Source organism: Lactuca serriola, chromosome 5, assembly GCF_051521515.1.
Source record: "Lactuca serriola cultivar US96UC23 chromosome 5, Lser_US96UC23_V15, whole genome shotgun sequence".
Lineage (NCBI taxonomy): Eukaryota > Viridiplantae > Streptophyta > Magnoliopsida > Asterales > Asteraceae > Lactuca > Lactuca serriola.
Genome location: NC_136412.1, coordinates 11,166,622 through 11,310,800, shown reverse-complemented (window position 1 = coordinate 11,310,800; position 144,179 = coordinate 11,166,622).

Genomic DNA, 144,179 nt, shown 5'->3' with positions numbered 1-144,179 from the left:
TGCCCATGGAGCTCCTCTCACAGGTGTATGCGACTGCACATTACGATAAAGCAGTCGATAGGGTGTTCTTCGAGGTTTCTGATCACAAGACCTCGATTTCAAGGCAACGATTTGGTACACTGCTAGGGTTTGCTGCTGACCCTTCAAGGATTAATCCGGGGCGGTACACGGAGGTGCTCACCTCCGTCACGAAGTTTAAAAAATCCTGCTTGCCGCCTCAGTGGAACGGCATGTTCACAGTCCTCTTCAAGGGCTTATCTGAACGGAGCTCAGGATCCGATGGTTCTAGTCGACTCTTCTTGTCAATAATGTATGGCGTCTACAACGGTGTCAATCTTGACTATGGGTTTGTTCTCTGGCAACAACTCATCCAAAGCCTCTCTTCTTCTTCACGACATTCTGAGGTGTCGTATGGCCAGTTCTGGACTCTCATCACAAAGTGGGCGATGGATAAGTTCGATGTCCCCACTGCTGCCGGTGCATCGATGTCTTCGATCGGTACTTTTCATACCACGAAGATCATCGTCTCAGATGCATCCAAGTTTTCTTTCATTGGCTCCATTCGGGAGACAATGTACGGCGATGTTCCATCTGATAGCAAGATCATCAGGACTATTAAGGAGTTCAAGGCGTCTGGACCTAGGGAACTCACACAGGAAATGCTCAAATCCATCCACGATGCTGACAAACCTATTAATAGGGGCAAAAAGGCAGATAAAGGGAAGCAAGTGACCAAAGGGGCTAAAGGTCCTTCTCCCAGGAAGAGGAAACCAACCAAAGCTGCACAGTCCCCGCAGCTGAAGAGGCGGAAGACTCTACCGAAGCGAAAGCTTGTAATTGCTTCCTCTTCGAGTGACTCAGATGGTGAGAGTTTGGATTCGGACGGCTCTCAAAGAGGTGAAACCCCTCCAAGAGGCAACACCCCACCTCGATCACCTACCCCAGACATGGAAATCCATGTCTCACCCATTCCTTCACCTACTCAAACAATCCCTACTTCCATTCCCACCATAAACCCCTTTACCACCATTCCTCAAACCTCTTTCCCTATACCACCACCCATTTTCACAGATACAACTACAACAACTGCAAAGGTTACAACCAACGTATCTGATACGGGGGTTCATACCGATGCAACCGAAACACCACCTGTAACCGAACCTCCTCATACAACCGAAACCCAGCATACAACCGAACCTATCCACACTCAACCACCACCCGAAACTACCCCCACCAACACTCAACCTGAACCTACACATACCACCACACACCCAGCTTCACCACCCCCAACATCTCCAGATCATGCCTCTGATGGAGATAACCCTTTTCTTGGAGGGGAAAATATGACCTTCGATTCGGTCTACTTTAGTCCGTTTCAGGTCCAAAGCGACGACGAGGATGATGCTCCAGTAACAAAGAAGCATCTTAAGGAGCTAAATGAGAAGGTTGACTTGCTTCTTGCTTCATCCTCCAACACTCAGTCCTCTCTCTCTGAAGCCGCTCTTCAGAAGATTGTTGATGCCTTCTCCACGGCTCAGCATGATTCCGTCGCCTCTGCCACTGCAGCAATAGACGCCTCCATAAAAGCATGTGAGGCAGCGACCGCAAAAGTCGATAAACTATTCTCTGAAGCCTCTTCCCTGTTAAAGTCCTTACAGGAGAGCGCTGATGCAACAAAGACAAATTTGGAACCAATCGTTCAACAATTGGCCACGCTCGTCTCAACGGAGTTGAAGTCGTTCGCTACCCTTCGCCAATCCATCAGCGACGACAACTCGGCCCTTCGTGCATCCATTGACGAGCGCCTCTCTAAACTCCAAGAGGATCTTGCTGCAGAAAACTCGTTGATGGACGCTCTTGCAAACAAAACCACCGCCCTCAAGGTCAAGAGTGCTCAGCTTTCAAACTCTCAGCAACAGATTGAAGCTCTTCGATCCGAACGGGAGGTTATCAAAACATGTGTTTCGGATGTACACTCTGCCCTATCCAACATCCTGGAAGCACACGATCTGATTCTCAATCATTCGGTGAGGCGAACCCTTGCTGAAAAACTTACTCCTGCCCTGGATCTTCTTAGCAAAATTGAAGGGCTTCCTAGTTTCGTGTCCAATCTGAAACAAGGGGGAGAAGTGAAGTCCGGATCGAAAACACCTCCTTCCTCAAAAGCTGCTCACACAACCGAACCTCCTCCGACTGGTCAAACTTCGGGTTCGGGTGTGAAGGATAAAGGGAAGAAAATAGCTAAGGAAGAATATGAAGATGATAAAGAAACCATTGCTGACTTGCTGAAACGCAAAAATAGTTGCAATGTTGAAAATGATAACGCTCGTGTGGCTCGAGAAGCTGATGAAGCCAAACGCAAGAAGAAAGAAGCCCACGATCTCCTCGAGAGCAGGAAGACTCTTTTCCCTGCTTGGACTCGGGAGAGAATGATAAAGGAGGCCATAGATACTCCAAGCATCCTATGGCTCGAACCGGTGATCTCCTTCGACTGCTACAATTCTGTCGATTCGCAGTTCGATATGCCCTTGACCCGAAAGGCGTTTATCTTCCACGCCTTCTCCAACATTTTTGAAGTCCCTCATCCTAATCCTGAGGTTGATCGGGAGTTAATCGATTTCTATCTGAAGGCTGCTCAACCACAGTACCAAACATGGAGCGCTCAGAAGATCGATAATGTTCGGGTTTTGAAGCCTTATTCTGAGGGGAGATTCATCAACGTTCGGTTCTGGGTGATTCGAGGGTCTGCAAGAACCGAACATCTTATATCCTTAGCAGATCTACCGAACCTCAACCCCCATGACTGGATAGTTCTGCATAACATCCTCTTGACGAATGAAGCTGAATATGGTCCGATTATAGACCATCTCAAAAGGATGTTAGTATGCTATATCATGGAGGTCGCCTTGATGGATCAGGAGGTAGCCACTGTCTTCAAGAAGAAACCGAAGATATCTCCTGTTGGCTCAGCCAGTGATCTGAACCAAATGAAGATGGGCAAGATTGACCCGAGGCGTAATTCGGTCATGTTCACTAGAGCAGAAGGACAGAAATGTCTCTTTGCCTTAGCGGATAAACATCTTTATACCACTGCTTGTCTAGAGCATGTGCTGGAGATCATCCATCGGTGTAAAGAGAATGCAGCGGATGATATCAAATACTTCAACGATATGATTCAATGGTACATCAAATTCAGACAAACGTTACTTGCTCTTATCTCTCGTCTGTTTCAGACTGTAAAGAAGAAGGTACCTGCCGCTGCTGCTGGCCCAAGTAAGAAGTGAAGATCTCGGTCCAATTGACGCAAAGGGGGAGATTGTTGGGTTGCAGATTCGTTTAATATTGCGTCATTGGGCTCGGTTAATAGTCCAATTATTTTGTACTCCGGTTTGGGCCTGTCCAACCGTGAGCCTGTTAGGTTTACTATATAACAATATGCTTGCATGCATATTAGGTTGACGATCTACAATACAATAGAGAAGAATACGATAGCTTTGATTTTCTTTATCGTTCCTGTAAACCTTCTAACCCTCTACAGTTGATGTTCTTTGTCGAGCTCTTCTAAGGGTTGTTTTATAATCATTCGACACGTTTGATTCATTCTTGAGTTGTTTATTGTTTTTGTGTTCTTGCTGTTTAATCTTTATTTACCTGTTTAAGATCTAATCGATCTTCAAGATTAAGTTTTAATTTTATCAATTATATTTTAAATGTGGCACGTGAAGGACTGATTTTAAGTGAAGTCCTTGAAACTTTGTATCACCCATTCCTATAACCGGTAACACAGTTTCATGGTATTAGAGCAGGTCCATCCTAGACCTGATCAAACATCTCTCTTTTATTTCCTAAGTTTTTTTTCTCTCTAACTTAAACTACTTATGGCCGGGGGAAACCAATCCGATGTCACAAGCGATTCTGCTTCATCTGCAGCAAAATCCACTCTCCTCTCTACTCCTGACCTCGGACATACTCTGCAAATCACACAACACAAACTTAATGGGTTGAATTTCAGAGAATGGTATCAATCTGTTTTGCTGGTCATCCGAGGGAAAGGGAAAGTAGGCTATCTTACTGGTGAAATTTGTCAACCAAAACAGGGTGATTCAGGTTATCAACAATGGGAAGCAGAAAACTCCATTATCATGGCATTACTTATCAACTTCATGGAGGCACGAATCGGCAGAACTTTTTTATTCTACAGCAGCGCTCACGAAATCTGGAAAGGTGTCCAAGATATGTACTCAGATCTTGATGAAGTAAGAGGGCGTATTCTTGGAGTCAAACCGCTACCTTCGCTTAGAGAAGTTTTTTCTGAAGTTCGTAGAGAAGAAAGTCGACGTAGAGTTATGCTCACATCAAACGACGACATTTTTCCGGAAGAACAACCGCAAGGATCAGCCCTTATGTCTTCTCATTCTCAAAATCATAAGGTAAACAAGGATGTTGATCATTTGTGCGAAAATTGCAAGAAACCTTTCCATACGAAGGCAACCTGCTGGGAAATACATGGAAAACCAAAGGATTGGAAGTCACGAAGTCAGCGTAGAGAAACTCCTTCTGCTCATGTAGTCGAGCAAACCCAGCCACTAAGCTCCGACATCAACAAACTCACTCCACAAAACATCGAGACTCTAAGGTCCCTTCTTCTTGAATTACAATGCTCTAGAGCACCTGAACCAGCCCCTAAAATAGCAACTACACATCACGATAACATAAAATGTCTCTGTTATCAAAGAAAACAAATTTAGATGATTGGATTGTTGATACCGGTGCCTCCGATCATATGACCGAAGATTGTAGAAACTTAAGCAACTATAGAACATGTGGTGATGAACCTGGCTTTGATACCATGAAACAAAAGATGAAAGCTTTTCACTCATTTTCTTATTCACATTACAACTGTTTATATATAGGGAAGAATTAGCCTAAACTAGGAAAGAGATAATCTACTCTTATTACAGAATTAAGGTCTAAAAATAAATCTAATATAAAGGCAATTAGAGAGCTAATTTAGGCCAATATACAACTGTTAAATAAAGCAGTCAACAGCTGTATAAGGTACAGCTGTAATATTTCCAACAGGGTCAACGTGTATTCCTTCTGAACTGACCACGTGGCCTAGGAAATCTACCTTCCTGATCCAAAATTCACACTTTGAAAACTTCGCATAGAGCTTATCTGACCTAAGAGTTTGTAATATTTGACGAAGATGTTGGCCATGTTCCTCTTTGCTTTTTGAGTAGATAAGGATATCGTCAATGAAGACTATAATGAATTTGCCCAAGAACGGACGACACACTCTGTTTATTAGGTCCATGAACACTACAGGTGCGATCGCCAATCCAAATGGCATCACTATAAACTCGTAATGAGCATAACGAGTTCTAAATGCGGTTTTAGGAACGTCTTCCTCCAAAATTCGTAACTGGTGATACCCGGACCTTAAGTCTATCGTTGAGAAGTAGTTCGCCCCTTGAAGTTGATCGAACAGATCATCAATGCGAGGCAGAGGGTATCGATTCTTGATGGTAAGTTTATTCAGCTTGCGGTAGTCTATACACATGAGGAATGATCCTTCCTTCATCTTTACGAACAAAACTGGTGCTCCCCAAGGTGAGAAGCTCGGTCTTATGAAACCTTTGCTTAGGAGTTTGTTAAGCTGGCTGGATAAATCCTGCATTTCAGAAGGTGCAAGATGATAAGGGGATTTGGCTACGGGGGTAGCTCCAGGGATTTAGTCGATTCGAAATTCGACTTGTCGTTCGGGAGGAACCCCTGGAAGATCTTCGAGAAATACATCGGGAAAGTTGCAGACCTCGGGAATGCTCACGATGTCTTTCACTTCTTGCTTTTTGTCTACCACGTGAGCTAAGAATGCACAGTACTCCTTGCAAAGGTATTTTTGTGCCTTGACGCAAGAAATGATCTGAAGGTTCATTCCGGGTTTGTCGCTGTAAATAACAAGAGTTTCGTTAGTTGGCAAGTTCAAACGAATAGCTCTTTAATAGCATTGGATGTCGGCATGGTTGGGGCATAACCGATCCATGCCTATTATGACGTCAAAACTTTTGATAGAGACCGACATAAGGTCTATTGAGAAAGACAAGTCGTTTATGGTAAAGGTACATCCTATGTATATATCATTGGTGGATTCGGATTTCCCGTTAGCCATTTCTACTGTGAAAGTTTCATTTAGTGGTTGGGAGTTTTGATTTAGTAGATGTTTAAAGTTATGGCTTACGAAGCTTCTCTTAGCACCACAATCAAAAAGAATGCATGCATAAGTATTGTTGAGAAGGAACGTACCCGTGACCACTACAAGGTCTTGTTGGGTTTTGAGCAATCTAACACTTCCTAAGTGTGCATGCAACCCTAATAAACCTTGGATCTATGTTTGTCTAAATACATGCAAAATAATAATTTTCCAAGGTTCATAACCTATCTTACATGGCATGGGGTACTTTTAAACATAAAAGAATTAGATGAGATTACATACCTTTTGATGATGAGTTTGATTCCTAAGGAGTTTGAGGGCCTAGCACCAATAGTGTGAATGCCTCAAATGGAATCACAAATCACCACAAGCTCTTGGAAAACTTTGAGAGAGTGTATACACTCTATAAAATCGGCCACACACAAAGTCTCACACAACTAGTGCCACTAGTGGCTATTTCATGCAACATAAGCATGCTTATATAATGTAGATGATTAGGGTGAAACCCTAATAACCCATGACCTTTCCTTTTCCAAGGATCCATGGGTTAAGAGCTCCATGGATCATCCATGGACTTCCATACAAGCCTAGCCCATTAACAAATGAGTGTTAGCCCACACCATATAAAACCAATAGCCCACAATCTAATTAGTCTTCCTTTTAATATCTAAGTTAATTCATAATTAATTTAAGACTAAGACTAATTAAATAACATGACTTCATATTAATATATTATAACTTATAATATATTAATAATCATATGTGTATAACTCTCATAAAATTATCCATAAATAGTTTGGATGAAATGCAACCCAAATGGACCATGCCGGGTTAGGTCAATTATATACCAAATAAGTTATGGACTTAGACACCTTATCCAACAGACTCCCACTTGGATAAGTGTAATAACTATATTTGCGTATGTTACTTCAGGAACCAACCAGCAATCGTAGCTCTCGAAAACTCTGTTGAACTATGAAGCGCCATTTTAGATAAGTGATCATATAATCCTCTGTTCTCATGATATCAGCCGGACAAATACATGGAACAACGTCATACTTATTGTCCAGCAGTTTGTTTCCCGATTTTCGATTTGTTTGACAAAGAACTTAATCGAACACATCAATTTAGTTCTGACCGGCCGGTACATAGGTCACAACAAAATCATCGAGGGGCCCAGATATCGCTTCTATTTCTAGAAGGAACAGATAAACTTCGACTTATATGCTTGTTCTACTACTTGTTGAATTGTACACAAAGGCACGTTTTATAACATCAAGTTACTGATGTGTTTACGTGAAATCAATGCACAACCAACTCATAGGTAACAACTCATATCTCTAGGTTTGAATATTTATATGATATTACCGTCTCACGATCACTCGAGAAAAATTCCATGAAGTGATATAAGTGAGCGTGGGTTTATTCCAATACTCATAACTTATGAGCACTCATGAATGTCGTAGCAACCATTGCTATGACTAAACCCATTTAGCCATCTACAAACTCGATTCATGACAGTCTTGATTCATACCTACTTCCAACATATGAATGACTGTCGAGTGTTTAAATAACTTAGTCATTCGGAAAGAATAACCTAGCTATTTTGGAAGTCAAAACATGCAAAGTGAAACACAATAACAATCGAATCCAATATGGTCTTAGAACCCTTTTGAATATAAATAGAACCACCTTTTATTTATCACCATATTGATTACACATTATTCATTGTATAATGTTTCAAACAATCAACTTAATACTTGAATAAAAAAACAACAGTCGTCCCATGCTCCTAGCATGTACACTTTGTTTTTTTTCTAAACAATAGTTATGCCATACTCCAAGTATGCACACTATGTTTGTCTATGATCCTTACATTGTGATGTAGATCAATTGAACATGATTCCAATGATACTCATTTCACAATCCCAAATCCTTATTGTAAATATGAGAATCCCCGATTCCTATCATTTACAAAAAAATCTGTTAGATTTTAAACTTTTATGCAATGTTCCTCTTGTAATGATTATGCACAAAGTCACCAAAACCGTGTTACCAGTCATTACAGAGTATTCCAAAGAAGGTCAACTTCTATGGAACGGAAGTCTCATATTCAAAGTACATTGCTTTGAACATCCTTCTTTCATTAAGGTTTTCTAATCTTACATAGATTGAATAACTTCCACCTATGGAGACATTTCCATAGTCCCATTTTGACTATCACTTCCGAGCAAGAGTTACCTCTTTTCAGAATATGTCAATATGGTCCTTTTCGACAACTTACATCATACTTCCAACTTTCCCTGAGCAACCAATCTTTGGCGAACCTCAGATTGTCCTCGACAATTGCTTAATCACTTTAGTCATATCCAGTTCTAGACTTTTCCCTTCTCAATGCCTTAAGCATTTGGAAAATTTAGAAAAGATGAATATTATAGCACATGCGATCGATCCTATATCCGAAGCATATGGGACACGATTCATGATGTTTTACATAAAGACATGATACTAGACAAGTCTTTTGCTACAATATTTTTGTATTTGCCATGTTTTCAAAATTTAACTATGAAGAGGGATGTCGTAATCATAATCGAATTTTGAAAATGCAATATATATAGAATTTCTTTAAGTTTGAACCATTCCAACATAAAATTCACATATATATTCTTGACTAAAGATGATTAAAATCTCAATCTAAGCTTTAGAATGAAAATGAAGTATAATTTCCTCTTCCTTAATTATAGCAAAGCAACTTTTCAACCCCTGCAACTTCACGAATTGAAACTTTGTTTTCTATAATTAACATTGCTAACTTGCAACACTAAACGTAATAATCATCCTCCCACTAACATGATGATTATCAGCATAACACTTATGCTCCCACTAGCTCTAACATATTTCCAAAAAAAATTTGGACTTCTGAAATTTAGATTCATACACCCTTTCTTAGATAGCTCACATGTGTGTTTAAACAATTTTCAGAACTATGAAAAGGGATACCGTAATCATAGTCATTATTGCTTAGGCATTTTCCATTTCTCATAAGTCCATGTTAGTGTGCCAGTTAACCACACGCGCTCCACTAACGACTTTTTGAAAATGCAAATAACACAATTGATATCTACGTAAAATCTACTTAGTGAAAGCGTTTCCTCACCATCATTTTCATGAATCGGAGAGAAACCTTATGACACTTAGATTTTATAGTGTATGAGTTCCTATCCATGTGAATTTGTCAAAACCATAATCACAAGATAAGGTTAGTGACAAATTCAGCCTTACATGGATTAAACTTGTTCAGTCTTAGTTTCTTGTCACTTTGGTAGCACAAGGCCCACCAATGCTTCCAAGTTGAACTCTGATAACTCACATGCAAATTCAACTTATTTGAAGTAGGTATAGAAATAAGAATTATGTCAACACGATAGGTTTCAAACCTTAAGTCGTGTGCGAGTGATAAATTACAGGTTTTACTCTTGATCAGATCTTGAAACTCTTTCAGGATATTTAAGCCTCCCACTGTCCCCTTGACATATAAGCTTCCCCAGTCAAGAACCATTCCTTGACAAAACAAATACTCAAGGGATAGTGCGGATTCTTATCAAGACTAACACTTCACATAATTGGTCTTATTTGGTCTTTGTCTCATCCAAGACATCACAACTTACCAATCTCAAATGTCAAGAGTAGAAAACATTTTACTCTTACATTTGACTAGTGTTAATAAATCTTCCTTTATGTCACTCAAAGTTACAATCTTGGAGTATGACTCTAAGAATTATTTTGGAACAAAGTATGACTCATCTTCTTGATTTTAACCAATCCAACAATTCATGACCTCTCCTCTTAGCCATAACAATGCACTAAGATGTCCTTAGAGTATGAATTTGTGATATGGTTTCATAATCATTAAGATGATCATGAATTACGATACTAAAGTACTCTCCCATCCTTTCAGATTTTAGAAACTTTTATCTTTTTGCCTAATTTGATTCTTCTCATTTGTTTTTTCATACATTGTAACCTTTCCAATGTTACAGAATTATACTTAACTTTATAAGTATAATCATATTTACTAATCTTCAGTAAATCATGACAAATCAATCTTTGTAGTGGACCTTGACCAGCGCACACCCAGTGTACCTAATTCCTTAGTCCTTCAATTGACTCACACATACATGTGATCAAAGAATTAGTCTTAATTTTCAAAGATGAAAATTCTCATTCATTATACAATACAACTTGTATGATTCCAAGTTTCTGTCCAATTGAAACTTGGGTGATGAAAAACTTTCTTCATTCGGTAAATTCAGACACTACCACAAATGAAGGAATCAAATCCACTTTCCAATATTGCTAATACTGGAAACATATAAGCAACAATTTTCCACAGATGCCATTGTAAGGATATTCTTAAAATAAAAAAAAAACCCTTTTTTTCTTTTATTTTAAAACTTTGTGGAAAAACTTATCCTTACAATCCACATGAAAACCTTGTTGTTATCTATTCGTAAGCAATATATTATAACTCTTAAGCAACAGCTCAAAATTCTGATTACCGAATCATGCGATCGAAACCCACCTTCGCAATCAGAATCAACATATACTTACTTTAAGCTTCCTCTCTTTTCTTTGATTCATAAAAACATCAACATGTGACCCATTCACACTATGTAATAAGAATCTCCAAATAGAAACTTAATAGAGTTAGTCAGTGGACTTTAACTGAAGTAGAGTCAAACTTTTTGACTTGATCAATCTTATGATCTTTCAGGTAAATATGGCAGCTTCGCAATCAGTGCCCCTTCCTTTGGCAACAAAACACATGGACCCTTTGGTAATGGCACATGAGACTATCTCAGACTTAGCCTTTCTCTTTACCATTTGGTCAACCGAGTTGACTATGGCGGATCCTTTTCCATTGGGAAGAGAAAATCTTTTTCTAGATATCCAATGCTACCATTGTCAATGTCCATTTAAGACTTGGGAAGTTGTTCTTTTAATCAAATTTGCTTTACTAGTGTTCCAAATCATTGCTGATTCCACAACACCAAGCAAATAGATAACATCATAAGGGTCATGTCATAGTCTGTCTCATAGTAGTCCCAAAGAGACTCACTATGTTACTAAGAAAGTGATTGAACATCCAACCTTCACGAGACTTTGACACCCAACTCTCCCGACTTGTCAATATGTGACTTTATCTCCAAGATGTGAGCACACATAGACTATGCTTGCCAATAGGGATTGAGTGACTTTAAACTTTTCAAGAACTTGTGGGTGAGGGAGAATAATTGGAGGAGGTGGAGGAAGTGAAACATGATGTTGAGGGACACCATCTTCAAGAGGTTTGAGAAGATCATAGTTGTCTGAACCAGACATCTATAATGGGAGAAAATCAAGTTAGTTGATTCAGAGTCCCTAATATAACACCCAATATGAAATATTAAGGCTAGGACCCAACACAATATTTTATAATTTGGAAGAGGGATGCCGTAATCCAAGCTATAAAATATTTGAAGGTAGGTGAATGAGGATTCACCAATTTCCACCATGAAAAACGGACTAATCTATTAGGTTTTAATTGGATTTGAAATTCCTAGATCTTTTGAGATTCATTGAACTTTTCAATGGCATGTTTCAATCTCGAGTGTGCCCTCTCATATTTTGTGACTGGGATGCCGAGGATCACAAAACAAGGTGTGAATAACCATACTAATTCACTTGGTACCCTTAATATTATTACCTAATCAATGTGCCGGTTAACCACACACGCTCCATTGCTCTATGACAAACATTAATTCACCCTTCGTGATCCTTACTAGTCCAAGTTAGTGTGCCGGTTAACCACACATGCTCCACCAACGACTTGGTAAGGTACAAAGTGTGAATTCCATGGTCTAGCACCAAATTCACATTTTTCCTATAGTAACTAAGATTGGGATTTAAATAAAAAATATTTAGTTACTTTATAATAATCATTATACTTTTAATGAGAATTTAAAGTCATTGTCCTACCCGTTCGGCTAATGACCCTGCACCAGTCAAGCAAGCGGTGGGTGAGAGTGGACACCCATTAAGTCGCCATTTTATAGGCAACAACCTTATACCCACCTTATAGACCGGCTTCGTGAATGAGGCCTACTAACGGTAAAACGACTTGTTTTTATACATATATATAATAATTAACCATTAATCTTATAATAGTATAAGGGTAGAATTTTAACTTTTAAAACTTATAGGGTATGGAATTATAGTTTGTGTGAGACTTTACAAATTCCAAAACTTGAGGGCAAGTTTTGAACAATTCATAAACTTTTGGATATTCATAACTTATGAGTTTTAATTAAGTGTTTAAAACTTTTAATGAAGAGTCTCTTGGAAATCCATAACTTAAGGACAAATTATGGAGTCCATAAAACATTTATGGGAAAAACTCTTCAAGAAAATGTAACCTACACATTCTTAAAACATTTAAAAGAAAAACTCTTGGAATTCCATAACTTGAGGACAAATTATGAATTCCATTAAAACACATAAAGATCAATAATTAACTAACAAACAATTTGCAAATAATTCCTATGATCTAACAAAACTCATATGAACATGAACATCTACATCAACAATTTCAAGAATCATATGAACACATATAAAATTGAAATTTTGATTATAACTTTGAAATTGGTCCAACATCGTCATTACCACATCAAAAACAGATTTTATGAGTCCAAAACAGTTTAAGGTAATGATTCTAGACCAATTCCAGCACCAAAACTCGAAGATATGCTGTCTGGGGGTCCAACTCGTCTAGTGCATGAACCAACTCGCCGAGTTGGATGAGTTTTGCCTTGGACTCGTTGAGTCCCTTCATGGACTCGGCGAGTCAGCTATGCAGACAGCATAAAATCTTCGATTTTCAGCAGTTTGCATCAAGTATTCAAACAAGCAAGCCTAGGCTCTGATACCACTGTTGGGTTTTGAGCAATCTAACACTTCCTAAGTGTGCATGCAACCCTAATAAACCTTGGATCTATGTTTGTCTAAATACATGCAGAATAATAATTTTCCAAGGTTCATAACCTATCTAACATGGCATGGGGTACTTTTAAACATAAAAGAATTAGATGAGATTACATACCTTTTGATGATGAGTTTGATTCCTAAGGAGTTTGAGGGCCAAGCACCAATAGTGTGAATGCCTCAAATGGAATCACAAATCACCACAAACTCTTGGAAAACTTTGAGAGAGTGTATACACACTATAAAATCGGCCACACACAAAGTCTCACACAGCTAGTGCCACTAGTGGCTATTTCATGCAACATAAGCATTCTTATATAGTGTACATGATTAGGGTGAAACCCTAATAACCCATGACCTTTCCTTTTCCAAGGATCCATGGGTTAAGAGCTCCATGGATCATCCATGGACTTCCATACAAGCCTAGCCCATTAACAAATGAGTGTTAGCCCACACCATATAAAACCAATAGCCCACAATCTAATTAGTCTTCCTTTTAATCTCTAAATTAATTCATAATTAATTTAAGACTAAGACTAATTAAATAACATGACTTCATATTAATATATTATAACTTATAATATATTAATAATCATATGTGTATAACTCTCATAAAATTATCCATAAATAGTTTGGATGAAATGCAACCCAAATGGACCATGCCGGGTCAGGTCAAGTATATACCAAATAAGTTATGGACTTAGACACCTTACCCAACAGGTCTGCCACCGCTTCTTCTTGACCTAGTGCTAGAATTCTCCCAACCCCACCGGCATTTCCAGCTTTTGGAGAATCTCTCTTGAAATGCCCCACATCACCGCATAGGTAGCATGCTCGACCTACTCCGGCGGCAGGTACTTGGTTAAGGGGTTGAGATGGTGATCTACAGAATTGGGTAGTATGCACTTTCCTATTACAGTTACGACACTACATATCTGGGAAATTTCTAGTGTGGTGAAAATTACACTTGTTGCATTTAGGGAGGCTACCAGCATAGGGTTTAGGGGGTGCTGGGTTGTTAAGGGCAACAACATGCACAATAGTAGGTACAGTAGTGGGATGGACTGCCACTATTTGTTGCTTCTTTGAAGGTTCCATAGGAGATTTTCCCTTCCTTTTGTTCCAACCCTTCTTCTTGATGTTTTTTTGTTCTCCCTAGGTTGTTCTGGGGCAGTAACCACAGAATTTTGACGATTTCCGTGGTCAATAAGTGAGTGTGCCAGTTCCTTGGCACTGTCAAAGGTAGCAGGCCTAGATGCAATGACACTTGCCTGTATCTGGGGCGACAGTCCCCAAATATACCTTTTCATCTTTTTGCTCTCTAGAGCAACCATTTCCGGACACATAATCGCCAAGTCACAGAACCGATTCGTGTAAGTTGTTATGTCTACACCGGCCATGGTAAGACCCCAGAGTTCTTGTTCCAGTTTCTGAATTTCACCTCGCGGGTAGTATTCCCGCATCAACATGGTTTTTAGGTTCTCCCAACTTATAGTATTAGCCACTATCAAATTCAGTGATTTAACATGGCTATTCCACCATGTTAGGGCCCTATATGAGAAAGTACAGGCAACAAATTTAACTTTGCTACCCTCTGGACAGGAGCAAATTTCAAAGATTGCTTCTGTCTTCTCGATCCACTGCCTTAAAACTATCACTCCTCCAGTTCCATTAAAGGTCCTGGGTTTGGCATTCGAGAAGTCTTTATAAGTGCACTCTCGCGAGTGCTTATGACCCTCGACATGGTTAGATGGATGTGCACCAACTCCCGACCCACTAGCACCAGGATAAGGCAACCGCTATAGCTGCCATGACTGCTGCTTGGAACATAGCAGCATCGAATTGAGGGGGTGGTGGTGGAGGTGGCGTCGGTGCTTCAGTTTCATTGTTACGTCTTGGATTTCTACGAGGAGGCATCTTTTTCTATAAAAGTCAATAGATAAAAAGATAGTGAGATATCAAGAATGAATATGAATTTGATATCTCTGAACTTAAACACTTAATTCGACAAGAATCTTGTAATGAATTGAAAATGGATGTCCATTGCAAGTACAACTTGCAACTGGATAGTATAAAATGAAGTGGTTATTTTTCAAAGGGTATGAAAATACATGTCGATTGTATTGCTATATTAAGTATATGTAATCTGGATACTCGATCCTAAAGCAGGTCTTTAATAAATCACAATATTGCGAAGGTATCGATATCAAACCGGCCTACCGAAAATAAAAATTTTTGCGGTCGTATTTGAAAAGTATGAAAAATAACACTGGAACATATCCATAATCCCAAAACTTTGGAATGGAATGTTTATGAAAATTGTAATAAATCTTGTTGAAGTAAAGTGCTTATTATTTTATTGATACTTGATTTTGTACATATCCTGAAAGTAGTCTATACATTCAGTATATTAAACTAGAAAGTAGTGTAAACACTACTTGCGGCGGTTGCCACGACGGTTACTGGGTTCCGCTTCGTCTTGCGATTTCCAGCGCCTTTCTTGGGCAGCTTGATGCTCCCTCAGTTCTATGATCTCTGATTCAACATCATTAAGTTGCCTTTGAAGGGCTTCAGTATGGTGCTGGGTATCATCTTGCATCTCGTCAAGACGAAGGATATCTGCAGTGTTAGCCTGCACAACTGCATTCACTTCTAGGATGCGATTGACTGACATCGTTGATTGATCGAATTGTCGGGCTATTCGGTTCACTATAACTGGAAGAGCTCTGTCAGCTGTTCCTCCTTCTGAGACATTATAGAAACCCCATGCCATTCCGTAGGGAGGGAGTTGGCCGTCTTGTCGACTCCAATGGTTTATGTATTGGCCCCACTTGGGTATGGGTATTGCTTCCTATTGCCTTGGGGGATGTAACCTAGGGTTGCAGACTTGTGGCTCTATATCCGTACCACTTGATTCGCTGTCCTCAAATGGTTCTTCATATAAGTCTTTTTCTGGATCCTCCTCCGGATCCTCCACTATCCATCCTTCATTGCCATGATTTGGAAAATAAGGGTCCCCTAGTAGATGATGTCCTACCATTGTGTCTGTACGAGAATAAGGTAATGAGAAATGCCTGAAAAACTAAATCATATCGATGTTTAAAATATTATTATATTATTTTATGTTCTGTTCTAGAGTTTCTTCTGTAGTTGGTAACTTTTAGACATGTCACAACACTACGGTCTTTAAGAGTACTTGAAGTTTTCTGAGAGTGACCTCTTCCTTGTGCATGTGGTATGTCATGCGGAATTGATCATAACATGAAGGTAAGGAGTGCAAAATGATATCTATTGCAAGCTCCTCGGGAAAGTTCACATTAAGCTTCAGCAAACGGTCCACAAATCTTTGCATTTTCTACATGTGGCTGGTGATGGGTTCTCCATCCTTCATGCGAGCTGTTATCATGGAGGAGATGATTTCATACCTCTCCTGTCGTGCACTTTGATGGTATCTTTCCATCAAATCTTGGTGCATCTCAAAAGGGTAGTAGTCCTCATAGGACTTTTGGAGATTGGCTGTCATAGTGGCCATCATGATGCATGCCACCTTGGTGGCATCCCTTTCATGTGCCCTAAAGTCAGCGATCTCTTGAGGAGTAGCAACTGTCTCATCGATCTCCTTAAGCTCCTTATCGAGGACATATTCCTTGTCCTCATAGCGAGTAATCATTTTGATGTTTGTGATCCACTCATTAAAGTTGGATCCATCAAAAGTGACTTTCCCACACAAGTTCATAAGAGAAAAGGAGGCACTAGGATTAGAGCCAGAAGCAGCATTGTTTGCAGACATCTTGTAAGAGAAGAAATAAAGAATTAGTTTAGATATAGAGATAGTCCTTAATAAAACACCCAAATGTAATATTAAGGCTAGGACCTAATCACAATATATTATACTTAGAAGAGGTATGCCGTAATCTAAGCAATAACATATTTGAAAGGTAGGTGAATGACGATTCACCAATTTCCACCAAAGTTGAAATATTAAAAATATTTAATTTGGTCTTAGAAACTCCTAGATTCTTTTGAGATTCAATGAACTTTTCAAAGGCATGTTTCAATCTCGAGTGTGCCCTCCAAGTTTTGTGACTGGGATGCCGAGGATCACAAAACGAGGTGTGAAGTAACCATGCAAATTACTTGGTACCCTTAATAAATTACCCCTCAATCGATGTACGGGTTAACCACACACGCTCCATCGATACTATGATAAACATTAAGTCACCCTTTACCTACCTTGTTAAGTCCAAGTATCAAACAATATTTGTTAAGTCCAAGTCCAAGTTAGTCTGTCGGTTAACCACACACGCTCCACTTACGACTTAGACAAAGTGTAAAGTGTAATTTCATGGATTAGCACCTTATTCACATTTTTTCCTAAAGTAACTAAGATTGGGAATTTAATAAAACATTTAGTTACTTTATAATATTCATCATACTTTTATTGAGAATGTATAAGTCCTTGTCTTACCCGTTCGGCTAACGACCCTCCACCAGTCAAGCAAGTGGTGGATGAGAGTGGACACCCATTAAGTCCATTAAGTTGCCATTTTATAGGCAACAACCTTATACCCACCTTATAGACTAGCTTCATGGATGAGGCGTACTAGCAGTAAGACGACTTTGATCATATATATATATATATATATATATATATATATATATATATATATATATATATATTATTAGCTTATAATATTATAAGTATAAGGGTTGAATTTTAACTTTTAAAATTATAAGGGTTGGAACTAAAGTTTTTAATATGACTTTACTTGTTCCAAAACTTGAGGGCAAGTTTTGTAAACTTTCAAAACTTTTCATTTCTTGTAACTTATGTGTTTAATAGAGTAATAAAAATGAAGACTCTTCATTTTTCTAACTCTTGTGTTCTTTTATTGGTTTTAACTCAAGTGACTTTTGGTTTTCCATAACTCGAGGACAAGTTATGGACTCCATTAAAACACATAATGATCATGAATTAATCTACCACATAGGTTACAGATAATTTATATGATCATCTAAACATCATAAGATCAAGAAATTGAATATGAACCCTTTCATGAATCAAAAATTACACATAAAACTTTGTAATTTTGACAACAAGTTCTTGTAAATGGATTAGCAAAGACATTACACCATCTAAAACAAGTTTTCAAGTACCAAAACAGTTTAGGGTAATGTTTCTAGTCCATTTCCAGCAACTAAAGTCAAAAATCTGCTCTCTGTGGCTCCTACTCGCCGAGTGCATGAACCTACTCGGCGAGTAGGTTGAAGATACACATGAACTCGGCGAGTCCCCCCATTGACTCGGCGAGTTCATCAGGAAGACAACAAGTTTTCCGACTTTTTTCAACTTTCTAGCACAAATAACAAACAAACAAGCCTAGGCTCTGATACCACTAACGGGTTTTGAGCATTCTAACACTTCCTAACTATACATGCAACCCTAATAACCTTGGATCTATGTTTTTCTAATAATCATGCAAAGTTTTTTTCCAAGGTTATGAACCTATCTAGCATACATGGGGTATAATTTTCTTTATATAAAAGATAGAACTACATACCTTGTTGTTGTAAGTGTTCCTTGAAACCTTGTGAGCCTAGCACCTCAAGTGTGATGCCTCAAATGCTTCACACAACACCAAATTCAAATTATAAACTTCAGAGAATACTTTAACACACTCAAAATCGGCCAAGCCCTCTTGTTTCTCTAGTGTATCACTAGTGTAGCCGATTTTGGGGAGAGACATGGTCCTTATATAGTGTGTTGCATTAGGTAAAACACTAATGTAACATGACTCTTCATTTCTCAATCCATGGGTTAACTCCATGGAGCATCCATGGAGCATCCTATGGGTGGAACCCAACTTGATAATCCATGGAGCCTTTTAGCCCACTATATATGATATGGAAGATTTACATAATCTACCCATATATTTAATTAGTTATTCTTTTGATCACTTAATTAATTCTAAATTAATTCTTGATCAAAACTAATTAAATAATATTATTAATATATTAGAACTTATAATATATTAATAAACCATATGTGTTATTTCTCTCATTTAGTTTATCCAATTGCATGGTGCCATGCAACCCAAATGGACCATGCCAAGTCGGGTCAAGTATTTACCATAAATAGTTATGGACTTTGACACCTTATCCAACATGCATATCACATAACTCTGTTACCACACTAGGTAAAGTATAGTGAGAAGACTCACCTCAGATGTCTCAGTATATCTTTGACTCGGTAGAAATATGATCTAGCCTCTGCCTAATCACACAAAGTGAATATTCTCATAAATATAACTCTCGAGAGTAGACTCAACCCTCTCTAGGTGAAAGACCATTTTACCCCTCTATCAGCTCAAGGGCCAGATTGTTGACCAAACCCTAAAAGTCAACAAAAGTCAACAGTCAAACTTTGACCCGACACGTCGAGTGCACTTGGGCGACTCGGCGAGTCTACACGTGTCTACTGACTCTCTTAGTCCCTCTTGGTATGTCGAGTCCCTCCCCTTACTCGACGAGTCACACCTGGCATGAATCGCGGGGCCACCCCGACTCAACTCGTCGAGTCTCAAGAACAACTCGGCAAGTTCCGCCTTGAACCTCAGTCCCCTAACTCTCCCTGACTCATTGAGTTATTTCCCCAACTCGGCAAGTCTACTCACTGAGTGATTTACGGGAAACCCTCACCCTACTCGCCGAGTCTGATCTTCGGACTCGGCAAGTTCATGCCATGCACAAACTTCATAGACCTCCTGAGTTCAGATCTGTTCCTTTAATCTATAGATCTGACCTTCCCAAGCATGATAATCATGTAAAGTTCAGACCTTGACACTCATATAACATCTAAATGGTCTAACTTGGTGATTTAGCCCCAAAAATGACATCCTAAGCTCATGGCTCCCAAAATAACTCATAAAGCTCAAATGGCTAAGGTCTTTGGACCTCTTTGGCTCCAGATCCAAAGCATAGACTCGAGAAGGGACCAATTCCTCCACTTATCCATCCTCTAAAGGGGTTAGAAAACCCTAACTCTAAGAATCAACACCAAAAGTAAAGAAGGTCCGAATAAATACCTCAATATGAACTCTATGAACTCTGAAGTCACCAAAATCGCACCTCCTTCAGTCTCATCTTGCCTTGGTCACCTCTTTCTTGCAAATACACCAACAAAAGATCAAGAATGGCCTCTCCTTCCTCACAAACGCTCTAGATCTCTTAGGGTTTCTCTCTGGGGTTTGGTAGCCGCAAATGACGGCCCTAAGGGCCTTTAAATAGGTCACAAACCCAGGAAATTAGGGTTTCATTAAATAGCGTGGACTCGCCGAGTCCACTCATGAATTCGCCAAGTCCGGCTGTGAACCTGGATACTAATCCGCGACCATACTCGGCGAGTCTAAACACCAACTCGCCGAGTCCCCTCTCAATGTCCAAAAATAAAAGGAATAATTAATATACCTGGGAATCCGGGTGTTACAGCATGTTCTTATTTTTTTTGAAAACCGACGTTTTAAGCGTTGAAGAACATCCAGGTGCAGAAAATTAGAAACATGTGATCGCATTTTCTTAGGTTACAATTGCAATTATTTAAAAAATAACGCTTTTTGTAGTGATAGGCTTTGAGGGTATAACATTATTCAAAACCAAAACATGTGACCGCATGGACTATACCTATGTTCGCATAAACTGAAGTTTTGTTAAAAATTGGCTCAAAAATCCTCAATGAGCTCCTGTGATAAAAAAAAACAAAAGTTGCGATCGTAAGTACTGGACCTACGATTGCATGTCGCAGAAAAGTTGGTTTTTTTTCAAACTTTGAAAATTCTCTTTTTTCCTTTTTGTACGAAAAATATGATTCATTTAAAAAGAAACGACCTAAGTAACTAAAAACACACAAAAATTGAAAAGAAGTTGTAAAAACAAAAATCAAAAGCAAATGATCGGGTTGCCTCCCGGTAAGCTGCCCATTTTTACTGTCGTTGGCTCGACTACCTCCACTTCCTCATTTGTAACTTGAAACTCTTCGTAAAAAGGTTTGATTCTGTGATCATTAACTTTAAAAATCTTTCCTGTTTGTTCACTCTTGATATCTATGGCACCATGATCAAACATGTTAGTAACAACAAACGGTCCCACCCAACGAGACATTAATTTAACGAAAATAAGTATGAAACGATAGTGATGTAAGAGTACCTTTTAACCAGTAGTGAATACCTTTCGCAAGATCATCTTTTCGTGAAAGGCTCTCGTCTTCTCCTTATAGATTGCTTCATTCTTGTAAGCATCGTTCCGGATTTCCTCTAACTCATGGATATCCAATTTCCTCTTCTTTCCTTCTTCATCCATGTTCAAATTCAAATTCTTGACAGCCCAATATGCTAGATGCTCCAATTCAACTGGTAATTGACAAGGTTTACAAAAAACAATTCGATATGGTGACATACTAATATAACTCGTGTACGCTATCCAGTTAGCCCATAATGCATCATCCAATTGAATGCTCCAATCTTTCTTGACCGGATTAAGGGTTTTCTCTATAATGCCCTTGATTTGTGTGTTTTAAGCTTCTACTTTCCCGTTGGTTTGTGGGTGATATGTTGTAGATAACCGATGTGTGACACCATATTTCTTAAGAACTGCGTCGAGGGTGCAGTTATAGAAATTCATACCCCGATCACTAATAATGGCTTTTGGTGTCCCAAAACTAGCGAATATATTTTTCTTGACAAAATCAACTACAACCTTGGCATCGTCTGTCCATGTAGTGTTTGCATTGACCCATTTAGACACATAATCCGTAGCAAGTAGAATATACAGAAAACCGAAAGATGGTGGAAACGGAAGAATGACATCTATACCCCAAACATCAAAGATTTCACATACTCAGATTGGAGTAAATGGCATCTGATTCTGAGATGTTAAAGACCCAGTCATCTGGCACTTGTAACAAGTTTTGCAAAATAGAAAAGAGTTGCTAAAAATATGAGGCCATTAAAGACCGTTGTCCAAAACCTTACTTGTGGTTTGTTGTGGACCATAATGCCCTCCATAAGCTTTTGAATCGTAGAAATTCAGAATTGACTTGACTTCATCTTAGGGCACAGATCTTCTAATAACCTGATTAGCATAGTGTTTCCACATATATGGCTCGTCCCAGACATATCTTTTCGCCTCCTTCTTTATTTTATCTTTTTGGGCTTGGGTGAGATCTGAAGGATGTTCAGTGCATCAGCAAACCATGGAGGTTCTGCACAGCGAACGAATGCTCATTAGGGAAGGTTTCATGAATCGGTGTTGGGTCTTCAGGAGGGGCGAGTCGGTTCAGATAATCAGTAACTAGATTTTTTTCCCGCTTTTGTCCCTGATCTCCATATCAAATTCCTATAGTAGCAAAATCCATCTAATCATGCTTGGCTTTGAGTCTTTTTTTCTCAATAAGGTACTGAATGGCTGTGTGATCAGAAAAGATTATAACTTTCATCCCTAGCAAATATTGTCTGAATCTTTCCAATGCAAAAACAACTCTTTTTCTACAGTGGTATAATTTGCTTGGGCACTGTCCAAAGTTTTTGATGCATAATACACAACGTGAGGAACCCAGTCTTTTCTCTGTCCTAAAACATCTCCAACAATGATGTTACTTGCATCACACATTATCTCAAACAGTAAACTCCAATCTGGTGGCTGAATAATGGGAGCAGAAGTATGGACATTTTTCAGCGCTTCAAAAGCCTTCTTGCAATCTTCATTGAAGTCAAATTCAACATCTTTTTGCAGCAGGTGTGTAAGAACAGGTTATTTTGGGTCAATAAAAATCAAAGAAAGTCAAACTAAATTCAATTATGCCAACAAAAGTCAATAGTTAAAAATTAAATAAAATAAATAAGTCTTAATGCATGAAATTTTCATTCTTGCTTTTGAGGATTTCAATTTTAGGAATCAAAAGTCAACACCTCACATACCTTGACCGAGAACTCTCTTGGCCAAGAACATGAGAGGCCGAAATCTCAAACCTTAGACAGAGAACACTCAAGACCGACCTCCCATGACTGAGAACCCACTATAAACCGAAGATCCTAGTTCTCGGTTGAAGCTTGGATCGAAATCACCTATGATTTCGGTGAGGATAAGCTGGAATCTCAATTTGCAAAACGGCGGCAAACTATCCAATATGATAAAATACACTTACCAAAGCTCATGTCACCTCACCTTTACCCCATTTCTATATATTAGACCGAAAACCCCTTCTCAATTCTTATATTCACTTTTAAAGTTCCGTCATTTGCTCTCAAAGTTCATCAGAATAGTCTTTAAATCTTCAAAATTTCTTAAGAACACCTTTATATCTTCAAGAATAAGACCAAGAAACATCAAGCATCCTCAAGATCACCATAAAACATTTTCCAGGAAAACTATTACTTCAAGAATTATTTCTTAAAAATATATTGTAAGTCTTCCTAAATAACCTAGTGTTTTTATAAAAACATCCATATTAAGTTCAACTAATTTATACTGCTACTTTCAAGTGTTCTAACACGAAGAACATTCCTATCACTTTGTTATCCAACCAAGAACACAGTCAAGGCGAGTTCATACCCTTATGTTTTCCACGATTTTCTATGTTTTAAGGGGGGGGGGGGGTACAAGTAAAACACAAGAAAACTTGTGTTAACATACGAACCGTTACTTTGATATTTTCATGAAATATATATATATATATATATATATATATATATATATATATATATATATATATATATATATATATATATATATATATATATACAAATTTGATTACAATAAAACTTTAATCAGTTTGTAACAGGTGGAGCAAAAGAGGTATAATTATATAAACATACATATATAATTATTTCCTTTTATTTTATTACATGGTAAATTAACAATAGCATATAAAGGATTCATTATTTCAATGAATCAATTATATAAACTATAATAGATATAGTTTATGGAATATTCACACTTTTTTTACCCTGTTGGGGAAAAATAAATAATCATTTAAAAGAATAATTATTTTCACACTAAGTAAACACTATGAAAGGGTAATACGTACAATTACAAAAAAATGGGATTTCATTACACTATACGTAAACTGGTTAATACAAAGTTGTGAGAAACTATCTTCACTTACTTTCCAGAGTACAAGCTAAAGTTATGTATTATAATCAGAGTCTCTTGTAGGGAGAGCGTGACACTTGTGTATAGATCTATACGGAATTGACAATCTCGCACCTAAACTATTAGTTATAGATAGACCGGCAAGTCTAGGGTGACAAATGGCGTACCATTCCGATGCCTGAAGAACGTCGTACAAGCTAGTAGTTGCTAGAATGGTTATAATAACTCACATGGGGTATTAACTAATACATTTGGTTTATGGGGCTAGCTTACATTCAACCAGTTTTATTAAATAATAAAACTACACTACACTATTTTACTGTGCAACTTGTAGTTCTAGTTACATACATTCAAAGGGTTTTACACAGATACAACTACAATACACTATAATTAAGTATTGTATAAGTTGTATTTCGAGAAACATACTTTCAAATAGTTTTATAGATATTAAAACTACTTTCAAGTGCAATAATATTCATACCTTTTCGGTCTTAGGGTATCTAAGACTACAATTTATTTTATAAGAAAATATTGGATTTTCTGGCATCACACTCATTCATTTTACAAGGAAAAACGACAGATTTCTCATACAAACGCTTATGAACTCACCAACTTAATTGTTGACATTTTTTCAAAACTACTTTTATGCTCAGGGAATCACTAAGACAAGTAACAACATGCTTTTGAAGATGAGACACTAAGACGTCAGTCAATTCTTATATCATTATATTGACATTGATTTTTTTTGAAACACGTAACACTTAAAAACCATGTAACTTTATCAATTATAATTATGCTGGTTATGTTTGCTTTGATCTCTATTATTCAATTGTTATGATACTATACATGACATCATCCGCCCCAGATGTTTCCACCATTTTACCGATTTGGGGGGGGGGGGTGTGACAGATTGGTATCACAACATTGTTTATAGTGAACTAAATATAATAAACAATATAAGATATACACCTATAAATACAATGGGACTAAAACAGTCTGACTAAAAATCAGACCTTGGTAAACCAATATGACCCAATATAACATCTATTTTTGGGTTTTTGACTTCTAAACCTCTTTTTGAAACAATATGACCAAAATCGGACCTTGGTCAACCATAAAGTGACATTTTTCAAAATTTTAGACCAAGCCTATATCAATACACCTTGCAAAATTTTTGTGAGGCTTTTCAGACAAATATCAAAGGAATCCCCATAGACGGCAAAATCATCCATAAAGACTTCTATGGTATTCTCGACATATTCAGAAAAGATACTTACCATACACCTTGGAAGGTAGTGGGTGCATTACCGACTCCAAATGGCATATGTCTGTATGCAAATGTCCCGAATGGACAGGTGAAGGTTGTTTTCTCATAATCTTCTAGAGTAACTGGAATCTGATGGAAACCTGAGAATCCATCCAATCAACAGTAGTTGGATTTTCTAGCAAGTCTCTCTAACATCTGATCAATATATGAGAGTGAAATATGATCTTTTTGGGTGGTTGCGTTCAATTTTCTATAGTCAATACAAACGTGCCATCCGTTTTGAACTCGAGTTGGAACCAACTCTCCTTTGTTCTCTACCACTATCACTTTAGCCTTTTTTTTGCTACGACTTGAATTGGACTGACCCATTTACTATCATATATTGTGTATATCATCCCAACATCTAATAGGTTCATAACTTCTTTTTTAAACACCTCTGTTATTGGTGGGTTTAGTCTGCGTTGGGATTCCTGCGATGGCTGATAATCTTCTTCCATCAAATTTTTGTGCATCTAGAGAGATGGGCTGAGTCCCTTGATGTCTGCAATAGTCCATCCAATCGCGATTTTATACTCCTTCAGAATTCTGATCAGTTGTAACTCTTCTTTTTCTGACAACTTGTTGGATATGATGACTGGAAGTGTTTCTCTTTCTCCAAGATATGTATATTTAAGGTGTTCTGGAAGTATCTTCAGCTCCAAGACGGGTTCTTGCACTATAGAAGGTAAAAGTTTGGAGTTAGAAACTAGTAATTTAAGAGTTTAGGTACCAAACCTCAGCTTTCTCTGTTGGTCCATATGTGCTGCCATTTCCTGAACTTCATTGTCAAAAACATAATTCTATGATAAAACCTGAGATGCATTAATAGGCATATTTCTGTGGAGCACTAATGCTAGTGACTCACTGTTAGCAATTTCATAATATTTTGCGAATAATGCCTCAATTACATCAATGAAATTAAGGGCTGAAACATCATCATGATAATACATGGCCTAATAGATATTGAAGTTGATAACTTCACCATTGAATTCCATTGAAAAGGTGCTATCATTAAAATCTATTTTGGTTTTGGCAGTTTTTAAAAATCGTCTCCCCAAAAGAATGGAACCGAAATTCTATGAATCGTCATCTCCCACATCTAAGACATAGAAATCAACTGGGAATATAAGTTCATTCACTTGAACCAAAACGTCTTCCATCACACCTTTTGGGTGTACTAGAGAACGATCAATCAACTGAATTATAACTCATGTTCTTTTTAGTGGCCCCGACCCCGATAGTTTTAAAAAGCGAGTATGGAAAAACATTTATAGAAGCTCCTAAGTCCAACGTGGATCGTGGTACTGAAATGGTTCCCAACATGCATGGAACAATAAATACTCATGGGTGATTACATTTTGGGGGTAGCATTTTCTGTTAAACAGATGAAACATTCTCACTTACTTTAATTGTTTCGTTTCCATTTAATTTTCTTTTTGAAGTACCAAATTTTTTAAAAAATTTTGCGTATCGTGGTAGCTATTTAATAGCTTCAAGAAAGGGAATATTTACCTTAACCTTTCTAAAGAATTCCATAATATATTTGCCATCCATTTCTTTTATAGTGTTTTTCAGTCTTGAGGGAAAAGGAGGAGGAGTGATTTTTACCTCAGCTTCAGCAGGTCTATCCTTTTTCGGAACCTCTTAAGTTGCCTCAGATTCTTGCTCAACCACGATCTCTTCTTCCTCATCTTCTTGCTGATCTAATCCTTTGTAGTTTTAACCACTTCTAAGAGTGACAACACATGCATTGTGCTTCAGGTTTTTCTCGGTCTGAAATGGAAATTTTCCTTGTGTTTGTGCTTCCAATTTGCTCATAGAGTTGGTGAGTTGTGATACCTTCTATTCTAGATTTTTGATGCTAGACTTGTTTCACACCCCGAAACCGGAACGGCGGAAACGTTCTGGGGCGGAGGACGTCATGTACAGTATCATAACAATGCAAGGTAGTAAATAAGCAACAACATCATCCATTGCATTAAAAGTATAATTTCATAAAAGTGTGTTCTTTAATAGTAATAAGACACCAAAAATTAATAATCAATATAAAAACGAGTCTTGAAGATGCTCTGTCTTCTCAAAACCTGGTCATCGGTACCTGTCTACTCGTGACCTGAGAATACAAGTTATTTTGAAATATTGGATCAACATTTAAGCTGATGAGTTCCTAAGTATTTAGTTTCAATGTTTGTATAAGTTTGATGAAAATTTTTGTAATTGATCAATGTAAATGTTTGTAATTTATCAATGTAAGTGTTTGTATATGTTTTAAAACTCGTAGAAAATCCTATATTTTCTTCTAGTATAAAAAGTAGTCTTCTACGAAGACCCGACAGTTTTGTATGTTTGTTCTTTTGTAAAAGTGAATGCTTTTCCCAAGTATGACTATCATTACCAAAATATACTTTTATATTACCCTTTATGTGAGAAGATCACAATTTGAATATGGTGGGAAAATGTATATGTGTACTGCAATATTATTTGTATTAACTACTGAAGTAATAACTACCTTAAAACCAATGGTTTAGTTAAGGCAAAATGTGATATGATTGTTAGCATACTAAACTGACTATAACACGGCGATGATTGACGTCGGAAGAAATGACATTTGGCACCCGTAGACTAGCAAATCCCACTGTAGCGAACATCAAGGGTGTAGGATAGTCAATCCAGTATATATCTATACGCAAACTCACACTCTCCCTCCAAGAGATTCTCGTTAAAAAACGTGACATAACGAAATGGTCGATGTGTCATGAAGTAGTATCTCTCATTATGTTATCTCTGAATCTTGTTATAGTATACTTGTTATTTTAATAGTATTCTATGTATAGTATTCTCTGTATACTATCCTTTGTATAGTATTCTCTTTTATAGTATCCTTTGTATAGTATTCTCTGTCTAGTATTCTTTGTCTAGTATTCTCTGTTATAGTATTCTCTATTATAGTATTCTCTGTTATAGTGCTTGTATATGATAGTATTCTCCTAAACTATACATATTATAGTTTACTAGTAATTTCTGTAGTTTGAATGAATGAAGGTATGCCTTTGCTACCCAAAGGTACCAAACTGATTTGTTAGTACTTTTATATCTACATATCTATACATGATATATATCTAATATTTAGACGACCTTCGAACAAATAACTGATACCCTAAGTCGACACCCAAACAAGGAAAATGAAATATGGTGAGTTAGCAATCCTAAGTCCTTTAAACACTATTTACATAACTATACATATATAGGCACGCTTTTGACAATATATAAGTTTAAAGAGGTTTTGTAATACATTTAAAGAGTTTAACAATAAATATTAATGACTTGATGTCAGTTTGTAAAGTGATTTAAAAGCAATTTGATTGATAATACAGTTGCGAAAGTATAAGAAATCCTTTGTTTGAAACACAGTTTGAAGTATGAAATCCTTTTTTTGAAACACAGTTATTAATCACATGTGATTGATTATATAACTTACATGTTTTCTACTTGTATTCCCCACCCCCTGGTAAAAGCATTTAAAATCATTTAAAAGAAAGATTAAGGAGTATGAACTCACCTGAAGTGAGTGATGAGAACGTAAGATCAGGGTTGGATGCTAAGAGTCAGATTAAGATTTGAGCACACACGGATGTTATTTAGTATATAATGATACATATATGTATGTTATTAGTGTTTACAACTACTAATCATTGATTGGAACAATGTTAGGGACTAGTAAACACTTGTAATGAAGTGTTAAACCACATAGAGTTGCATAAAAGGGATGTATGGCCACTCCTTAGAGTTTACGGCCAAGATGACCATAACACATGAGTTTACGGCCATGAGCTTATGGCCCAATGAGTTTACAGATGTAAACTCATGGTAATTGGTACCATTTTGATGTTTAAGGTCCTATACTCAAGTTGGAAGTGTTCTAGACCTATTTTCAAGGCTTAGGAAGGTGTTGTGGCAACTTCGTACCCAACATTAGGGGTTTACGGCAAAAGTAGATTGCCTTGGCCATAAACAGCCTTTTGATCTTGTGTTATTGATGTTTTCAAGGTGTAAACTAAGTGATTCAAGCTTGAAACAAGCTAAGGTAAGAGTACTTACAATATAGAAGCTTGTTTGGGTGTTTAAGGCTCAAGAACACTAGTGTGTGTTCTTGGTGAAATGAAGAACACTTGAAGATCTATCAAAATGAAAGGATTTCATGGATGAAATCATGTACAATCACTAGATTAGGAGATGTGACAACAAAACAATGGAAGAAATTCTTACATTTTTGGAAGATCGGGATGAAGATCTTATGATACTTGAGAGAGAAATGGGATGTCTTTGACTTGAAATGAAGGAAATGATAAAAAAATGATGTAAAATCATTCATATAGCATGAGTTCACAGCCATGGTTGAGTTTACAGCCCAAACTTATGAAGTTTGGCCGTAAACACCTCATAATGTTGCTTAAGGTTAGCTTGTTGCACATTGAACCCTAGAAGATACTTCATAACAATTGATTCTCGAATGCATTTTGATTAGAATGCCTAAATAGACTCTAAACAGTGCTAGAAGTTAGCAGAAATAAATCTGATTGTGATTGAGTTGAATAACTATACAAGATAGAAATTTCAGGTTGTCACACCTTGGTTTCATTCTGAAAAGCTTGGGTACTGGTAGCAAGACTTTTAACCATGTCTTCCAAATACATGCTGGAACTACTAGCTTGTAACTGAACGGGTGGTTTCTGGAAGTTGCTTTGGTGCTGATTTTGCTAGAAAGGTTGTTGATAACCAGGTGGAGCCTGGTACTAATTTCTTTGTTGAAAGTTCTGCCGAGGCCTTGTTTCAAAATTGTTGTTTTGAGGACCTCTCCAAGCTTGGTTGTTGCAACCTTAGTAAATGGCGTTTGCTGAAATCCTCCCATAGCTTGAACATATTCAATATCTTCATGAAGTAGTGGGCACATATATGTTGGGTACCTAGTTTTGCAGTAGATCCCACAAGGTTTGACTTTTGGCTCAACACCTTTTTCTTTTTTCAGCAGAAGGACAGCCTTAGTAAATTCTAAAATTTGAGATTCAGGTGGGTATTACTTACTTCTTTGACTCCTCTTGGCTGGTCCAGGTACCACTCTTCTTCAGTTGTTGAGTGTTTTGATTCATTGGCTAACTTCTCGATTAATGTCCGGATCTCTGTGGGTGTCATGTCTGATAGTGAACCTTTGCTTGATGCATTTATAAGTCGCCTTTCCATGTATATCAAGCCTTCACAGAAACACTAGTATAACTGATAATCACTAATGCCATGTTGTGGGCATCAGACCAACAACTTCTTAAACCACTCCCAATAAGTGTGTATACCTTTTCTTTTCCATTGATTTATACTGAGAATTTCTCTACCTAGATTTGACACTTTTGCCTCAGGAGAATATTTCTCTAGAAAAGGTTTGGCGAGTTCGATCCAGCTTGTTATCCAAACAGACGGGAGTTCATATAACCACTCATTTTCTATATCTTGAATTGAGAAAGAAAATTCCCTTAGTTTCATCTGGTCTTCAGTAATTGCATAGGGCTTCATTCTAGAACAAACGACATGGAACGTCTTGAGAAATTTGTGAGGGTCTTCATTCTCAAGCCCTCAGAATGGGGGAAACATATGGATTACATCAAAATTGAGCTCAAAGTTTTGAGTTTCTGGAAAGATGATACGTAGAGGTTGTTGGGTAACCTCTTGTGTCGCACATTCACGAAAAGTATTTTCAGCATCATATCGATTTCGCTCATGATGATAGTTGTTTCGGGTTCTGAATTAGAAGGTTCAAGTGTTTCAGATTTGATGGAAGAGGTGGGTGCATAATTCTTGAATGGACTGTTGGAAGGTGAGGAGGGGGTTCTTTTGGAAAGGGAAGGAATGAGGCATTAGGTTCATTCCACAGGGGAGTGCCTTGTAGTATGCGTGTTTTATAGTGTGATGGGGGAGAGAGGTTGAGGTTCATGCTTGCTGATTCCAAAGTTTTTCCTCCTTCTTTAGCTTCCTATCAGTCTTCTCAATCTCTGGATCAAAAATTAGATCACCCATATGTGAAGCTGTTGGCATAAAACTATTAGTGTTTACCGTGTCCCCAACAATGACGCCAATTTGTTAAAACCATTGTCATGCACGATTTAAACAAATAAAAATATAAATAAGACTACTCTATTGCCTTAACAGGTAGTACAGGTAAGCATGGTCGAATCCTCAGAGACACACCCTAAAGTCTATGCCTCTTTGTGTAAGGCATTAACTAATTATTGACAAGTGAATAATACATAAAGAGGGGGGGGGGGGGAGGGGGTTATTTCTGAAAATTTAAACTAATAAAAATTGGAAATCATAAAAGAATAACTGAATTTAACGGTTCGGAAAATTCAATAAAGAGAAAACAATTCCAGTTCCGTGATGACTCCCGTGATCATGTAATTAACCTTCAATACAGTATTTGACTATGCACTTGTTTAAACTGGTACTAAAGTTCATTAACAAGCTCTAATGACCACTATTGCAAAAATCATTTAACCAAAATAAGTTCTTTGAATTAAAGCTAACTTTAACCAAATTAACCAAACAAGCTCTTGATTAACAAGGAAAAGTTGCATTAGACACAATGTAATTTCCCAGTAAAGTCCAATACCTCTCATAAGCTCGTAGTCGTAAAAACTTGAATGATCAATTCATATTAGAGTTTATCTTAACACAAAATTAATCCAATATTTGTTACTTTTTACTAATTAGTCTAGACAATTACAGATCTAAACAATCAGATAACTAGAATGATTCCTAAACAATTTAAGTAGCCAACAGAAATTGAAATCAAAATCAGTCATTCAATTAAACATAGAATTGATCAAACTAAAGAGTAATCACAGTCAAACATCGTGCCTAACAATTAATCACATGAAAATTTCCGTCTTGCGAAAATTAAATCTGAGTTTTTAGCCTGACATGGCTAAAAACGAATTACAAACAGTAAAAACAGAATCTAAATGATAAATCTTACTAAACAATATAAAAGAATCGAATCGAATCCTTCGGATCGACGTTCTTCCCTTAAAATTCTTTGAAAATCGCCTTGGAATCGTTCGGAATCGCCAATTACGGTTACTAGACAAGTATGTGTGTTTATCTATATGTTTAATAGTAAACATGGCGTGGATCCGATCGCATGTATTAAAGTTGCGATCACATGTATTGTTGAAAACGTGTCCTGAACCTTTAAAGCGAATTACATTGCTGTTTTGAGACATTTTAGCCAAGTTGCGATCGCAAGTAAGGAAATTACAATCGCATGTTGTGTTGTTGCGATCACTTGTACAGTCTTTCCTCATCCTTTTGAATTTTTGGCATGAAAAATCTCCGAAGTGAAGCTGTGAGCTAAACCATCAATCGCATGGTCAAAGTTGCGATCACAAGGATGAGACATGCGATCATATGTACTTATCTTTTTCTCTTTTTGATCGTCTTTCCCTTTCCAAGCCATTCTTGATCATTCCTAGGCATCCTTCCTTAGTCTAGACTCCAGTTATGCTCCAAAGCAACAACTAATGCATCCCAAACTCGCATAATTATCCATGTGCTCCAAATTGCCTTGAAAAGTCATACCAAACGTGAGTCGTATGGGCATTCTACAAAATAACCACAAAACACATAATACCTAAGAATAATCAGGAGTTAGTTAGCTTTTATAACAAAATACAGAGGAAATTGTGCTAAAAGATGTATATAAAATGCATCTAACAATGGTGTAGACCCAGATGGGTTAGTTGACTATGAGGTCTTGAGGGGCTTACTCGAAGTAGTTTTAGTTGAGTCGCGAGACTCAAGAAGGAAGCGATTGTGATGATCGGCTCGAGGGTTGCAGTCACAGGCTAAGTTATTGGCAAAGGGATTGAGATGTCACTATCTACGATGAGGGTTATGTTCTTCCAGATTTTCGTGTCCCAAGGAAAGAAAGAGCAGACATGAGGGTTTTAGGGTTGGGATGTCGACCCAGTATGGAGCTATATGGTTGTGGTTTGCTAGTGGAAAGTATGGTAGTGTGGGAATCACAAGAGGATTCTTGTGGTATGGTTGCCTTGATATGAGATCAAGGTTTTGCTTTCTTTGAATTTAGTTAAGATATAGTGCTAGTTGATTGTTCCAGGTGATTAAGGAAGGTGAATGCCCGGGGGGGGGGGGGATAACTCTTTTTTTCTGATGCATCTCGACTATGACAACGTTGCACCTAGCATTTATGAATGATCCTTGTAATGAATCGAGGATAGGGGATTTGCAGCCGAGGAGTGTGGTAGTCCATTTGTATCTTGATAGGAATTCGTTGTTATGAATGGACTGCAAGAATAATTGTTTGTGCATCTGCACGAGATTCTTATTGTTAGAGGTAGTTGTGATTGGGAGGTTTCTGAGGTGTCCATCTAAGATTCATAATCTCTTTGAGTTTCCTTGGTCTTTATCTGGATGATCATCTGGCGTTGTATTAACATTTCAATGGTTAGGAATGCTATTTATCTGGTTGATCCGATTTGAGTTTTGGTCGGTTTTCAATGTCAGTTGGTAGTAGTACGAACCCTAAGTAGGGGATAACTGGGTATTCTGCTTCAAAGATCATCGATCTGTTTTGACAGTTGGTTTCAGAAAAATGAGTAATAGGAATCTGCGGTTCAGGTATGCAAGACTTTGGTACAGGATTTTGTCAAGTCGGGGGTGCAGAGTAAGTTGTCATCGAATGTATGTGCTAAAGAATGCATGATTTGTCTTTGCAACAAGAAGTTATTGGTCAAGGAACTCGTTGTAGCCAGTGGTTCCTTTTAGGAATACCGATGTATAGATCGAGAGGCCTTTGGGTTGCTCAGGTTGAGGATCGATGGTTGAGAGATTTGTCATCTTGTTGAATAGATTGATATCTATAGTCTATGTTGGATAACTATTGATCGATAAATCAGCTTCAACATTTGGTATGTTTAGTTCCACACGGGTTTTGTTCAATAGTAAATTGAATCATTTGATTAGTCGTCAATGCATTATCAGTTGTTGGTCATTTTGGTTTAACGTCAATGATGAGATTAAAACTTAATCTTGAAGATCGATTAGATCTTAAACAGGTAAATAAAGATTAAACAGCAAGAACACGAAAACAATAAACAACTCAAGAATGAATCAAACGTGTCGAATGATTATAAAACAACCCTCAGAAGAGCTCGACAAAGAACATCAACTGTAGAGGGTTAGAAGGTTTACAGAAACGATAAAGAAAATCAAAGTTGTCGTAATTCTCTATCTTGTATTCTAGATCCTCTTCTTAATATGCATGCAAGCATATTCTTATATAGTAAACCTAACAGGCACACGGTTGGACAGGCCCAAACCGGAGTACAAAATAATTAGACTAATAACCGAGCCCAATGACACAATACTTAAACGAATCTTCAACCCAACAATCTCCCCCTTTGCGTCAATTGGAGCGAGATCTTCACTTGTTACTTGGGCCAGCAGCAGTGGCAGGTACCTTCTTCTTTACAGTCTGAAACAGATGAGAGTTAAGAGCAAGTATTGTCTGTCTGAATCTGATGTACCATTGGATTATATCGTTGAAGTATTTGATATCATCCGCTGCATTCTCTTTACACCGATTGATGATCGACAACACATGCTCAAGACAAGCAGTGGTATAAAGATGTTTATCCGCTAAGGCAAAGAGACATTTATGTCCTTCTGCTCTAGTGAACATGACCGAATTACGCCTCGGGTCGATCTTGCCCATCTTCATTTGATTGAGATCACTGGCCGATCCAAAAGGAGATATCTTCGGTTTCTTCTTGAAGACAGTGGCTACCTCCTGATCCATTAAGGCGACCTCCATGATATAGCATACTAACATCCTTTTGAGATGGTCTATAATCGGACCATATTCAGCTTCATTCGTCAAGAGGATGTTATGCAAAACAATCCAGTCATGGGGGTTGAGGTTCGGTAGATCTGCTAAGGATATAACATGTTCGGTTCTTGCAGACCCTCGAATCACCCTGAACCGAACGTTGATGAATCTCCCTTCGGAATAAGGCTTCAAAACCCGAACATTAACGATCTTCTGAGCACTCCATGTTTGATACTGTGGTTGATCAGCCTTCAGATAGAATTCGATTAACTCCCTATCAACCTCAGGATTAGGATGAGGGACTTCAAAAATGTTGGAGAAGGCGTGGAAGATAAACGCCTTTCGAGTCAACGGCATATCGAACTGCGAATCGACAGAATTGTAGCAGTCGAAGGAGATCACCGGTTCGAGCCATAGGATGCTAGGAGTATCTATGGCCTCCTTTATCATTCTCTCCCGAGTCCAAACAGGGAAAATAGTCTTCCTGCTCTCGAGGAGATCGTGGGCTTCTTTCTTCTTGCGTTCGGCTTCTTCAGCTTCTCGCGCCACACGAATGTTGTCATTATCAACATTGCGACTATTTTTGCGTTTCAGCAAGTCAGCAATGGTTTCTTTATCATCTTTATCTTCTTCCTCAGCTATTTTCTTCCCTTTATCCTTCACACCCGAACCCGAAGTTTGACTAGTCGGAGGTGGTTCGGTTGTGTGAGCAGCTTTTGAGGAAGGAGGTGGTTTCGATCTGGACTTAACTTCTCCCCCTTGTTTCGGATTGGACACGAAACTAGGTAGCCCTTCTATTCTGCTGAGGAGGTCCAGGGCAGGAGCAAGTTTTTCAGCAAGGGTTCGCCTCACCGAATGATTGAGAATCGGATCGTGTGCTTCCAGGATGTTGGATAGGGCAGAGTGTACATCCGAAACACATGTTTTGATAACCTCCCGTTCGGATCGAAGAGCTTCAATCTGTTGCTGAGAGTTTGAAAGCTGAGCGCTCTTGACCTGGAGGGCGGTGGTTTTACTAGCAAGAACGTCCATTAACGAGTTTTCGGCAGCGAGATCCGCTTGAAGTTTAGCAAGACGCTCGTCAATGGAGGCACGAAGGGCCGAGTTGCCGTCGCTGATGGATTGGCGAAGGGTAGCGAACGACTTCAACACCGTTGAGACGAACGTGGCCAATTGTTGAACAATCGGTTCCAGCGTTGTCTTGGTTGCAACAGCACTCTCCTGTAGAGATTGTAATAAGGCAGAGGCATCGGAGAATAGTTTATCGAGTTTTGCGGTCGCTGCCTCACATGCTTTTGTGGAGGCATCTATTGCTGCAGTGGCAGAGGCGACGGAATCATGCTGAGCCCTGGAGAAGGCATCAACAATCTTCTGAAGAGCGGCTTCAGAGAGAGAGGATTGAGTGTTGGAGGATGAAGCAAGAAGCAAGTCAACCTTCTCATTTAGCTCCTTAAGATGCTTCTTTGTTACTGGAGCATCGTCGTCGTCGTCGCTTTGGACCTGAAACGGACTAAAGTAGACCGAATCGAAGGTCATATTTTCCCCTCCAAGAAAAGGGTTATCTCCATCAGAGGCATGATCTGGAGATGTTGGGGGTGGGGAAGCTGGGGGTGTGGTGGTATGTGTAGGTTCAGGTTGAGTGTTGGTGGGGGTAGTTTCGGGTGGTGGTTGAGTGTGGATAGGTTCGGTTGTATGCTGGGTTTCGGTTGTATGAGGAGGTTCGGTTACAGGTGGTGTTTCGGTTCCATCGGTATGAACCCCCGTATCAGATACGTTGGTTGTAACCTTTGCAGTTGTTGTAGTTGTATCTGTGAAAATGGGTGGTGGTACAGGGAAAGAGGTTTGAGGAATGGTGGTAGAGGGGTTTATGGTGGGAATGGAAGTAGGGATTGTTTGAGTGGGTGAAGGAATGGGTGAGACATGGATTTCCATGTCTGGGGTAGGTGATCGGGGTGGGGTGTTGTCTCTTGGAGAGGTTTCGCCTCTTTGAGAGCTGTCTGAATCCGAACTCTCACCGTCTGAGTCACTTGAAGAGGAAGCGATTATCAGTTTGCGCTTCGGATGAGTCTTTCGCTTCTTCGGCTGCGGGGACTGTGCAGCTTTGGTTGGTTTCCTCTTCCTGGGAGAAGGACCTTTAGCCCCTTTGGTCACTTGATTCCCTTTATCTGCCTTTTTGCCCCTATTAATAGGTTTGTCAGCATCATGGATGGACTTGAGCATTTCCTGTGTGAGTTCCCTAGGTCCAGACGCCTTGAACTCCTTAATGGTCCTGATGATCCTACTGTCAGATGGAACATCGCCGTACATTGTCTCTGGAATGGAGCCAATGAAAGAAAACTTGGATGCATTTGAGACGATGATCTTCGTGGTATGAAAAGTACCGATCGAAGACATCGATGCACCGGCAGCAGTGGGGATATCGAACTTATCCATCGCCTACTTTGTGATGAGAGTCCAGAACCGGGCATATGACACCTCAGAATGTCGTGAAGAAGAAGAGAGGCTCTGGATGAGTTGTTGCCAGAGAACAAACCCATAGTCAAGATTGACACCGTTGTAGACGCCATACATTATCAACAAGAAGACTCGACTAGAACCATCGGATCCTGAGCTCCGTTCAGATAAGCCCTTGAAGAGGACTGTGAACATGCCGTTCCACTGTGGCGGCAAGCAGGATCTTTTAAACTTCGCGACGGAGGAGAGCACCTTCGTGTACCCCATATTGTAAAACATGTTGTAAAGATGCCCAATCGGAATCGTCTCCGGATTAATCCTTGAAGGGTCAGCAGCAAACCCTAGCAGTGTACCAAATCGTTGCCTTGAAATCGAGGTCTTGTGATCAGAAACCTCAAAGAACACCCTATCGACTGCTTTATCGTAATGTGCAGTCGATACACCTGCGAGAGGAGCTCCATGGGCACAGACTCAACCCTAGAAAGTGCATGAGCAATTTGTGAATACTTTAGGCCCTCAATGATCGGAAACATGTAGGAATCATACGCCTGAGGGTTTAGGTCAATCACCAAACACTGTTGAGGGCGAATGGGAAGGATGTGTGAGGTGGCATGGACTGATGATGATTCTGCCATTGTTGAAGTTAGGAAGAAGAAGATGAACAGTAAAAGCTTTAGGGGATTTTTGCTCTCTTGGAAATTCGGATGCAGTAAAGAGGTAAATGGGAGTGGAGACTGCCTTTTATAGTGGGTGTAAGGAGAGAGAAAAATCTGTTCAAATCTTCTATGGAAATACGAAAAGGTTTTCCGAAATGACAGATGCGTGACAGTTAAGGCATGCGATGATCACGTAGGAGAGAGAGTGTCAGATTCCTAGGAACACGCCGCCCAACAAGCGCCGTTTCAGAAGAAACCGTTTTAATTCCACACGCGCCTTGATGTGCCAGAGAGGAACCGCTTGAAATTCGCACATGTGTCCATTATGTAAGTTAAAGAATGGGCGTTTCAAATTCGCATGCGTCCCTTTTTAACCGCCGTTTGAAATTCAATCTTTTTATCTCCCGCCTGAGTCAGCAACCCTTCATCTTGTCTTTTAAATGGCATCTTTTGAATTATTTTCCCACGTGGATGATTGTTGACCACGTCTTAATAATTAACCACCAATGCAATAAAACAGCCTGTAATTATTAGTACCAGATTTTTGGAAAATCAAAGATTTTCGTGCTAAGAGTGTAAAAAGAAAAGAAATAAAGCAACTCTTTTTAGGTATAAATGTGATGTCAATAATGACATGAAACAAATGATCCCGGGCACGAATCTCTTCCTTCAAAGTCAAGAGAGACCTTAAAGTGTAAAGGTGGTTTCCCGTTAAATAACGATCAAACACTTATTAATAAGTGTTGAAAGGCTTCTTTTAATTAGGCTACTTAAGGGTGGTTTTCGCTTTGATGCAACAATTCTAATCTTAAAATAAGAAAGAAAGTGATCAAAGTACTTGTGAGACCGGTGTAGTCTGTTGAACAAGTAGGTAGGAATTAATTTTAAATTGGCTTGGAAAATATAAAATCTCAACAAAAAATTAAAAACTGGATCCCAAGGGAAGAAATGTTATGGTGTTTAACAATTTCATAGGAATCACACAAAATAAAATTTTGAGATTTCATTAAGATACATCCGTTAATTCTTTGGTGAAAACTTGAGCAAATTTATTGTTCACCCTCAATTCAGATTTGGTGTTGAATTTTGGGTTTCACTCAGCTCGTAGTGGCACGAAACTGAGATCATAAACACAGTTGTTGTGTAACCATAAACCTCAGTGGTAATTTCTGAGAGTCTCAAGGGTTACGTTGATGAAACGAATGTAATGGAGAAATGTAATGGAGATGGTGTAAGAAATTAAAGTACCTCGGCTGCGAAAATAAGGACCAAGCAGAAAACTCTTATCTCATGTGAGAAAAGAGTGAGGTAGCTCACGATTAGAATAAATGTGGTAGCCTAATTGGGAAGACAAGGTTTGTTTATACCAAGTCATTAAGGCTATTATTCAGAATCTTATGAGGCTTGGGACACATACAGCAGCATGCTTCTAGGGACACTTAAGTAATCCGTCAATTATATCCCCATAACCGAACGAACACATAAATAAAATAAGAAAATATTTTTGGATTTTTTGAGATATTTAAAAAAAATTAAAAGAAAATAAAATAATAAAAAAAATTAAGCAAGAAAAAAATAAGACTTACAAAGAGTAAAAAAAAACTTTGGAAAAATTTGGTAACCGAACCCGAACGTTCGGTTGCTTTTGGTTGAGAAAAGTTTTGAAAAACCGAACCCGAGCGTTCGGTTGGTTTCAGTTTAAGAAAATTTTGAGAAACCGAACCCGAGCGTTCGGTTGGTTTCGGTTTAAGAAAATTTTGAAAAACCGAACCCGAGCGTTCGGTTGGTTTCGGTTTTGGAAAATTTTGAAAAACCAAACCCGAGCGTTCGGTTGGTTTCGGTTTTGGAAAATTTTGAAAAACCGAACCTGAACCTTCGGTACGTTTCGGTTTTGGAAAATTTTGAAAAACCGAACGCGAACCTTCGGTAGGTTTCGGTTTTGGAAAATTTTGAAAAACCGAACCTGAACCTTCGTTAGGTTTCGGTTTTGAAAAATTTTAGAAAACCAAGGAATTTAGGCTTGCAATTAGAAAATACTTTTGACAATAAAATAAACAACTTTGAACATGAAATGTACAACCAAGAAAACTACCTTTGTGGTGATGAGCGAGTCAGATTATGTAACCGAACCTGAACGTTCGGTCAATTTCGCTTCTTACGTTTGTGGTTGAGAGGTAGTTTGAGGTACTGACTCTGATTCCATCATACCTAGCCCTTGTAAAATTCTGTTGAATGATGCTTCTGGAAGAGCTTTGGTAAAGACGTCATCCAGTTGATCAGTGGTTCGAACAAAGTGTACTTCAACGTTTCCATCTTCCACATGATCTTTGATGAAGTGATATCTCAGTGCTATGTGTTTGGTTTTAGAGTGGTGGACTGGGTTATGACAGATCCTATTTGCACTTTCAGAGTCACAATATAGTGGGATCTTCTTCATATTGAGTCCATAGTCGCGAAGTTGACTCTGGATCCAAATCACTTGGGAGGTGCAGGATGGACCGGCTATGTATTCAGCTTCAGCAGTAGACAACGACACGCACGTTTGTTTCTGTGATTGCCAGCTAACCAACTTCCCGTCAAGGAATTGACAGCCGCCAGTGGTGCTTTTTCTGTCAAGTCCACATGCTCCAAGGTCTGCATCTGAGTAGGCTTGAACGAAGAAGCCTGAGTTGGAAGGATACCATAGACCTAAGGAGGCCGTTCGCTTGAGATATCGTAAAATGTTCTTCACTGCAAGCATGTGAGGTTCGCGTGGGTTTGCCTAAAATCTAGCACAATAACACACAGAAAACATGATGTCAGGCCTGCTAGCAGTAAGATACATTAGTGAGCCTATCATTTGTCGATAGAGCGTGATATCAATAGCCGGTTTGTCCAGGGATGGAGTTAGTTTGGTGCCGAATGCCATTGGGATTTTGATTTTGGAATCTCCCATCATGCCAAATTTTGCTAAGAGAGTCTTCGTGTAAGCTTCCTGATTGATAAAGATGCCTTCGGGTCCCTGTCTAATATTTAAACCAAGGAAAAAGTTAATAGGATCCATTGAGCTCATTTCAAATTTAGTCTCCATCAGCTTTCTGAATTCAGCTGTTAGGCTAGGATTCGTTGAGCCAAAGATGATATCATCGACATAAATTTGAACGATCATAAGGTGGTTACCTTCCTTTTTGCGAAAGAAGGTTGGGTCAACCAAACCTTGTTTGAATTTGGACATCTTTAAGAATTTAGTTAGCGTTTCATACCAGGGTCTCAGAGCTTGTTTGAGTCCATACACAGCTTTATCCAAAATGTAGCAATGATTCGGATACTTTTCGTTCACGAAACCAGGAGGTTGCTCCAAGTACATTGTTTATTCGAGTTCTCCATTAAGAAATGCACATTTGACGTCCATTTGGCAAACTTCAAAGTTTTTGTGGGCAGCATAAGCAAGAAATATTCTTACAGATTCCAGCCTAGCTACAGGAGCGAAAGTCTCTTCATAATCAATCCCTTCCTCCTGACAATATCCTTTTACTACCAGACAAGCTTTGTTCCGTATAATGTTCCCTTCCTTGTCCATTTTATTCCTAAAGACCCATTTGAGACTAACAACCGAGGCATCTGGAGGAGTTGGAATGAGGCGCCATACTTTGTTCCTCTCGAATTCGTTTAGTTCATCTTGCATCGCTTGAACCCAATCAGAGTGATCGAGAGCAGTGTTAACTGTCTTCGGTTCAACTTTTGATACGAATGAGTTAATCATGCAAAATTCAACTTTGGAAAATAAGGATGTCTGTTTTGCCTTGAGTTGTGATCAGGTCAGAACCTTTTCAGAGACATCTCCAACTACTTGAGAGATAGGATGATCTCTGGTCCATTTGGTGAGGGGAGGGTAGTTTGGATCAAAGGTTGGGTCCAGTTCAGCATTGATCATTTCTTCTGGCTCGGACTGGCTTTCGTAGTCGTATGACATATCAGCTTGCTTCCCTCGATGTGTGAGCTTTCAGGAATGCTTTGTGAAACTTGAGCTTCAGAGGTTTCTTGTGGTGCTGGGCTTTCAGGCGTTGATGCACCTTCGGATGGTGAAGCACTAAGATGTACTTTCGGGAGCAGTTGGAGAGATTGGCTCCCCCTCAACATGTGAGGTCAGCTGAGTTGATGACGTTTGATCCTCCCCCTCGACTGAAGCATCGTTTGATGGAGGTTCGTCAGAATTCGATTCCCCTTCATTCATTCTCCTGGCAGCTTCTTCGACAATTTGCTTCATGTGGTCTACCTTGTGGTCTGCTGCGCCTGCTTCTGAGAGAGTAGCTTTCTCTGGTTCGTCAAATAGCTCCATAAACTTCTCGAATAGATTAGCGATCGAGACTATGACATGGCCAGTTTGAGGAAAGATTTCCCTAGCTGTGTCGTCTTTGGCCTGTAGCTTTTTGACATAGCTATCGTCGAAAGTCACATAATAAGTCTCTTCGATTTTTCTCGAACGCTTGTTTAGAACTCTGTGTGCTTTGGAAGTGAGAGAGTAGCCCAGAAAGATTCCCTCGTCGGCTTTGACATCGACCTTGTTGCGATGTTCTTTAGAGTTAAAGATGAAACACCGTGAGCCGAACACGTGGAAAAATTTCACATTGGGCTTCCTATTGTTGAGAATCTCATAAGGTGTGAGCGTGAATCGCTTGTTGAGATAAGACCTGTTCTTTGTAAAACAAGCAGCATAAATAGCATCAGCCCAAAAATAAAGAGGTAAGGAAGCGAAACTTAGCATTGTTCGGGCAGCTTCACACAAAGATTAGTTTCGTCTTTCGATAATTCCGTTCTGTTGAGGTGTGTAGGGAGCTGAGAAGTTGTGACTTATTCCCTTTTCTGCCAGAAATTCTTCAAATTCTCTGTTTTTGAATTCCAGACCATTGTCGCTCCTGATGTTGCGAACGACCTTCTTGAGCTGTACTTCAATCTGCTTGATGAACACTTTCAGCTTATGAGTCGCTTCAGATTTGAGCTTTAGAAAGAACACCCATGTAAACCGCGAAAAGTCATCAACAATAACAAGAATATACTTGCTACCACCGATGCTTTCGATAGATGATGGACCACATAAATCAATATGAAGTAATTCGAGTGGTTCAACAACTTTCGTGTTAATTATAGATGGATGACTTTGACGAATCTGCTTCCCCATTTCGCATGCAGCACACAAATGATCTCTGTCGAACTTGAGCAATGGAAGACCTCGACACATAACCTCTAGTGACAAGTTTGTTGATATCTTTAAAGTTGAGATGAGAGAGTCTTCGGTGCCACAACCAGCTTTCATCAGATTGTGCTTTTGACAACAGGCATATAGCTGGGTTTCCTTCGATGGGTTTGAGGTTTAGAGGAAACATTTCACCCTTACACTCTGATTTGAGAATTACTTTCTTCGTCTTCTTCTCAATAATTTCAGTACCTTCATCGTCGAATGAGACTTTGAGACCTGTACCTCCAACAAGCTGAGATACACTGATGAGGTTGTGTTGTAGTCCTTCCACGTATGCCACCTTCCTTATAGTGAAATCACCATTGGTAATCATTCCGTATCCCTTTATGGTGCCGAAGGAGTTATTTCCAAACTTGACGTTGCCACCATTTGTAAGAGACCTGTATTCCCTGAGCTCTTCTTTCCTCCCTGTCATGTGACGCGAGCAGCCACTATCGATGTACCATTCTTCGTCAAACTGCTCGTCACTTATAACCTGCAAAAATTAAGCAGATTTAGGAACCCAAAGTTTCTTGGGTCCACGTGAACCTTTCACAGGTACAGGAATAGTAAGAGAGATGTCAACAAGATATGTTCGTTTTATTAGTGTTGTTTCATCTTTCTTTTTGATGGTAAAAACTTTGATTTTATTAGGATTAGGTGCGTTCGGTTTAGACTCTGGTTTGGATGAAGAAACCTTCTGTTTGCCTTTTTGTTCAGTTGACGAATGAGATTTTTGAGAATGAACAGAATGAACTTTAGAGCGAGATGGAGATGAATTGGAGGAATTAGAAGAATTAGATGAGTGAGATTGAGAGGGCTTAGATTGAGATGACTTCTTGGCTGGAGACTCTAGGTGGCCTTTTTGCTTTTAATCATTGGTGGGACTGACCTTAGAGTTTTGATCTCTTTTGATTTCAGAACCGAACTTTTTCTTTCGGTTGGTTTCGTTCTCTGAATCGAACCTTTGCTTTCGGTTGGAGTCATCCTCAGAACCGAACCTTTGCTTTCGGTTGTTGTGGCTCTCGTGCTTTTTAACAGGGTTATTCTCAAACTTTAGATTCTTGTCTTGATGTGATAAATATGCATTCTGGGATTGCCACAATTGTTTCCTTTCAGAGAGATTCTTCCTGTATCTCTGGTTCCTTTGACGTTTCTGATTCCTCATCTGCTTCGGTTGATGATGGATATTGGCTTTCATTTTCGGTTTCTCTTTGGCTGGTTCACTTTGAACTGTGGAAGTTTCACTTTGAACTGAGGAACTAGTGGGAATGTCTTCTTTTACCGAACTTCCATTTTCTTGAGGAATGTCTTTCGTACCGCTGGTACTTGGCACATCAAAATTATCTGGCTTGTTCAAAGGTTCTGGTACGTATCTACTTTTACTTTTCCATGAAGTCCTTTCAGATAAGCCTACCGTTTCATCAGTATTATCGATAGGAGCTGACCAGAAGAACTCATCACAGCCATCAACATTGTCTTCGTTTACAATTGCTGTGAGTTCAGCAGTCTGATGTTCGGTTACTCCTGTGACCTTGTACACTTGATTTGGAGTGGTCCTAACCTTTTGATATACAACGGCTTTCTCTGCTAAGATCGGGGACTTTTGTTGGGACAATCGAGCGAACTCCACTGAATTTTCTGAAATTAGATTCTTGTGGTTTTCAGGTTCGCTTTTCACAAATTCTGGGACAACCGTGTCCTCTACCGAAATTTCACTCATATTGTCGTCCTCATTAAGCTCAGATGCATTTTCAACATCAATTTTGTTTTCTGAGCTCAAGTTGGAGTTTAAAGAGTCAAATTTTTGTATGGTTTCGGATCTCAGTTTAAGTCTATCATTTTCATCCAAAAGGTTTTTAAGCATGTCCTTATGGTCGTTGGATTTAATGAAAGATTCTATTTTGTCCAGTCCATACATATAGGTCGGATTGATGTCATCAGATGATATCACATTCTCACAATTATAAGCTTCAGCATCAATTTCATCCTCCTTAAACTCAAGGAAGGGCAAAATCATGCGATGAATCTTTTGTCCTATTTCACAATCCAAGTGAAGCTGAGTAATATTAGTGTAAAGACGTTTGGCAATTAAACAAAAAACATTTCGCTGTTTCAACAACTTTAAATTGTCTCTCTGTAATTAAATGTTTTCATCTTTTATTTTAACTAATTCTGACTCCTTCAACTCGATCCACATGCGCTGTTCCTCACTATTCGAAGACACCCTGCTTAATTGACCAGTTAGGTTAGAATTGGTGACTCGAGTTTGAGTTAAACTACTATCTAGATGAGAGATTTGTGAATTAACACTTTTTAGTTCTTTTTCATATGAGCATTGTGGTACTTTAAATGAAACAAAAACCGATTGTACCTTCTTAATCAGTTCATCGAGCTCGTTGAACTGCACGCTGAGCGGTTTGGCTGTAAAGCACATATCCTGCTGCTCCTTCGGTTCATTGCCTCCACCATCAGTGTTGTATCCCCTCATCTGAGATACTTCGGACACCATCAAGCACCTTCGTCCACTGCTCTCATCTTTAGCCACACATGCCTTTCCATGAGAAGGCTTCCTCACTTCATCGTCTTCAGAGTCGGTTGACCAAACTTCCACGCCACCGAACTCGTCATCAGCAACCGAACCCTGCACAATTAGAGCATTCATGGAAGGGTTAGCGGTAGATTTCTTCTTCCACATCTCATCAAGCTTTTTCTACAGCAAAGCTTCCTCATCCTTTTCCTCATCCTTTTCAGCCATCTTTTTGAGAACACAATCCTTAGCATAGTGGTTTTTCCCTCCACAGTAGTAACAGCTTACTCCAAAATCACCCTCTGCCTTCGGTTCCTTCTTAGACTCATCAACCTTCGGTTCATCTTTAACCTTTTCTGAACTATAACTCCCCTGCCAGTTTCGGTTTTCGTTGCTGGGGAATCTCTTCTTAATGAACCTCTTGGGGTTAGACACCATCATAGCATAATCCTCAGCCGTGAGGTCATACTCCTCCAAGTTGGGGTCTTCGTCCTCCATCACAGCTTTACTTTTTGACAGGAGGGCCAACGAACCTAGGCTTGAGACAACATTCTTTTCCTGCAGCACAATTTTCTCCTGAGACTTGAGAATACCCACCAGTTTCGCCAAATAATATGATTTAAACTGCTCATGGGCTTTAACTGTAGACACCACTACTCTCCACTCTGATCTAAGACCATTTAAAAACGTAACCTTCTGCTCGATAAGCTTCCTTTCGATGTCATGTTTGATCATCTAGCTGAGAAGATGATTGAAGCGATCGAACGTTTGGGTCACAGTTTCTTCGGCTCCTTGCCTGAATTCTCCAAACTCAGATAAGAGTAATGTTTGGATAGAGTGTTCAAGATCCTCATCTGTAGAGTACAGTTCACGAAGTCTATCCCAAACTTCCTTTGCTGTCGTGCATGAACTTACTAACCTAAAAGTGTCGGACTGAAGAGCGAATCTGATCAATCTTAACGCCTTGATATTGCACTGGAATTTATCCTTTTCATCTTGCGCAATATCTTTAACATCCTTCAGTAGATCATTATACTCCTTTTGAGTTTTAATAATCCTTGACGTTGTAGAGTGAGAAAACGGTCCATTAATAATTGGTTCCCAGATGAGGTATCCATTATCCTCAGATCCTATAACATAGTCTTCAAAGTGATGCGCCCAGACTTCATAATCATGGGTGTACAGGATGTGAATCTTCGTGGTAGATCCAATGTTATTCCAAATATTGATGGGATTCGATTGCGACTCGTCCATAATGATCGAATAACCTGTTTAAAGATCAGACTTGTAATAAATCAGATTAGGGCAAAACAATAAATATCAAGATACGTCAATAATGAGATGACGGCTCAATAAATATCAGTAATTGCGGAAAACCCTAATTGAAACCTTTTTCACAGAAAAGAAGTGTATCGATTACACAGCCTCCTGCTCTGATACCAATTGATGAGATTAAAACTTAATCTTGAAGATCGATTAGATCTTAAATAGGTAAATAAAGATTAAACAGCAAGAACACGAAAACAATAAACAACTCAAGAATGAATCAAACGTGTCGAATGATTATAAAACAACCCTCAGAAGAGCTCGACAAAGAACATCAACTGTAGAGGGTTAGAAGGTTTACAGAAACGATAAAGAAAATGAAAGTTGTCGTAATTCTCTATCTTGTATTCTAGATCCTCTTCTTAATATGCATGCAAGCATATTCTTATATAGTAAACCTAACAGGCTCACGGTTGGACAGGCCCAAACCGGAGTACAAAATAATTGGACTAATAACCGAGCCCAATGACGCAATACTTAAATGAATCTTCAAGCCAACAGTCAAAATTTGTAAATTGTTGTCACACCCCGAAACCGATGGCAGAAGCGTTCCGGGGCGGAGGACGTCATGAATATCGCAACCAAAGTATATAGTAAGCGTAGTAAACACAAAACATTACATTACATAGAATTATTACATTTGTTTGAAATCAAAGTGTTACAAGTGTCATATATATATATATATATATATATATATATATATATATATATATATATATATATATATCATATGAACAAAAGCTAAGATGGGTCTTCTATACGCTTCGACTTCAAAAAGATTCGCGGGGTACCTGTCTAACGTAAACCTGAGAATACAAGCAGTTTGAAAATCAGCATAAAGATGGTGAGTTCATAAGAGGTTTGTTTTCTGAAAATGTACAATTTTCCTTTGGTTTTCCGAAAAAGTTTGTTATCCAAGAAAATCCCATATTTTCTTGTAAGTAAAGTTTAGTCATCCGTTTGTTATACGATTCAGTTATGTACAGTTTGTTATCCCAAGAAAAACCTTTATTTTCCTTAAAAGTTTATAGTTGGTTATCGGTTTCTGAAAGTAATGTACGAGAATCTACTATACTTAAAGTGTGTGCGTGAAGTTTCCTGAAAGTCTGGTTACCCTTAAAAAAGCACATTAGTTTTAACACGTATATATAAAACTCATAAATAAGTATAAAGTTTTCATAATCTTGATTGCGAGTTCCATAACCATACTACAGACTAGATAAGGCTCGGAACGGCGCCAGTATCTTTATATGACTTTTGTCACCCTTGAACCATTCGGTTCGGCTGTAGCTAGAATCCAGGTGTGGGATAGTCAATCCCGTATAGATCTATACACACAAGTCACGCTCTCCCTCCAGGAGATTCTGGTTATAGGGATAATCCTTCACTCTCGAATCTAGGGAGAGTATTATCAAGGACATTACTCCAATCTTAAGATTAATGAAATTAAAATAATAAAACAGAACATTCTAATCTATTAGTCCTTCACTCACGTAACTAGGGGGAGTGTACCAAGGACATACCAAAAGTTCTAAGATTAATGTTATTGGTCCTTCACTCTCGTATCTAGGGGGAGTGTTATCAAGGACGGTTCTAATATGCTAAGTTTTAATGTTATTATTCCACCACTCTCGTAACTAGGGGGAGTGGTAAATTTCTATATTTAATGTTATTAGTCCTTCACTCTCGTATCTACGGGGAGTGTTATCAAGGACGTCTTAAAGTTCTAAGGATCATACTTTTAACAGTAATGATGTGGAAATACATTTGTTAAATATAAAATATAACATTGTAAAACGAGTTTCACAAATAACATGACGGTTTACTCTGCAAGTTGAACGATTGGTTAATTCAATTTTCCGTGTTAAAAGCATACAAAATACGAAATAGATCAAATGCAATCATAAGTTTAGAGCTTGAAATGAGTGATTTTGGATCAAGAACTTGGATTTGAGGAGAGAGTTTAGAGAGAGAGAGAGAGAGAGGAAAAAGGCTTCAAATGAGCCTCTCTCAACTGTATATATGGTTAAAGTTTGGGACACAGTGGAATTCTACCCGATACTGACGTTAGACGGAGCTTTTGGTCGTACCCGATTTAATTGTTTATAACCCAACGGAATAAAAGTAAAATTTTCTAAATAATAATTTGGTGCGTTTTCATGTGTTTCTAATGTGTTTGAAGAACAATTAAGTCATAATTGCAAACTCAAAATTAATGACTTAATTTTGGAAATAAAACGGAAACAATTCAAAAACGACGAATTTTTAAATGACGGAATGGGTTACGATGACGGAACGAACTTCGGGTTGTCACATTATGCCCCCGTTGGATGGAATTTCGTCCTGAAATTTGAACTTTAGAGGTGACTCGCGGATTTTGAAAGAGAATACGGATACTTCTATTTTATCGGATCATCGCACTCCCAAGTGAATTCGGATCCTCGCATGACATTCCAGGGAACCCTTCACTTATCGGGATATGGCTTGTTTCATACGTTTAATCTCTTGATCTATGATTTCGATTGGTTCTTTCATAGGGCCTAGACTTTCGTTGATTTCGATCTCATCAAGGGATTACTAGGGTTTCGTTGGGTAGACACTTCTTATAAAGAGAGACGTGGAATACCGGATGGATGCTGCTAAGTTCTGAAGGTAGTCGGAGTTTGTAAGTTACAGGGTCGATCCTAACGAGGATCTTGAAGGGTCCAATGTACCTCGAGTTAAGTTTTCCGTGCTTTCCAAAGTGTATCATGTCTTTCCAGGGAGAGACCATTAACAGGACATGATCTCCAACCTGGAATTCCAGAGGTTTCTGACTAGGCTTCTCAGGTCTGAGCGAGTATACGGGGTTAGATGGTCATTGTAAATGCTTAGATTGATGTTTCTCACTTTTTACTCCAACAAAAGGGTACACCTTTCTGTGTCAGAGTGGTTAAGGGTTTGGTGATTCTGGAAGAATTTTCTAAATGGACCTGCGATAGTAGTCGGAAAGACCCAAGAATTTACAGGTTTTCTATGGGTGTCTTCGGTGCCAACCAATTGTAACAGCCCAAAATCTCAAGTATTGCTAAATTGCATTTTTGGGGTGTTTTAAAGGGGAGACTCGGGGAGTTGGAGCCAGACTCGCCGAGTAGAGTCGCAGATTTGGTCGCGGGTTCGCGACTGGACTCGACGAGTCCAGGTATGGACTCGGCGAGTCGACGCTGTTCAGCGGAAACCCTAGCCGTTTCGTTTTGGGTCGTATTTAAGGGTTGTTATGTCGTCATTTCACGTCTTTTGGCCGATTGTGGAGAACCATAGACGACTGTGGCATCTGGAGCAAAACTTGAAGGCCATTATTGACTTTGAAGGAATTGTGGTGCAAGAAGAGGAAGGGTTTTGGCCAAAGGAAGAGCAAGGAGGTCGAGTTCTGAGGTTTGGGGACACAGAGAGTATGTTTTCAGGTAAGGTTTCGGATCATTCCTGTTATTTTGATGTGTACACGAATCTAGGGTTTATGAAACCCATTTGGAGATTTGATGGATTATTATGTTGTTATACAAAGGTTTCTACCCTAGTAATAGGATGATTAGAGGTCCAGAAGTCCCATGAGTGTGTATCTCGGGAAAAACGTACCTCAGGAAGCAGTTGGATCGACTGCATGGCGTGGACTCGCCGAGTCGGATGATCAGACTCGGCGAGTAGCTTGAAGATTCACTGGGACTCGCCGAGTTGTTCTTCAGACTCGGCGAGTGGAGTCGGGGTGGCCCCGCGATTCTTCCAGGAGTGACTCGTCGAGTCAAAGAGGATACTCGACGAGTAGAAGGGGAATCTCAAAGGACTGAAGGACGACCAGACTCGCCGAGTCGCCAGGGAACTCGCCGAGTCCAGTCGAGCTGACAATGGACTGTTGACCAGAGTTGACTGGTGTGATTTCTTAGGGGCAGTTAACGTGGAAGATAGAAGTATTAAATAAGGGATATATGATGTTACAGGGAGCTTGTAGCCCGGAGGATCAAGTGCAAGGGATTTTAGGAGTTGCTATCTTCCAGTGTTCGCGAGGTGAGTTTTCTCACTATACCTCACCCGGAAGGGTTTGATTGTGTGACCGGAAGGTCAAGTATGTTGTGTGTTATGTTTATATGCTATGGATGGAAAGTTAGTTGCTACGCGTGATATACATGCTTATATATGGGCCGGAAGGCAATGTATTATGTGACAGAAAGGTCAGGTATGATATATGATATATGTGCTTTATGTGTTAGAGTATTTGTATTATGTGTTATATATGTGTATGGGCCGGAAGGCAATGTATGTGGATCGAAAGATCCGGGCCGGAAGGCAATGTATGTGGATCGAAAGATCCGGGCCGGAAGGCAATGTTATGTGGATCGAAAGATCCGGGCCGGAAGGCAATGTTATGTGGATCGAAAGATCTGGGCCGGAAGGCAATGTTACGTGGACCGAAAGGTCCGGGCCGGAGGGCGTATGTGCGTAAGGTATATTGGGGAACTCACTAAGCTTCGTGCTTACGTTGTTTACGTTATGTTGTTTCAGGTTCTTACAGTAACGTGGGATGGCAACGGTTCGATTGTACACACCGAAGAAAGAGTAATGTTTTGGAGGATCCTGGTCTTCTATTATAATGAAAGAGAAACTATGTTTTGGAAATTCGAATGTAATTAAGATTTTAAGCAAGTGTTTTTAATATTAAATTGATTATTTAAATGAAAATTTTGTTTTTGGAAATCTTGGTGTTACACCAATTCTCTATTTCTTCTGTGACAACCCGATATTTCAACTCGATGTAATGACCTAAAAAGTCAAGTATTGTAACCACTTTTGTGATAATGAAGTTAACTTCGAAAATAAAATGTCCAAAAAGTTTCTATTTAATTACCTACTATGTTTGATGTCATTAAACCGCGATCGTACGTAAAAAAAAAAAAGAAAAAGAACACCCAAATCTGACTTCGTATATGGAAGTTGTGATTTTTCCAAGTTCGGCTTAGCGACATACAACTAAAAACTCGAATCAGAGATCGAGCGACTTTTGACCGGAATGACCTAAACGAGAATCGAAGGTCTCAACAAGGGTATTTCAGCGGTAAAAAGTCTGGCAAAAACAGACGTCAGCTAAAGAAGTTATGAATTTCTAACAAAATTTTCTTAAAAGTGACCTTTTAAAAATAAATAATAAAAATAATTTCAAAATTTGCCGACGGAATCTAAACGAAAGTTGTAGAGCGTAGTCTCACCCACGCGTGGATATAAAGAACATTGAAAACGGAGTTCGTATGAAGAAGATATGAATTTTAGAAGTTTATTAATTAAATAAAATATAAATTTTATTGTTGAACCTTCGTATTATCCGAAGGAAGAGTCAGCAAGTCTATCCGAGTTACGCCTAGCATACTTAAGGGCTAGGCTTCGGCTCGTCCACGTCTCGCCCTATGCGAAGCTACGCCCCGTCCCATCCGAACTCCAAGGCAGTCGAGGATCCGGTCATGCGTGACGCACGCGTACGCCCAGCGTACCGAGGCGGTTCCCACCCCTATAAAAGGGATGCGAGGGTTCCGAAGAAAAGGGCCATTCGCTCTCGTTTCTCTTGCGTTGTTGCCTCGTTTTCCGTACCCGTGCTAACCCGAAGCCCCGGTCACTTTGCTCAAGTCCCGAAGGTCATTTGTACTCCCGAGATTCCCAAGAATCTTGAGAAAATCCGTTTTCCTGAGAAGAAATTCTGCCCAGTTTTCATCTCGCATTTCTTTGAACTTTCAAGTGAGTTCATACCCCTTAATTAACCCTTTTAAGTATTCTCTAAATGCTTTTATATGCTTTCAAGGGGGGGGGGGGGGGATACAAGTAAAACACACGATTATTATCGTGTGTTATATATAAAGTTTTATTATACACTTTTATTCAATAGAATCCTATGTGATTTATAAACTTTATAGGGAACTTTCGTATACAAAGTATATCACGATAACATTATATCTTTTTGAAATGAAAAATGTTGTTATATATGTATAAATTAAACACTCTGCATAGATTACATGTATATGTGTCCAACTTAGACACTATAAAAATCTATACTTTCATAACAAGTGATTCATTTTCTAGGAATTTCTAAACAAACGAGGCACACTTTTAGAAAGCTATAATAGGTATAGTTTTACGAGAACATTACTAACTTTTGCATACAAGAACAAACAAACATTTTAACACGTAAATCTGCTTTTATACTAAGTTTTGTGAGACATTAACTTCACGTACGTTCGAGTCCACATTTCAAGTCCTGTATTATATACCAGAATCCCTTGAAGGGGGAGCATGGTGTTTTGTGTATAGATCTATACGGGCTTGACAACCCGTGCCCTGACTGTTAGATACAGTCCACCATTTGGGTGACAAACGTCAGAATATTCCAACGCCTGAAGAACATTGTGTATAGGCAAATCCGAGTCAATAGGATGGTTATAAAACTCACATGGGGTATTAAAAATACATTGATTTACGAGGTTTTTCAAACATATTGGATATTTTATACGTACATACATTTTCTAGAAACAAACATTGGTTTTGATAGAAGGCTACATTTATGCTAGTAGAAAATATGGGATTTCCTAGGAACAAACAATCAAAAACAAAACATTCCATTTCATACAAACATTGTCATTTAACACTTATGAAACTCACCAGCTTAAATGTTGATCTACTATTTCAAAACTACTTGTATGTCCCTGGGATTCATATTTTGGCATCAAACAACTTTTGAAGAAGGGACGCTGCGTCGTCAGTTTAACTTCATATTTTAGCATCATATTGTAATTGGTTTTGAACATGTACTTTTCAAAAAATGTAAACTTTCAATTATATATATGATGGTTGTATTGCTTTCTTTACTATGTATTCATTTGTTATGATACCACATGAAGTCATCCGCCCCCGAACGTTTCCGCCGTTCTAGTTTGGGGGTGTGACAGATTGGTATCAGAGCAATGTTTATAGTGGACTAAGTATATCGAACCACATAAGATATACAAACTATAAATGCTTAAGGGACTAATACTCTCTGACAAAACATTTTTCTTTTTGTTTTACGCCTAAGCCGCGTTTCGTTTAACTTAAATTGTTAGTTCATTTAAGTACAAATACATGCATGCAACAAACTTATTTTCATGATTATAACTATACAAGAAGTATTTAGACAAGTTGAACACTATGATTAAGACTCTATATATGTAATCAGATTTGGGACAAATATAGCATGATCAACTATATTTGTCCGAGATCGGACCAATATATATCGAGGATTGCTCGTAGTAAGCAACAAGTCAAAACTTACCAAAACATCACGAGAATCAAACACACAAATTTAAATACTATAGGAGTATTTATTACATAGAATAAGCTTAACATACCTGTTTAGTCTTACATGTTCCAAACATTATTCGATTCTGATAACCTTATTCTCGTACAGTTAAATGGCTGGATTTCACCACCCCGGCGACCCCTACTATCCCAACCAAGGCAATGGGGGATGGATCGAAGAGGATCCAGAGGAAGATGAAGAACCCATAGAATTAGATGATGACTCCGGTACCGACTCAGAGCCGGAAGTGATCAATCCACCACCTGCACAACCTCTCATCTTCATAAGGAACTTTCAAGGACCGACTCCCGTCTGGGGAAGTCACCTCCACCATAGGAGCTAACAACAAAACCTACGTCCTCCTTACGGCATGTGCCGAGACTTCTATGATGTCTATGGCGGAGGGTCGTCTGATCGGACACTCCCAGTAATGGTGGGCAGACTACCCAATCAGTCCTACCAATCCAGAGTTCAAGCTAGCCGGATTCGGGATGTCAACGTGGAAGTACAGGTTCACACTTCTGACATCCGTAGGCTGGACAGAATTCAGGACAATGCCCAACTCCAAGCCGAGGCATTTCAAGCACAAATGATGCAACTCTTGCTGAATTGAGGGAACAACAAGCCGCCTTTGATAGGCGTCTAATGGAGTCAAAGCAATCGGATGCGGAGTCAAGCTCCAAGCACAACCTACGTCGCAAGTAGTGCTTGCCAAAATCTCAAATTTTGTTATAAGTTAGGACCTCGGCTAAAAGTTTTTAAATTTCTTAAACTTTATCATCGGAGACCCTTATAAGGGTCAAATTTTCATGATCATTGTATCAACTATTATATTAATATAAGTGGCACTATTATTACTACGTGGAGTATTTCATTGAATCCTTAAAAACTTCTGGAAAAACAAAATGCTTGTTTAATATTTTCAGTCTTACAAATAACTTTCATTCTTCTATTTTGAGACTCGTACTATCATCTGTTGTTGGGCTATAGCAACATAGTTCATGAGACACATACCGTTTCTATGCAATGGAATTCTTATCTTTATCTTTTCAACCTATAGTTGAAGGATGCCTCCGTGTAGGAACCCAAGGAGAAACAACGGTGGGGAAGCACCTATACCACCACTGCCTCCACCTCCTCAATTTGATAATGTCATATTCCAAGCAGCAGTCACCGCAGCGGTAGCAGCTGCCATGTCACAGATCAATAACTCGAGTACTACTGGCTCGGGAACTGGCACACACCCATCCAACCATGGCGAGAGTCATGGGCAATCCCGAGAATGCACCTATAAGGACTTTACTAATGCCAAACCCCGAATGTTTAATGGAACTAATGGTGTGATGACTCTGAGGCAGTGGATCGAAAGGACAGAAACAGTCTTTGAAATCTGCTCCTGTCCCGAGCACAGCAAAGTCAAGTTTGCAACCTTCATACTTACTGATAGGGCTTTAACTTGATGGAATGGCCACGTTAAGGTACTTACTTTGATAGTGGCAAACTCCATAAGCTGGGAGAGCTTAAAAATCATGATGATGAGAGAATACTGTCCACGAGGAGAGATTCAAAAACTCGAGCATGAACTCTGGACTCTTGGAATGATTGGTACCGACATAGCAACTTATACCAACAGATTCTGCGATCTGGCAATCCTTTGCCCTGATATGATTGCTCCTGAGAGCAAGAAAAGAGAGAGATACATTTGGGGACTGTCGCCCCAAATTCGGTCAAGCATGTTAGCTTCAAAACCCGACACTTTTGAAAGTGCCAAGGAACTGGCACAATCTCTTGTTGACTACGGAGGTCATCAGAACTCAACAGTTTCTGCACCAGAACCACAGAAGGGAAACAACAACAACAATAACAGGAAGAGAGTATGGAATAAAGGGAAGTGTGGGTCTTCCCAAGAATCCACGAATAAACAACTGGTTTCAGTGAATGCTGCCATTGTACCTACTACCGTTCCTACAAGTCCCTACCCAACAAAACCTTATGGGGGTACCCTTCCAAAGTGCACCAAATGCACTTACCACCATCATGGGCCTTGTCGGGAAATGCAGTGCTCCAACTGCAACAGAAAGGGACACACTGTCCGTTTCTGCAAGGATCCCGCAAAGCCGATCACTCAAGTTCCCAACGCGGGTGTAGGCCAAACTTGCTACGGTTGTGGCGAGGTGGGCCACTACAACAGAAACTGCCCAAAGGCAGCAAATACCGGCGGAGTGGGACGAGTTTTGGCTATAGGCCACGATGAAGCAGTAGCAGATCCGACTGTAGTTGCTGGTACGTTCCTTCTCGATAATTCATATGCATGCATATTATTCGATAGTGGAGTGGAGAGAAGCTTCGTGAGTCAAAACTTTATTCACTTACTTAATCATAAACCTAGCAAGTTAGAAAAATTATTCACCGTAAAAATGGCAAATGGAAAAACGGAAAACACTAACTACATATACATGGACTGTACGTTAACTTTTGAGGGTCATTCTTTCCCAATCAACCTCATGCCGGTCCAAATTAACAGTTTCAACATCATAGTCGGCATGGATTGGTTAAGTCTTCTTCGCGCCAACATCATGTGCTTTGAGAAAGCAGTCCGTCTTTGTCTTCGTAGCGATGAAACATTAGTGATTTACGGCGACAAATCAAGTACAAACCTTCGCATCATTTCGTGCATCCAAGCTCGAAAGTGTTTGTGAAAGGATTATCATGCATTCCTTGCACACATCGTCGATACGAATCAGTAACTGAAGGACATCAAGAACATTCCAGAAGTATGCGACTTTCCCGATATCTTTCCAGAAGAACTACCGGGATTACCACCACAACGCCAAGTCAAGTTTAGAATCGACTTAGTTCCAGGGGCTACCCCAGTTGCGAGATCACCTTATCCTCTGGCACCAGCAGAGATGCAAGAACTTTCCAGTCAGCTTAACGAACTCCATCAAAAAGGATTCATAAGACCAAGTTTCTCACCTTGGGGAGCACCGGTCTTGTTCGTAAAGAAGAAAGACAGATCGTTCCGTATGTGCATTGACTACAGAGAACTGAACAAACGTACTGTCAAAAATCGTTATCCTTTACCCCGCATTGACGACCTATCTGATCAACTTCAAGGAGCAAACTACTTCTCGAAGATAGACCTACGATCCGGATATCACCAATTACGTGTATTAGAGGAGGATATTCCCAAGACAGCTTTTCGAACCCGTTACGGACACTATGAGTTTGTAGTGATGTCGTTCGGATTAACCAACGCACCAGCAGTATTCATGGACATAATGAATAGGGTGTCCCGTCCTTACTTGGATCAGTTCGTCATCGTCTTCATCGATGATATACTTATCTACTCCCGAAGTAAGGAAGAGCATAGTCAGCACCTACGAAAAGTCTTAGAAACACTGCGATCGGAGAAAATCTATGCAAAGTTCTCTAAATGCAAATTTTGGATTCGAAGAGTCGAATTTCTGGGACACGTTGTTAGCGAGAAGGGGATACACGTGGACCCCTCCAAAATTAAGGCCATTGAGAACTGGTCGGCACCAAAGACACCTACAGAGATTCGTCAATTTCTAGGTCTCGCCGGCTACTATCGCAGATTCATAAAGAACTTCTCTAGCATTGCGAAACCTCTTACTACATTAACCCAGAAAGGCATGACCTTTGATTGGGAAGAGAAACAAGAGAAGGCGTTCCAAACGCTGAAACAGGCCTTGTGCACTGCACCGATACTATCCCTCCCCGAAGGGATAGAAGATTTCGTAGTGTATTGCGATGCATCAACCCAAGGACTTGGTTGTGTTCTTATGCAGAGAGGGAAGGTTATTGCTTATGCCTCCCGACAACTTAAGACACACGAAGTGAAGTATACGACACACGATCTTGAGTTAGGAGCAGTGGTATTTGCTCTGAAGATCTGGAGACACTACTTATACGGAACAAAAGAACTATTTTCACCGATTACAAGAGCCTTCAACACATTTTTGATCAGAAGGAACTCAACATGTGACAACGACGATGGGTTGAGTTACTCAATGACTACGGATGTGAAATTCGTTATCATCCTGCCAAGGCCAACGTGATAGCTGACGCCCTCAATCGAAAAGAATACACTGGTCGGAGAGTCAAATCTCTGACTATGACTATCCATTCCCACTTATCCACACAAATTAAGGAGACTCAACTGGAAGCTTTACAACCTGAAAATCTGGCGAGTGAATACCTGAGAGGAATGGAAAAGAATCTAGAAATCAAGGGTGGCGGGGCATATTATCTCATGGACCGAATCTGGACGCCAAAACATGGTGGTTTCAGAGACGTAGTCATGACCGAAGCACACAACACGAGATATTCTGTTCACCCAGGTTCAGATAAAATGTATCTGGATCTTAAGAAACTGTACTGGTGGCCTAACATGAAAGCAGAAATTGCTATCTTCATAAGTAAATGCCTTACTTGCGCTAAGGTTAAGGTCGAGTATCAGAAACCGTCTGGATTACTACAACAGCTGGAGATCCCGAAATGGAAATGGGAACGGATTACTATGGACTTCGTAACCAAGTTGCCCAAGATGACGGGTGGACTCGATACCATATGGGTCATCGTCGACAGATTGACCAAATCCGTGCATTTCCTACCAATCAAGGATAAAGGCTGCTCCGTTTGAAGCCCTTGTCGAATTTTCATACAACAATAGTTATCATACAAGCATAAAGGTTGCTCCGTTTGAAGCCCTCTATGGTCGAAAGTGCAGATCCCCGATGTGCTGGACTGAAGTTGGCGACACCCAGTTAGCTAAAGGACGAGTTCCTGAAAGCACTCTCACCGGTCTAGAAATCATACGAGAAACGACAGAGAAGATCGTTCAAATTCGTGAACGATTGAAAGCCTCTAGAGACCGACAGAACAGCTACGCTAAGCAAAGGAGGAAACCTTTGGAATTCTAGGTAGGAGACCACGTTTTATTGAAGGTCTCACCGTGGAAGGACTCAATACCCTTTGGAAAGTGTGGGAAACTAAATCCGAGATACGTAGGGCCTTTCGAGATTCTTGCTAGAATCGGCCCTGTGGCTTACAAGCTTAATCTACCGCGTGAACTTAGTAACATACATCCAACCTTCCATGTCTCGAACTTGAAAAAGTGTCTGTCCGATGAGACTCTTGTTATTCCACTCGACGAGATCGAGATCAATGAGGGCCTCAACTTTGTGGAAGAATCGGTAGAAATCATGGACCGAGAGGTCAAACAAACGAAACAAAGTCGCCTACCCATCGTGAAGGTTCACTGGAACGCCAAGCGGGGACCTGAATTCACATGGGAACGCGAAGATCAGATGAAAGAAAAGTACCCTCATCTTTTTCTCTGATTCACTAGTATCTTTACTACTTTAAATTTCGGGACGAAATTCCCTCTACCGGGGGGATGATGTGACAACCCGATATTTCAACTCGATGTAATGACCTAAAAAGTCAAGTATTATAACGACTTTTGTGATAATGAAATTAACTTCGAAAATAAAATGTCCAAAAAGTTTCTATTTAATTACCTACTATGTTTGATGTCATTAAACCGTGATCGTACATATATATAAAAAAAAAAAAGAACGCCCAAATCCGACTTCGTATATGGAAGTTGTGATTTTTCCAAGTTCGGCTTAGCGACAGACAGCTAAAAACTTGAATCGGAGATCGAGCGACTTTTGACCGGAATGACCTAAATGAGAATCGAAGGTCTCAGTAAGGGTATTTCAGCGGTAAAAAGTCTGCCAAAAACAGACGTCAGATAAAGAAGTTATGAATTTCTAACGAAATTTTCTTAAAAGCAACCTTTTAAAAATAAATAATAAAAATAATTTCAAAATTTGCCGAAGGAATCTATACGAAAGTTGTAGAGCGTAGTCTCACCTACGCGTGGATATAAAGAACATCGAAAACGGAGTTCGTATGAAGAAGATATGAATTTTAGAAGTTTATTAATTAAATAAAATATAAATTTTATTATTAAACCTTGGTATTATCCGAAGGAAGAGTCAGCAAGTCTATCCGAGTTACGCCTAGCGTACAAGCATACGCCCAGCGTACTCAAGGGCTAGGCTTCAGATCGTCCACGTCTAGCCCTATGCGAAGCTACGCCCCGTCCCATCCGAACTCCGAGGCAGTCAAGGATCCGGTCATGCGTGACGCATGCGTACGCCCAGTGTACCCGTGTACGCCCAGCGTACCGAGGCGGTTCCCACCCCCTATAAAAGGGATGCGAGGGTTCCGATGAAAAGGGCCATTCACTCTTGTTTCTCTTGTGTTGTTGCCTCGTTTTCCGTGCCCATGCTAACCCGAAGCCCCAGTCACTTTGCCCAAGTCCTGATGGTCGTTTGTACTCCCGAGATTCCCGAGAATCCCGAGAAAATCCGTTTTTCCGAGAAGAAATTATGTCCGGTTTTCATCTCGCCTTTCTTCGATCTTTCAAGTGAGTTCATACCCCTTAATTAACCCTTTTAAATATTCTATAAATGCTTTTATATGCTTTCAAGGGGGGGGGGGGGATACAAGTAAAACACATGATTATTATCGTGTGTTATATATGAAGTTTTATTATACACTTTTATTCAATAGAATCATATGTGATTTATAAACTTTATAGGGAACTTTCGTATGCAATGTATATCACGATAACATTATATCTTTTTGTGTTGGGTCGTGTTTTGTATTTAGTGTTGCGTCTATTGGGCTTGCTAGCTAGTCCATTTTGTATCTCCGCTATGGGCCTGTCCATCCGTGAGTTTAGTAGGGTTTAGTATATATAGGAGTTTGCATGCATCCTATAGAGCAACGATAGAATAGAACGATCAGAGATTATTCAGCAAGTTTATTATTATCGTTCTCATAACCCTAGAATCCTCTATAGTGGAAGTTCTTAATCAAGCTCTGCTGAGGATTGTTTGATCTAATCATTCGACACATATTGATCCATACTTGTGTTGTTTACTACTTTTACATTCATCGCATTACCTGTTAAGAAGATCTAATTGATCATTAAGTTTGTTTTTAACTTATCAATTGGTATCAGAGCAGGAGGCTGTGTAATTCATACACATCTTTTCTATGAAAAAGGTTGCGATTAGGGTTATTCCGCATTAACTAGTATTTATTGAGCCTTCATCCCATAATTGACGTAACTCAGCATTTATTTGTTTTGCCCTAATTTAATATATTACAAGTCTGATCTTTCAAACAGGTTATACGATCAAGTATGGACGAGTCACAATCAAATCCCATAAACATCTCCAACAGCATTGGATCAACGACAAAGATTCCCGTCCTTTACACCCAGGATTACGAAGTCTGGGCACATCACTTTGAAGATTATGTCATTGGATCTGAAGACAATGGATATCTTATTTGGGAAGCAATCGTGTCTGGACCATTCGCTCACTCAGCAACGTCTAAATTCATTAAAACTCAGAAAGAGTATAATGATCTATTGAAAGACGTAAAAGACATTGCTCAAGACGAAAAAGATAAGTTTCAGTGCAATATTAAAGCATTGAGACTAATCAGATTCGCTCCTCAATCGGATACTTTCAGTCTGGTGAGTTCATGCAGCACTGCCAAAGAAATATGGGATAGGCTACGAGAGTTATATTCCACAGACGAAGATCTGGAGCATTCCATTTAGACCTTACTTTTATCTGACTTTGGCAAATTTAAGCAGAATCCTGAGGAAACTGTTACTCAGGCGTTTGATCGCTTCAATCATCTTCTCAGTAAGATGATTAAACATGATATTGAAAGGAAGTTGATTGAACAAAAAGTTATGTTTTTGAATGGTCTTAGATCTGAGTGGAGAGCAGTTGTGTCCACTGTTAAAGCTCATGAGCAATTCAAATCTTATTCATTGGCTAAGCTGGTAGGGATTTTGAAATCCCAAGAAAAGATTGTCTTGCAGGAGAAAAATGTGGTTTCAAGCTTGGGTTCCTTGGCCCTTCTTTCTAAAAGCAAAAGTGTGATGGAAGATGAAGACCTTAACTTAGAAAACTTTGACCTTACCTCTGAAGACTATGCAATGATGGTGTCAAATCCAAAGAGGTTTATTAAGAAAAGGTTTCCTACTAATAAGAACTGGAATTGGCAGGGAAGCTATAGTTCTGAAAAGGTGAGGGAGGAACCGAAGGCAGAAGAAGCAAAGAAAGAGCCGAAAGCTGAAGGGGATTCTGGTGTGAACTGCTACTATTGTGGAGGAAAGAACCACTATGCCAAAGACTGTGTCCTAAAGAAAATGGCAGAAAAGGATGAAGAAGCTGTGCTGATGAAAAAGCTGGAAGAGATCAAGAGAAAGAAAACTACTGCTAACCCTTCTATGAATGCTTTAATTATGCAGGGTTCGGTAGCGAATGATGAGTTCGGTGGCGTGGAGGTCTGGTCAACCGATTTTGAGGATGATGAAGTCAAAAAGCCAACTCATGGAAAGGCTTTTGTTGCGAAAGGTGGAGGAAGCGGTGGAAAGTGTCTGATGGTGTCGGATGTATCTCAAATGAGGGGATACAACACAGACGGTGGGAATGAAGACACGAAGGAGCGAGAGCACTTGTGCTTCACATCAAAACCTCTCAGCGTGCAGTTTAATGAGCTTGATGAATTAATCAAGAAGGTACAATCCATTTTTGTTTCATTCAAAGTCCCACAAAATTCACATGAAAAAGAATTGAAAAACGTAAATTCAAGAATCTCACATCTAGACAGCAGTTTAACTCAAACACGGGTCACCAATTCTAACCTAACTGACCAAATAAGCAGGGTGTCTTCAAAGAGTGAGGAACGGAGGATGTGGATAGAGCTGAAGGAGTCAGAGTTGAATAAATCCAAAGATGAAAACATTTATTTACAAAGAGACAATTTAAAACTTTTGAAACAAAGAAATGTGTTTTGTTTGATTGCTAAGCATCTTTATTCTAACATCACTCAACTTCATCTTAACTGTGAAATAGGACAGAAAATTCATCGCATGATTTTGCCCTTCCTTGAGTTTAAGGAAGATGAAATCAACGCTGAAGCATATAATTGCGAAAGCGTAGTTTCGTCTGAGGATGTAAATCCGACTTATATGTATGGTCTAGACAAAATCGAATCTTTCATAAAGTCAAAGGACCATAAGGACATGCTGAAAAACCTTTTGGATGAAAATGATAAATTGAAACTAAGGACCAAAACCATACAAAAGTTTGACTCATTGAATGCCAACTTGAGCTCAGAAAATAAAATTGATGTTGAAATTTTTGTAGAGGATGAAGTCGACTGTTCTGAGTTTGTCAAGAGCGAACCCGAAAACCACAAAAATATTATTTCGGAAAATTGTGAGGAGTTTGCTCGTCTGTCCCAACAAAACTCCCCGATCCTTGAAGAAAAGGCTGTTGTTTATCAAAAGGTAAGGACGACTCCAAATCAGGTGTATAAGGTCACAAGAGTAACCGAACATCAGACAGCTGAACTCACAGCCATTGTAAACGAAGATAATGCTGATGGTTGTGACGAGTTCTTCTGGTCCGCCCCTATCGACAATGCTGACGAAACCGTTGGTCTGTCAGAACAGACGTCCTGGAAAACCAAAGGCAGATATGTGCCAGAGCCTTTGAACAAGCCTGATAACTTTGACATGCCAAGTACTAGTGGTACAAAAGATGTTCCTGAAGAAAAAGGAGTTCCTGCAAAAGAAGTCACTCCTTCAAGCGAAACTTCATCAGTTCAATGTGAACCGGCTGACAAGAAGCAAAAGCAAAAAGCCAATATCCATCGATAGCCGAAGCAAGTGAAGAATCAAAAACAGCAAAGGAATCAGAGATACAAGAAGAATCTTTCTGAACGAAAACGGTTTTGGAAATCTCAAAACGACCATTTCTCTTATCATTCCAGAAATTCGAAGTTTGAGAAAAGTGTTGTTAGACCACAAGAAAGTAATAACAACCGAAAGGAGAGGTTCGGTTCTGAGAATCATAAGAACCAAAAGGATAGGTTCGGTTCTGAAAGGAATATCAACCGAAGGGAAAGGTTTGGTTTAGAGAACACCAGCTACCGAAAGCATAGGTTCGGTTCCGAGAGCAAAAGCGACAAAAGTTCGAGGTTCAGTCCCACAAATTACCAAATGAAAAGGTGTCACTCAGGACCTCAAGCCAATATAACTTCTCAATCTAACTTCTCTCGTACTAATTCTTCTAATTCCTCTCAACCTCATTCTAAATCCAATTCTGTTCATACTCAAAATCCAAAATCTTCAACAGATTTGAAAGGAAAATCGAAGGTTTCCTCAGTCAAGACAGATCAAAATCATCCCAAAGTCCAAATGCCTAAACCTGAATCCAAACTGACAGTAACAAATCCCAAAAAAGTTAAGGTTTTCACCATTAAAAAGAAAGATGAAACAACTTTAATAAAAAGAACATATCTTGTTGACATCTCTCTTACTATTCCTGTACCTGTGAAAGGCTCACGTGGACCGAAGAAACTTTGGGTTCCTAAATCTGTTTAATTTCTGCAGGTTATCAGTGACGAGCAGTTTGACGAAGAATGGTATATTGACAGTGGCTGCTCATGTCACATGACAGGAAGGAAGGAAGAGCTGAGGGAATTTCGGTCTCTTTCAAACGGTGGAAATGTCAAGTTCGGGAACAACTCATTCGACACGATAAAAGGATATGGAATGATAACAAATGGCGATTTCACGATTAGAAAGGTTGCATACGTTGAAGGACTGCAACACAACCTCATCAGTGTATCTCAGCTTGTTGGAGGTACTGGTCTCAAAGTCTAATTCGACGATGAGGGTTCAAAGATAATAGAAAAGAAAACAAAAAGAGTAATTCTCAAATCGGAGCGCAAAGGAGAAATGTTTCCCCTGAATCTCAAACCCATCAAACGAAATCCAGCTATCTGCCTGTTATCCAAAGCACAATCTGATGAAAGTTGGTTGTGGCACCGAAGGCTCTCTCATCTCAACTACAAGGATATCAACAAAATTGTCACCGGAGGTCATGTTCGAGGTCCATTGCTCAAATTCGATCGAGAACATTTATGTGCTGTGTGTGAAATGGGGAAGCAGAGTTGTCAAAGTTACCCATCAATTGTAAACACTAAAGTTGTTGAACCACTAGAGTTAATTCACATTGACTTGTGTGTCCATCATCTATCGAAAGCATCGGCGGTAGCAAGTATATTCTTGTCATTGTTGATGACTTTTCACGTTTTACATGGGTGTTCTTTCTGAAGCACAAATCTGAGGCAACTATCAAGCTAAAGATGTTTATCAAGCAGGTTGAAGTGCAGCTGAAGAAAGTCGTTCGCAACATCAGGAGCGACAATGGGCTGGCGTTCAAAAATAAAGAATTCGAAGACTTCTTGGCTGAAAAAGGAACCAGTCACAACTTCTCAGCCCCCTACACCCCTCAAGAAAACGAAATTGTCGAAAGACGAAACCGATCTTTGTGTGAGGCGGCCCAAACCATGCTAAGTTTTGCTTCTTTACCTTTATATTTTTGGGCTGATGCTATTGCTGCAGCATGTTTTACGCAGAACATGTCCTATCTCAATAAACGTTTTAATCTCACTCCTTATGAGATGATCAACAACAGGAAGCCAAATGTCAAATTCTACCACGTATTCGGCTCATGGTGTTTCATCTTCAATTCCAAAGAACATCGTAACAAGTTCGATGTGAAAGCCGATGAAGGGATATTTTTGGGATATTCTCTCACTTCGAAAGCATACAGGGTTGTGAACAAGCGTTCGAGGAAGATTGAAGAAACCTATTATGTGACTTTTGATGACAGCTATGTCAAAAAGTTGAAGACCAATGAAGACACAGTTGGCGAAATTTTTTCTCAAACAGGCCAAGTCACAGCCTCGATTGCAAACATGTTTGAGAAGTTTGTTGAGTTACTCGATGAACCAGAGAATGCTACTCTCTCAGAAGCTAGCGCAGCAGACAACAAAGTAGATCATCTGAAGCAACTCATCGAAGATGCTGCCAAGCAAATGAATGAAGGAGGATCAAGTCCAAACGACCCTCTACAGCATGATGCTTCAGTTGAGGGGGAGGATCCACCTTCTTCATCACAGCCGGGCTCACATGTTGAGGGGGAGAACTGTTCTCCAGCTACTCCCGAAAGCCCAGCTGTACTCGAAAGCCCAGCTGAACCCGAAAGTCCTGTGGTACCCGAAAGCTCAACACCACCCGAAACTCCTGTAGCTCCGGAAAGTCAAGATACATCTGAAAGCTTATCTGTCGAGGGGGAGAATGCAGATATGTCCTATGATGATGATAGTCAATCTGAACTAGAAGAGCTGGTAAATGCTGAATTGGATCCATCCTATGATCCAAATTACCCTCCTCTTGTCAAATGGACCAGAGATCATCCTGTTTTACAGGTTGTCGGTAATGTCTTTGAAAAGGTTCTGACCCGATCACAACTAAAGGCAAAGCAAACTTCCTTATTTTCAAAAGTAGAGTTTTGCATGTTTAACTCTTTCATCTCAAAAGTTGAACCAAAGACAGTTAACACTGCTCTTGATCACTCCGATTGGGTTCAAGCTATGCAAGACGAACTTAATGAATTCGAAAGAAATAAAGTTTGGTGCCTCATTCCAACTCCTCAAGATGCCTCGGTTGTTGGTCTCAAATGGGTCTTTAGAAATAATATGGAAAAAGAAGGCAATTTAATAAGAAATAAAGCTCGTTTAGTGGTGAAAGGATACTACCAAGAGGAAGGAATCGACTATGAGGAATCTTTTGTTCCTGTGGCTAGGCTAGAATCTGTTCGAATATTTATTACCTACGCTGCACACAAGAACTTTGAGGTCTACCAAATGGACGTAATGTGCGCATTTCTAAATGGAGAACTCGAAGAAACGGTGTACGTAGAGCAACCTCCTGGATTTGTCAATGAAAAATACCCCAATCACTGTTATATTCTAGACAAAGCGGTATATGGACTGAAACAGGCACCGAGGGCCTGGTATGAAACGCTAACCAAGTTTTTAAAGATGTCCAAATTCAAACAAGGTTCGGTTGACCCAACCTTCTTTTTTAAGAAGGAAGGTAACCACCTTATGATTGTTCAAATCTATGTCGATGATATCATCTTCGGCTCAACGAATCCTAGCTTAACGGCTGAATTCAGAAAGCTGATGGAGACTAAATTTGAAATGAGCTCAATGGGTCCGATTAACTTTTTCCTTGGTTTAAATATTAGACAGGGACCCGAAGGCATCTTTATTAATCAGGAAGCTTACATAAAGACTCTCCTTGCTAAATTTGGCATGATGGGAGACTCAAAGGTTAAAGTTCCAATGGCGTTTGGCACCAAGCTCACTCCATCCTTGGATAAGCCAGCAGTCGATATTACGCTATATCGCTAAATGATTGGTTCTCTAATGTACCTTACTGCTAGCCAGCCTGATATAATGTTTGCTGTTTGTTACTGTGCTAGATTTCAGGCGAATCCTCGTGAACCTCACATGCTTGCAGTGAAGAACATACTCCGGTATCTCAAGTGAACTACCTCTCTAGGCTTATGGTATCCATCCAACTCAGGTTTCTTCGTTCAAGCGTATTCAGATGCAGACCTTGGAGGTTGTGGACTAGACAGGAAAAGCACCACTGGAGGCTGCCAATTCCTTGACGAGAAGTTGGTTAGTTGGCAATCAAAGAAACAAACCTGTGTATCTCTGTCTACCGCTGAAGCAGAATACATCGCAACTGCCTCCTGTACATCTCAAGTGATTTGGATCCAAAGCCAGCTCCGGGACTATGGACTCAATATGAAAATGATCCCACTATATTGCGACTCTGAAAGTGCAACTAGGATCTGTCATAACCCAGTGCAACACTCCAAGACTAAGCATATAGCACTGAGGTATCACTTCATTAAGGACATGTGGAAGATGGGAACGTCGAAATACACTTTGTTCGAACCACTGATCAACTGGCTGACATCTTCACCAAATCTCTTCCTGAAGCATCTTTTAACAAAATACTACAAGGGCTTGGTATGATGGAATCGGAGTCAGTACCAAAAATTACCTATCAAGCTCAAAAGTAAGAAGCAAAATAGACCGAACATTCGGGTTCGGGTCTTGTGCTAATGTACCGAACGCTCGGGTTCGGTTACATAATCTGCTTTTCGCTCATCACTCAAAGGTAGTTTTCTTGGTTGTAGATCTTATGTATAATTTTTCCAAATTCATTTATCTTATTTTCAAAGTTATTCTCTTTCTCAAACCTATTTTCTTTGGCAATCGAAACAGACCGAACGTTCAGGTTCGGCTCCAAATTGTTTCTCACCCGAAATAGACCGAACGCTCGGGTTCGGTTCCAAAGTTTTTCTCAACCGAAATAGACCGAACGCTCGGGTTCGGTTCCAATTTTTTTTGTGTTTATTTTTTTGTGTCTTATTTTTTTCATATTATCAAAAATTCCAAAAAAAAAAATTTTATAAATTCCAAAACTCCAAAAATATTTTAATTTTTTTTATTATTTTATTTTATTTTGCCTTTTATTTTTACTTGTGGGGTATATCATTTCATTAGCTAAGTGTCCCTAGAAGCATGTTGTTGTATGTGTCCAAAGCCTTACCTGATTCTGAATAATAGCCTTACTAACCTGGTATAAACAAACCTTGTCTTCCCAATTAAGCTATCATATTTATTCTAATCATGAGCTACCTAACTCTCTTCTCACATGAGATATGAGTTTTCTGCTTGGTCCTATTTTTACAGCCGAGGTACTTTGGTTTCTTTACACCATCTACATTGCATTTCTCCATCACATTCGCTTCACAAACGTAACCCTTGAGACTCTCAGAAATTACCACTGAGGTTTATGGTTGCACAATTTCTGCGTTTATGATCTTAGCTTCGTGCCACTACGTGCTAAGTGAAACCCAATATTCCAATACCCGAGATGTATTGACAGTGAACAATTAATTTTGTGTAGCTTTCACTGATGAATTGACGGACTTATCCATGGTGGTACAACATAAAATCTCTATTTTTCTTTTGTGTGATTTCTATGAAATTGTTAAAAAACCATACCATTTCTTCCCTTGGGATCTAGTTTTAATTTTTGTTGAGATTTTATAAATTTCCTAGCCAAATCAAATTATCTCCAACCTACTTGTTCAACAGACTACACCGGTCTCACAAGTACTTCGTTCGATTTCTGTCTTATATCAAGATTAGGAATTCTGAATCGAAGCGAAAGCCACCCTCATAAGCCTAATTAAAAGAAGCCTTTCAACACTTCTTAATAAGTGTCTGATCGTTATTCAACGGGAAACCACACAAACACTTTAAAGTCTCTCTTGACTTTGAAGGAAGAAATTCGTGCCCGGGATTCTTTGTTTCGTGTCTTTATTGACATCACATATTTTCCCAAAAGTGTTGCTTTATTTCTTTTCTTTTACACACTCAGCACGAAAATCTTTGATTTTCCAAAATTCAGGTTCTATTAATTCCAAGGCATTTTAATTGGATTGACGGTTGATTAAAGGTTGTGGTTAATTTTAATCCACGTGCGAGAGTCTAATCGATTTGATTTAGGCGGGAGTCTAATCGATTTGATTTCAAACGGCGCAAGAGGGTAGCGTGCAAATAGGAACCGTTTCATCTCCAAACGGCGCCTGATGGGAAGGCGTGTAATTAGGGACTGACACTCTCTCTCATGCGTGATCATCGGCTACCCCAACTGTCACGCGTCAGTCAACTCCGAAAAACCCTTCGTTTTTCAATCGAAGATTTGGGAAGATCTTTCTCTCTCCTTTACCCACAGTATAAAAGGCAACATAATCCACCGTTTACCTCTTTACTGCAATTAAAATTCCCAGAGAGCAAGAAATCCTTAAACCTCTATTGTTCATCATCTCTCTCACCTTATTCACAACAATGGCAGATTCTTCCTCAGTTCACGCAACATCCCACATCCTGCCCATTCGCCCACAACAGAGTTTGATCATCGATCTCACTCCTCATGCTTACGACGCATTCATGTTCCCCATCTTCAAGTGTCTGAAGTTTTCTCCAATCGCTCCTGCACTTACCAGGGCTGAAACTGTTCCGATGGAATTCCTGTCACAGATATTTGCCACCGCTCACTACGACAAGGTCGTCGACAGAATCTTCTTTGATGTCTTTGAGCACAAGGCGTCGATTTCAAAGCTGCGGTTTTGTTCGTTGTTAGGGTTTGAAGCAGATTCTTCCAGGGTCAATCCGGAATCAATTCCCATGGTTCATTTGTTCAACATGTTCTACAACATGGGATACACGAAGGTGCTTACTACGGTGATGAAATTCAAGAAGTCGTGCCAACCTCCACAGTGGAATGGGATGTTCACGGTTTTGTTCAAGGGTTTATCTGAACGAAGTGTCGGGTCTGATGGAGCCAGTCGTTTATTTCTCTCCATCATGTATGGGATCTACAATGGAATCAACATGGATTATGGGTCTGTTTTGTGGCAACAACTCATTCAGAGTCTCTCCTCCACTTCCAGACATTCTAAGATCTCGTATGCTCGATTCTGGACCATTATCACGAAATGGGTGATGGACAAGTACCACGTCCCCATTGTCGTTGGTGCTCCAATGTCTTCGATTGGTACCTTCCATACCACAAAGATCATTGTGTCGGATGCTTCGAAGTTTCCGTTCAACGGGTCTATCCCGGAAACCATGTATGGGGATGTTCCTGCTGATAGCCGGATTATCAGGACGTACAAGGAGTTCAAGCGTTCTGGTCCGAGGGATCTTACTCCTGAGATGCTGAAATCCATTCATGACGCCGACAAGCCTGCTCCAAGAGGCAAGAAGGCTGATAAGGGAAAACAGGTGGTCAAGGGGGCAAAAGGCCCGTCTCCAAAGAAAAGGAAACCCACCAGGCTGCTCAGTCTCCACAACAGAAGAGGAGAAAAACTCAACCGAGGCGAAAGCTGGTTATCGCTTCCTCCTCAAGCGAATCTGAGGGTGAGAGTTCTGATTCTAAAGACTTTCCACGTGGCAACACTCCACCGAGATCTCCAACCCTTCAAGTTCATGTCTCTACTTCTCCTATTTCCTCTCCACCTAAAACCATTCCTATTTCTATTCCCCCCATAACTTCCACTAATCAAATACCACCCACTTCCATCCCAATACCTCCACCAATATTCACCGAAGCAACCACAACAACCACTGCAGATGTTCGAACCAACGTATCTGATACGGGGGTTCATACTGACGCACCAAAATCCACCTAAGCACCCGAAACCACCCCAGCACCCGAACCCACACCTACACCCGAACATACAACCCAACCCGAACCTACACATACTACCGAACCACCAGCTTCACCACCACCATCTTCTCCTGGTCACGCATCAGAGGGAGAAGAACCACTCCTTGGCGGGGAGAATATGACTTTTGACTCGGTCTACTATAGCTCGTTTCAAGTACAAAGCGATGAGAATGACGACGCTCCTGCCACCAAAAGGCATCTCCAGGAGCTCCATGACAATATTGACTCGCTCATCGCCTCCTGTTCCACTTCTCAGTCATCCCTATCTGAAGCGGCTGTTCAGAAAATTGTTGATGCTTTCTCCAAAGCTCAGCAAGCTTCTCTTGCTTCTGCCAATACCGCCATAAATGCCTCTACGAAAGCCTGTCAGGCTGCGACCAAAAAAGTCGATAAACTATTTACTGATGCTTGGAGAGACGTTCTTCGATGGTTGTTAGAAAAGCTGAGTTGTCGTCATAAATTGTTTGACGAATAGAAATGAAGGACTCTTGAGAGGATGATTAAAGAAGCCATCGACACACCAAGTATCTTGTGGCTGGAACTTGTGATCTCTTTAGATCGGTCCAACACTATCGACTCACAATTCGACATGCCACTGACCCGAAAGGCTTTGATCGGGACTTAATCAATTTCTATCTGAAGGCTGCTCAACCCCAATATCAGACATGGAGCGCTCAAAAAATTGTCAACGTTCGGGTCTTGAAGCCGTACAGTGAAGGTAACTTCATCAACGTTCGGTTCAAGGTACTTCGGGGATCTGCCAAAACCGAACATGCTATTTCCCTTGCAGATATTCTCAACCTTAATCCCCATGATTGGATTATCTTGCACAACATCCTCCTCACCAACGAAGCTGAATAGGGTCCGATCATCGACCACTTCAAGAGGATGCTCGTGTGCTACATCATGGAAGTTGCATTGATGGATCAAGAGATTGCGAGCGTATTTAAGAAGAAACCTACAATCTCTCCTGTTGGCTCTCCCAGTGATCTCAACCTGATGCAGATGGGGAAGATTGACCCAAGGAGGAACTCAGTCATGTTTACCAGGAACGAAGGACAAAAATGCCTCTTCGCTTTGGCAGACAAACATCTGTACACCACTACTTGTCTGGAGCACGTTTTGGGGATCATCCACAGATGCAAGCAGAACACAGCGGATGATGTCAAGTACTTTGATGACATGATACAATGGTATATTCAGCTCAGACAGACTATTCTCTCGCTAATCTCACGTCTGTTTGATACTACAAAGAAAGTTCCCGCTGCTGGCCCAACGAAGAAGAAGAAGTAGTCTCGCTCCAATTTGACGCAAAGGGGGAGATTGTTTGGTCATGTTTTGTATTTAGTGTTGCATCTATTGGGCTCATTAGCTAGTCTATTTTGTATCTCCGGTATGGGCCGGTCCATCCGTGAGTTTAGTAGGGTTTAGTATATATAGGAGTTTGCATGCATCCTATAGAGCAACGATAGAATGGAACGATCAGAGATTATTCAGCAAGTTTATTATTATCGTTCTTGTAACCCTAGAATCCTCTACAGCGGAAGTTCATAGTCGAGCTCTGCTGAGGATTGTTTGATCTAATCATTCGACACATATTGATCCATACTTGTCTTATTTACTGCTTTTACATTCATCGCATTACCTGTTAAGAAGATCTAATCGATCATTAAGTTTGTTTTTAACTTATCATTTTGAAATGAAAAATGTTGTTATATATGTATAAATTAAACACTCTGCTTAGATTACATGTATATGTGTCCAACTTAGACACTATAAAAATCTATACTTTCATAACAAGTGATTCATTTTCTAGGAATTTCTAAACAAACGAGGCACACTTTTAGAAAGCTATAATAGGTATAGTTTTACGAGAACATTACTAACTTTCACATAAAAGAACAAACGAACATTTTAACACGTAAATCTGTTTTTATACTAAGTTTTGTGAGACATTAACTTCACGTACGTTCGAGTACACATGTTAAGTCCTGTATTATATACCAGAATCCCTTGGAGGGGGAGCATGGTGTTTGTGTATAGATCTATACGGGCTTGACAACCTGCGCCCTGACTATTAGCTACGATCCACCATTTGGGGTGACAAACGTTAGAACATTCTAACGCCTGAAGAACGTTGTGTATAGGCAAATCCGATTCAATAGCATGGTTATAAAACTCACATGGGGTATTAAAATACATTGATTTACGAGGTTTTTCAAACATATTGGATATTTTATACATACATACATTTTCTAGAAACAAACATTGGTTTTGATAGAAGGCTACATTTATGCTAGTAGAAAATATGAGATTTTCTAGGAACAAACAAACAAACAAAAACAAAACATTCCATTTCATAAAAATGTTGTCATTTAATACTTATGAAACTCACCAGCTTAAATGCTGATCTACTCTTTCAAAACTACTTGTATGTCCCAGGGATTCAGTAATTACAGGTATCAAACAGCTTTTGAAGAAGGGATGCTGTGTCGTCAGTTTAACTTCATATTTTGGCATCATATTGTAATTGGTTTTGAACATGTACTTTTCAAACAATGTAAACTTTCAATTATATATATGATGGTTGTATTGCTTTCTTTACTATGTATTCATTTGTTATGCTACCACATGAAGTCATCCGCCCCTGAATGTTTCCGCCGTTCTGGTTTGGGGGTGTGATAGCTTCGACCTTATGAGGCTCCACGCGTATGTCTTCATCGCCCATTACATGACCAAGGGAAAATGGTTTGACCGAGGGGTATCAATACAAACTCTTAGTGATCATATCGAGTCCTGAATACTGTCTTGGAAACATTATTCTCGTGAACTCGTAGCCGATGGTGTCTTGATCAAAGGTCTATCTTCGAGGAGTAGCTGGCTCCCTGAAATTGATCGAAGAAGTCATCTATTCGGGAAATAGGATATCGGTTTTGACGGTCAACTCGTTAAGCCGACTGAATAACTCTTGCATTTCTGCTGGAGCAAAGTGGTACGGAGATTTAGCTACAGGGGTACTTCCAGGGATTTGGTCGATACGAAACTAAATTTGATGTTCGGGAGAAATTCTCGGGAGCTCTTCGGGAAATACATCAGGAAAATTGTAGACTTCGGGGATGCTCTCAGGGTCTTTAACTTCCTGTTTCTAGTTGATCACATAGGCTGGGGATTCATGACACTCCTTTCGCGAAAACCATTGAGCTTTGATGTAGGAAATGATATGAAGATTAGAGCTAAGCCTATTGCCATGGATCATGAGAGTCTTGTCAGAGAGAAGATTGAGAAGAATAGCTTTTTCATAACAAAGCATATCAGCACGATCGGGACTCAATCGATACATGCCAAGGATAACATCAAAGCTCTTTAGTTAAACTGACATTAGGTTTATGAGGAAAGAATCTTTACTCAAGGTAAGGGTACACCTTAGGAATAAATCGTTAGCGCACACATTCTCGCCGCTAGCCATCTCGACGGTAGATGTTTCAGTTACTAGACGAGGACTATGTTTACGAAGATATTTGAATGAATGACTAATAAAACTTCCTTGACACTAGGTTTGAAAAGGATGCGAGTATAAGAATTGTCGAGAAGAAATGTACCCGCGACGATGGTGGGATTGGCGGCTGCCTCTTCCGACTTTATAGCCAGAGCTATCCCAGTGTTGTTGGCGTTGTTGGTGGCTGCTGCTTTTGGGCAGTTTCGCTTGAAATGCCCTGTAGCAGGCCTGATTGACATGTGCTCCGGAAGCGTGATTGGTTGGTTGGGTTGGTGCCTTGCAGAATCAAATTGTATGCCCCTTTTTACCACAGTTAGAGCATGACAAATCATGGCACGGACAGGGGTTATGGTGGTATTTACACTTGTCACACCAAGGAAGGGTACCAACATATCTACTGGTAGGTGCTCGAGTTGTAGGAACAGCGGTAGGAGTAGTAGCAGCTTGGACTGCCACAATTCTATGCTTCTTGGAGGGTCCTTATGAACTTTGACCCTTTCGCTTTTTCCCGAAAACCTTCTTACTCTTACTACTCTCATTCGGGTGTTCCTTATTATCATCATGGTTCTGGGGGTAGGTGCTACTTCCTGGTCCACTGGACTTGCTAGGGTTCAAAAGCGTCATTGCAGCTGTCACTGCAGCAGTAACAACTGTTTGAAACAAGACGAGGTCGAACAGAGGAGAGTATGGCGGCGGAGAGTTGTTGTTCCTTGGGCTAGGTCCTTTCTTTGGAGACATCTTGATCTAAAAAGATCAGGAAAGAGAGGATGATAAGTCCTCTATATTGAATCAAGAGATATGAAACTAGGGATATATCTTTATGACAGACATAAAATTCTATGAAGCGATAAAGCAGGAAAGAGTTATCAAAGCAAATAAAGTATCGCTAAAGGAATGATTGAGGAGCAATGTTCGAATGAGGATTTCTATAACAGATTTGGCTCGATAAATACTCCCATTGTATTTCATGATTCGTTGTGACGACGGCTCGTTGTTTGGGTATTGGGTAAGTTTTAGGCATGATGAACACTACAGTCACTCCTAAGCACATGTTGGCCGTGTCTCGAAAGAATATAGTTGATCAGGCTATATTGACCCTAGACATGACTACATAACTGCTCAGGTTTAACTGTAGCATCCAACAACCATTTACTTATGTTATGTTCTACTTGTAGTTACGGATTTTGACGGTTAGGTATACTTGTATACTTTTGAAAATACTTATATTTTAAAGTATACCTTTAGTTTAGAGCACTTAGGCCACTTAGTGTTTATAGTCTTATACCATGTAAGGTTTGGTATACTAGTTCACTATAAACAAGGGCTCTGATACCAATCTATCACACCCCGAAACCGATGGGGGAAACGTTTCGGGGCGGAGGACGTCATGAATATCGCAACCAAAGTACATAGTAAGCGTAGTAAACACAAAACATTACATTACATAGAATTATTACATTTGTTTGAAATCAAAGTGTTAAAAGTGTCATACATATATATCATATGAACAAAAGCTAAGACGGGTCTTCTATACGCTCCGACTTCCAAAAGATTCGTGGGGTACCTGTCTAACGTAAACCTGAGAATACAAGCAGTTTGAAAATTAGCATAAAGCTGGTGAATTCATAAGAGGTTTGTTTTCTGAAAATGTACAAGTTTCCTTTGGTTTTCCGAAAAAGTTTGTTATCCAAGAAAATCCCATATTTTCTTATAAGTAAAGTTTAGTTATCCGTTTGTTATACGATTCGCTTATGTACAGTTTGTTATCCCAGGAAAAACCCTTATTTTCCTTAAAAGTTTATAGTTGGTTATCGGTTTCTGAAAGTAATACGAGAATCTACTATACTTAAAGTGTGTGCGTGAAGTTTCCTGAAAGTCTGGTTACCCTTAAAAAAAAGCACATTAGTTTTAACACATATATATAAAACTAATTAATAAGTATAATGTTTTCATAATCTTGATTGCGAGTTCCATAACCATACTACACACTAGATAAGGCTCGGAACGGGGCCATTATCTTTATATGACTTTTGTCACCCTTGAACCTTTCGGTTCAGCTGTAGCTAGTAGCCAGGTGTGGGATAGTCAATCCCGTATAGATCTATACACTCAAGTCACGCTCTCCCTCCAGGAGATTCTGGTTACAGGGATAGTCCTTCATTCTTGAATCTAGGGGGAGTATTATCAAGGACGTTACTCAAATCTTAAGACTAATGATATTAAAATAATAAAACAGAACATTCTAATCTATTAGTCCTACACTCTCGTAACTAGGGGGAGTGTACGAAGGACATATCAAAAGTTCTAAGATTAATGTTATTGGTCCTTCAGTCTCGTATCTAGTGGGAGTGTTATCAAGGACGGTTCTAATATTCTAAGTTTTAATGTTATTATTCCACCACTCTCGTAACTAGGGGGAGTGGTAAAGTTCTAAGTTTAATGTTATTAGTCCTTCACTCTCATATCTACGGGGAGTGTTATCAAGGAGGTCTTAAAGTTCTAAGGTTCATACTTTTAACAGTAATGATGTGGAAATACATTTGTGAAATATAAAATATAATATTTTAAAACGAGTTTCACAAATAACATGACGGTTTACTCTGCAAGTTGAACGATTGGTTAATACAGTTTTCCGTGTTAAAAGCATACAAAATATGAAACAGATCAAATGAAATCATAAGTTTGAGTACAATATTTTCCTCGTACTTTTTCTTGTATTCCCCCCTAAGAACATTGATAACATGGAAAACCATAGGGGTATGAACTCACCGATCGAAGAATGTGCCTGATTGGATGCTAAACGTCAGTTCGGGGCTTGAACGTGTGTGAGGTTCCTATGTAATATGAAATGATACACATTTGTATCTAATTAGGCTTTGTACTACTAACTAGTTGATGATATACACTTCTAATCGTGAAAACACTTCATTACAAGTGTTCGGAGTGACCCGGGTAACATCTATGGATGTATATGGCTTGGATATGGAGTTTACTCTTCAAGAGTAAACTCCCAAGAGATTTTATGTCCCTAATGACCCACTCCCTATGAGTTTACGGTCGTCAACTCATGGTGGGGTGTTCTAGGGTGCTAAATGGCCTTATAACATTTGAGGGGTGATGCTAGTTTTGGTGTTAAGGCATTGGAAGTGTTTAACCCAACATATGGACCATTACAAGGAGTTTACGAAAGTAAACTAAGATTTTACAGCTGTAAGCTCCCCCACACACCTTCCTTTGATGTTTTGGTGGTCCTAGGTCATTTACAAGTGTTTCTAGCTAAATCTACAAGCCATTGAATGAATTTAAGGCACCATTTCACTAAGTTATAGGAGTTTACAGCCTAGGAACCATCCTTGGGGGGTTTATGGTTGTAATCTCCTATGGTGGTAGTTTTCATCAAGTTTAAGGCCCATAACTCGTTTGTGGTTGCCTCTAGACTTTATTCCAAGGCTTAGGAGGTGTTTAAGGGGCATCTTAGCACTTTAAAAGGAGTTTACTACCCAAGAAATGGTATTTATGGTCCAAGAATGTGCTTAGGCCGTAAACTCATGTTTACACCCAAAATGATGAGTTCAAGGTGTTCTAAGTCCAATTTGGTAAGCCATAAGTCATATCTAAGCTCCAAATGTGGTTTTGAAGGGTTTTAAGGCTCAAAGCCTAAGGCTGTTCCAGGGCCATAAACACATGTTTATGGTCCTAATCCATGATTTGAACACGAAATTGAAGGCTAAAGATGTTATACTATAAGCTAGGATAGTTACCTTGAAGATTTGGAGCTTGAAATGAGTGATTTTGGATCAAGAACTTGGATCTGAGGAGAGAGGTTAGAGAGAGAGAGAGAGAGTGGAAAAAGGCTTCAAATGAGGCTCTCTCAACTTTATATATGGTTAATGTTTGGGACACAGTGGAATTCTACCCGATACTGACGTTAGACGGGGCTTTTGGTCGTACCCGATTTAATTGTTTATAACCCAACGGAATAAAACTAAAATTTTTCCAAATAATAATTTGGGCCGTTTTCATGTGTTTCTAATCTGTTTGGACAACCACTAAGTCATAATAGCAAACTCAAAATTAACGACTTAATTTTAGAAATGAAACGAAAACAATTCAAAAATGACGAATTTTTAAATGACGGAACGAACTTCGGGTTGTCACAATTGTACATTTTGATTTTGGGTTTCGGCACCCCCAACTGTTGGTTATGGAAGTATTGTTCATAGTAGGCTCGGGTTTGGCAGATGTCCTTGGTTACTGGAAGTTCGGATGTTGAGGCAGGGTTGTTTAGTTTTTCAGGTGTGGCTTTGGATCTATGTAGAATCCAATTTTGGCATGTCGCGACGGAAGGGTTGGTCTTTTGGATTAATCAGACTAGGGTTTTAACAGCATTTCTAGATAACCTTGGAAGCTTTATTGAGCTAGTTGCACATTGATAGGGTCTGCTCAATTTCAATCAGGATATGGGATCTTGTTTCAATTGTTTATATGAATTTTTCTATTAATGACTAAGATTCTTCCTTTCATTAGGCCCTTTAGTACTTCACTCTTTGGGGTAAGGTCATGTGGAAAAAGGAATATAGCAGATCCAGGGTAGGTTTTGGGTTCTCTTGAGGGTGTGTATTATAGTAAGTTCTTTAGATATTGCTGTGAGGAGTGTATGTGGACTGAGTATCATAGCATGAGGACACTTGGCATGGTTTATGGACATGGTTATTATTTTGGTTAAAAATTTTAATTAGGATATCCAAACAGTATACTTCGTATACCAAACGAAACCTACCTCCGATATGATCCTACCTGGTTGTTCCTTACTTTATAGATCATGAAAGTGGACTTTGAGTTAATGATGAATCTAGACCAGTAATTACTCGCAATAAATATTAGACCAAAACTTAGCGATAATAATGCTAGTTTACATCAAAGGAAAAGGTAGTTGATAGAAGTGAAGCGCCACCCGAATTTTGAGTCATTACTTTAAGAAGTGAGTGCATAGTCCCTTTCATGAACATGATTTTAATACAAGTATTAATAAAGGTATTAAATACATGTTGAAAGTTTATATGTGAGTTATATGCTTATTATCTGAAAATATGTGTTATATTTGTATTTGATGATATATGTTATGCAAACCAGACATGGTTCTATATGTGCTAAGATGTATTTACATGATAATAATAATAGAATTATTATAAATGAGAAGATAATTGTATGTTAATACTCAATAATCTATATAGAATATTACACTAAATTAGGATAGTGTTGTTGAAACAAAGTTAGTATTGAAAGTTGATTATATGCATCGTAGGCTTGCTTAGTGATGAAATAAGACTTAAAAGAGATGCTTAGTTCTATTAAGTTTGGATATTGGCTAGTATTATAGTAAGGGTATGTGTGTGATCAGAATAGAGAGTAGAAACTCTGTTTGAGGGGATTGATGATCGATGGAGTATGTCCTACGTAGAATAGTACTTTCTATGTACCAAGTCCTTTTTCAAAGCTTTGTGTCTTAGGTGTTGCCTTTGTCGGGGTATTATTATGTTCTTTGGTACGCTTCCTGTTGAGAGAAAAACTTTGAGACACACTTGAACAAATCGTTAGAACAAGTATATAGCGGAATAGTTAATCTCAAAGGATCTGTTAGGTCAACAATAACATTAAGTGTTAGAAGTTAGTGAGTTAGATGCGGAAAGGTAAAGGAATGTAAATGACAACAATTGTTATATCAAGTATACACATAAGCAGATTCATAACAAGGAATGCATTCAAACCAAGTTAGTAAATGAGATCTAGTTTAGTGATTAAGTCACAAGTAACTTGCTCTTTAAAAGAGATAGTAATTGATTATGAGAGTAAGAAGGTTTAATAAGTAAGATTGAATGAGAACTGATGTGTATTAGAATTTGATGAGAGATTCACACCGATACATATTACATAAGAATGAACTCTATTTATAGAGACAAGTTTACAACTCTACAAGAAGCCATGCAAGGCATACTGGATATTAGAGTGTTTTACAGAAAAGACAAAATAAACTAAGTAAAGATAACAACTGCGGTGCTGAAGACTTCGGATGGCCAGATGATAAGATTTCTTGACTGCGGTGGCTAGAAGACTGCGATAGCTAAAGTTCAAGAGGATCACCTTTTTAATAAACAATTTCCCCTAAGTTACCTCTTTAACTTTGATCAGTTATCAAGTTTAAGGAACTTGATCAGGATCCACCAAAACTTCCTGACGTTCTCTAACCAATTGATTCTTCTTAGTATTTCAAACTTGACTTCTGCTGTTGTATGCTTCGATTTTTCAACTGCGTTGCAGCAGATCTCAAGTTGTTTTCTGGTGAGACGGTGCATTGAAATCATAGGAATGAGATATTTGACGTTGTCAGTCTTCCTCTTGAAAATGACTCCTAAGTCAGGATAATTGGTTTCTCCTAATGATCTTTCCTCATAGCCTTCGGTAGGCATGGGTGCGGGTTCAAGTGGTGGCAAGTTAGCAATCTTGGAAATGATGGGATGAATGTCTGCATCTATTTTGGTGAAGTCACATATTGTTTCCTTAAGAAATGTACCGAACCTTTCTAGTGCGATCTTCATCTTCAGATGCTTCTCAGACTTGTGCTGAAAAACATTGGCGATGAGAAACACTTCTTCAGGATTCATACATGGAAAATCAGCCTGGGTGCGGATGTAGTCGTGCTCCCTCCTGGTCAGGGTGTACTGGATGAACTCAACCTCCAAGAACTTCTGGATCTTGTAATTTTTTTTACTGTGGATGGTCTATCGTTAGACAATATGTGTTCAACTGAAGAGGCATGCTTAGCATAGAATTGAATAAGTCTCTCGAACTCCATTGGAAGTCTTTTATCTCCTGGAAGGTTGCATTCGAACTGCTCAAATATATTGAAGTATCTGGCATTCGGTGAGATTGGGACATCCCAGTAAATGTCTGAGGGGGGGGGGGGGGGTTCTACATAGGTAATTTAAGGGACATAGTCATCATCAAGAAGTCTTCTGTGTGGATTGATCTAAGAATTTATCAAGGATGCATCCATAATTGTGTCAAATCCGTAGAGTCTCCAAACTTCTTCAGTAAGCTTGGCTTCTCTCCAATCACTTTTTCTTTGGCCGGTGGCAGGAGAGTCATTTGTGCTGGGAGAAGACATATAATCCTCCAGATTCTTGAAGTGCGGAGGAGTCTCTGGTTTTTCAGGAGTAATGTCAATATGAGGAGGGGAGTTGGGAGGTGGAGTGTGATGAGATGTTTGCGGTGATGGTTGTAGAGTGGGAATTTTTCTAGTAAAGGCTGGGGGAGTTTGATGGTGTGAGAGGGATTGGTTGGAATGATGGACTTCTTCCCTTCCCCCTCTTGACGAGTTCAGACCCGGAGCCTCCTCAATCCATTGACGAAGGCCATCAACCTTGTCAAATACTATTTGAAATTAGGCTTTGAGGTCTTCTGCTAATTGATGATTATTGGGAATGGAGGGATTGAAGAGTAGTTTATGAATCTCCTTGGTGAGTTGGAGAATTTCCAGACCATGGAAGTTGGCTGATAGGGATCGTTGCATTCTGTTGATAGTTGTTTGGAGAACGGAGATTACGGACTCATAGGCAGTATGAGTTTCAACAATCAACTTCTCAGAATGTGAAGCATGATCCACGATGGCTGCTTGAAGGTCAGTTTTGATTGCGGTAACCTCAGAGATGAGGCATTCCGCAGCAGCCATAAACTCCTTGTGATCAGCTTGACGATTGTTGTCAAGTGATCTGATTCACATCTTAACATTCAAAGACATGCGCTCAGCAGCAATTCTCTCTTTGGTTTCTAATCGTTCTATTCTTTCCATCAGTGACTGCGGTCCCGGGCTGTTTTTTGGTTGCGGTTGATTTGGCTTGACCACGGCTAAGATTTGATCAACCTTAGCCTGAAGACTGAGGAATTCTTTTCTTTTGACTGCTTGCTTTTTCATCTTCTTCTTTTCCTTTGGCTTAAAAGTGGAGTGATGTGAGCCATTGGATTCTTCATCTTCATAAAACATCATCAGATCATCATCAGAAGGAGAGGGTTTGTTTACCTCTTCTGGTTCATCATCATCAACGCCAAAAATGGGAAGAGAGCTCACTTCGATTTCAGGTTCTTCATCTTGTGAACCTGCAGCAGGGGGAGAGGGGGAAGGTTGAGAAACATGTTGATCAGCAGCAGTTTGTTGAGCTTGTTGAACATTGTCTGCCATTGCGGACATCCATTCTTGAACCTTCAGGATGGTGGCTACGGTATTGGCATTGTTTGTGGCATCTGCCCAATACTTGGCCACGACTTGAATTTCTTGTTCGTTGATCTGTTGTTGCTTGATTTGCTGATCCTTGCGAGCTTGAAATGCCCTACGAAAAGCGGCATATTTCTTGGCTTCAGCCTCGTTAGAGGGCTGATATATGCTCCAAGAATCATTTGAGTCTTCTCTGTTAATTCTTGTAAATCGCACCAAGGTGTCCCTTGGGTTCACGGATCCCTGCACATTTGTGCTCACCGTGCCTAAACCACCTGATTGTAAGGTAAGCAAAGTAGGATTTCCTGAGCTTCCTTGGTCTCCTTGACCCGTGGTCAAGTTTGGCCTCGGCTCAGTTCTGGCAAAGGAAGAAGAAGTGCCCTACGGATGGGACTGTGTTTGGATTGTATGGGTGACTTTCAATAGGATGGAGTTCAACTCCTTGGATGAAAAAATGTGCAGTCAGGAAGCCCTGGAGACTTTATGGCGAGAACTAGTATTATCCTTTTGGGAATGTACTGGTGGGGAGTCTCCTCTTTGTTGTGATTAAGACTCCCTTTCTGAGTCTGAAAGGAAAAAGATGGTGTTGTCAAATGGATGTGCAGGCATCCCAAAGACTACCGGAGCATGTTGAGAGGCTGAGGTATCGGTCCGGTCATGCATTTGGCAAGTGGGATCAGGTTTCCTTTTCTTGAGGATAGAAATGGGTTGGTTATCCTCTTCAGAATCACTACCTAAGTCATGGCGACTCGGTTTAGCAGTTGTGATTACGGGTGGTGTTTTTCTCTTCTTTGAGGGTTTGGATGGTTTGGGGGCATCCTTTTTGGGAGTACTAGATTTCTTTGAGGTGCGGGGACCATGGAGAGAAGAAACCTTATGTTTGCGTCTTTGAGAGACGTTAGAAACAGTAGTGGAAGAAGGGATTGCGGTACCTTCAGGTTTTAAGGCTGCAGATGGGACAGGCGGGGTACAAAGGTATGGGTCAATACCTTCCGTAGCCTCTATGTGATCTGAGACATCAGCAGTCTCGAGACCAGGAGAAGAAAGAATGTGTGTAGGCAGTCTGCAGATGGGACCAAAAATGGTTTGATCAGAGGAAGGGTTGTACCTTTTTAAGTCTTTGGTGATGAATAAATTGATGTTATCACCCATGTCAATCTTTGCATCCGCATGCAAGTCAGATATGCATAGAGACAAGAATCGTGCAAAGGTAAGCTCGGATGGATTCTGCCTTGGGCTCTCCTTGGGAATGTATTGGAGAAAATCATCCCAAAGAATCTGACCGTAGTTCACGTCGCGACCTGTGAAGAAGCTCCAGACCAGTTCCAGTAGCCTTAATCCCATGTTGTATGTGCCTCCGGTTCTGCCGGACAGACTACGGATGATGAAGTGACAGACAAACTGCCAGACCGCAGGCAATTAGTTCTTCTTGAACTCACTAATTCCTTTGATCGGCTTCTGATAGCCCATTTGATATAGTGCATAGGTGATGTCCACCATCGATGGAGTGAAAAACTTGACGGAGGGATGAATCAGAAGATTAATGGCTGAAATGAACTTTTCTTTGGTCAGGATGACCAAGGAATCATTAACAAGGTTTAGGTGGACTTCTTGAGGGTTATCGACTAGGCGATATGCAGAAAAGGAACACTTGTAGAGAGTGGAGAGTGGAGCAGTGTCTGTAAATGCATCAAAAGGTCCAAACAAGGGATGATTCCTCAAGAACTTGATCATCAATTTTGTTGGTGCATTATATGTGGCTTGATCATCGAATACAGCTCTGAAATTGCTCGAGGCAGTTGTGGGAGAATCTGAACCAGTTGGGTTTACTGATCCAGAGGCTTTTGTTTGTTTCTTGGAAGCACCGGATTTCACCATTATTGAGTTGATAAGAGCTTGAAGAATGCAGAGAGGGATCAAGGGTTTTGAGAGCGTAAAAGAATCTTTGTGAAGAAGAAAAGGGTATTATAGTGGTTTGTTAGAGCAGGAAACGTTTATGTTTTTTACCTAGGTGAAATTGGGTAAAAACGTTTGGGTTTAACTTTGGATGAGCATCTTTTAATGTTAACCACAAATTGATAAAAAGGGATAAAGATTGAAATTGGGATTAACTAAAAAGAACTCTACATTTAATGAAATGTCAGAGATAAAATCACGTCTTGAGAACGTGTGGAGGGGGTGAGCAAAATATGTTGGATAAAGTAGAAGTTGTAATGGATGGGATGGTTTGGGGTAATAGGAAAAGACTTTTTAGAGGATTTGATTTGGAAAATCTTTTATTTTGTCATCATACCTAAAATAGGTCTGACACTAGGTTTTGGAAAAAAAGAATGTGACAGTTTCTCAAAGGAATGTTTTTATTTAATGAAAAATCATTAAATAGCATACTATTTTTGTTTTTCAGAAAGAAATGAACTGTCTGTAAAACAATTAATGTGACTGCGGACGAACACATCATTGCGGATTGTTTTCTTGGCATTACGGATGACTGCAGTGGGAGAAACTGAGAAGTGAACTTGTATAAAAGTTAGTAACAACAAACAAGAAAGACCCATGAAATATAGATATAATATATGGTTGCGGTACATTGACTGCGGTACACAGAATATACCAAAACCATCTGTTATAAGTGTCTTTCATCTAGAACCCCAATGGAGACCAAGAAGGTCTGCGCTACCTATCAATTTAAGAAGAATTGGGGGTCCGGATTCATCATCCCTAACATTTGTAACAACGCATTGAGTTTGGTAGAGTCAAGTGCTTTTGTAAAGACATCAACAATCTCTTCATGAGTAGGGACAAAGATGAGTTCGATGTTACCTTTCAGAATGTGGTCTTTGATGAAATGATACCGTAGTTCAATATGATTCGTCTTGGGGTGCTGAATAGGATTATGAGAAATCGCTATGGCACTTTCAGAGTCACAATAGATTGGTATCCGCAACATTCTATATCCGTAGTCTAACAGTTGTGTCTTCATCCATAGAACTTCAGAACAACAACTGGCTGCGGCCACATATTCTGCTTATGCGGTAGACAAAGAAACACAACTTTGTTTTCTTGAGGACCAGCTAACAAGTCTACCACCAAAAAATTGACATCCACCAGATGTACTTTTTTGATCAAGTTTGCATCCAGCATGATCCGCCTCGGTAAACGCTTGAAGACTGAAGTCATTGCATGTGGGGTACCATAGACCAAGACATTTGCTTCCTTTCAGGTACAAGAGAATTTGTTTGGCTGCGGTCATGTGTGACGCTTTTGGATCAGCCTGATACCTTGCACAAACACCAGTAGCAAAGAGAATGTCCGGTCGGCTTGCGGTGAGATACATTAGAGACGCAATGATACCTCTATATGTCTTGTGATCCACAGATTTGCCAGAGGGATCAGCAGAGATCTTGTATCCGAAGGCCATAGGGACCTATGCCGAGCAGCAGTTGTCCATAGAGTATTTCTTTAAAAGTTCAGTGGTGTATTTATCTTGATGAATGAATATCCCTTGTTGAATTTGTTTAACTTGAAGACCTAGAAAGGAATTAATCTCTCTATTCATGCTCATTTGGAATTTGTTTGTCATGAGCCGAGCAAATTCATCCACCATTCCTTGATCTAATGATCCGAAGATGATATCATCCACGTATATTTGTACAAGCATAAGGTGAGTACCATTTGCTTTTCTAAATAGCGTGGGATCAATCACTCCTCTTTTGTAGCCTGAAGAGACTAAGAATTCAGAAAGAGTCTCATACCAAGCTCTTGGAGCTTGCTTTAGACTGTAGACTACCTTTTGAGGCTTGTAGCAGTGGTCAAGGAATTCAATTTTTTCAAAACTAGGAGGTTGTTGCAAATAAACCTCTTCTTGCAATTCCCCATTTAGAAAGGCACTTCCATTCTTGCCACCGGAGCATATGTTTCATCGTAGTCAACACCTTCCAGTTCACTATACCCTTTGGCAACTAGTCTTGCCTTATTTCCGATAACCGCACCAGATTTATCTAACTTGTTTTTGAATACCCATCTTGTACCAACTATGTATGGCCTTATGGAATAGGAACAAGTTGCCACGTTTTGTTTCTTCCAAATTCTTCCAGTTCTTCTTGCATTGCAGAAATCCAGTCTAGTTCCAATAACACTTCATTGATAGATCGAGGCTCGACTAAGGACATGAATGCTGCATAGTGACAATGATCAGATAAATCTTTGGCAGATCGAGTTTCGGTACCTGCGGATGGGTTGCCAATAATTTGACCTGGTGGGTGATCCTTCGTCCATACGTGTAGATGAGGCATTAGATGGTCAACAGCTGCGGTAGAAGAAATGTTTTCAATATCAGAGTTTGCTTCGGATGGGGAAGGAAGTTCCCCCTGGATTTGTGAACAGCTTGCGGAATCATCTTGACTTGTTGGAGCGATCATGACATTTTGTTGGGAAGTTTGAAAAGGTTCCCCCTGGATTGCTGAAGTGAGTTCCTCTGGAACCTGAGAAGGTTCCCCCAGGACTGCTAATGGGAGAGAAATGATCCTTGAGTCGGTTCGAGAGTGAATGGTCTCTATGATTTCATTATCTGAATCTAAAGATACCTTTGATGGTAATGATCTTTTTGGAAGAGTAGCTTGAGCATCATCGAATACTGGAACCTCGATGGTTGTTGTATGAACCAGAGTAGAGCTTTCCTCCTCAACCGGAGAGGTGAAAATGTTGAGAGATGCTACTTCGGATAGAGATGGACCAGAGACATCAGCGTGTCGTTGATGATCAGTTGGTGACACAAGAACTTCGGATAATTTTTCAGTTTCAACAGGGTCGAAAAGATCATCATAATTGACTTCAACCAGGTTTAGAGGACCTGAAGAAGTAGGAATGTCGCTTTCCGTGATGGTAGTGGTTTCAGTAGACGGAGAGGTGTTGCGGATGTAAGCGTTATCGAACTTCACTTCGAAGCTTTCAATGATGTGCCTCGTTCGTCTGATAAGAACCCGATATGCAACCTTGTTTGTAGAGTAGCCAAGAAAATGCCTTCATCGGACTTCGGTGCAAATTTGTTAAGTTGATCTCTGTTATTTATCACAAAACTGTTGGATTAGTGTCTAAGTCCATAACTATTTTTTATGTACTTGACCCGATGGTGCATGGTCCTTTTGGTTTGCCTTCAGCAAAGCAACTTGATAGGATGAATTATGGAGAGAAAGGATTAATTATGAATTATTAATATATTATGGGAATAATATATTAAAGGAGAAATCATATTGTTTAATTAATATTAGTCAAGAATTAATAAGAATTAAGTTTGTAGCTGAAAGAGATTAATTAAACTTAAGGGACAGGAATTGTAATTATAAGCTAATTGCAATTGGGCTATGGATTACCTTATAATATAAGGTTGGACGAATATGGGGAAACCCATTAGAGATCGTCCAAGGCTTATTAAAAAGGGGTTCATGGGTTGCTTAGGGCCTAAGCATCCAAATTAGGGTTTCCTAGTTGAAAACCCTAATAGCCTACATGTATATATAGTACCCTTAACCCTAAAAAACGTGAGGAACTAACTGGTTAGGGTTTCCACACGTTTTGGGCAGCCTTCTTCTCTTCTTTTCTTCATCCTCATGCTCTTGGTGTTTGTGAACCATTAGAGGAGTGACATTTGTGACTCTAAGCTTTCTAAAGTCAATACAAGAAGGATTTGATATTGTTATTGCTACATAACAATCAAGGTATGATCTAAACCCTATTTTATATGTTATATTGATTATCATATATTAGATCTAGGGTTTGAAGTCTTGGACGAATTGCATGTACAATAGAGAAACCTAGATCTAAGCATTAGGGTTTGTATGAGCACATAGGATGTTCTTATGGCTTCAACCCATTAGTGGTATCAGATCCTTGATTGGTTTCTATTTTATTGATGCCTTGTATGTTTGTCTAAGCTGCAAAATTGATTTTTAGCCAACCTGCCTGATGAACTCGGCGAGTCCCATTGTGGACTCGGCGAGTAGGCCCCTACTCGGCGAGTCCATAGGGGTACTTGGCGAGTTCGGTCGTCAGAAAGAGGGGATTTCGGTATTTCTTGTTGTTTTACTTATGGATACTTGCCTTATCTGTTTTAGATCATTAAAATCCGATTTTACACATATTTAGGAGTATATCCTTGATTAAACAAAACATAATTACCAATTGATTAGATAATAACTTCCTTATATGATAAAGTTTGATTATTTGTATTAATTGGGTAACTTATTTTGCAAGAAATTGAAATTAGGTCAAATATAGATAATGATGAAATTAATTGTTTAATTTATATTATTTTTTATTTGATCCTTGTGTTATGAAAAGTTTCAATTTTCCCCTTTAGGTTTTATAGTCTAAATTTGAACTTAATAGTTTTGTTTTTGAAATTTAAATAGTTAAAACCCTAATGTTTTAAAATTTTTCAAAACTTGCTCTCAAGTTTTGGAATTTAAAAGTTGATTAAAAGGTTTAATTTATGAATTTTAAATTCTAAAACCCTAGTATTGTTTAGAAAACTTCAAATCACACCCTTATGGTTTTATTAATTAATTAAGGTGTATAATTAAAGGAGATTTAATGAATCCATAAAGTTAAGGTTCACATTTAGTTGAATTAAAAGTGTAATTTGTTAAATTAGACCACTGAGTATTTTAAAAGTGTAAAATACACCCTATACTATATATAACACTAAAAGTCTAACATTATATATATATATATATATATATATATATATATATATATATATATATATATATATATATATATATATATATATGTATAAGTAAAACTCAGTCTTACCGTTAGTAGGCCTCATTCACGAAACTGGTCTATAAGGGGTGTTTAAGGAATTTGCCTATAAAACGGCGATTAAATGAGTATCCACTATTACCCACCGCACTCTTGACTAGTGGAGGGTCGTTAGCCGAACGGGTAGGATAGGACAGAAACCTTCCACTATAAGTATAATGAAGTATAAAAGTAACTAAATGCTTTCATAAAATTCCCAAACTTAGTTACTTTAGGCAAAAGTTAATTGATGCAATTCCATTAAATTACACTTTATGCCCTTGCGAAGACGTTAGTGGAGCGTGTGTGGTTAACCGGCACACTAAATGGTTCTAAGAAAAGGTAGCAAAGGGTGACTCAATGTTTGTCATAGTTCGGTGGAGCGTGTGTGGTTTACCGGCACATCGAATAGGTGACCGTAACATGTGAGGGCACCATGTAGATTTGCATGGTTATTCACACCCGCTTTGTGATCCTCAGCATCCCAGTCACAAACTAGAGGGGAATATCGAGATTTAAACATGCCATTGAAAAAGGTTGAATGAATCTCACAGGATCTAGGAGTTTTCAATACATATAAGACTTAATATGTTTTTCGTTTTTCATGGTGGAAAATTAGTGAATCGTCATTCACTTACCTTCAAATGTTCTGCAATTAGGGTTACAGCATCCCTCTCCCGAGTTGTGGAATATTGTGTTGGGTCCTAGCCTTAATATCTCATTTGGGTGATTTATTAAGGACTCAATCAATCAACTAACTTGAATTCTTTTTCTCCCGTTTTGTAGATGTCAAAGTACGACAACTATGGTCTTCCCAAATCCCGTGGAACAAGCATTCCACATGAAGATGATATTCCACGATTCAATCGAGGAACAAGAAATCATGCTTCACTTCCTCCTCCTCCTCCTCCCGTTGTTCTCCTTAACCCACAAGATCAAAGAATTGAAATGTCCAATGTCACTAAAGCCCTATTGGAAATGAAACATGAAGATGGTAAACCCATGTGTGCCCACGTTCTAGGAATGAAATCACACATCGATAGGTTGATAATGTTGGGTGTGTCATTCCCGGATAAGTTGGCTGTGAACTGGGTTCTGCAGTCACTTTCCGAATCATATAATGAGTTCAAAAGAAACTATTATATGATGGATCATGAAGAAAACCTCATTGACCTAACTTACACGCTCATTGTTGCTGAATCATAAATGATTTGGCAAAGCAATGGAGCGTATTTTGTTCGGAAAGTCAACCAACCATGCTTCCAAGGACGTTCTAGGAGAACCGACCTGTGTTTGCTTCCAAGAGAAAGGGCGTTGGATACAAGTCTGCCCTAAGAGCCTGAAGAGTCCAGAAGATGGGAGAGTCAAAGAGTATGGTTGTGCTTCAGGTAAAATCCACTATCTAACTCCATTAAGTTCCTATTCATTGATTCTTAATACATAATGTGATAAGATTGCAGGATCAGTGAAAAGAGAGGAAGCTTGATGGAAAAGCAAGATGAGTCTAATCACAAAGAAATGGATCTCGATCGCATGGACTTAAAGATTAGATTTTGAGCTTAGAAAGTTATGATAAAGTTGTTAGCAGTATTTATTACATAGTTTTTCAGTTGATTTTGCATTGTAAGGACAAATGTTTTCCGTTGCTTTTATGAATCAAATAAATTTTAGTTTGACTCATTTATTTATTTATTTATTTCCTTGCAATGAAATCGTTATGAAAAATTGATGTTCATATATTTCTACAACAAATGGATGTGATTCTTAATTATGTTGTTTGTGGAAATGTCGAGAATTTACCAAATATGGAGATTTTCTCATCGCCCAAGTTTCAATTGGACAGAAATTTGGAATCACGCAACTTGGTTGCATGATGAATGAGAACTTTCATATTTGGAAATTAGACTAATTCATTGACAAAGTGTCAAGTGAAGGACTAGGAGATCGAGTACACAAAGTCGTGTGTTGATCAAGTCCACAACAAGAGAAACAAAGATATTCGTCATGATTTACCAAAGTTTAGTAAATATGATTATACTTATACGATTAAGTGTAATTCTGAATTGATTGAAAGAGTTTAAATCAATAGCAGAACGAATAAGAAGAATCAAGTAGGCAGAAAGATAAAAGTTTCTCTATTCTAAGAAGAATGGAAAGTACCTTTTATTATATTTTATGATAGGTCTTAATGATTAAGAACCATATCTCAATTGATCCTCTAAGTGAGTCTTAGTACAAATGTATGTCTGAGAAGAGAAATCAAGAATTGAAGAAATGGTTAAATCAAGAAGTCAATCATATTTCTTTCCAAAACAACTCTTAAATTTAAGAATAAGTGACAAGTCTTAAGAAGGTTTATAACATTCATCAAATGTAGAATTTGGAAAAAGGTTTTCTTATTCTTGCACATTTGAAATTGGAAAGCTGTGATGTCTTGGATAAGACAAAGACCAACTAGGACCAATTTATGAAGTGTTTTGTCTTGATAAAAGCTACACTAACTCTTGAATATTTGTTTTTCAAGAAATGCTTATTGACAAGAGAACCTTATATGTCAAGGAGTCAGTGGGAGTCTTAATGGTCTTGAAAGGTTTCAAGAATAAATCAAAATAAACCTTATCGATCATCACTAGCACACGAGTAGAGGTTTACAACCTATCATGTTGACATTATCTTGTTTCTGTGCCGTTCCAATCGAGTTAATTATGCATATGAGTCCTATGAGTTCTCATTGAATGCATAAAAGGCAAGGACCTTGATCAATGAAAAGTACATTGATAGGAAAGGGTGATCTGCTTAACTTCTTGGAAGACATGGTGGGCAAGCGTGTTACAATAAGGCAATAAATCAAGATTAAGAAAGTTCGGTCCATATGAGTTCGAATTTGTCGTAAACTTTATTTTTGACAAATTCACATGGATAGGAACACATACACCATTAAAATGTAAGTATCATAAGATTCCCTCCTTCATGAAAATGACTGTGAGGAAATGCTTTCACTAAGAAAGATTTTAAGAAGATAGTGATTCTGAAATTGTATTCTCGAATTCGATTATGGTTACGGTATCCCTTTCCATGATTCGAATTGTGAGATTTGGCAATTAGTCTTAATTGTTTAGACACACATATGAGCTATTTAAGACGAAAGTTGTATAAGTTTAAAAAGGCTCGATAAAAGATTATCAAAGAATTGAGTATTAGAAATATGAACTTAAAGAAATTCAATAAGCGTTGTTTTTTTCTGAAAATTAAGTTGTTTCTGAATACATGTCAAAGCTAGTGGGATCATAAGTGTTATGTTTATAATAATCATCATGATAGTGGGATCATAAATGTTATGATTGTATGATTATTAAGCCAAGTATTGCAAGTTAGCAATATTAATTATAGAAAACAAGAGTCATACTTTGCAAAGTAGTAAGGATGTAAAGTTGTTTTGCTATAATAAAGGGAGAGAATATTATGCATCATTTCAAATCTAAAGGCTTAGGTTGTGGAATGTTAAAAAATTTAGTCAAGGATACATAGTGTGTTCTTAAATTTCGATTATGATTACGACATTCCTCTTCATAGTTCGAATTATAAGAACATAGCACATAAAATATTATGGCAGAAGATTGATAAAGTATTAAATCTTCATGTAAGACATTATGCATCGTGTCCAATACGCTTCGGGTATAGGATCGATTGCAAATGCTATAATATTTGACCATTCTAAAATTTTCCAAAGGACAATCCAAAGTTCGTTGAGGATTGGTCGCTTGTGAGTAGTTGGAAGTATAGTATTGGATGGACCATATCGACATTATTATGAATAGAAAAGATTCTATTAAAAATGAGTTGTCATATGGAAATATGGAAACGTTTCCATATTGGGAGTTAGATATCTATGTCTAGATTAGAAACTGTTATGAAAAAGGATGTTCAAAGGAATGTACTTTGAGTGAGAGACATCACATCTAAGGAATTGTATTGTAACAATCTCCAATATAGGACTTTGTAATATCATTGGCAATAGTCATTGTGACTTTAGTGTAGTGACATTACAAAAGGATCATTGCATAAAATGTTAGAATCTAACATATTCTATAAGTGGCAAGAATTTGATATTCTTTCACTTGTGAAAAGGATTGAGAGTTGTGGAATGAGTATGATTGGAAATGTATTCATTTGATCTATTTCACAAAGTAAGAACCATAGGTAAACATTGTGTGCATGCTAAGAGCATGGGACAAGTGTAATAATTCAAGTAAGAAGTTGATTACCCGAAACAACAAATAATGAGTAATCGATATGGTGATAAATAAAAGGTGTTTTATTTATACTCAAAGGTTTGAGGCCATATGGGATTAGTATTATTCTTTTGTTTCACTTTGCATGTTTTGACTTCCTGAATAATTTAATTGGTTAAGAACAGTCAAATTATTCGAACGGGCCACAGTCGTTCATATGTTGGAAGTAGGTATGAATGAAGACTATCGTGAATTGGTGTGTGGATTGTCTAAAGAGCATTAGACATAAGCAAATGTTTGTTGCAACGTTCATGAGTGCTTATGAATATGATTTGAGCATTGGATTAAACCCACGCTCACTTTGGATCACTTCATGGATTTTATCACGAGTGATTGGTGAGACGATAATATCTTATATTCTTGAAACCGAGATGTGTGAGTTGTATCTTGCGAGTCGGTTGCACATTGATAATATGTAAACGCACCAGTAACTTGGTGTTATAAAACATATCGTTGTGTGTGATTTGGTGAGTGAGTGCAAGCGAGCATTGAGTCAAAGTTTATCCATTCCTTTTATCCAATGTAGGATAAAAGCGATATATGTGGGCCCCTCGATGATTTAGTGATGGCACCTAAGCGCTTGGCCAAGCCGGGACTAAATTGATGTGTTCAATTGTAGTCTGTTGTTAGTCGTCATAAATCTGAATTCGGGAAACAACACATAGACAGAGAGAATGATTTAGATCCATGTCTTAGTCTATACGATATCTAGAATGGAGGAATACATGATCCCTTATCTAAAGGACACGCGTATCTAATAACATCACAGTTGATAGTGGCTTTAGAAAGCTACGATTGCAGATCAGGATCTGAAGTCATATGCAGAATAGTTATTAGACTTATCCAAGTGGGAGACTGTTGGATTAGTGTCTAAGTCCATAACTATTTTGGCATGTACTTGACCCGATGGTGCATGGTCCTTTTGGGTTGCCTTCACCAAAGCAACTTGATAGGATGAATTATGGAGAGAAAGGATTAATTATGATTTATTAATATATTATGAGAATAATATATTAAAGGAGAAATCGTATTTTTTAATTAATATTAGTCAAGAATTAATAAAAATTAAGTTTGTGGCTGAAAGAGATTAATCAAACTTAAGGGACGGGAATTGTAATTATAAGATAATTGCAATTAGGCTATGGATTACCTTATAATATAAGGTTGGATGAATTCTATGGGGAAACCCATTAGAAATCGTCCAATGCTTATTAAAAAGGGGTTCATGGGTTGCTTAGGGCCTAAGCATCCAAATTAGGGTTTCCTAGTTCAAAACCCTAATAGCCTACATGTATATATAGTACCCTTAAGCCTAAAAAAACGTGAGGAACTAATTGGTTAGGGTTTCCACACGTTTTGGGCAGCCTCCTTCTCTTCTTTTCTTCATCCTCTTTCTGTTGGTGTTTGTGAACCATTAGAGGAGTGACATTTGTGACTCTAAGATTTCTAAAGTCAATACAAGAAGGATTTGAGATTGTTATTGCTACATAACAATCAAGGTATGATCTAAACCCTATTTTATATGTTATATTGATTATCATATATTAGATCTAGGGTTTGAAGTCTTGGATGAATTGCATGTATAATAAAGAAACCTAGATCCAAGCATTAGGGTTTGTATGACCACATATGATGTTCTTATGGCTTAAACCCATCAAAAACATCTACACCCAAAGATGTGAAAGAAATGAACATTTGGTTTCCGGTTGTTGAGACCCTCATATGGTGTTTTATTGAGCCATTTGCACACGATGCTTCAGTTTTGAACAAAGCATGCAGTTGCTACAGCTTCAGCCCAAAAGTAAAAAGGAAGGTGTGCGAAGTTGAGCATGGATCTGGCTGCTTCCACTAGAGTACGGTTCCTCCTTTCTACTACACCATTTTGTTGAGGTGCATACGGAGCTGAAAAGTTATGAGAGATACCTTTTGACACCAAGAAGTTTTTAAGAGGATGATTAGAGAATTCAGTGCCATTATCACTGCCGATGCGTCTTACAGGCAGTTTGATCTGAACTTCTATCTCTTTGACGAAGTTGATGAGAATCTGTGGTGTTTTTGATTTGAGTCTGAGGAAGAATACCCAAGTGAAGCGAGTGAAGTCATCAACTATAACCAATAAGTACTTTTTGTGACGAAGACTGGCTATGGTTGATGGACCGCAGAGATCAATGTGTAGAAGTTCAAGTGGTTCAGATATTGACGAATCAATCACTATGGGGTGACTTGCCTTGGACTGCTTACCACATTCACAAGCAGGACATAGAGTGTCATTGCTGAACTTTAGAATGGGTAGTCCTATGACCAGATCTCCAGTAACCAAGGTGTTGATATACTTGAAGTTGAGATGAGCGAGCTTGCGGTGCCATAACCAGCTAACTTTGGATTCAACTTTGGAGAGAAAACAAAACTGCAGTTTTCCAATGATGAGAGAGATGTCCAAAGGATACATGGTGCCCTCGGATCGTGACTTGATTAAACAGGTACTACTATCACTCGTCATAACGTAACATAATTGATCATCAAACTCAACTCTATGGCCTGCCTTACATATTTGGCCAACACTGATAAGATTGTGTTTAAGGCTTTCTACATAAGCAACCTTCTGTATTGAGAAGTTCCCTGTAGTTAGTACACCGTAACCTCGGATGATTCCATTTGCATTGTTGCCGAATGTAACATTTCCACCATTACATATAGGCCTGAAATCCCGAAGGTATTCTAACCTTCCGGTCATGTGCAAGGAGCAGGCACTATCGATCAACCATTCTTCTTCTTGATCCTCCTTTCATAAAGCTTACAGAAATTAAGTGGTTAGTTTGGGCACCCAAGTGAGTTTGGAGCCCGGAATCACACACGAGGTATTAATCGATGCATGATGTGAGGTGGCAGGGACAAGTTTTAAGTCAACTTTCAAACCTAGTCCTAGGTGTTTGAGATCTTTTGGAGCTTTGTAATCTTGTGGACAGTTACGAGTCTTTTAAGAATGATGAGATTTATCATGATAGTAGATCTTTTGACATTGACATTGACACGTGAACCTTTTATCGTTTCCCCTAACATTTGGCTTAGCCTGTTGTTTTGAAGAAAATGTATGCTTTTGTCTAGTCTGAGGATTGTAAGATTTGACCCTTTTGTTTGTATGTTTTGAAAATGTGTTTTTTGTAGGTCTTGCAGGTGTGTAGATACGTGAAGGCATGTTGTGAGGTGATTTCTTAAACTCTTGAGGTGACCTTTTAAGTGCCGGAGTTGGCAAAATTCCTTTCCATTTTTGAGTTTTTGAAACTGACTTCGGAAGGGTCAGAGTAGGTAGAATACCTTTCCATTTTGGATTGTCTAATGAATAGACTTGAAAACCATTTGATCAAAAGGACTTATCCTTAGGGCCAGGTGTTTTTTGAGCAATGTCAGAAATAGTAAACTCATTCCTTTTTGTGTTTCTTGGAAACAGTTGATTTGAAATGATAATTTGAGAAAACAAGTTTTTCTGGACTCTTTGACTTGTGATATTTCACAAATTTCATTCATTTTGAATGAATTTCCGATTGCTTCCCACGGGAACGAAATTCTTCTTTAAAAGCTCTTTTTGCTTCAGTCTTAGGAGAACCGCAGTCAATGACATTTAATTGCGGTTTTCATAAATCTTTTGGATAATTTGAAAGACAGGGGTTTGATTCATCCGAACTGGAGAAGTTAGGATTTTGAGAACATTGACCAAATTCAAAATTTCAATTGGTAATTCATGATTGATTGGTTCAAAAGTCACAGAACTTTTGACGATGGTCTGCGGTGTAGTGCTTTGGACAACCGCAGAGTATGTCTTGGTGGACACTTTAGTAGGACAATTGTTACTGGGTAATGGGACGGTTTGCCGTTCATGATTGCAGTTAAGAACACTGCGGTCAGACTGTAGAGATAGAAAGTCTAATGAGAGTTCAGGACTTTCTACAACAATTTCCTCATCAGCTATGGATGATCTCTGAGAATCAGAGTCATCTATGTTATCAACATAATTAGAAAATTCAGGGAGAATTTCCTCGATAACACAGTTATTACTCAGATCATCGAGTTTACCAAAATGAGCTTGGATATCCTCTGGAAATGTTTTTTCATTGACTGGGAATAAGAAGTTGCGGTTTGGAGGGACATAAGGATGTTCCGGTGTGAACCGAGGTGAGGAGTCTGTTACGGTTGGATACCCATTGGACCAACCCCAATTAAAGGTGTTATCAACATTCCCATTATTAACAAGATTCTTAATATCCTCAGTTTCTTTAAAAAGCTTTTCAATTAAAAGATTTAAGCATACAATTTCATTTTGTGCTAAATTTCTCTGATTTAAAGCTATTTCTAATTGTGTTTCGCTTAACATCCTAGCATCCTTTTCTAGCATCAAGTCCTTCTCTAACATTGCCATTTTGAGTCTCTTATTGTCCAAACGTCCTCTAACGTGGAACATCTCCTACGAAGCGATGTTGTTCTCATCTAAGGCTTTATTGTAGTCTGTAAGGATGGCAGCACATGTGTCATTAAGTGTGTCCAAGTAAGGTTGACAGTCATGCATGCTATAATTTAAAGTTTGAATCATAAGTTTTACCTGTTCCACAATGCTGAGACTTCTATCTTTCGCCATCATACATATATTTCCTTCTCCTTTACTACGGTCGTCTTCATCTTCGTCCCCGGATGACCACACTTGATGATTCCTTTTCACTTGAGCAACGTAGGCTTTTCCATTTTGAGATAGAAGGCTCTATCTTTTACTATGTTTTCGTTGCAATCCTTAGCAAAATGGTTTTCTTTGTTGCACTCGTGACATATATCAATGTCAGTTTTGTCTTCTAAAGAGGTACCGGAGTTAGTTGATTGAGGCTGCAGTGGTACGTCTTTAGACTGTGTTTGCTGAGGCTGCGGTGGAGGGAGAGGATTCTCGGTGGAACGAAACTGATTATTTTGAAAGTTGCAGTTGAAAGGTGGTTGTTTGTACTGTTGATTTTTACGAAATGAAGGTGGTATGAGATTGAATTTTTTACTGACAAGGGCAATGGCCTTTTGAAACTCTTCTTCATCGTCATATTCTGAGTCTACTTCATATAACTGCGGTGATGAGTCATACGAAGTGGGATAAGTTTGAGTGAGAGGTGATTGTGCTACAAGAGCAAGTGGACCTCCGAAGTTTATGCAGTCGTTGAGTATAGTGGACTCTTGAGCTTACAACTCTCCATAGAGCCTATAGAGGGACAACGAGTTAATCTTCCTATCTCCTTGAACAATCATTTTGGTTGTTGTCCAATGTCTTCCCAAGCCATTAAGGAACTGTAGGTTTGTTTCATGATTGTTGCGGATGGTGCCCGCATTGGACAGTTTTGTGACAATCAAGTTGAATCTCTTAAAAGAGACTTCTAAAGTTTCACCTGAGTGAGCTTTGAAGTTGTTGAATTCATTGAGGGTCGTAGTGAGCTTCTTTTCTTGAGCCTGCTCCGAACCTTCGTACATGTTTTTGAGGACCTCCCAAATCTCCTCTGCTGATTTGCAGTTTATGATGATGTCGAAGTTGTCAGGAGCAACTCCACAAGAGATTTCATAAAAGGTAATAGCACTATTTTCCATTTGGTTGAGATCATCTTTGGTGGGACGGTTCAAAGCTAGTTGACCTCCTCCTAACCTTGCTATGGCTCCATCAGTTTGGACTGGTGTGAGGACTGGAACATGTGGTCCTTCTATAGAACGCCAAACATCTCTACCAAGTCGTATGAGATATCTTTCCGTCCTTTGAGACCAGTGATGGTAATCATTCGCAACAAGTATTGGGGCTCGATTAGAACCACCAACACTGTTGGAGACATTCAGTGATAACGGTTGTGCCATTTTGAAGATTTTTTTATTTTTTTTTAGAAATGAGCTTCAGTGGTATATAAGGCTCTTCGAAAAATCAGAGTTTCGATTTTCAAAAAGCAACCACTATGGATCTGATACTAATTGTTGAGAGAAAAACTTTGACACACACTTGAACAAATCGTTAGAACAAGTATATAGCAGAATAGTTAATCTCGAAGTATCTGTTAGCTCAACAATAATATTAAGTGTTAGAAGTTAGTTAGTTAGATACGGAAAGGAAAAGGAATGTAAATGACAACAATTGTTATATCAAGTATACACATAAGCAGATTCATAACAAGGAATGCATTCAAACCAAGTTAGTAATGAGATCGAGCTTAGTGATTAAGTCACAAGTGACTTGCTCTTTAAAAGAGATAGTAATTGATTATGAGCGTAAGAAGGTTTGATAAGTAAGATAGAATGAGAACTGATGTGTATTAGAATTTGATGATAGATTCACACCGGTACAGATTACATAAGAATGAACTCTATTTATGGAGAGAATTTTACAACTCTAAAAGCAGCCATGCAAGGCATACTGGATATTAGAGTGTTTTACCGAAAAGACAAAATAAACTAGGTAAAGATAACGACTACGGTGCTGAAGACTGCAGATGGCCAGATGATAAGATTGCTTGTCTGCGGTGGCTAGAAGACTGCGGTTGCTAAAGTTCAAGAGGGTCACTTTTTGATTCAACAATTCCTACTCATACCAGGGTACTATAATGTGCCAGAAGTACTATCATGTACAAAGTCCTTCTTTTTGACACTATTGCTTGTCGGGGTACTGGAGCATACGGGAGTATTGTATTAGTATTTTCCATACATTTATTTTGAAGATATTTGGAGTCATCTTTTCTTTCAGGAAGAGATCGAATGATTTTCATGTGTCAGCATTTCCTTTCACCAATTAATTGAGGGAACTTCGTAGACTGCCAAATAAAGTGTGTTAGTAATAGACCACTACCAGGTATGTTTGATTTTGTATTGCTGGATAGGGTGAGTCTGGGGGTAAAATACATAACTGTGTCAGACCACTGCTAGGCAAATTTTGATGTTGTATAGTCGGATAGGGTGAGTTTAGGGGTAAAATACCTCACGGTGTCAGATTACTGCTAGGAATAGTTATCCAGATAACAACCCCTGACTTAATTGTCTTATTGTTTTTACGAACAGAGGTTCTTGGTGAAAATTATTCCATTCACATCATTTAATGTAATTTTTTATCATTGTTTGCTGGCAGGGAATTTCCAAAGCAGCATCGTTAGTTTGTTGTTTATATTGATGCATTAGGCTAGATCTTGTAAGATCTTTGTATAGGATCTATACTTGCGAATCAACAGGATGGGATAAATTGTTTTAGATATGATATATCTATGTTAATGATAATAGCTGGATTTGCAGGTTTAATATAGACATTACTATCACATTGTGGAATTGAAATCCCCATGTACTCACCAGGTTTCTCAACCTGATGTTGGGTTCTGAGCATAACATCATTCTAATGGTCTACGTGCAATCCTAATTACTTTGATCTAGGTTTTTCTAATTTGAACATACAACATTGAATACCAAAGCATAAACCCTAAAACTAGCATACTAAATCCCAAAATCACATGTGATTAGGGTTTAGATCTTACCTCTCTTGTTATGTGTTCATAACAAGTTTAATCCTTCTTGATCTTGACTTCTGAAAGCCTAGTAGCCCAAGTGTTTAACCTTTAATGGAGTCACAAACACTCAATGCAATAAAATGACTTCGGAGAGAAGAAGAATTTGGCTAGGGCAACTCAAAGAAGCATAGGGCCGAATTCTACATGTTAAGGGGTCTATTTATAGTTTAGGATATTAGGGTTTTATTGTGGAAACCCGAACTGCCTTGCATAGGCCTTAAGGAATCAATGGAGCCTTTTCTAGAAGCCCCTTGGTCGAAATATTTATGGGATTCCCATAAATTTCATCCAATCCTTTCTATTAGGAATCCATAGCCCAACTATCCGATAATTACAATATCAACCCCTTTATTTAGTCAGTCTCTTTTGATCACCAAATTAATTTATGATCAATACTAATTAAATAATATGATCTCCAAATAATATATTAATCATATAATATATTTATAAAACCATTTTGAGTATGAATTTATTATTCATATAATAAATTATACTCTCTCTTATCTTGTCATCCTATCAAGTTACATGAGTGAAGGCAACCCAAATGGACCATGCTCATAATCGGGTCACATACATACCAAAATAGTTATGGGCTTAGACACCTAATCCAACAGTCTTCCACTTGGATAATTCTAAGAGCTATTTTGTAAGTACGACTTCAGAACCTGATTAGCTATCGTAGCTTTCAAAAGCCACTGTCGAACTCTGAACTTATCAGCAACTTGTCCTTTAGATAAGGGATCATATGTTCCTCCATTTTAGATATCTTATAAACTGAGACATGGATTTTAACCATACTCTCTGTTCATGTGTTTTTTCCTGATTTTTGATTTATGACGACTGACAACAGACTACAATTGAACACATCAACTTAGTCCAGGCTTGGCTAAGTGCTTTAGGGTGTCATCACTAAATCTTCGAGTGGCACATAGATATCGCTTTTATCCCTCTTAGGGTAAAAGGAACGGATAAAATTCGACTCAACTGCTTGCTTTTACTTACTCATCTAATCACACACAACAATATGGTTTATAACACCAAGTTACTTGTGCGTTTACATATGTCAACGCGCAACCGACTCGCAAACTACAACTCACATGTCTCTGTTTCAACAATATAAGATATTATCGTCTCACAACCACTCGTGATAAAATCCATGAAGTGATTCACGTGAGCATGGGTTTAATCCAATACTCAAATCTTATTTTAGGAGCACTCATGAACACTGCACCAGACTTTTCCTATGCCTAAACACTTAGACAATCTACAGTCGGATTCATGACAGTCTTACATCATTACCTACTTCCCATGTATAATTGACAATGGATGGTTGAATAACCTAGTTATTCTGGAAGTCAAAACATGCAAAGTGAAACACAAGAATAATCGAATCCAATATGGTCTCAAAACTTTTGAGTATAAATAAAACACCTTTTATTTAATAACCATATCGACTACACATTATTCATTGTATAATGTTTCGTATAATTAACCTAATACTTGAATTGAAACAATAGTTATCCCATGCTCCTAGCATGCATACTATGTTTATGTATGGTCCTTAGTTTGTGAAATAGATCAAATTGAACACATTTTTAGTGATGCTCATCTCACAATTCCTAATCATTATCACAAGTGTAAGAATACCAAATTCTTGCCACTATTAGAATATGTTAGATTCTAACATTTTATGCAATGATCTTTTTGTAATGTCATAGCACCAAAGTCACTAAGACTTTACCAATGAAATTACAAAGTGCTCTATTTGAAATTGTTACAAGACAACTCCATAGACATAAACTCTCAAATTCAAAGTACATTGATTTGAATATCTTTCTTGCATAAAAGTTTTCAATCTACATAAATTCTTAATATCTAACTCCCAATATGGAAACATTTCCATATTTTCCATATGACAACACATTCTAAATAGAATCCTACCTATCCATAATAATGTCAATATGGTCCATCCATTACTACACTTCCAATTGCCCACAAATGACCAATTCTTGGCAAACCATAGACCGTCCTTGACAATTGTTTAACCATTTTTAGTCATATCCAGTTATGGTTCCTTCTCTCAATGCCCTAAGCACTTGGAACAGACAGAACAGTTGAATATAACAGCATATGCAATCAATCCTATACCCGAAGTATATGGGATACGGTACATAATGTCTTACATAAAGACATGATAATTTACTAGTCTCTTGCTATAATATTGCCATATATAGAATTTCCTTATGTTGAACCTTTTCAACATAACATTCATATATGTCCTTTGACTAAATTTGATTAAAATTTCTTGATCTAAGCTCTTAGATTTGAAATGAAGTATATTATTATATCCCACTCTTACCCACCGCACGCTTGACTTGTGGAGGGTCGTTATCCGAACGGGTAGGATAGGACAGTAAATACTCATTAAAAGTATAATTAATTATAACGTAACTAAACCTTTTACAAATTCCTAATCTTAGTTACTGAAAAATCCTTTAGATCAATCAACTTATCAAACAATGACAGTGAATAAGAATAAGAAGAATTCACGAAGAAAAACTTTCACAAAGAGATTATCGTGTGCACAAAGCAGCGATTAGGGTTTGTGAAAGGCGTCACCATTCACAAACCTATACAAAGGATTATATACTGCTATTCTAGACAATCCCTACAAATCAGGGATATGCCAGCTAACTAATTTACGCTAACTATGGAAACAAGATAAATACAAAATCTGTTATAATGCACTGAATAAACTAAACACACCGAGCTGCTCAAACGTTGATGCTAGTACTGAGATATATGCTGATGCTGAGTTTCATTACAAACTTCATCATATTTTAAGGTTCGACCTTACAATCTCCCCCAATATGATGATGTTCAAAACTAACTAAGTTAAAACTCCTCTAGACAAGAATTCTTCATACTCAGCTTCAGCTTCTATTTTTATTGGCCAGTAAGGACTATCCAGCAACTCCTGTCTTCTATTCAGCAGCTCCATAGCAATAAGAATGTGAAACTCTCCTGAGAGATCTTGATGACTCATGCACATTTGCCTTAAGCCAACGAGATGGGTGGTTGGAGCCTTTGGGATCTCAGTAGTTCGCTGAAAACATATCTTTCTGTTTTTATCGAGATAGAACATCCCGTGTTCAGGAACTGAGATAAATTTATGATGAAACGGTTCAACACTGATAGGAAGAGAATTGTTTATTCCACCAGCACCAAAGTCCAGAACCAACACATCTTCACCATCAACTTGAAATTTGGTTCTTCGAGTTCTAGGAATAGATGACCTTTGGCCTTGATGCTGAGGTCGTTCTTTAGGAACAAGATCCAAACGCTGAACCTTTTTGATCAGCAGATGAAGAGCACATATCAGTTTAGAGGAGGGAGCTGAGGTTTGCTTGGATGCTAATTCGAGTAATTCCATCCATTCAGAATATCCATATTTGATTAGCTCATCCCTCTTGACAACTTCAGTGTATGAATGTTGATGACCTTGACGAGTGATCAGCAACGTAAGAAGTTTCTCATTATGTGGTTTGGAAGCTTTAACTTTGATGAACTTATCACCACACACTCGTCGATTAAGAACGTCTTCAAACCTCTTTCGATCAATCCGGTCAAGAACACTGTCAGTCTTAGGCTTACAACTGTTAGGAGAAGGCTGAGAAGATTGTGATTTGGACTGAAATTCCAAGAATTTCTGCATCTAAGCTTCAAAAGATCCTTTGGCCTGAAGTTTATGTTGAATAAGAGATTCATCAGCTTGAGCAATATTCTTTAGAAGTTGAGCTTGATTACCTTCATCAAGAATTTGCTTAACTTGATCAGGAGACATGTTCCATTCAGCCGCAAGATTTGATATACTAACTATGGACTTGGGTTTCTTGCCAGGCAAAGAAGTATCAGTTTGAGAATGAGCCAAGTCAGTATCTGTTACCTTACGCTTTCGAGATAGCGGATGAGAATCTTCACTGGCAACTTCTGAATCTTCTCCTTGGACCGGAATAATGGGATCAGCAACAGGATCGACTAATTTCATGTCTGGCCTTTGAGATTTATTATCAAGATCATTTGAATCTTCTTCTTGAACTGGAATAAGAGGATTAATGAAGTTCATATCCAGTATTTGACAATCATCATCTGGTTCATCATCATGCTCACTATCTTCAACCAGCTTTTCAGTAGCTACTGGACTATTAGGCACCGCAGAGTTAGACTCATGCATCGGCTTTGGTGATTCAGACTGAACAATGGTGTTGTCAACACGTTCGGTGTCTCTCTCATTTGGCTCATCATCAGCATCATCATCAGTATCTCCCCCTTTTTGAGCATCATCAGATTGGGGACTAGAGGGAGGAGTATGCAGAAGAACTTCCATTAGCTGATTAACATCGGCCTCAATTCGTAGAAGACGCTGACTCATGTCCCGAGTCAGTGTCAGAAGTTTAGTAAATGCTGAGGCGGGAATTTGAATAAATGAAGTGGCTGGAGCTGCTGGTGAGAAAGGTGGCATCCCCGGAGAATATTGGTCCCCCTGGGGTGGATTCTCCCCCGGTGAGGGATGCTCCCCCTTATATGGGAGCTCCCCCTGAAATTGTTGCTCCCCCTGACTCAGTGAATCCTTTTGAGCTGATGGAACTTTCTCAGTAACAGAGACTATGTGATGAGAAATTTGAGGAGAGAAATGACCACCATCGTGTGGTTCATCCTCTTGACCGGCATGTTCTTCATGGTTACCATCAGCACCTCCTTCATCAGTATCAGCGGTGAGAGAAGGAACAGTGTATGGATTTGCAATCCATTCTCTCATCCTATCAGAGATTCCGATATCAGTATCCATGGGATCATCTTGATACATTCAAATAGACATCCGAGGGCATTGGATGGGATTTCCAGGGTGTGAGAAGTAGTCAGCAGCGAAAAATTTATCGAGCACAAGAGCAATCCAGCGTGGAAAGGAAACATGATCAGCGCGTACATTTGCATGAAGAAGCTGAACAACTTGATCAAAGAATAGGGTCCCATAGTCATGTCTTTTGTTGAGAAGAAGTGAGCAAACGACTTGTTGCTCATAATTACTCTGTTGATCACCACTTCGAGACTTGTGACCCACACACTTGCACAAAGCACCGGTGAAGAATTTCCATCCTGGGGTCATACATTGGCGCAGAATAAGAGCCGATCGAGCACCAGCCTTTGAGTGATCATATCCCAATTGATCGAATAGACGTCTACACCGTTCAATAGAAGGAAGTTCAGAGAAAGGTTCAAAAATAGGTAACCTGAGTGCAGCACTGAGGAGTTCTGCGGTAATAAAGACAAAATGTCTTCCACGACCAATGGTCCCGGTGATGACATTGTTTTCATCGTTGACTGTGGCTGTGTAGTAGAATTCACAGACTTGTTCAGGAAAGAACTCAGATGGAGTGTCACTGATGGCGTAACGAAGACGGCAAGAGGCTAAGAAGTTAACAAAATCATCGAGTCCAAGACCTCTATGAACATCTGGAATATCAGGGTTAAAAACAACATTGGTGGCTTTGATGTATATTGGTAGAGGAGGAGAGTTTGGGGCAGGGATTACCCTTCGGGAAGTAGAAGAGAAGGTGAACAAAGAAGCAGCCATTAGAGAGTTTTTAGGGTTTTAGGGTTTTGAGTATAAGTGAAAGAAGTTTAGATTGTGGAGGGAAATTTTGAAATAAGGGTGAGAAGAGGTTTAAATATGGAATTAAACGTGCCTTTTAAAAAGTTAATGATTATCTTCTTCAAAAATAACGGCGTATCGTAACAACCTGTCAGAGAAAAAATAGTCGTTGGGTAAAAGAGCCGTTAACTGAAGATGAAACGTCAATCAGTGTTCGTGGAAGCGCTGAGATCAGTGTCACAAAAATTACATGCTGAAAAAAATTTCTCCGTCAATTCAAGGTACAACTTGCTCAATTAGGGCTAGCAAGGAGATTGGTGCGTGTGATAGATACTGGTTGTATTATCTAACCATCGGCACAGAGTGTTGTGACTTTATCAGTGAGTGGTTTATCTTAATGAATCATTAGACACTCAATGAGAAGAAGGTAAAGAAGGATTGTTGCGTGTGATAAACCTTGGTGTTTTGGTCTAACCATCGGCAAAGATTTTTTAGATTCTCATCAGCGTGTGTTTTGTCACACTGAATCACAGAATCAGTGTAAGATTGGTAAGAAGAGATATTTGCGTGTGATAGATCTTGGTGTTTTGATCTAACCATCGGCAAAGATTTTTAGATTCTCATCAGTGTGTGTTTTGTCACACTGAATCACGGAATCAGTGTAGGATAGGTAAGAAGAGATAGTTGCGTGTGATAGATCTTGGTGTTTTGATCTAACCATCGGCAAAGAATTTCATGTTGTTATCAGTGTATGGTTTTTAGTACAGTGAATCATTCAACTTTAGTTTAGAAGACTTGAAGAAGAGAGAAAGATAAGAGATCAAACCTAGTACTCAGTATGCAAATATCACCAGCATGTCATCATCAGCATAATGTACATCAGCTTATAAGACAATACCAAACATTAGCACAATTAATCAGCAAAATTAATTACAAAGAAATCATTCCAAGTTCTCCAATAATGTAAGCAGTTGTTTGAGAATCCAGTGCCTTGGTGAAGATATCAGCAAGTTGCTCTGAAGTCTTGACATGTTCGAGAACAACTTTTCCCTTCTCAACATTATCTCTGATGAAATGATGTCTGATTTCGATATGCTTCGTTTTTGAGTGCTGAACAGGGTTTTGTGTGATTTGAATGGCACTGGTGTTATCACAATATATGGGAGTTTTTGAGAACTTAATCCCATAGTCTAGAAGCTGATTTTGAATCCATAAGAGCTGAGCACAACATCTCCCAGCTGCAACATACTCAGCTTCTGCAGTCAAGATGGATACTGATGTTTGCTTCTTGCTGGACTAGCTGATGAGACGATTTCCAAGGAAATGACATCCACCAGACGTACTCTTTTTGTCTAAGTTGCATCCTGCATAGTCTGAATCAGTGTATCCAAAAAGTTGCTGAGTCGCGAGGATACCATAGTGCTAAGTTTTGAGTCCCTTTCAAGTATCGAAAGATACTTTTGACGGCCATGAGATGGGATTCATTGGGATTAGCTTGGAATTGAGCACAAAGAATGGTTCCAAACTTGATATCAGGACGACTTTCCGTGAGATATAAAAGAGATCCAATCATTCCTCGATACAAAGAGTGATTGACATCAGTTCCAGTTGGATCAGCGTGCATCTTATCAGTCTTGGACACTGGAGTAGAGGTTGGTTTGCAGTCACTGAGAGAATACTTAACAAGCAAGTCAGAAATATATTTACTTTGGCAAATAGAAATACCTGATTTTTGTTGCTGAACTTCAAGACCTAAGAAAAAGGTCATCTTCCCCATCATGCTCATTTCGAACCTTTAAGACATGATCTCTGCAAATTCCTTGCTCAGTTTCTCGTTTGGAGAGCCAAAAATGATGTCATCAACATATATTTGAACAAGAACCATGTCTGAGCCTTTGTTTTTGATGAAGAGAGTATTGTCGATTGCTCCTCGTCTGTATCCATTTTCAAGAAGGTACGATGTCAGCGTTACATACCAAGCCCTGGGTGCTTGCTTCAGTCCATAAACAGTTTTGTCTAATCGGTACACATAATCAGGGTGATCTTTTTCAACAAAGCTTGGGGGCTGATTGAGGAATACTTCTTCTTCTAACACACCATGGAGAAATGTTGTTTTCACATCCATCTAATAGAAAATGAAATTCATGTAGGATGCGTATGCGAGAAACAGTCTGATTGCTTCAATGCGAGCAACTGGAGCAAAAGTTTCCCCGTAGTCGATGGATTCAATTTGAGTAAACCCTTGAGTGACAAGCCTTGCCTTGTTGCAAGTAATGATTCCATCTTTATCAACCTTGTTGCGATAGACCCGGCGAGTTCCGGTGATAGTCTTTCCTGATGGTCTTGGGACAAAAGTCCAAACTTTGAGCCTTTCAAATTCATTCAGTTCTTCTTGCATGGCTTTGATCCAGTTAGCATCTTGAATAGCTGTGTGTATCTTGTCAGGTAAGATCATTGAAACGAAATTAACATACATGCAAAAGTTATTAGATACACGAGATCTGGTTCGGACGCCATCATGAATATTCCCAATAATTTGATCAACAGGATGATATCGATGTTTAGAAACTGATGTTGATTCCGGAGAGTTTGACACTGACAAGTTATCAGTTGCAAGAGAGTCTTCAGCTTCAAGAATTTCATCGGCACCTGATAAATTATCTGATGATCTGGCTGCAGTATCTTGATTTAAGGAACATGGAACTAGAATGATAGAATCAGATGAATCAGCTTCATCTTCAGCACGAGGAACTTCGTCAAATGGAGAAGAGAGAAGCTCTTGAAAAATAGAAGAGGAATGAGTGACTGTTACATCAATGTATGATTCCTCATCAAACTTCACATGAATGGATTCTTCAATGCATTGCTTGTTCACATGAAAAACACGAAAAGCCTTTGAAATAGATGAGTACCCAACAAAAATACCCTTGTCAGCCTTAGGTTCAAATTTAGATCTTGGATCACGCTGATTTAGAATATAACAAATACATCCAAACATGTGAAAGAAGGATACATCTGGCTTTCGATTTTTCAGCATTTCATATGGTGTCTTCTTGTGAATCCTATGAATTAAAGATCGATTATGAGTAAAGCACGCTGTATTGACAGCTTCAGCCCAAAATGACATAGGAAGACCAACATAGATCATCAGGGTCCTTCCTGCCTCAATCAGTGTTCTATTTCTTCATTCAGCAACTCCATTTTGTTGAGGAGTACGAGGAGCTGAGAAGTTTTGCCCAATGCCTTTATGATCACAAAATTCTTCAAGAGTTGAATGCCGAAACTCAGTACCATGATCACTTCTCAGTTGTTTAACCTTGAGACCTGTCAGTGTCTCATTCTTACGAATCAGTGAGATAATTTCTTGTGCAGCATGACTTTTCTTTTTCAGGAAAACCACCCATGTAAATCGAGTAAACTCATCCACAATCACTAAAGTATACTTATTTACACCTAGAGAGCGGATAGGAATAGGTCCAAACAAGTCCATGTGGAGCAAATGTAGAGGGACAGATATGCTGGAACATGACTTTGGTTTGAAAGATGACTTGGTTTGTTTTCCTTGCTCACAAGCTGAGCACATCTTGTCTTTAACAACGCTGAATTTTGGGAGCCCTCTAACTAGATCTTGGTTGGATATTTTGGATAGGTTCTTGAAGTTCAGATGAGAGAACCTTTTGTGCCAAATCCAGCTAAGATTGGTCTGAGACTTTGTAAAGAAGCATTGCATCAGTGCCTTGTCAGATGAGAACATATCAAGAACATATATATCATCCTTTCTACTTGCTGAAAGTACGATGTTCTTGCGAGTGTTGACAACTCTACCTTCCTTCTTTGTAAAGTGAACTTCATAGTCAGCATCACACAATTGGCTGATGGAGATAAGGTTGTGTTTGCGACCCTTTACATATGAAACGTTTTGAAAAATCACATTATTGCATTTGATATTTCCGTATCCTTTAGTGAACCCTTTTCCATTGTCTCCATAAGTTACTACAGGACCAGTTTCCTTGACATAGTCTTCCAGGAGAGACTTGGATCCTGTCATATGCCTTGAGCAACCACTATCTAAGTACCAACGATGCTCCTGACCCTGCAGTGCTGAGAAACTAGTTAGAACACACTGACCCATTCGAGGATGGGTCATTCACAAAGTTATTTGACAATAGATTATAACACTCCTTAGGAAGACAGTTTAAAGAATTTGACTTAAGAGTCCATTTTTCATTTCTAACTTTAATATTATCAGCTCGTAAGGATGATTTTTCAAATGAACATTCACTGATCTTGTGAGAGGTATCACCACATCTGTAACAAAATCTAGTACCAAAGTTCCTCTTGGTGAGCAAATTTTTGGACTTAACACATTTCGACATGTAAGATTCACCAAGAGAACTTTGAATATTTTTGTTTATCATTGAGTCACAACTGAATTCAGTGTCAGAAAGAAATTGATCAATGATAGATGATGAGTTATTAGTGTCTGATTTGGACTTATTCACAGATGCATTGCAATCAGGAAAATGCTTAAGTTGTTCATGCACAGCATGAAACACTCCGTTTGAGATAGGGAAGGCAATAATATTCTCAGTGAGGGGAGTTAGTCTTACAAGATGTGCAGGGTAAGAGGTTGGATCAATTCCGGTAATTTCAACATTACACTCAGTAACACCATTAGAGTTAGTAACACAGTATTCATCAATTAGACTCTGATTAATAAAAGAGTTACTGACAAACTTGTTTTTGATATTGCTTTTCATCTCATTCATGGAATAAAATTCAGATTCTTTTTCTTGTGGTTTAAAAACTTTTTCAGCTTCAGCAAAATTACCCCCAAGAATTTTCTCACATGAATGTGGAATTTGAGCAGAAATAATATAATTAGCATTTTTGTGAGATTTTGCCCAAGTATGAAGCACAGTTTGTTCTTTGATCAAAAGATTTTTAACATTGTCAATTTCAGTAGACAAAAGTGAGTTTGACAAACTAGTGATTCTAAGATTTTCCTGAGTGGACTTAATAATGTTATTTTTCATGGAAATATCAGTTTCAAGAAGATCAATTTGATTTTGCAAATCTCTTATTGTTTGATTCTTCTTAGAATTAATAACACCCAAATACTCAAACATTTTGATTTTTTCATTCATTGAATAGGAAACAAAGTTTTTAACTTGATACATTGAAGAAGAGTCAGTGTTGTGCTTCCTGGAATTTTCCACAGTATCTGACATATCAGCATCAAATGTACTTGTGCCTTTTTCAGGAACATCCGTGTCTTCTATCTTTACCATAAGACACTTCACTTCATCATCTGATGACTCCTCATCAGTCTTCCATTTTTCTTCTTCATCAACAAGAACTTTATGTTCCGAGTTCTCTTCTTTCAGCTTCTCAATCAGCTTGTTGTACTTCTGCTTCAAGTATTCATCCGAGCCTTGTTTTTTTTGTTTACATTCCTTTGCAAAATGATCAGTGCTCCCACAGTTAAAGCACTGAGCCTTCTCTTTCTTATCAGTACCATGCTTTTTATCAGCTTCGGATCTTTTTGAAAACTTTCCACCCACTTTCTTCTGAAACTTGGAGAAGTTACGGCCTGATTTCTCAAAGGCCTTTACAATCAAAGCTGCACTAGCCACAACCTTTTCAAGATCATCAGTGTCAGTTTTGGAGGAATCAGTGTCTGAATGGCTTTCAGTGTCTGAATCTGACACTAGCTTTTTGTTTGAGAACAAGGCTACAAATGATTCACGCTGAGAATCTTTCATCAACTCCTTTCTTTGAAGCTTGGATTCCTCATAGTATCGAAGATTTCCATACAGACTTTGTAAGTCCATAGTGTTGATCTTCTCACTATTTTTCAGCATATCAACATGGTTCTCCCAACCTGTACCCAGAGAATCCAAAAACTTCTGCACTAGAACAGTTCTATGCTTCAACTGATCTAATCTCCGTAGATCATTAACAAGAGTATTGAATCTGTTAAAGGTTTGAGTCAAGGTTTCACCTTTCTTAGCAAAAAAATGTTCATACCTTCTGTTAAGATCATTTATTTGAGTAGCCTTGACTTCTTCAGTGCCTTCAAAAGATACAGTCAGCGTATCCATCATCTCTTTTGCTGAGATGCAATTTTGAACTAGTCCAAAAATATTATATGGCAGAGCGTAGCTGATTGCGGCACGAGCACGAACATCTAGACCATTTTTTCTTTTGTCATCTGCCGTCCAGTTTTCTCTAGGTGTTTTCTTCATAGCACCATCAGGAACGTTGTTTTTCAGAGGCTGATACATTGGGACATATGGACCCTTTTCAACAATGTCCAACATGTCTTCATCTACTGACTATAAAGCATACAAAGCCTTTATTTTCCATATGGAAAAATTTGTTTCATCAAAAGGAGGAATTTTAGCGGAGGGATGATTTGATGAGTTCGACGAAGAAGAAGATGAAGCCATTCGTTTGATAAGAGAAACCTGCTCGGATACCAATTCAAAAATCCTTTAGATCAATCAACTTATCAAACAATGACAGTGAATAAGAATAAGAAGAATTCACGAAGAAAAACTTTCATTAAGAAAGATAATCTCACAAAGAGATTATCGTGTGCACAAAGCAGCGATTAAGGTTTGTGAAAGGCGTAACCATTCACAAACCTATACAAAGGGTTATATACTGCTATTCTAGACAATCCCTACAAATCAAGGATATGCCAGCTAAGTAATTTACGCTAACTATGGAAACAAGATAAATACAAAATCTGTTATAATGCACTGAATAAACTAAACACACTGAGCTGCTCAAACGCTGATGCTAGTACTGAGATATACGCTGATGCTGAGTTTCATTTCAAACATCATCATATTTTAAGGTTCGACCTTACAAACATTAGGAAAAATGTGAATTTGACGCTAACCCATGAAATTGCACATTGCACCTTATTGTTCGTTAGTAGAGTATGTATGATTAACCGGCACACTAATATGGGACTAATGAAGGATGATAATGGGTAGCTCGTAAATTATCGTTGATCAATGAAGCGTGTATGGTTAACTGGCACATTGATTAAGCGATAAATGACATCGAGAGTACCCAACTAATTTGCATGGTTATTCATAGCTTGTTTATGATCCTCGGTATCCCATTCAAAAACGCGAAGGGCATAATTGAGATTAAATATGCCATTGAAAATTTCAATGAATCTTAAAAGATCTACGAGTTTCATTTAAAACCTAATTCATTTAAATTTCATTTTCATGGTGGATTTGGTAAATCGTCATTTACCTACCATCAAGTAATTTACACTAGATTACAGCATCCCTCTTCCGAATTGTGAATTATTATGTTGGATCGTAGCCTTAATACTTCATTTGGGTGTTATATTAAGGACTTCAATTAACTAACTTGAATTTCTACCTTCGTAGATGTCTAGTCTTGACAATTATGGTCTTCCTTATCCTGTTGGAAAAAGCTTTAATCATAAAGACGATATTCCACGTGACGATCAAGGTGAAAGATCAATCCATTCCTCGTGCTTTGGTGGAACTTCTCTTCATCCACCTCTTCCAATAGTTCTTCCTGACCCACATATTCATCGACTTGAGAAGTTCAAGCTCACTCAATCCATGTTGGCAAGCAAACACGAAAATGGAAAGAATGTATGTGCTTATGTCTTAGAGATGAAGTTGCATATTGACAGGCTGTGAATGTTGGGTGTTAATGTCTCGAGGAAGTTGGCTGTTGACTTTGTTCTTGAATCACTTCCTGAGTCATATAGTGAGTTCGTAAGAGATTACTATATGACAGACCACGACGTGACCCTCATTGATCTAACCTATTTGCTAATTGTTGCTGAATCAACAATGATGTGGCGCACTGGTAAAGAAAAGTTGATTAGTAAATCTACTTCCCAAACTTCCATGGACATAGTCAATGTCAACGATAGTCCATAAAGGATTTCTTCTCCTACGGAAAAGAAATATGCCATGGTCAAAAAGTTTGATCATAAGAGAAAGGGAAATTCTTAGATTGTCCCTTGTGTCATTCCCAAAGAGTCCATATGCTTCTATTGCGAAGAGAAGGGGCATTGATGCGAAACTGTCATATCTACCTGAAAGATCGCAAGGATGGTAAAGTCTAATGTATGACTGTATTTCAGGTAAGTTCACTATCTTACTCTATTAAGTTCCTATTTATAGATTCTTAATACATGATGTGATGAGATTGCATTTTGATGTTTTGTAGGATTGAAGAAACTAAAGGAAACTTAAAGGAAGAGTAAGATGAGTCTGATCGTGAAGAGATGGATTCCGATCGCATGGTTCGATGATCAGATTTTTGAGCTGCTACTTAGGAGTTATGATAAAAATTTTAGGAATATTTAGTAACATAGTTTTCATATGTATTTACATTGTAAGGGCAAGTTTTTGTCACACCTCAAAACCGTGATGGCGGTTTAGAAGTCCTTGATTTCTAACAACATATATAAATGTAGTTTTATTACTTACTATAAAACAAATGAAGAAGAGAGTCCGTAAAAAAAGTTAGTTTATACTTATTTGCAAGACGTATAACCATACGTGATATGACCGAGAGACCTTTATAACGTTCTTCAGGCGTTAAGGTAAATGACATTTTTTCACCCTAGGCGTGCTCGCCTAACTGTAGCTAGCAGTTTAGGTGTGGGATTGTTAGTCCCGAATAGATCTATTCACAAATCTCACGCTCTCCCTCCAGGAGACTCTGGTTATACTAAAAGGATTTATCACTATACACCTAAGGGTACAATATTGAAGTAGCGCCTCACAATTCTGTATAATCTAGTTTACTAGCGAGAAATCAATATAAAATAGTAATTATCCTTGAATAAATGTACTTTATACTTTTGAGAAAACATATAACTAAATCTACCATAGTTTATATATATATATATATTCATTTATAAAATATGATTAGGTAGAGACTACCTAGAGGGTTATCCCAAACTATACCCATTATAGTTTTTTAGAGTTGATATGGAAAATGCTTTGCAAAAACCTTTTTGAAAGCTATGAAGTTAGATTTCCAAAATAGAAGTTTCCTTTATGCTCAACATATTACAAAAAGAGATAAAATATATGAATATGTTAAAACTTAATAAAATACTTTGATTCTGGCTGGTATCCCCCCTAAAAACATTTAAAACACGGAAAAGGTAAGGGTATGAACTCCCTGTTTAACGAATGATTCAAGCGGATGAACGGTTACGAGTGTTGAGTGTCAATTGAGGTTTTGCACTCAAGTGGATCCTAGTAACATGTAATAGCACATATATGTATTAGATTTAAGTATTCCATGACAAAACATGACGGGAAACCACCCTAAAGACTTGGAAATGCTTGTCGGGACCTTATGTGATAAAACAAAGGAGGTGTATGGTCATTAGGGTGGGTGTGTGGCCAGGGTGTGCGGCCAGGCTGTGTGTGCGGTTGCACACAGGAGTTTGCGGTCATACAGAGGGTGTGTGCGGCCGGAGTGTGCGGCCAGGGTGTGTGTGCGGCTGCACATGGAAGTGTGCGGCCGTACACTCCTCGTTTATGCTCCAAACGTCCATTTTCAAGTGTTTTAAGGCTCAAACCAAGTCCAACTAAGAGAAAGAGGGCCAAACTCTCACTTTAGAGGGTTTTTGAGGTGTGTACGGCCACCTTATGAATGTTTGCGGTCGTGCACCTTCAAGTGATGAAGAACACAAAGAAGATGAAGAGTTTTAGGCATAGGTTTAGGTGTTTTACCTGTATAACTAGCTAAATGATGGAATTCTTCATGTTTTTTAGGGCCATAGAGTGTTCTTGGATGAAGTTTTTAGAGAGAGAAAGTAGAGAGAGTAAGTAGAGTGTAGCCAAAATGAAAGGAATGAGTGAAGGGGTCACCCTATATAAATATGGATGAGTGTGAGGCTGGAGGATGGGTGTGCGGCCACACACTCGTGTGTGCAGCCATACACTCGGGTGTGCGGCCAAACACTCATGTGTGCAGCCACACACTCCGTTGTGCGGCCACACAATCATGTGTGCGGCCATACACTCGGGTGTGCGGCCATACACTCGGGTGTGCGGCCCCACACTCATGTGTGCAGCCATACACTCGGGTGTGCAGCCATACACTCAGGTGTGCGGCCACATACTCGGGTGTGTGGCCACACACTCCTTTTGATGGAGTGTGTGGCCTATTTGCAACCCTAAATCTTAAACAAACCCATCCCTAACTCAAACTTTGGTTTTTAAAGGCTTTAAATGCTTAAATGAGCCCTTAATCGGTGCTAGGAGTTAACATAAATGACTTTAACTTAGATTAACTAACTAGATGTACCGAGTAGAAGTTTTCGGGTTGTGACAGTTTTTCTGCTATTTTATAAATAAAGAAAATTTTGATTTTATTTTATTTTATGTTTCCTTGCAATGGCATCTTTCAAAATTGTTGTTTCTATTAATAGCAATGTTAAAAATGGTTTGATTCTTAGTTATATCAATTCTGGCAGTATCATAATTTTTTGAGTAAGGAAAGATTCTCATCCCCCAAGTTTCAATTGGACAGAATCCTTAATAACCTCCATAATAAACATCCTTAATAACTCACCAATATGACATTTTTATGAATAAGGGACCTCCCAAAGGCCAAGACCCATCACTCTGATCACTTGGAGTAGCTCATACTCACAAGGATGACTCAAAGGACTAAAATGAACCCAAAATACAACTTAAACTACATCTAACACCTAGAGTCATCAGGATAGAAACTTTATACCTCCAAAATGTAGATTAAGATGAAACAAGCATGGATCCAAAAGCTTTAAGCAATCCAGACTTCTCGAAGAAGTTCCTTCTTGCCATATGAACACCAAAAAGCATGAAATAGCACCAAAATCTCAAAAACCATTCAAATGGAGGCAAGGGTTTTGTTTCTAGGGTTTAGATGGATGGACGTTGAAGATAATAGGGTTTGGTGGTGAGTTAAGGAGCTTAAATAGGGTCCAAGACCATAAATTAGGGTTTGGATCTGACTGGAGTATTCCATGCGTACTTCTAGTACGCCCAACGTACACCAATGTACACCCCGCATACTGGCCTTTACACTAGTACGTTATGCGTACACTTGTGTACGCCCAACGTACCCGGTTTCACCCAAATACCACTAAACTTCTGAAGGTCATAATTTCTTCGTTATAAGTATGTTTCTGACAATCCTTATATCCATGAAAATGGTAATGAGAAGCTCTACACTTATATCAACTCAAACTTGTCTTAAAACTTCTCGAACTAAAATCCAATTTTCATAAAATCCCAAACTGACACTTTACCAATATACCCCCATGGCTCTGAAACACAAACAGAACTCCCGGATTATCCACACTACATTACCCATACCCAAATGGTTTTAAATCTCTTTTCCTCAAGGGCCCTAAGCATGATGATACTCGATTTGCAGGTCACCACCCTGCATTAGAAAACGATCTGGAACAAAGAGTTACACATAAATTCAAAATCGTAAGCACAAGCTTAGTGAATTCCCTAAAATACCACATAGCATACATACCGAACATATAATAGGCCCCGCCTAGCATCGAGCTCCGCTCATAAACATATAAACACATAACGCATGCAAGATTCACACAGACAACCAACATCCTAAACATAATAAACGATGGGTCGGCATTTTTGTCTTCAACCCACTAAACACAGTGACGAAACTCACCTGCAGTTGTTGAGTCTCTCAAATAAAGTCTCGATCTACTGATCCGGAAATTCCCAGCCTTATCATCATCAAATAATATCCAATTAATAATTTGACCCTAGCCCATAATCAATAATCTAGATTACTTGTCCAATATCCAGGGTAAAAGACCATTTTACCCTTTTCTTACATGACCCATAACCAAGACCCAACGCAGTTGCTCAAAATGCCCAATTTCCTAAATGGCATCCCAAGGCCCTATATGGCCCAGCTTCCTAATTGATCACAAAAGTTGTCATGGGTGTGCTCCCAAGGAAGCCCACAGTCTATCTATTGCCCAAAGTCAGAAGTCCAATAGCCCAACAAGGCCCAAACCATAAAAGCCCAACATATAGCACAAACTCGTCAATGCTAACCCAAAAGTTAAACAACTGAGTAGGTTCGTCGTACTTAGACTTACGCTTGGCGTACTCCTTACGGGGCCAGTACACTTAGCGTACGAGCTGAGTACGCCCCGCGTACTCCACAAATAGCCAACACAACTCATTAAGCACTTATGTAGTTAATCCAACATGCTAAACACTCAGAAGGTAACTTAAGACGTAAATTTGGCAACTTTACACCCATTCATGACTTAATAAGACCCAAAACTCAAAAGGAGCCATAACAAAGAACCTAACTCATGTATGGAAAAAAATAACTCATAAAGGTTGCATTTTTATAGACAAAGGACCTTATTTGTTCTAAGATCTAACCTCGATGGCTTCTGGAGTAGACCATAAACTCAAATTTAGCTCAAAAGACCCAAAAATGCATAAATAACACCCTAAGTTGGATCTAGCATAAAGAATCATCAAGATGGGGGCTTTTTACCACAAATGACTTGATAAAATTGAGATGACTCTGGATCTACAAGCTCAAGCTACTCCCAAGCAACCTCCAAGTCTTCTTCTTTTTCTACTTCACCAAAAGCACCACCAAAACTCACTTTCAAGCTCAAAACTCACAAATGATACTTATGGTTATGTTTTTAGGGTAGTGAGTGGTGGAGGTTGATTAATAGAATGTTCATGGGTGGTTTAAGTTTCTTAAATAGGGTGCAAGACCTAAAAAATAGGGTTTACCTATTGCTTGCATATGGCGTTCGTACTCCCACGTATGCCCATCGTAGGTGGATATATGCGCGATACAGAAATGGGGTAGTACGCTAAACGTATTCATAGAGTATGCCTCACGTAGTAGCTAGGGATTAAAGTGAGATAAATTTTGCATTTAGGGTTAAAAAGGATACATACCAGATCTCGAATGTTACAAATGTAGTTCATATATTGATTTTAGACAAGTTAGGAGGTGCAAAGTGCACGCTTGTATAAAACGAGTTTGATCCCGGTTCAAAAAAAATGAGAGGAGGTCAAGGGTTCCCAAAAATTAGTTTAGTTAAATAAAATGTTATGGAAAATATTATTTTTGGAATAGATTTCCTATTATTATACTTGAAATCTCCATCTCGTAAGTAAGGCATACAATCAACATTTAATGCTTATCTGATGTTATTTTTGGTAATCCGGAGAATACGGATTCTATAAATCTAAGTGTGTGTGGATTCTTATTAGTGTATTGATTCGAAAATATTACTTAGGGATTATCCTGAAAGTCTGAATTTTGTGATATCAAGGTATATGGTCGACATATCATATGTGGAAAGTATTCAATACGATCCTTTAAGTGGATCCAGGATACCTCTCGATTTTAAAACCCCAACAAAGATGGTAGTGGTGGGGATATTAGGAAAATACGTAAATGGTCCACATAACACATGAGACCACATTAGATTTAAGACACCTGACTCTACCTAACAATATGTATATGTGTGTTGTGTATACGTGTCATACACGAATTTACACGACACAAATTTGACAAAACCAACACGACAAAAATTGTAAAATGTGTCTAGGGTATAATCTAGAACGTGACACATAGTTAATCAATGGCACACATGACACAACACGAATATACATGTTTTTAATCTTGTTACATCAAAACATGGATAAACGCGAATTTACATAAATTTATTTCATGTTTATGTGTGTTTATACGTGTCTTGTGTGTGTGTGTATGTTTATATGTGTTGCATGTCAATACAAATTTAATCTGTGTCTATATTTTTTTAACCATGTAAATTCGTATTTAAAACACGTAAAGACATGAAACACAAATTTTAGAATTCGTGTCAGCACAAATAGACTTGAAACATGAATTTCTAAAACTCATACACAAAAAATCCGTGTTGTGTTCGTGTCGTGTCAATCGTGTCGTATATCAAATTGTCAGGTCTACACTTGACAACTCTATATTTTGATTAACGAAGGAAAGTTGGTGCTATAATTAACACATACCACATGGACATGCATTGTAACAATATGAAAAATTCGATTAAAAATGCTTAATAATGTCAACCACACAGACGATTTCAACGTCGGTCTCGTTTATTTAAGGGTAATTTACTAATTTATACAGGGTCTTAAATGAATCAAATGTTCAAATTTTTGCCGTTTAAGTGTTTTGAGTCTGGTGTCCGAGTTAAAGCTTTAACGTCGTGGTGACACTGATGATTTGAATTATTATCGTGTATTATTACAAATAAATAGAAAACAGTTTAAACTGCATTTAAATATTGGGTTGCTATGTTTATGATGATTATGAACAAAATGCATGGTGTTGTAGTCATTGTAGTTGATCTTGTGCCCATGTTACTATTAATATACGTACATATTTTATTATTCATGCAATTAAATGCTTCTTTATAAAGTGGTTTTCATTATAAACACTTTTCGTCACTCACCCTTCTGGCACAAAATCTTGTCCGTCCACACTCCACTACAATACAGTATACACACACATTACATATATAAGAAATACGAAATTTTCCCTTAAAATTTACAAAATTTAATTTTAAACTTATACTAGAAGGTTAATACAAAATAATCTAACCAATGATGTTTGACAATGAAGTTTTGACACGGAACTTTTTACTTTTGGGGTCTATATAGGTTTGAGCTTTTAGGAAAAAAAAGCTAGAAAATAAATAAAAAGCTAGAAAATAAATATTCATTCGGAATATAAACTTCTAAACCACAAAACTTCAAATTCACAAACTACTTTAAAAACTACTTCAAGTAGCAGTTAACAAAAAATAATAATAATAATAATAATTTTTTAAATTGTCTTCATTACTTTTTTTAATAAATAATGTGTTTTAGATAAGGCATTTTATGTAATTTTAAATGTTTTAATAGTTCACAACTAGTTTCTTTTTTTAATTTGAACACTCATACAATAAAAGTTATATCTTCTGGTTTTTAGCTACCGGTTATCAGTTATCAGCTTCTAGTTAGTTTCATCGAACATGCCTGTAAGAGTCCAACATCATAAAAATAAGAGATAATTTTGTCTATATCATTTTAAAGTTTCCTAATTATGTCTATCTTTATAAAACCTCAAATAGTGTATATATCCTTACAAAACTTATGAGCTCACACATATAACCAAATTCATAATCATATAATCAATATATTTAAAAATTAAAAACATTAACTTTAACCATGATTATAACTAAATTACAAAAATGCATATTTGCAATCTTTCTCATAATCGATCTCATTACTCACAATGCGGTTATCCAAAACCTAATTCTTTGTTGCTTCACATTCTACATAAATGGTTAGTAAAAGCTGGTGATGGCATATTCCTAATCAACTACTAAACGATACATTTCATATCTGACAATCGATTTATGAGATATGTGATTATTCTCCTTTAAACAATTTGTTATGAAATGAATATGTAATTGGTGGTTATGCAATAACATCTGCAACTCCAAATATGCGAGTTCAACTACCCTAATCCCATTTTCGATCGTCATCTTTTAAGTAGCTATCAATGCTTACATTGGATTTTGGTTGATGAGTATGGTTGGATCGATGTCAACTCCACGACGGATTATAAATTAAGGATCGATACTTTTTTCAACTTGTTAGTATTATTAGGCAAGTCAATGAATGATATATCGACCTAACTATGTTATCTACCGGAACATCTAGATTTGTATCGATGTGTTTAAGATTTTGGGGAAGGATAATACTATAATTTTAAAAATTAATTAGTTTTTAAATAACAAAAAATCAATTTAAAAATTATATATATATATATATATATATATATATATATATATATATATATATAGACTAACTATGACTAAATTAAGTATTTTGGTATATGTGTGACGTTATATGTTTTATACGAATATAATTTGAAGTTTTACAAGTATATAGGCGTAGTTATGAAAGTTTCTAATAAAATAGAAGAAATTATGTTTATAATATATAGGTTTGAGATCTTTTGAGAACCTAAGAACCAATTGATCAAAAAAATTTAACACTAAAATCTAAGATGTCAGGTTTGCTATCAAAAGCATTTATAAGGAAACCTTAGTTTTTTAAAGAAGCTAGGGAGGGTAATTTGGGATACAAGATGACCACCCCTACAAATTATCCAAATCCCTAGAATTATCCTTACTATCCAACTTGTTGACTGCTCTTCCACATCTATTGTGATCCTCATTCCTTCTTCTACTAACACCTTTATCAGTTGATGAATCGTCCATTTGGCTTCACTGCCGCCTCTGTCGATCATCCGTAAAAATTCGTCGTTGATCATCCCTAAAAAGTTGTTGTCGCTTCAATGGATGATAATGATCATGAAGACAAATAGCCCTGGCACATCGACAATCACAACCACATCATCACATCCCTACCAGCGAATTAGAACCTCCATCTATTTCTCTGTACTTGTTGCCTCCATCAAACACCCATATAGATCAGTGCATTTGTCTCCCTCATAGCATCAAACCTTAAATTTGCTAACTCTTGTTTCTGTGAATATGACAAGGCATGACACATAAAGATCGGTCTGATCCCTAAGGTCTCGAAATCACTAGTTTGAGTCTCATCTCGCTCCTCTTAACATCTAGAATTCTGGAATATGTATTCTCCTTCTCTTATTTTCATCAATTTTGACATTTTGTGCAGGTTCTGAGTTTGAATTTATTGAATCGAGTATTGATATCTATTAAATCATTTGAATATGATTATTGTCATAAGAATTAATGTCTTGAATCTATTCTGCAAGTTCCGAATTTGAGATTTTCAGGTTATGAAAGTTCTAATTTTCAGATTTTGTATATATTGAACGACTTCAATCAGGGTATTGCCACAAAGGTTTTTTATACAACTCTATTAGTGTATATATGCATAGTTTATCCATTTTTGCAATTGTGTGATCAACATCATACTTATATTTTACAAATAGAGAATCATTTGATCATATGTTCGTCAATAATTTCATAGAAAGTATGCATATTTTCAAAGAGTGCATTAAAAAAGCAGACTCAATTCATTGTCAAATAGTGCATATATACACATATATGAAGGTATGCATATTTTCATTACTGAATAATGTGTGTGTGTGTGTGTGTATATATATATATATATATATATATATATATATATATATATATATTAATATATCAAAGTTCATATATAAGATTGTATAATAAATTCCATGAAATTGTTATTGTTTGTTAACGTTCATATATATGTGAATATGTAGTATGATAGATGACATGAAGTTGTTATTGTCAATAAAAGTGCCTACATACACGTACATGCATATATGTTATTAGGTTGTCTATGAATCTAAACATATAATCATGCTAAGTGGAAACCTACATTTATCTTATTTATTCATGCACCCTAAGGATCTAAGTTTCATGTTATTATTCCTAGCCTACTAAGACATAAAACACAAAGAAGAATAGCATACCTCTTATGTAGCCATTGATATTCATGCTTGAGATCTTGTCATTTGTTGGGTTTTGAGCATTCTACCACTTCCTAAGTGTACATGCAACGATAATAACCTTGGATCTATGTTTGTCTAATTTTCATGCAAAGTTGATTTCCAAGGCTATGATCCTATCTAGCAAACATGGGGAACAATTTTAACTTGAATAATAGATAGAACTACATACCTTGTTGTTGTAAATGTTCCTTGAAACCTTGTGAGCCTTGCACCTCAAGTGTGATGCCTCAAATGCTTCACACAACACCAAATGCAAAGTACAAACTTGAGAGAATACTCTAACACACTCAAAATCGGCCAGGCCCTCTTGTTTCTCTAGTGTAGCCGATTTTGGGGAGAGACATGGTCCTTATATAGTGTGTTGCATTAGGTAAAACCCTAATGTAACATGACTCTTAATTTCTCAATCCATGGGTTAACTCCATGGAGCATCCATAGAGCATCCTATGGGTGGAACCCAACTTGATAATCCATGGAGCCTTTTAGCCCACTATATAAGATATGGAAGATTTACATAATCTACCCATATATTTAATTAGTTATTCTTTTGATCACTTAATTAATTCTAAATTAATTATTGATCAAAACTAATTAAATAATATTATTAATATATTAGAACTTATAATATATTAATAAACCATATGTGTTATTTCTCTCATTTAGTTTATCCAATTGCATGGTGCCATGTAACCCAAATGGACCATGCCAGGTCGGTTCAAGTATTTACCAGAAATAGTTATGGACTTAAACATCTTATCCAACAGTCTCCCACTTGGATAAATCTAATAACTATAACTGCAATAGTTCAGGAACCAATCGGCAATCGTAGCTCTTTCAAGGTCTCTCGGAACTGAGAAGATGTTGATACGCCATTTAAGATAAGTGATCATATAATCCTCTGTTCTAGATATCAGCTGGACAAATACATGGAACAATGTCTTACTTATTGTCTAGCATTTTGTTTCCCGATTTCCAATTTGTTTGACAAAGAACTTAATTGAACACATCAACTTAGTTCTGACCGAGCCCGGTACATAGGTCAAAACAAAATCATCGAGGGGCCCAGATATCAGCTTCTAATCCAAGAAGGAACAAATAAACTTCGACTCATATGTTTGTTCTACCACTAATTGAATTACACATAAAACCACGTTTTATATCACCGAGTTACCAATGCATTTTCGTACAATCAATGCATAACCAACTCATAAGTAACAAATCACATCTCTAGGTTTGAAGACTTATATGATATTACCGTCTCACGATCACTCGAGATAAAATTCCATGAAGTGATTCCAGTGAGCGTGGGTTGATTCCAATACTCAGAACTTATGAGCACTCATGAAGTGTTGTCTTATATCCTGACACCTACAACCAACTTCATGACAGTCTTACTTCATGTCTACTTCATGTCTACTTCCAACATATGACTGACTGTGGAAAATTTGAATAATATGTGAAACCACAACATACTATTCTGGAAGTCAAAACATGCAAAAGAAATTATAGTAAACGATTGACAAAAGATAGTAACACTTTACTCATAAATAAACACAACTTTTATTCATCATTAATTGTCAATTACACTTTACGAATTTCATAATTTATCTAACTACTAAAATTCATATCTTCCTTCAACCCTATGCTCCGAGCATGTTGGAGATGCTTAACCCTACTCAGTCCCTTTGTGAGGGGATCTGTTGGGTTCTCATCTGATGATACCCTCTTTGCCACGAGGATTCCTTCTTCTATGTGATGTCTGATAAAATGATATCTTCTGTTGATGTGGCTGGATCTTCCGTGATCCCTTGGTTCCTTGGCTAAGGCAACAGCACTTTCACTATCACAGAAAATTTCCATGGGCTCCTTTATAGCTGGTACAACTCCAAGGTCTCCAATGAAGTTCTTTACCCATATTGCATCCTTTGCTGCCTCGCTCGTTGCTATATACTCTGATTCACAAGTGGAATCAGCCACTGTCTCCTGCTTGGAACTCTTCCAAGTGATTGCTCCTCCGTTTAACGTAAGGACCCAGCCCGACTGAGAGCGGAAATTATCCCTATCAGTTTGGAAGCTAGCATCACTATACCCTACAACTCTCAAGTCATCACTCCCACCGAGGGTAAGGACCCAGTCCTTAGTCCTCCGTAGGTACTTGAGGATATTCCTTACCGCAGTCGAGTGTGCCTTGCCAAGAATCCCCTGATACCTGCTAACCATTCTCAAGGCAAAAGCTATATCAGGTCGAGTACACGTCATAGCATACATGATCGAGCCAACTGCTGAAGCATAAGGTACTTGACTCATTTCTGCTATCTCAGCCTCGGTACTTGGGCTTTGTGTCTTACTCAATCTAGCGTTACTCTAGATGGGTAACTCTCCTATCTTGGAGTTCTGCATGCTGAATATCTTCAACACCTTGTCCAAGTATGTACTTTGACTAAGTCCAATTAGTCTTTTACTCCGGTTTCTCAAAATCCTTATCCCTAGAATATAGGCAGCTTCTCCTAGGTCCTTCATAGAGAAACAATTCCCAAGCCAGGACTTAACTTCCTGCAAAGTTGGGATGTCATTTCCTATGAGTAGTATGTCATCCACATACAATACCAAAAAGCTAACTATACTTCCACTAGCCTTGACATAAACACAAGATTCATCTTCACTCCTAGAAAAGCCAATTTCCTTGACCTTTTCATCAATGCAAAGATTCCATCTGTGAGGTGCTTGCTTTAATCCATAAATGGATTTCTCAAGCTTACACACTCTATTAGGGTACTCCTTGCTGACAACACCTTCTGGCTGACTCATGTAAACATCTTCAGTCAACTTTCCATTAAGAAAAGCGGTTTTGACATCCATTTTACAAATTTCATAGTCATGAAATGCAGCTATGGCTAACATAACCCAAATAGACTTAATCTTGGCTATTGGACAAAAAGTCTCATCATAATCCACTCCAGGAATTTGAGAGAAGCCCTTTGCAACCAGTCGAGCCTTATAAGTGTGTACATTACCATCCATGTCGGTCTTCTACTTGAAGATCCATTTGCACCCTACAGTCTTACGACATGGTACATTCTCAACCAAGTTCCAAACTTGATTGTCATGCATGGATTGTATCTCGCTATTCATAGCCTCTTTCCATTTAGCAGACTCAGGGCCGGCCATGGCTTCCGTGTAGCTGTTAGGTGTTGGATTAATGTCTAAGTCCATAACTATAATTGGTAAGACTTGACCCGACCCGGCATGGTCGATTTGGGTTGCATGGCATCATGCATTTGGATAGACTATAATGAGAGAAATAAGACACTTATGGTTATTAATATATTATAAGTTCTATTATATTAATAACAAGAATAATAAGATTATTTAATTAGTATTGATCAAGAATTAATCTAGGATTAATTAAGTGATCAAAAGAAGACTAATTAAATATATGGGTTGATTGTGTAAATCATCCATACTTATATAGTGGGCTAATACTCCATGGATTATCTAGTTGGGCTAAAACCATATGATGCTCCATGGATTCTCCATGGTGTTTTTGTACCCATGGATCATGGAAATGAAAGGCCATGTCAATTAGGGTTTACATGGTGTAACCCTAACTATATATGCATCTTATTCTTGACCAAAATCGGGACTAGAGAGAGTAAGAAAGGGCTAGCTGATTTTCAAGAAGTGTAGAATTCTCTCAAGTTATTCCAAGTGTATTTGGTGTTGTGTGAACCATTTGAGGTGTCACACTTGAGGCACTAGGCACTCAAGCTTCATGAAGACATTCTACATCAAAGAGGTATGTATTCTATCTTGTTATATTCATTGTTTTATAGCTTAGATTAGGATAATACCTTGGATGTTCATATTTGCATGTATAATAGAGAAAACATAGATCCAAGGTATTTAGGGTTGCATGTACACTTAGGAGTGTTAGAATGCTCATAACCAAACATTAGGTTCATCCAGACCTACTAGTGTCTCATCACTAATAAGTGTTTCACCTTCCGCAGTAATATGGAAACCATAGTAAAGCTCAGGTGCATTTTTAGCTCTCGTTTAATGCCTCAAAGGTACAAACTCGTCAATTGGCTCAACAGCAGTTTCCTCCTCAAGTTGAGGGCTAGGGTTTGAAGTTCCTTCACCACTTGACTCTTGAAGTTCTTCAAGGTCAATTTGACTCCCAGTGTCTCATTGGCTTATAAATTCTCTCTCTCGAAAGACTCTTCTTCTTGCTATAAAGACCACATTATCACTAGGTATGTAGAAGAGGTAACCAAAGGATCTTTGTGGGTAGCCGATGAAAATACACCTCTCGCTTCGGGGTTCTAGCTTATCATGAGACTCGCGCCTCACAAAAGCCTCGCAACTCCAAATCTTGATGTGGTATAGTTTAGGTACTTTAATAGTCCACATCTCGTGAGGAGTTTTGGCAACTTTCTTTGTAGGGACTAGATTAAGAATATGGGCAGCAGTCTCTAAGGCATACCCCCATAATGAGATTGGTAGCGAAGCTTGACTCATCATGGAACGAACCATATCCAACAAGGTTCGATTATGCCTCTCATCCACACCATTCAACTACGGTGTCCTGGGAGGTGTCAATTGTGAGACAATCCCACATTCCCTAAGATAGCCGAGGAACTTTGAACTAAGATACTCACCACCTCAATCGGATCGAAGCATCTTAATATTCCTGCCCAATTGATTCTCGACTTCCTGTTTAAATTCCTTAAACCTTTCGAAAGTCTCTAACTTATGCTTGATTAAGTAGACATATCCATATCAACTGTAATCATCAGTAAAAGTCAAATAATAATGATTAGCATCCCTTGTGGCATGTTTGAATGGTCCACACACATCCGTGCGCACAAGATCCAACAAACCTTCACCCCTCTCATGAGAACCTGTGAAGGGTGACTTTGTCATTTTTCCAAGTAATCATGATTCGCAACTATCATCAGACTTTAGGTCAAATGACTCCAAGACTCCATCCTTTTGGAGTTGACCTATGCGTTTCTTGCTTATATGTTCAAGACGACAATGCCATAGTGATGCTTTATCCAAGTTATTATTATTAACAGAACCAACACACAATACATTATTTCCTAAGTTATCAACCACAGATATTGTTTCATACACGCCATCACAAGGTAATGCTTTAAAATAAAGAACATTATTAAAGAAAGCATTAATCGAACCAACTTCATTATCAAATGAAAAGGTGAAACCTTGTTTATACAATGCATGAAAGGAAATAATATTTCTTGCCATTTCTGGCGAATAACAACATTTATTCAAATCTAAACTAAACCCACTACTTAGCGATAAAGTATAAACTCCAATCTTGGTGACAGGTGAAGCTTTCCTGTTTCCCATGATCAAGTTTATCCTTCCTTGCTCCACATTCTCACTTCTTCTTAGTCCCTGCAAATCAGAACAGATATGAATACCACAACCGATATGAAGGACCCATGAGTTAGAATGGGGTGAGTTATTAGATAAGATAGTGTAAATACCTGCATGGTTGGGTTTTAACTTTCCCATCATTCACATCTTGCTAGTACTTTGGGCAGTTCTGCTTCCAATGTGCCTTTTCATGGCAACAGAAGCATTCAACCTCTTTTGGGTCAGAAGAAGGGGTGATGAAACCTTTCTTGGTTCCACTTGAAGAAGAGCCATCAATGGTCCTAACCTTGGTACCCTTTGAAGAACTCCTTCTCTTCTTCCCTCGTCCTTTCCTTATCGCCAAGACAGGGGCGGAGTTGGTAGGAGTAGGAGTAGTAACAACCGCCTTACCCTTAAGACCACTTTCCGCGGTCTTTAAGAGTCCTTGAAGTTTACTGAGAACGACATCTTCCTTGTTCATGTGGTATGTCATGCGGAATTGATCATAACATGAAGGTAAGGAGTGCAAAATAATATCTATTGCTAGCTCCTCAGGGAAGTTCACATTAAGTTTCAACAAGCGGTCCACAAATCTTTGCATTTTCTGCATGTGGCCCGTGATGGGTTCTCCATCCTTCATTCGGGTTGTTATCATGGAGGAGATGATTTCATACCTCTCTTGTTGTGCACTTTGATGGTATCTTTCCATCAAATCTTGGTGCATTTCAAAAGGGTAGTAGTCCTCGTAGGACTTTTGGAGATCGGCTGTCATAGTGTCCATCATGATGCATTCCACCTTGGTGGCATCCCTTTCATGTGCCCTAAAGTCAGCGATCTCTAGAGGAGTAGCAACTGTCTCCTCAATCTCCTTAAGCTCCTTATCGAGGGCATATTCTTTGTCCTCGTAGCGGGTAATCATTCGGATGTTTCTGATCCATTCATTAAAGTTGGATCCATAAAAAGTGACTTTCCCACACAACTTCATAGGAGAAAAAGAGCCATTAGGATTAGAGCCAGAAGCAGCAGTGTTTGCAGACATCTAAAATGAAGAAAAGTTTAGTTCAGAAATAGAGATAGTCCTTAATAAAACACCAAAATTTAGTATTAAGGCTAGGACCCAATCACAATATATTATACTTAGAAGAGGTATGTCGTAATCTAAGTAATAACATATTTGAAAGGTAGGTGAATGACGATTCACCAATTTCCACCAAAGTTGAAATATTAAAAATATTTAATTTGGTTCATAGAAACTCCTAAATTCTTTTGAGATTCAATGAACTTTTCAAAGGCATGTTTCAATCTCGAGTGTGCCCTCCAAGTTTTGTGACTGGGATGCCGAGGATCACAAAACGAGGTGTGAAGTAACCATGCAAATTACTTGGTACCCTTAATAAATTACCCCTCAATCGATGTGTCGGTTAACCACACACGCTCCATCAATACTATGATAAATATTAAGTCACCCTTTACTTACCTTGTTAAGTCCAAGTTAGTGTGCCGGTTAACCACACACGCTCCACTTACGACTTAGATAAAGTGTAAAGTGTAGTTTCATGGATTAGCACCTTATTCACATTTTTCCTAAAGTAACTAAGATTGGGAATTTAATAACACATTTAGTTACTTTATAGTATTCATCATACTTTTGATGAGAATTTATAAGTCCGTGTCTTACCAGTTCGGCTAATGACCCTCCACCAGTCAAACAAGCAGTGGGTGAGAGTCGACACCCATTAAGTTGCCATTTTATAGGAAACAACCTTATACCCACCTTATAGACCGGCTTCGTGAATGAGGGGTACTAGCGGTAAGACGATTTTAATCTTATACATATATATATATATATATATATATATATATATATATATATATATATATATATATTAACTTATAATATTATAAATATAAGGGTTAAATTTTAACTTTTAAAATTCTAAGGGTTGGAACTAAAGTTTTAATCAAGACTTTACTTGTTCCAAAACTTGAGGGAATGTTTTGTAAACTTTTAAAACTTTTCATTTCTTGTAACTTATGAGTTTATTAGGATATTAAAAATGAAGACTCTTCCTTTTTATAACCCATGTGTTCTTTTAATGGTTTTTAAACAAAGTGACTTATGGTTTTCCATAACTTGAGGACATGTTATGGACTCCATTAAAACACATAATGATCATGAATTAATCTACCACATAGGTTACAAATAATTCCTATGATCATCTAAACATCATAAGATCAAGAACATGAATAAGAACACTTTCATGAATAAAAAATTACATTTAAAACTTTGTAATTTTGATAACTAGTTGTTGTAAATGGATTAGCAAAGACATTACACCATCTAAAACAAGTTTTCAAGTACCAAAACAGTTTAGGGTAATGTTTCTAGTCCATTTCCAGCAACTAAAGTCGAAAATCTGCATTCTGAGGCTCGTACTCACCGAGTGCATGAACCTACTCGGCGAGTAGGTTGAAGATTCACATGAACTTGGCGAGTCCCCCCATGGACTCGGCGAGTTCATCAGTCAGATTGTAAAAATATCGACTTTTTTCAACTATTTAGCACAAATTACAAACAAACAAGCCTAGGATCTGATACCATTGTTGGGTTATGAGCATTCTAACACTTCCTAAGTGTACATGCAACCCTAATAACCTTGGATCTATGTTTTTCTAATTATCATGCAAAGTTGATTTCCAAGGCTATGATCTTATCTAGCATACATGGGGAACAATTTTAACTTGAATAATAGATAGAACTACATACCTTGTTGTTGTAAGTGTTCCTTGAACCCTTGTGAGCCTAGCACCTCAAGTGTGATGCCTCAAATGCTTCACACAACACCAAATGCAAAGTATAAACTTGAGAGAATACTCTAACACACTTAAAATCGGCCAAGCCCTCTTGTTTCTCTAGTGTAGCCGATTTTGGGGAGAGACATGGTCCTTATATAATGTGTTGCATTAGGTAAAACCCTAATGTAACATGACTCTTCATTTCTCGATCCATGGGTTAACTCCTTGGAGCATCCATGGAGCATCATATGGGTGGAACCCAACTTGATAATCCATGGAGCCTTTTAGCCCACTATATAAGATATGGAAGGTTTACATGATCTACCCATATATTTAATTAGTTATTCTTTTGATCACTTAATTAATTCTAAATTAATTCTTGATCAAAACTAATTAAATAATATTATTAATATATTAATACAACATATGTGTTATTTCTCTCATTTAGTTTATCCAATTGCATGGTGCCATGCAACCCAAATGGACCATGTCGGGTCGGGTCAAGTATTTACCAGAAACAGTTATGGACTTAGACACCATATCCAACATCATTGTCATGGATGCTTGGATGAGAGGAACTAGGCCATAACCTCTAATGGTATCACACCCAATGAAACCAAATAGTGGAATCAAATAACTAGGAGAAGGTTCAATTTCGCAAACCCTAAAAGGGTTAGAAATTGTCCTTATAGAGAGAGGAAAAAGGGTTGGTAAATTTGTCAAGCGAAGGTACAAGGAATATATAGCGTACCGCTTTTTAACACAAAATTTTCATTTTTAAAACATATACAACATAAGATTCCACATCCCATTTTCATTAATACATGATTATCATAAATTTATTAAAGAGTGTTTTTAGCGGAAGTCAAAAACATTATTAACTTATTCAATGCGAGTAAAGTCATGTTGGAGCTTCCCACAATCAGAAAAACAACCTAAAAAATAGTTATTCAACAACTGTAAGTCAAAGTTTAGTGGTTCCACAAGATAACATATATCACAATACATATACCTGCATACAAGCAATGAATCACGATCTTTCGCTGCTCTACATATAAGATGTGTCTGGACTCCCGGCCTATCATCGTTCTGTCTTCAACATGAATCTAAGGCTCACAGACTAAAACTGTTCCACTCTCAACTCTTCACACAACAATAATGAATAAATCAAGTATACTACATGTTAAAAATATCTCTTTAAGAATAAAGTGAGAATTAGCCAATAGAGTCTAAATGAAAGATGTAGTACTCATCAATAGCTAAGCGTGGAGATAAAGAACATTAAAAATTGAGTTCGTATGAAGAAGATACAAATTTTTGAAAATTTCCAGTTGATGCCACATGCATATAGGCACGTCGTGCGTTTCTAGAAGACGGCCACATCGATCCATGTCACACCCTGCCCATCTGTTGGCGGAAACACCGGGAATTGCGATGTAAGGATAATTGGATCTCGATAACAAGTAGAATTAAACAAAAAAGGTATATTTTAAAATTTATTTATTATAGATTTTGAAGGATTACATTATTTTAGAGACAAAAAGAAACTCCTAAAATAGCTATACAAATCTTCAACAACTTCCTTGCAAACTCGGGGACACTTTTCCACACTCATATTCCTGAGAATACATGAATTTTGAAAGTCAAAATAATTTTGGTGAGTGCATGAGTTTTTATTTTTGGATATTTGCATTCCTTTTTAAGAATACTTTTCTTTAGTGAAAATCTTTCTTAATTATTTATCTAGTCCTTTATCTTTTAAGATATCTTTTATTGATCTTAAATGACTATCTATTAGGATATCTAATGATCCTGACATATTTTAATTAGGATTGTCTTTTTTTAATCCTAATTTACTATCTTTCAAGGATTTCTAACTATCCTAACATATTTTAATTAGGATTGTCTTTTGTAAATCCTAATTTACTATCTTTCAAGGATTTCTAACGATCATAATGTATTTTAATTACCATATCAGGCGTCCCTAATGGTAATTTAAGCTCTAAGGAAAATTTTAATATATTAACGTGAGCCTCTATAATCGACGCTACGACCGTAAATGTACTCCTAATTACGACACTTCATCGAACGTCGAATAGTAACTTATATGGAAGGTATCCTACCAGGATTTTAGCTAGCAGTCGCAGGTGGGGTTGTCATTGCCCCGTATAGATCTACACATAACTTCCTAGCTCTCGCAAGATTAATGATTATAGGTATTGGGGATATGCCAAGTTTAATGAAGGCTTTTTGGATGAATAACCAACTCACTAACGTATTAACCATAGGCTTTATCTTTTATATTTATCATAATTACCCTTATATATATATATATATATATATATATATATATATATATATATACACACACACACATCACACTATCTTTGTATATACCTCTTCCGGGTATATATCTTAAGATGATCTTTGTGTGTGTGTGTATGTATATATATATATATATATATATATATATATATATATATATATATATATATATATATATATATATATATATATATATATATGTACTTGATAATTATATTTATGATCTCATAATTATCTGATATATATAAATTGTCATATATATATATATATATATATATATATATATATATATATATATATATATATACCCTAATTATGGTTATTTTAACAGGATATTTTGGCAGCATAACAATTAAGTATAGTACATATACTAAATCTTGTCTAGCATATCTCCTAGGTACTTAAAGTTTCCTAGGGACTTTTTCATTATAACATCTAGGTATTACCTATTCCTAGATTATCAGGAATCATATCCTTTAGACACAGATCATAGCTTAAATCTAGACATAGTATCCACATTTATGTTATCCTAAGGTATCTTGCTTATAATAGAATGACTTAATATTTCTAAGATAAATATTATTAAAAATCATTTGTTATGCATCTATCCCCCATGAAAACATTTAAAATAGTAAAATATGGGCCGTGAACTCACTCTAGGGTTTGAAACAACTGATGTAGGGTAGAGACGAGCTCGAAACTCTGGGGATCGCTCCACGAGGTAACACACGAACTAGATAGAAATAGAGTAGTGTTTTGAAGGTGTGTTTGGTTGAATGTCACAACCCTCTATTTGTAGTCGAGTTTTGGGGGTGCGCATCGAGCATTTCCTATGAGTGGCATGCATTTTGAGCATCGTGTCTCCACATGAAGTTGTCACGTGTCCCCTCCGTACTCAATCACATGTCTCGCAATCTGATCGAATCTGGTGTCACCTGTGCAGCGCACGATGGTGCGCAAGAAAAGATTTTTCAAAGATCATTGCTTCCTCATGTGTGCTCCAATCTAGACCCACTCTATATCTATGTGATGATCTCAAAATGTACTGTAACTTTCCTTTTGGTTGTTTCGGTCGGTTTTGACTTTCATTTTCGAGCACAACGGGCGTAAGAATTATTGATTTTTAAAACAAATCTTAACATACTCATATAGATTCCGTTTTCGACAAACTTTTTCCTAAAGTTTATATCTCGAGGAGTACCACAAAACTTGCACTTTTAGTCAAATGTTAACCAATTTGTAAGTACCATTTCGACGTAATTAATTTTAACTACGCGGTTGATTTTTTTTATAAAATCCCTAACTCTCTCATTCAGAGTGAAATTTTTACGAATCTTATATCCTTGTGATCAGTTAACAAGTACTATCCAAGTATGTTAACCAAATCGGAAAACGTCACAACTTTTTGATTGCTAATTTTCAGAGCCTAATGGACGATTTTTAGCAAATAAATGTAACAACATATATGATGCTTATTATCTTAATAGTAGAATATTACAATACTTTCTGTTACATTTATTCTCTTATTATTCTCTAACGGTGACTAGTGATGGAATTTCTCAGGTTGTCACAGTCTCCCCCTATTTAGGAAATTTCTTCCCGAAATTTTACCATGTCGAAGGGTTTTTTTTAGAACAAGTGAGGTACTTGTTCTTCATTTGTTTTTCTCTTTCCCACATATACTCTGGTCCTCACTTAGAGTTCCATTGCACTTCAACTATAGGGATCTAACTCCGCTTGAGTCATTTGACCTCTTTATCCACTATTTCGATAGGTTCTTCGATGAAGTTCAACTTAGGGTTAACCTGAATTTTATCAATTGGAATGAAGAACGTATCGTCAGCAAGGCATTTCTAAAGAGTTGATACATGAAAGACGTTGTGCACATTGTTAAGCTCTAGAGGTAATCTAAGTCGATATGTAACTGGACCTATCCTTTCTGATGAGAATAAATCTCAGATCGATTAGATCTTTCGCAAGTAAAAAGATGAAGATCAAACAAATCAAACACAATAATATAATGAACGCAGTATGGAATCAACGTTATGCTTATGATTCAAATATAGTCACGCCTCAGCAGAGCTCGATGAAGAACTTCCCCTATAGAGGCGAGCTAGGGTTTACAAAACTCAATGAGAAAAATAATGAAAGTGTTACTTACAAAGGCTGCATGCATGCAACTTAAATACTAAACCTTAGAAGAAAAACATGCACGGCTAGACAGGCCCAAACAGGCAACCAAAACCGGGCTAAGGACCGACCCCGTGACGCAACACTATAAGCTCAACAATCTCCCCCTTTGGGTCAAATGAGGCGAGAGATCATTTCCTTTGAGTAGGCTTCACAGTCTTCACAACCTTGAACAGCCGAGGGATGATAGCAAGAAGTGTCTTCCGAAATTGAATGTACCATCTCAACATATTAGCAAACATCTTCTTGTCAGCTGCTGTGTTCTTACTACACCTCTGAATGATCTCCAAAATGTGCTCCAAGCAAGCGGTTGAGAAGAGGTGTTTGTCAACAAGAGCGAACAGGCATTTTTGACCTTCGCCCCTGATAAACATCATTGTGTGATACTTTGAGTCGATTTTGCCCTTGACCATTGTATTCACATCGCTTGCTCTGCCCATCGTTTTGATCGTGGTTCTCTTGTGGATAGCAGAGGCGATCTCTTGCTCCATATTTGCTACTTCGTGAATGTAGCAAACAAGCATTCGCTTGACATGGTCAATGATCGGTTGATACTCCTGTGGATTTGACAGAAAAATATTGTTGAGGAGTATCCTGTCGTGGGGATTGAGGTTCGGCAGATCAGCCAGGGTGAAGTTATGAACGGAGCCTTCAGAGCCTCAAGTCACTTTGAACTTGACATTGAAAAACTTCCCGGCTAAGTAGGGCTTCAGAACCTTGACAATTGTGATCTTCTGTGAACTCTAGGTCAAGTACTGGGGTTGAGCGGACTCTAGATAGAAATCCAACAGATCTCAATCCACCATCAGGTCTGGAGAAGGGATAGTAGCAGTTGAGTTGAAGTAGTGAAAGATGAATGCCTTTCGAGTGATCGGCATGTCAAACTGTGCATCCTTGGAGTTTTCAAGCCCAAACGACATAACTGGTTCGAGCCAAAGAACACTTGGTTCGTATATGGCGCTTCTTTGAAGCGAGTTAATAGTCCATTATGGAAAAATGGACTTCTTCTTCTCCATTAGCTCATTCTCTTTCTGCTTCTTCTCTAGGTCATCCGTTTGTTTCTTGAACTTTTCTTCAAGCTCTTTATCAGTAGATTTTGTTTTCTGATAAGGCTTTTTGGGGTTTTCTTCAAAAACATCATCTTCGTCATCAGTGTCATCTTCACCGATCTTCTTTTTCTTCTTGTCTCTTTTACTGACCGAAGCTTCATTATCCTGCGGCTCAGCAGTTGGTTTCGGTTCAGGATGAGGTTGAGTCTTCGCTGCCTTCTCTCCCCCTTGTTTCGGCTGGACACCAGTCACCGAAACACCCTCGATATGAGTAAGGATGTTCAGGGCAGGTCTGAGTTTCTCAACCAAATTCCTTCGGATAGTAATGGTTAGGATGGGATCATGGGCATCAAGGAGGTGAAGCAAAATGGAGTGAACATCGCCAACGGAGCTTCAGATAACCTCCCTTTCAAATTTCAAATCGTTCAGTTTAGCTGTTGCAGTGCGAAGTTTGAGATTTTGCATCTTCAACTAAGAGGTTCTTTATTCCAGCTCATCCATAATGCGATTTTCCAAAGCCAACTCTTCCTCCAGTTGATTCAATCGATCATTGACATTATAATATAGAGTGGCATTGGCTGCTTCGATTGCTTGACGAGCAGATTCAAGATTGGATCTCTCAGCTAGAAGAGAACGCTGAAGATTATTAACCAAAGTGTTCACAGTCTGAGAGTTCTTCTGAGCAGCCACTTGCATAGAATCTAAAAACAAATGAGCTTCAGAAATTAGTTTATCGACTTTTGCGGTCGCATATTTGCATTCCTTCGTGGAAGCCTCAAAAGCAAGGGAGTCCTTCTGGCATTGGGAAGTGGAGGCGTTTATAGTCTTAGCTGCAGCAGTGAGGGAGGCATTATGTTCTTGGAAAATGGAGGAGAACAATGCTTTGAGAGCAGCATCTAAATTGGCCCCAGAGGAAGAGGAGGAAAGCAATTGATCAAGTTTTTCGTTGACTGCTTTGAGATGACGCTTGGTGACAGGTGCATCTTCATCTTCATCACTTTATACACGGTAAGGAGTGACATAAGTGGAACCAAATTCCAAGTCCTCACTGCCTAGAACTGGGGTGGTGTCAGTGTATGGGGAAGGTGATAAGGTTTTTGTAGTGGTTGGAGGTTCGGTTTGTTACTAGTGGTTCGGTTGTAACAGGTGGTGTGGGTGCTGTAGAATGAGCCCCATATTAGTATTAGTAGTGATAGCGTCTGTGAAGATTGGATCAGGGATGGGAATACTAGTTGATGGTTGAGAGGTAGTGATGGGAAAAATTGGAGGGATGGATATTGGTACAGAAACGGGTGGAGGAGAAGGAGCTTAGGAGCGAACATGTATTTCTGGGGTAGGCGAGCGAGGTGTGCTATCATCACGACCTGAAACCTCCTCATTAGAGCTTTTGCTTTCAGATTCTAAAGGAGGAGCAGATTTGTGTTTAGGAGGAACATACTCAGAGTCTGAATTGCTTGAAGATTGGAGTATGAGTCTCCGAGCGGGCTTCTTCTGCTTCTATGGTTGAGGCTGTGATGGAGAAACCTAGTCTGACTTTAGCTTCTTAGGGGTTTGACCCTTGGTTTGTTTTGAAACCTTCGCCTCTTTCTGTGTCTTAGTTTTCTTTCCCCTCTTGGTTGGCTTGTCAGCCTCTTCAATGGAGCGAGCCATGGCTGACGTGAGATCCCTTGGACCTGATGAAGGAATCTTCCTGTAATGTTGCAAAACATTGATTGCTTCAGACACACAGGCAAGTATGGTGTCAGGGATCGATCCAATGAAGGAGTATTTGGTAGGATCAGTGATGATTATCTTGGTGGTGTGAAAGGTGGCGATTGAGGAGAGAAGAGAGTCTGCTATGATTGGAACGTGGAGACGATCCATTGCCCACTTTGTGATGATGGACCAGTACCTTACACAGGAGATTTCTGAGTGTCTTGAGGAAGAATACAAGCTTTGAACCAGTTGCTGCCAGATGATGGACCCATAGTCCAAATTAATCCCGTGATATAGCCAATAAAGCGTAGTCATAAATGAATTGCTTGCTCCATCTGAGCCAGTGCTTCACTCATAGAGTCCTTTAAACAGGAGAGTGAAAAGGCCATTCCATTGAGGTGAAAGGCAGGACTTCTTGAACATGGTAATGGTGGTGAGGGTTTCAGTGTACCCCATTTGAAAGAACATGGAGAACAGTTGACCTGAAGTAATGGATTGAGGGTTTACCAAAGTTGGTTCTTGAGACAGACCAATTAGGGCACATAACCGGTTCTTGGAAATAGAGGTCTTGTCATTGTGGATTTCAAAGTGAATCCTCTCAGTAACCTTGTCATAGTAAGAAGTTGAATAGATGAGTGAGAGGCATGACATGGGAACGAATTCGACTTTTGACAGAGCATAGGCAAGAGGCGAGTATTTGAGACACTCGACGACATATAGCATGTAGCGTTCATAGATGAAAGGAGTAAGATCGATGATCAGGTTTTATTGAGGTTTGATGGTGAGGCAGGTTTGGTGAACAGATGTGTTGTGAACTAAAGAGGAGTCTGCCATTGTTGAAGCTTTGAGAGGAACAAGGTAAACAGTGAAAGAAATCGCTCTTTCCCTTTGAGAGAATATTTAAGTGATAAAAGGGTAAAGTGGAGCGTGCCTGATCCTTTTATACATACTAGTAGGAGAGAGAAAAATCCGGCTGATATCCTGGATTAATTTGAAAACCGTGCCTGATGTGACAGAGTGAACATTTGTCATACCCGATGATGACGTAGGAAAGAGAAATGTCGCTTCCTTTTTACACGCCATTCCATAAAAAGTGCTATTTCAAATTGTAAAAACGATTGGATAACTGCTGATTCAGCCTTAACTTTATACCAAAAGTCACCCCCATATTTCACATGAACCGTCATTGCCTTTTATCTTTATCGAGCATTGGAATACTTGAAGAAACGAGGCTGGAACAAGTAGACCATCATTAATTGAACCAGATTTTGGAAAGTCAAAGATATTCGTGCATAGAGTGTAAACGATAATGAAATAAAGAAAACTTTTTGTGGGTAGTGGTGATGTCTTGTTGAGATATAAAGCAATTGATTATGGGCACGAATCTCTTCCTTCAAAGTCAAGAGAGACTTTAAAGAGCTTGTGTGGTTTCCTATTAAATAACGATCAATAACTTGTTAAGAAGTATTGAAAGGCATCTTTTTAATTAAAGCTTGTAAAGGGTGGCTTTCGCTGCAATTCATGATTTCGATACTTGATATAAGACCGAAACTGAACGAAGTACTTGTGAGATCAATGTGATCTGTTGAACAAGTAGGTAGGGAAGATATTTATTGACTATTGGATAGGTGAGAAATCCCAAAAAAACAAATTTAACTAGATCCTTGGGGAAGAAAAAAATCTTGGTAATAGAAATTTTCATAAGAATCGCTCAAAATAAAAAGAGATTTCATTTAAAATTTGTAACATAGTGATCTTGTACCGTCGATTCATTAATGGTGTTGAATGGTGGGTTTCACTTAGTACGTAGTGACAAGAAACTAAGATCATTAACCTAGATTTTTGTATAACCATAAACCTCAGTGCTAAATGTTGAGAGTCTCAAGGGTTATATTGGTGAGATGAAGTGTGATGAAGAAAACTGATGTAAGTGGTATAAGAAAAGAATGTACCTTTGCTATAAAAGAAGGACTAAGCAGAAAACTCTAAGCTCAATATGAGTAGAGTAAGCTGGCTCATGATTAGAGTGAATATGATAGCCTAGTTTGGGAAAACATGATTTGTATGCATCATGTTATTAAGGCTTCACTCAGAATCTGTCGAGACTTTAGTCAACATGCAGCAGCATGCTTCTCGGGACTGGATCTTCAAGATCGAGAGTAACACTTATACAAAAGAAAACATTAGATTAAAAGAAGAATGTTTTTGTATTTTGTGAAAATTTTTAATTAAACGAAAAAGAAAAATATTTTTGGGTTATACATATAAGAAAATATGAAATAGAGAAATATTTTTGGATTTTATAAAAAAAAAAATTACAAGAAAGTATTTAAAATAGTGTACAAAAGAATACAATCAAAATACCTTGATAAGAAAAAGAAGCGAACAAGTTAAAAGGACCGAACCCGAAATAGACCGAACGTTCGGTTCATTTTGGTTCTAGGTCGAGCTTCACCCGAAATAGACCGAACGTTCGGTTCATTTCGGTTCGCTCTATTTTGCTTATTACCTTTATTGAAGCGAAGGCGATTTTGGTACAGATTTTGCTTCCATCATTCCTAGGCCATGCAAAATTTTGTTGAAACTTGCTTCAGGTAAAGCCTTAGTGAATATATCTACCAGTTGATCAGTCATCCTTA